Source organism: Aphis gossypii, chromosome 2 (genome assembly GCF_020184175.1).
Source record: "Aphis gossypii isolate Hap1 chromosome 2, ASM2018417v2, whole genome shotgun sequence".
Lineage (NCBI taxonomy): Eukaryota > Metazoa > Arthropoda > Insecta > Hemiptera > Aphididae > Aphis > Aphis gossypii.
The window spans coordinates 21,625,788-21,739,155 of NC_065531.1; the positions used below are offsets into that span (position 1 = coordinate 21,625,788).

General features: G+C 28.2%; 1 protein-coding gene, 2 long non-coding RNA genes and 1 pseudogene across 9 annotated transcripts in view; 1 reads left to right on the forward strand and 3 right to left on the reverse strand.

Annotated features, from left to right (window-relative positions):
- LOC114131746 (uncharacterized) overlaps nt 1-4,622 on the reverse strand; it is a 19,075-nt gene extending 14,453 nt beyond the window's left edge. For 2 of the 7 annotated variants that reach the window (XR_007604328.1, XR_007604327.1), the window contains exons 1-2: nt 4,269-4,621; nt 2,391-2,472 (exon numbers count right to left, since the gene is read on the reverse strand). This is a non-coding gene — a long non-coding RNA (uncharacterized LOC114131746). Of the gene's footprint in view, nt 1-2,390; nt 2,473-4,268 lie in introns of all 7 variants that reach the window. The other 5 variants (XR_007604329.1, XR_007604331.1, XR_007604332.1 and 2 more) reach the window with 5 other exon arrangements.
- A 21,741-nt stretch (nt 4,623-26,363) lies between these two features.
- Nucleotides 26,364-86,020, reverse strand: LOC126550088 (uncharacterized). The gene is made up of 4 exons (XR_007604099.1): nt 85,803-86,020; nt 85,552-85,724; nt 53,782-53,911; nt 26,364-26,616 (listed from the first exon to the last, which is right to left on the reverse strand). It is a non-coding gene; the product is annotated as an uncharacterized LOC126550088 (long non-coding RNA).
- On the forward strand, nt 54,620-112,897 carry LOC126550087 (uncharacterized; annotated as a pseudogene).
- Nucleotides 98,853-104,038, reverse strand: LOC114131043 (uncharacterized). Its single transcript, XM_050199080.1, has 2 exons — nt 102,973-104,038; nt 98,853-102,883 (listed from the first exon to the last, which is right to left on the reverse strand). The coding sequence occupies exons 1-2, from the start codon at nt 104,036-104,038 to the stop codon at nt 98,853-98,855; spliced, it is 5,097 nt and encodes a 1,698-aa protein (XP_050055037.1).
- Nucleotides 112,898-113,368: the final 471 nt, after the last annotated feature.

Consider the following 113,368-nt stretch of genomic DNA (forward strand, 5'->3'; position numbering starts at 1 on the left):
TTGTCGTATATACAATACCTATATTAAAACAAAAAATAAAAGAACAATAATTAAAGAAAATAAATAAAATTTATTAAAATATTATAGACAAACGATGTAAACGTTGTAGTTAAAAAATTTAAATTAATTTAGATTGTTATAATTTATAATTTTATAAGTATTAAAAATCGTCAGAATAAAGATCTCTCAATTAGTTATGAATCCCAAATAAAAAATGAGCAAATACAATCATTATGTTAGAAATTGGTTCAAAGTTAAAGTTATATTATAATATTGTTGTGAATGTATAATTAGTAATATTTATATTTTTATATGTATATAATATATATAAAGGTTAGGTATAGCCATATTATCTTCTAGTCACGTAAATCAATAATAGAAGCGAAATTAAAAAGAATTATACTTCCGAAAGTGCTTATAATCAACCAAATATTTATCCGTGTTTTCATAAATGGATATTATTATAATCTTGGATAATTTTTGAAAACACGTGATTCTATCAATCACGGCTTATGTTCGTGGTTGAATTAATTGAAAAATAAAATCTAACGACATTCTCGCCTAAATTAAATATATAAATTGAAAGCGCAGAGCCTGGTAATCTACTTGGATCGCGAAAAATAATATATAATTACCTATGTGTGACGCCTATGTTGTAGGTATAGATTTACCTAAAAATCGATATAATTGTCTATACACAATTATAATATTGCCTACATTAATTGCCGAAATGTCGCGTATTAATTGTTGCCACGTTTTAATTAATAATTATGTTTTACAGAATTACTGACGTTTGTGAACATGTTTTAAATAGGTACACAAAATTACATCACTGCAGAGTCTATTATGTGCTTTAACGATAAGAGGTGACCCAAGAATCAGAAAAGCATTAAGTTTTTTTCTGATAAATTTCATCATTTTATTTAAAAAATAGTTTGTCCATCACTATAGTTGTAAACGAAAATTTTATTAATGTATGTTTTAAACGTTGTTTTTAAATACAATAAAAAACTGGTTATCGCCTAAGTCAGATTAATAATGTCTACATGAAAGATGATGTTTGTGGCTTATGGCTTTGTAGGGTATGAAATGTATTTAGTTGTTATTAAGTAAGCCATTTTAAAATTTTTTCTTAAAACAAAAAAAGTGTCTATCCACCGTTATTCATTATAACGAGAATATATCGATTTCGATTGATTCTTCCCGTGTAGATCGGTTAGTGGTACGACTACGAACTGGTTCACAATTGTCGAATTGGTTCCTGGGTTGTCTAATGCTTGTCTGTTCAGTAGTTTTCACTATCTTTGTCATGACTGTGCTCGAGGTTACTTTGCTCAATATTATTTTAGTTATTTATTTTTAAAAATGATTTTCATTTTATTTTTGTACAAATTCAACGTTGGATATTTCCCGATAATTCTTTTTGGAATTCGTATGTAAAACCATTAACCACTAAGAGTTTTTTTCTATTTTTTTCACTTAACATAATTTCTATTAGTACATTCATTTAATCGCACGTGTTTAAATTTCAATAAATATACATGTTGTGACTAGGTTAGCTGTCACAATAAAACTAACGAGAAACAAACAATCGATTTACTAGATATAAAATTACATTTATAAACTTTCCTAGACACCGTAAAATCTAATAAAATATCATAAGATTATCGGTTTGTACATGTTTTGTAACAGTTGTAATATATCGATAAGTAATTTTTTCGGGAACTAATTCGTACACTTTATTTGACTCGGGAACCGATTCCGTATTAACCGATCGGTGGTATGCGGGAAACATACTTTTATTGTTCAAACGCAACACGACAACGGTAAAACACGAAAAACCACATTAAGGAAAATATAAAAATGATATACGGCGGCGGTGGCGTTATTATTGTATGTTATTTATCGCAAGATCTTCAGCACACGAGGACACCTGTGACCTTATTACTAGGTTGTATTCGTATTTTATTTTTTTATTTGGTGTATTTTTGGGGAGTTTTGCATGTGAACATCGGAAGTGGACATTATGTGTACACGACGCGGCCATGTGTGTGTGTGTGTAGTGTATCTCTCGTACACACTAATTTATATGTATAGGAGGAACCGACACGCGATTTCCAACAGGAAAGGACATTAAGTTTCCACTAACACGGAGATCATTATCGCGACTTCGGTTCGGCCAGTGTGTATATCGTGTATAATATAGTAGCTGGTATAATAATAATAACAACAAATCATAATGGAAACTATATAGGCGATATCATGTGTGCGTACTTAAAACGCATGTGTGCATGTGTGTGTTTATATCGTGCAGACGAAAATATATTATCGAAACGATATCACGAAAAAACAAAAATATGTGTATATATTATTAATATTTATATACTTACGGTTCGATATGTCATGTCCGGAGCTGTGTTCTACAGGCGGTGTTGGTGTCACAACGGACTTGCTGTATAATACTGCTGAAGTCTATAATCAAGGAATTACAGTGATAATAATAATAATATTATATTGTAATATATTGTAGTGTAAACTATAATATTGGTTTTCCTGCTCGTCTTTGTCCACACCGATAACGTTTTTTTTCTGATTATAATTTTTGAAATATTATGTTTTTGTAAAATCTTCAATGGATTTATAGTTTTTTTTTTTTTTTTTTTACTATATTATAAATAAATATAAAATGACCCGTTCTTATGTATTCTACGTAACTTTTTATGAGTTGAATATTATTAAATATTCATGTGGAGATAAGTCTAAAGGATAGGCGAGAAACTATCATGTGTATTAGAGAAAACTATAAAACTTCCATTACAGTTAATAATTGTATTACCTATTGTGTTTGTACTAGGAAATAATACCGATTAGTATTATACAATGTATAAGTAAAGCTATAAAATATTTGCTACAGAATACACTGATAAGAATATAAGATGAAAAATGTTTAAGATAGTTAATAATACCTTATGTTATGCACATAGATATATCAGAATATAAGTATTTTTTTTCATATTAATAATTGTTTTTCTATGTAATTGTCAAGCTATCATAGTTTATACTATTTATACTAGTGGCTTTTAAATAAATAAAAAAAAAAAAATAATTGTTTTAGATAATTTCTGTTCAATAAATGGATAATACTATCCATCTGCTATCATAATAGTTAAAGCTAATACATGGAGTATTAAATGCTAATTAATATGTTATCTACAATACAAAGTTTATAGTTAGTTATATCTAAGTGTTCAGAAATTGTTGATGATACTATAAAAATATAAATATATATTTTATTTTCAGTTGATTTTGACACGAAAAACATAATTTTATATAATTATAGCTAATATATGCGTATTATAAATAATTTTTACAGAATTTATCAATAAATAAATATTTAGAAATTACAATCATACATGGTACTTAAATTATATAATTACAGAATAATATGTGTTTTAATAAAATTTAAAAAATCAAAATGGAAATGTTAAATTATTGATATTTGGAATTTTTGTTCATTATCGTTTTATTATTGTGTTAATTCAAAATTTGTTTTCTTTTAAAACTCGATTTAATTAATTTTTAAATAATAGTACAATTTAAAAACAGTTTTATTTTACTGGAAGTTGAAAAACACAAAATATTATTTTATATTTAATATAATGGATTCACCTAATAAAATAATCGTGTGAGTAGAGTTGTGATTTAAAACATTTTTTATTGTTAATTTAATATGATATATATAAATTATCGGTATTTAAAAATCAAAACGAAAAATGTTAACTTAAATTATGCATATATTAAATATACGCGAATGCCAGAATATATTATATATTTTATTTCAAAGAATATTCCACTATAGGTATTTTTTTTTTTTATAGTTTACTGTAAATAATAAAAAAAATAAAAATGATTGAAGAGCATATTATGCAGTAAAAAAATGTTTGAAATACATAGACCCCATCGTGATTAAAGTTAAATTTGAGCGTTAATTATTTTTATAATAATGTATGTACGCTTTATCGTATATATTTAGGTTTGTGCACTCGGCCGAGAGAACGTATTAATTAAAAATTGGTATAAAATACTGTATAGCCCTGGGCAAATTTTAAAAGCGATATGCTCGTTTTTTTTTTATTCTGTCCGTCCACGTAAACGGGAATAAAATCTCTAATAGGAAAACCGAATAAAATCAATAATACATACTCGAAGGGGGGAGTGGGGAAAACCCCGTAACACCACCGAACGTTTCAGTCTCGCGCATCACTTACCGGTCACGGTATGCAGAGTAGATGATAAAGTTGCAAAAAAAGTACGGGTTAAATACATTATTATTTCGACGCAGAACTCTTTGTCTTATCTTTATGGAAAGCGTTTAATTTTTCAGACAATGTTGTGGATTTAAAAAAAAAATTAATTTTTATGATTTAAAGTTACTTAGTTATTTTAATAATGTCACTGCACTAATGCAGCATTATTGGGAAAAATCTCGATATTTTCAGTAATTTTATATGTTATTTAAAATATTTTAAAATTATAAACAATGTTTGGAACAAAATATCTTTTTTGAAAAAAATTGACCATTGAACTATAATGTTTATAAGACTTTATATCCAGTATTCTATGTAAAAACGTTTAAAGAAAATAATGTGTTGGTACCAGTTTGTTATACAGGTAGGTATAAATCCTAATCCTTAAATCATAGTGAAGTTAATTATTCGAGTAGGTACTACAGTGGACAACAACGAAGAAATATTTCACAAATTCAAAAATCGAGCGATTTGCAAAAATACACGACGACGTTAAACACTCGAAAATAATAATAATATTCCGTATAGGTAGGGTCACGAACGATATACCGTAAAAAATAGTGCACGGAACTGTACTTCGCGGACGAGGTGCGGAAGCAGACTGGAATATTAGAAATATTTATATCATCATTATCGCGGTCCGAGTCGTAATGACCAGATTATAATATATAGGTAGGTAGTATATTATAATAATAATATATATTATATATCGAGACGACGACGACGGGACTGTGAGAAAATCGTTCGTGTCGAGGTGTGCGCTGCAGGTCGCAATAGTCTCTGCAGAAAACGAACAATGATAATAAAACAACGCTGCAGCGAGCCATCCAGCAGAAGCAGCAGCGATTCGTTGCAATGGGTTAATATATTATTATTGTAACGCGCTACGAAAATCGTCCTCTCTCCCGCGCCTCCCCACTCGATGATATAAATAATAATAATAATAACCTGCTACCGGGTCCCATGGGAATTTCCTGCAGGTAGGTAGCCGCCTACGCTTCTCCGAGGGGGTGGTTTTTGCACGGCCGAGCCACGACGGAGCTACCGTCTCCGTCGCACTCGGCGCACTTCCTCGCACCCCCAAACGGGCACTTCCTACGTCTCTCTCCGTCGCCCGCGCGCAACCGGTTCGCCACCGTCGCACTTGTTATTTCCCGAGTGTGTGCGTGACGAGTCCTCGTCTTCTTCGTCTCTTCGTCCTATGCGTTTTCTGCATAAAATTATCACCTCCGCACAACAAGCCGACGATCGGTTTCCCACACTTTGTGCACGCCGAGCCCGGTCCTGTGTGAACATTATTTGCGCGCTATAAATTATATTTTAGCAAACCGTTTTTCCTCTTCTTTTTTTTTTCAGTCCTTCGCGATCGGCTACGACAGTCGTCCTGCGGCGTACCGCGACCTCGGCGATCGCCGTTGTCCGAATGGCTCGTCAGTTAGTTTTTGCGTTACTAATATTATGTGCGTGAATAAGGCTCGAACTTTTATACTCTAAATCTTATGCGCTTAAAAATACTTATTTATTTATTTTTGATTTGTAAGATTTTACGTTTTTACGTTTTATTAATGACTTATACTATAATCTTTACATTCCTTCTAGCGTCGTTTATAGCCGCGATCGATCGATTAATGAGAAACAATACATGACGTGTAGTTTTAAAATAAATTCTGGCTTGAGGTACGATGATCGTTGGCCGTGAAACTATATGACGTGATCACAAGATCTAGCAAAATCTTTACTTTAAATTTACGGGGTGGTAAATAATGATACTTTATCAAATATCCGTTAAATAGCCAAAAAATGGGGTATCATGTTTTAAATGCGATTAAGTCAGTAAGTTCCAAATATAATAAAAAAAAAAAAATATTTTTATAAAATCGTTCAAACTTAACAAAGTTCGAGTCTTATTTATTAATAACGAAAGTATTAGTAGTGTTACGATCTAGCGCATTTTTGTTGCCAACTTCATAACTGGTAGTTAACTTTTTGTAAATATTAACATTATGGATATTATAACAATTATTACAATCAAATAGATATTAGTATAAATGTACGCGTTTGGATATTTTTATAAATGAAGTATTATCAGAATTTAATTCTACAACAAATCATAGTAAGTACATAATAATATTATATTTAATACACACGATTTTAACTGATAATTTAAAAATATGTAATATGATTCCGTTTTCTAGAAGGTAATTCTAGATCTTCTTATTGTTCTAAATATTTTATAAATTTTTATAGTTTAAAAACATTTCTAGTTATAATAATAAGATACTCGTAAGCTATTCGTTCATATTTATATAAGTGCTTTTAAAACAGTGAATAGTATACTAGAAGTATGTTAACGATTTTATTTAAGTATAGTTAATTTGATAATTTTTTGAACATTTCGTTTTGGTGTAGATCGCTTAATTCAAGTCATAGACTCATAGCTTATGTACAAATAATAATGCAGGTTATTAAATCATTTTTTTTTTTTAATTAACCAAATTTAAAATTTTTAAATAATCTACAGTCGAGGATTCGTTTAAACAATAACGATATAAATAATCGAAAACATTCAACAATGTATGTCATTGTTATTATTTATAAAAAAATAAAAATGTAATTCATTATTTCATATTATAATAATATCCGATAGTAATAACCTAATGCTAGGTTTATGTCCATGGTATTTCAAAATTCGTGTGTATTAATGCTTATAAAACAAATTAGACAATTAATAAAATGTACATTAATTTAATCGAATATATATATAATTGTTTTAGTTTTATTGTTATATTATGATAATTTAGAATTACAGAAATAAAATTTTAATGGTATAAATATTTTAATTATCGTAAAACGAAAAGTCGTATAGCATAAGTTTAAATAGCCTTTTAATAAAATACCAGTAACTATAATTAGGGATAACAATCATTTAAAAATTTAAAATATAAATAAACTATTATTTCTACGAATGTTTCTTAACGGATGAAGTCCAAAAAATAAAACAATTGTAAAAAAAAAAACTTATCACAAATTTTTTCAATATTTAACGGTTATTTACCTATAAATGAAACATTAAAATTCCAGATAGATACGTTTAAATTTAATTTTATAGTTTTTTAATTTTATTAAACAATATGCGACCTTTTATATTTATCACGTTCTCGTGAAAAAAAAAATACAGTTTTCACACCGTTTTTTATTTTATTATAACATTATGAACGAAATAAAAAGTATTACCACAGACTACCTTAAATTGAAAAAAAAAACTGTAGTTGTTTATTTTTAGTGGGTATTAATAAGCTACAAAAATATTTATCTACGTATAAATTATTTATATTATGTTCATGAAATATAATTTCAATACCACTACTCGAATGCATATTGTACACCAAAAATGTGAATATATATTAATAAGTCATAATTTATTCTATAAATCGTACTTAATCGCATATTATAGTATTATATACTAGCATTTTTAGTGTATTATATTCGTTAATAACAAGTTTCTTTTTAAGCGGTGTTATGATTACGCGTAAGCCATCATTGTCAGACTATTATTTTATCAAGTAAATTATTTATGACTTAACGTTATAACCATGGCTTATTGAAAGCAGCGCATTGTCTATTACAGAGGCGTCCAACGATGATAAATATAACATAAATATTATTACACAGTGTATTGTTGAAGTCTAACTGCCTACTATCGAGCTCATTACGCGAATAGTTCTATTTTTTTTTCGAATTTTTCATGGTTTTGAAATTTTTAAATTTCTTCAAGAACAAATTTAATTGAACAATACGCACGAAGCGAACTATATAATATACATGGACAAAAATTGATTATGTCCATTAATTAGTATTGTCGAAAATACGGTTTGATTTAAAAATAGTACTGTCAAACTTTATATAGGATACAATAATGATGTTAAATCCGTATTTATGAAATATAAATGATATACAATTTAAATATTTAACAATTTATCTAAGTCCATCAACAATATTTTACCTAATATATCTACAGATTTATTGTAATTAAAAATCATAAATGTTATTAAACCTATATTATTTTATTAATACGATAAAATTTTACTAAATATTTATATACAATTATAATATTAAATATTGTGTAAAAAAATAATGTTAACAATCTAAAGTTGTAATAATAATATTAGATGCCATAACGGTTTTAAATATTTCGGTGTTAAATATGTTATTTAAATTTATGCATAGGTATAAACCTATAAGATGAAATAACCAAGGATGTATGATTTTATTAAAAATAGGTTAAATAAATAATAATAATGTTAAATAGTAAACATCTATAATAATATTATATTCTATGTAGTACCTATCTATAAAAAATATAGAACGAACTAGGTATGTAAAATAATAATGTTAAGCGTTTCAAATATATACATCCCCGCACAAAGTTAATTAACTGCGTTATTTAGATGCTCCTTAGCATGAATTAATATTAAGAATTCGTTAACAATTTCAGAGTTCATCTATTTATACGTTATTAAATATATAATATAAATCTTTATCAATAAATTCGTCATCTTACGTCATCTATTGAAAGATATATCAAACAAATATATCATTAAGATTGCTGCGTGTGATTTCCATAATATAACTATTAACATAAATAGTAGTTAATATTTTCATAAGAAAACGTTTAAAAATAAACGTTATTTTTGCTACTCTACCGTATGAAATAGAATAATGTAAAACAGTTGACTTAGTGCTTCTGCCTTTTAATAGTTTTAACTGTAAAACACACACGGAATATCAATATATTGTTATGATAGTAGTAAAATACGAAACATTCAAAAGGGAAAGAGTTGAGAAGAAAGAATAATTATATAAAAAAGAAATTTAAGGACTAGAAAACTTAATTAATGATAATACAAAAAAAAATAATAAATAATATTATGACTGTATTAAGAATGAAGATTCCGGTAGTTAGACTGAAATCACTGGTAATAATGACAAAAAACAAATAGAGAATAATAAGAAAGAGAGACTGCGATAGTACATAATTTATATCAAGAGTTAAAAGACAAATTAAGAAACCAAACAAACTTAATTTGTTATTTATATGAGTATAATAGGTTTTGTAATTTAAAAGTTAATCGTAAAAGTTGTTACATTCAAGAATTGAAGTAAATACAATCCTAAACAGACCACTAAAAATAATAAATATAAAACATATTCTGTACAATATTTATTATATTATAATATCTTATTGCCGTAAATCAAAATCACGCCATTTAAAATTCTACTCGACGGCTGTCGAAAATGAAAACGAAAAACATTCGTTTTATATAAATGGCCTCTACCGAAATACTTCTGGTTGCGGAGGAGAGAGAGAGGATTATACGTATATATAAATATGCATATACACGTACCACGGTATCTGTGCATATAATAATAATATATTCTACTCTTCCGTTTATCCGCTGTACCGGCAGTGTTGTTTTAAATAAATTATATTTTCCGTTTTAAATGAAAAACGTATTCACCGTCCGGCGGAGGCGGCGGACAGTATTATATGTACGCGAAACGGACAAAAGGACATTAAGATAATGGAAAAAGGGGAGGCCGCGGCAGAGGGATATTATATTATATAGCGTCCGTTGTTTTTTCTACCGCGAATCCCTCCGGTCGGCAATATATACCCTCCCTCCATCTGGCCACGGCCCAGAAAATGGTCAAACAATGACTAATGGCAAAAGCCGTAAATATAATAAATCTAGGTTTTGGCTCGGGAACGGTAATCCCCGGGGCACATATACACATATACACACACTCACATATATCCAGGGTTCTGGGTTTTAGGGTTTTAGTAAATTTCTACCCGCGTCCCCGTGCGAGTACTGTACAAAACCCCATTTCTGTCACTAAAACAAGATAGGAAAAGGACAGCAGACGGGGAATTGCCAAAACCCCACCGTCCACAACCACCAACACCACCGTTCCCCGAGCCACATCATCCAATACTCAAGCATCGGCCGACGGGGTCGCTCGCGTCTAACTCAACAACGTCCTCCTCATCCTCCTACTCGCCGCTATCACTTCCCCTCGAACCCTTTATATGTATATGTGTGTGTGTATATATATATATCATGTGCACACCCGGATCCCTTCAAAACATTTATACATGTATATCTCGTTTTCCGTTTTCGCGATGGAACGGGAAATAGACGTGCACATACAAAGGTCCTATACGCCCCACCCCTACCCACCCTGCAGCGTATACGTACCAGTCAACCGACCCCCGCAAAACCTCTCGGTCGCCGCCATCCCTTCCCGGCGGTCGGTCGGTGTGTAACTGTGTGCAGAATTCCAATGAAATACAGCTGCCCCCTCAGCTTTATCATCCCCTCTCGTCCAACCCGCTCCTCCCGGCCTTAGGGTTTTATCGGCGCACACATACGTAATATATATATATATATATTATATTTGCACGAGTATACGTGTATATATATATGCACACTTTGTCCCTTCCCCTCGACCCGCGCAAACCCATATCCCGCAACCGGAATCCCCTCTGCTAAAATAAAATGGCTCTCTTTGACATAAGGGGATCCCTTACGCTCCCACCCCCGTGAAAAACTTTTCCGGCCATCTCATTGGTCCGCTCTAAACGGGCGGTCCCTTCGTACTTATTCAACCCCAAAGGGATGATGAAAAAACGTATCGTTAATAATATGACGCTGAACAAAAAAAAAAAAAACAGATACTGCGATTTAATTTAAAAATAAAAATAAAACGTAGGAAAAATATGAAAAAGCCCTCGATTTATCTTATTGGCATTTTTGTATTTTACTGAAGCTATTAATAATTATGATGGACGTGGGCCACCGGTAAAAATTGAAAAATATAATGTTTTTTTTTCATTCATCCTATGTATAGGCACACACACACACACACACACACACACACGCGCGCGCGCGCACCCACGTATATATACTTTTAAATTATTTTTAAAGTCAGCATTTTTTTACTAATTGACTAATTGGCGTAGGTTTTTTTTTTTTTTGAAAAGATTAATTTTTAGAATACACATTACCGATTGATTATTATTATTATTTATTTTTTTTTTTTTTAATAATAAAAAAACAATATAGGTAGGTAAATATAATATATTATGTGTATTCAAAAATGCGCTTCAATTGTTCGATTTAATAATTAAACCATCAGAGAGTTTTTTTTTATATATGACGAAGCTTTTCAACTTAAATTATGTTTTATATTAACGAGTTTTTATTATTATTTATCATTTAATGGAATATTGTTAAATTAAATTAAATACAAACGCAATTTATAGCGTTAAAAAATTAATAACACCTCATTTAAAATGCATCAATATTTCTTTATTCACCAAATACCTAGTAGATAGGTACCCATAATATGCAATGTCTTTAATAATTATTACATTTAGGTCTATGAGCGTATTCGGCAGTAAAAAAACGATTTTAAGTTTTTTGATTTTTACTTCTTTAATAGGCGTGGGTTTCATTTAATTTGAATTGTTGGATATTATATTTATTAATCAAAAATATGACAATTATAAATAAAATAATATTGTATGCACATCTAAGTAAGAATAACCTTTATAAGACATGTTTTTTTAAATATTTTATGTTTGAATAAAGTGTACAAAAGTGTACAATATTGTCAAACAAACATACAAAAAATAATCTTATAAGTCGGTTCCTATTTATATAATTATATTGTACTTCAAGTTCGAAATTCTAAACATAATTAATTTACCATTTACAAGCAAGTAAGCAACAGAGTATTGTTTTTACATAGTGTGTATAAATGGTTCACATAACGCCCGTGTATAATTATGACAAGCTTTATCCATGATACTATGAAACTCAATAATTTATAATACACATCATATTACGTATAACAAATTGAACATTATAAAGCGGTGGAAGTTACTTCCGAGCTGGTTTATTGTCCCACTATTAGTACACACAATATATAATTATTTACGATAGTAATAGCTATATTGTTATAGTACTCACAATTCATATACTTCCACTCAATACTGATTCTTAAAGACAGTTACTAGTACTTTCCTGAAAGACAAAATAAATTACAATAAGTACATTTATGACTGTTTTAATTATTTTTTCGATTTTATATTTTCACGAATAGTTAAGTTCGATTAAGCAATATTGCACCTATATTCAACAGGGAAATGTAATTGCTATAAGATTGCGTTTAGACTGGTTTACGACTAGGTTTACTGGTTAGCGTTTATGAGTAGTTGTAACTATATAAGTATAGCTTAACTATGTGTTTTTATTCTTAATGTAATTAATCATTAAGTTTTATAACAACATTATACTTCTTTTCAAATTGTTATGATTTAAAAGTGTGTTGACCAAAATGCCAGTCTAATACTTAATTTATTTGCATAAACATATTTATCACCACATAGTCAATATTTATTTTATAGTTGAAAAATATCATGAAATATATATTTATGAAAAAAATAAAAATGCTTTAATATATAGTTACATATTATACTTAGAGTGAGAAAATATTTTAAAATTCTCTATGTTTATAGTATGAAACAAAAATTACCGTTACATAATATTGTTTAACAAAGTTTTAATTAATTAATAATCAATTCAATATAGAAACTTTTATTTTGACATTTTTGATTTATTAGGTATTTTTTGACCTCTTTAAGTAATTTTTTTTAAAAATATTTTTAATGATTTCCGTCAATTAAAACTTTTCATACATATTTTAATTATCGTTTTTATGCGTTTTAAATGCTCACTATACTTAACTAACAGTATCTTTCATTAAAGATATTTTACAGTTCTTAGATCTTTATATTTTTTGTGTATAAACTATGTACTTATGTGTAATTGTGAATTTTATACTAATCTATTGAGATATCAATGCATATAATATATATATAAGGTTTTTTTACATCTATAGAATATTTTATACTACAATATATTGATAGTATACTGTATTGGTTTTGAGATAGTAAGTTCAAAATCAGAATATTCTATATAATATATTTTTTATAATTTCATTATTGACACTAGCTAATAGGTGTAAATATGCTAGTCAAGAGTTCCTGAAAAAACTTATGGATGGCTCTATTGATTGTCTTGATTTATCAAGTGAACTTAAGTTAAAGGTTCCAAGCTTCCTATCTAGATCACCTTATTCTTTTTATTTACTGATTTATATCTCTCATTATTACCGTAGAAGACTAATGTTTAGGATAATGTGCATATCCAATGAGAACTCCTCCACTTCTATATTTTTTCTAATTTATTTATGTATTATATGATTTATATGTGAAGAAAATCGTCTAGTAAAATAATGTATGTATATGTAAATATGTTATGTTTTTATAAATACTTTAATCTAGGCCTAGTCCTGTTCTGTTAAAAAAAATTGAAAAATAAGTGTTATATGTTGAATTTAGAACCTTGGCTAATGTAGCATTTACAATGTAAATTCTTCGATTACTTAAAATTGACTTTAATCCGTGGTATTGATTGTATCAATATCAATTAGATACAAATTTTGTACACCTAGTTTCTATAATCAATTTTATTATTCATAAATTAGTATTTTTAAATATTTTATTAATTGTTATTATAATGTTATATATGTAAATATATAGGTATATTATACGTCATGTTAAACTAACCAATTATAGGCGAATATTGTGGAACCCTCCTTCACTATTTATAAATTATATTATTAAAAATTTCTGAAGAATCTTTTCAAAAAATTAAATTTATTGTAAAATAATATCTGTTCTTCTTATTATATGTAAATGTATTATGTACTATTTCTGTAAAATGGCTAAGCCCGTTAAATCTAAAAAAAAAAAAAAAAATAATATATTTTACTGTTATACATGATTGAATTCAGTTTAACTATCTAAAATTATATTTTGTATTTATTATCATTATATTTATAATATACCTACGTAAGTATTAAAAATAAATACATGTTAATATTATTAAAATATGTGATTTATTCTAACAGGAATGTATAGTTAGATAGTTGCTCAAACTGTTTTAAATATAATATTTTAAAATATACTTAATTTAATTATGGTTAGATTTTTTTTATACCAAAGTATACGGTAGTAGTATTGCAGGTTTATATTTTATGAACTTTTGGTGAAGCATGAATGATATTATATCAAAATTACATCTTTGATAATATTAGTATACAAATTATCATGCGTATTGACTTGATGGCCTTGCTGGTTGTTACATGTTCATTAAGTCAGATTACATTTCGCTGAAATTAATTTCAATAAATATTATATTTAACAATATATGTGACGAATTATACCAATTATTGGTATTGGTCAGCTATCAAAAATATGTTTAAAAAAAATAATATATAATTAACTAAATATTATTAGCTTGGTTTAATAAATAATAATTACCTATTAATAAAAATACAATTATTAAATTAATTTAACAATATCATAATTTCATAATTTAAGTTATACTTTCAATTTCATTTTAATAATCAGTTAATAGCTAATATGAGATAATTTGATTTTTTAACAAAACCTATAAATATTTAAAATATAAAAAAAAATAATTTGAAAAAGTATTATACATATAATATATAAAATATGACAAGTATTATAAATATATAAATAAGGGGCATTATATGTTAAAATATATTCTAAGTGGTTTTTTTTTTATTAAAATACTAAAAATATAGTCATATACAACAAGCATAGGTTATGTAAGTATGATAAGTGGTTGTTCACATTTTAATATGTATTTGTAGTTTGTAATTTTAAATTGAAGCGATATAAAAGGTTTAACAATAGTTTAATATTGCTTTTATTTTATTTTACTATACGCATTTATTAAAGCTAGAGATCAAAGACGAAAATCTATAATCTAATGTAATGGAGTTTATATATATAAAAAAAAAAACATATTGGAATTTTTCCATAAAAACGTTTTTGTTTGTGAAACGGAAAATCAAATAATAACTTTTAAACTTCCACATCACTAATATTTTCGTAAAATCAATAATACTTTACATCACTATAAATTAATTTATATAATAATAATTATTCTATTTGTTAGATCTTAAAATGTAATATTTTATTATTGTAGTTGGCTTTATCGTATAGATATCTATGGTAACCAGTTAGGTAGGAACTAGGTACTGCAACGCGGACTTGTAAATAATCACACGTGCCGTTTTTAGTCCAAGACTAGGCCTTAAGTACGTTTTTCGTATATTGTTATTTAAGGGATTGATATTCGATTGCTTTAGGCTTATATTATAAGCTTATCTATACAATGATATTCACACTTACTCGTTAAATTCAAATATACAGTATTGTGCACATACAGCTGTGTTAAGGGTTAGAATATAAGCAAACATAATTGTAGCTATACGGTAAAGATAAGAAAAACTGTTCACCTTTCAATTGTATATACTTACACCTATCTATTGATGCAATAAAATTTTATGCGTAGAATTGTGAGTACGATAAGCGTTATTGCGTGTATTAATACCGGGATAGGACGGGTGTTTATAAAAAAAATAATTTAATACCTACAAATAAACGCAGAAAGAAAAGAAAACTGATTACATATCGGTTATAAATTATAATAAATATAGCTACAATTCCTCGTTTATTGGGCATCTCAACACGTCTGTCCCCGACGATTCCACAGAGTAGGTATATGTATATTGTATATAATATATATATTGTAAACCAATGGGTTGGAAAATAATTCGAATAATTATAACTGAAATACATTTACTAAAAACAATATATTTTTTTTTAATTTAAAAAAAAACAGTTTATGTATTTGGCTGGACGTATTACATTTTTAAATAAAACATACAGCGAGAAATGAATATTAGTCTAATCATATAATTTTATAATATAGATTTCCCATAAAGATTATGCGTGTTGTTATCGTTCGAGCTAATGGTTAAACATTTTAAATTGTGACTGATTCCTAGTGATGACTATGACGAGTAACCGAGTGGCTACTAGTTGCGTCTCCCAGAAAACATTTTTTCCAAATTATGGCTTGATATTTTTTGGTGTATGCGTATGTCATATTATGTACTGATTCCAATAGAGGATTTTTATAAGCACCTATATTCTAATTTATTAAAAATGAATAACTATGTATATATTATTTTAATGGAATATATAATTTTTAATTTAATTTTTCCTTTATGTTTTTACATACCTATTATAATTATTATAAGTTATAACTATATCTGTAGCATCATTAAATAATAATAACAACCAGCTGTTTATGTTAATTGTTTTAAATGATTATCATATATATTTTTTAAGTTACTGTCATAATTTATTTTACGTATCGTAATTTTTGTTAGTTAATAACATATTGCAGTGTATAATATGCACTGGTTCATATTTTAATTTTTTTTTTTTATTCATTTCGTTTTCTTGTAATAGTGTAATAGTAATTTTAAAGAATGTTTCTTTGTCTATTATATTTGTTCCGTAATTATTTGAGTCTGTGATCTTAGTTTAATAAAGGCATATATTATTGTATATTTTAAAAATTATGTATTCAAATACCGTTTTATTAACTTTAAACAAAAAGACTCAAGCTATTACCTAGTTATTTAGGTAGTGTTTGTAATTATTAAACGGTCAACGATAACATTATAAGAAGGGCTCGGATTTTTAATAAAAATATCACCAAAAATTAACATGAACTAGTTATAAAAATGAATAAAAAAATTGAAAAATAATTTAAATTAAAAAAAAAAGAACTATATGACTATCATGTATTTACCTAGATTTACAGTAATTAAACTGACTATTGTCCGACAGAATATTTTTGTACATAGAAAACAAACTCTCTACATCCATTGAAATGATCGGTGCATACTTCATACAAGAGGTTTCAAATTACAACACTAAATTTTAAATTTTAAAATGGTCGATATTGATGTTATAGGCATACTGACCGTATAGGTACTGAAGGCAATTATATAGATCGATAATCTATACGTTTAATATAGGTATTTAATAAACAAGCCGATAACGAAAATAATAATAATCTAATACAACCATTTAGTCCGCATCCTGGGTTTTTCCATTTCTTGTTAATTATTTTTTTTTTACTATGTACAAAAGCATGATAAACGTAAAAAAACCACAGCTGGAATAATTGAAAAAATCAAAAATCAATTGCTTTATTTGAAATCAGAATGATGTGAAACGAATAATTTATAGATATATAAAAATTAGATTTCCATCTCATTTATAAAAAAGAAACATATACTTTAAAATCCGAGCCCTAATTATAAGTATGATAGATTCATCTTAAAATGATTAATATTAATCAAGACGCAACTAATATGCAGCCGAGTAATCAAGAGCTAAAAAAAATCGTTAGGTACTTAATATATTTTATCATATATCTTCTCGGTGACCTAAATTTTTTAGTTATGATACAACTGTAAGCCCGAAGTACACATAAAAATAATACTGAGAACCAAAAGTGATAATATATCAAACAAGAATATGACCATATGCAGCAGACACTCTCTGTGATAAAATATAATATACCTACGGTATAAACGAATAAACGATACAGATGGATTTTTAATTGCAAAATGAAAGTGTGAATTTTGTTTTGCAGTATAGTCAAAAGATTTTATTTAGGTATCTATTTGTAATTGTAATTTTTTTTATTAATATATACCCTGGTTATAGTTACCTTGTTATATTCTGTGCTTGTATTATCAATTTGAACTGTATATGTAGCCATGGAAGCTGCACATCTTGCATCATTTTCGTGATCAAATAATAACATTGATTCAATTATAAAATGCAATCATCGCATAACTCCACGCTCAATTTGTAATCACAAATCTATCAAATTAAGGGTTATTACCCACAATACATTATTTTAATCCCCACGTGCAGTTTAAATTAATATAAAAATAGTGAATTTTAATTTATGCGTAAATTATTTGAATATTGTTAGCAATAGGCTTAGATAGCTATTCTAGCTAGAAATGCCTTAATAAAAAAAAAAAAAAAAAAAATTGAATATTAAATTACGATTTTATACTTACCTGAAAAAATACGTTTACAAATTAATAATTATTATCTACATAATAATAATTATATATTGCTGGTTTTCAAAAATATTAAAATTCGTCTTTGAATCGTCGTAAAGTACTTTATAAACGATGTTATTGTAAATCAATTATTTATCATGATATACAAAAAAATAAATAAATATAGGTACAATAATAAAAACAATTTAGGTAGTAAAAGCAAATACAATTTAATAATAGGTATATTATTTATATAGTTAAATATCAATGGTTAATACAATTTTGAACCAAATTATAAAGACCAAATAATGTTTAGTCCACAAATGATAGTCTTATGTAATTTTAGTTCATTCTATTTTATCCTATAAAGTTAAGTCTAGAATATGATAAAGTCCAATATATTTTTCGTTCAATCCATATAGTTTAAAATATTTAATTTAAATAATTTATTATTATGTTAAATTTCATTACTATGATTTCAACAATCAGATTATATTGTTAAGGATTTTTTACTTTAAACTTTTATTTGTTATTCTTAATTAATAGTTATTTCTTAAAAAATAACATTTTTAACTTGAAAACCACAAGATTAAATGTTCTTCCTAAATTCCTTCCAGAAATTTAAAATATACATGAACTTGTATTACACCAAAAACAGAGAACCAAAAGTACTGTAGAAAGTTTCCATTCGAAACTGGGAAAAATCCTATTAACTCATCATTCAAATATTTAGAAGTTTCTAGATAATAATAAAAGTATTCAAGAAGAATTAATCGAAAAGACTATTATCGAGATAAGAGGTGATCATATACGTTTTAAACGACCAGTGCATAATAAATTTACTGCTAATCAGGAACGGACTATAATAACTATTAAGTATTTTCATTATAAATGTTGATGTAATAAACTAAATTTACCATGTGTGATTCTTTAGGTTATTCATTAGGTTTATTCGACACAGAGTTATAAAATAATATATAAAAATACATTGTAAATTAAAAATAATGGACTAATTTACATTAGACTTAAAAAATAATAAGAAAAAATTATAATGCATAGAAATGTATAGTGGACCTAACAGATAGTCAGATCAATTTTTTAAACAAAATATGAACCTATATATATAGGATCAATCTTGTAACGTATAAGCTGTACGTGTGACATTTTTTTTATAGATAACATAAATCTCCTACAATATGTATGTGAACTTGACACTATTTTTATTATTTATGTCCTAAAAATGTCAAATTTGATAGCTTGTGTATAATCAAATTACATGTATTCCATGTCCATATGAAAAAAACACGGAATAAATTGTAATATTTCATTTCGGCCATAACTTATTTAATTTCAAAAACATATTTAACACTTTAAATGTAGCGTGTATGCAATTAAAACAAATTAAAATAATATATTTCATTTTTACCCATTTACGGGCCCAATTTGTTTGTTGTCCTATTCATTTTCATTCCTTTTTTATTTAACAACTCTTGTCATATTATCAAATATGTAAAATTTATGTACGGTATGAAAGACACATAGTGATAATAATATTGGAAGGCAATACATTTCGATTGTAATCAAAGTTCCGATTAAACATATTATTATCGTTCAAGATTGAAGTTAGTAAATATTTTAATAAATTATTATTACCAATAATTGTTAATCAATCAATATAAATAAAAAAATAAAAAAATAATGTTTTAGGTTATTTCAAGCTTTTATACGAGTGGATACTCGAAAGTTTAAACTGCCCTCAAGAAATACATAACTATAGATAAAATATTTAAATATAGGTACATAAATAATAAATTGTAACAACTAATCTAAAATTATTGTAATAAAAAAATAGAGAGCTCAAAGTTGAATTTATTTTCTGTTTTAAAATACCGTATATTCTGAAATTTTCATTGGATTACCTAAAGTAAATGTATGAACAGACGAATCATTAAATTAGGGCTTTATTTTACAATAAACTTTATTTTAAACGTAAATATTTTATTTAAGTGATGCTATTTTTAACCTACTAATAGGTAGATACTATAAAATTTCATTAAATTTTTTTATAGTTTTTTGAACTGTATTTTTAAATGTTGGTACAACACAAACTATTGGTTCATACAGTATTATATATTTTATTTCTATAATATAAGTAATGTATTTAAAATAAAATGAAACGTTAAAAATAATATTAAAAAATGTGAATTAATTTACACAGTTTAGGTTAATTGGACGTATACATAGATAAATGTATACATATTTTACCATCATGTTGTCAACATTTAACTAAATAAAATTAACACATTAATTATAACCTATGTGTGGACGTTAATTGAATAATTTTAGATTTAAACTGTTAAAAATTAATTGGTAACAATTTAAATGTAACCTACAACGTTAATTTGAAAAACCGTGAAACTTGCTATTGTTGGAATAGTAGGTTATGAGTGTGCCTCATAGGTAAATGTAATAAATGTGTTAAATTTTAAAATTTTAAAGATGATTTACTTTTAAGATGTATAATTTTGTTTTTACAATTATTACAGGGTTTTAACAATTAAGTAAGTCGATTAACATTTTGCAAAAAAACATTTTATAGGTATGTAATTACGAAACCTAAATTATAAATTCTTAAAATTTAACGATTAATATTTTTTTATTTACTATAAGTAGTAAAAATATATGTTTGGAGAAAAACGTTAATTTTTATTTAAATTCATTCTTAATACTAAAAAAATAAAAATGAAAAAAAGTTTTATTGTTTAATATTTTTTTTTATAATTGTTTATTTTTATAATCAATTTACAATAAAGTATTATTTTCAATTTTATTAGGTAAGTTAAATATAATAATATCTGTATGATTGAGTTTTATTAAATATGATATTAGTTGATTTAGTATGAATGGAATGGGTGGCCGTATTGGTGTAATAAATTAGAAAAAAGTATTAATGAGTTAAATATTATTCATTACTTTATTAGTATAAAAACAAAACTCTTGAAAATATATCTAATAGATAGATAACTAAAATGTATCAAAATATATAAATAAAATTCAAAAAAAAATTGAATAATATTTTAATTTAAACATTGTTTGACACGCGTGAATGGAAACGCCTTCAAGATGTTGATTATGAGAACAATAATGTTATTATTATGTGCTATAGATGTTTCACACTAACCCCCAATTATATTGTGATTAGGCAGCTAAATATACAATCTCCATACTTCCGTAACGTTTTATTGCATATTGAGTTTTAACTGGCGACGAATCAGTTCAGTAAACTGATGTCTAATATATAATGAGTAATTTATTGAAAGCACCTGATAATTAATTTTTTCCATTTTACCTCATCATACTATAGGTAGCTAATATAATATTGTAAGTAATAAAAATCATAATTTGTTTTCACCATTTTAAATGTAACTTAGAATTAGAATATTATGACAAGCATTTAAAATAATAATACGACAACTGTTTTGTGATTATCAGTCACCTGTTATGCCGAAAAAACTGTTTCAAAAAGATTTTGTAGTTCTCTTTAATCCAAACTTGAAACTAGGTATCACCGAATATTTGACCACTAATTAGTACTGGTATTCATTCTAATTGCAAATCGAGTGGTATACAATTTGTATTCTGCCTTTAGTAGTGTACTTTTAGGGGAACCAAACGGGCGTCAGTTGTTTCCGCCGAATTTATTTCTACCCACATGACTAAATTATAATTTTAGAACCATTTAGAATTACCCAGGGGCCACATGAGGAGGTGGCTTTCATTGAACCCAAAAAAATGTTTTGACTTTATTTTCGGATTAATGTTTGAATTTAAATTAAATTAAGTTGATTATAATTAAATTTGTGTATGTATGTATATATTTTATAGTAAAATATTGTTGACAATTATTACATAAATTATTTATTATTTTAAATAATATGTATTTGTACGTTTTTTTTTAAAAATTTCATTTTTGTATTTGTTTATTGACTTTGTTGTATTTATTAATCGTTAAATTAATCTATCAAAACCAAATTACAATATTATAAATAATAATAAAAATCTAACATAAAAAAATTTATGATTATTACGTATTGTCTTTTAGATTTCTATTTTAATATTTAATAACAAAGAAAAAAAATATTATCATATTATTTAATAAGGTATTATACTTTTAAATGCCATGTCAAATATACCGGTTTTGTGAAGATATTATTATAAATGTATGATATCAAGAAAACAAAAATCATAAGTGGTCTCGTAGAAATGAGAAAATAATGAAAATTTCAATATTATACGAGTAATTGCAAAATAGGTATACTCACTGGTTTATAAATTTTTTTCCACTATAGACGGAAAATATTCAGGTTTCATTTTTTTTTTTAGGTATAAATAGATAATATATTTTAAGAATCATCATTTATTCCGCTTAAGAACTTATTGTAACCTTTTCACAGGACACGGCATCTTTTAGTTTAATGAAAACATTTTTAAGAAACAGAAAAATTCGATTTTATCGACCTGAAAAATATTAATTGATAAATTAATAAATTAATATATTATTGTTGTGTTATTTCCCACAATAATTGTACGTTTACAACATTATATAATTATACATACGTATCATACATTATAATTGTATTTAACACTCCACAATGTATTATGATGGTGCAATTGTTAAATTATTGAACCAAAGCCGAAGGTAATTAATTATATATTAGTGTTGACAAATTGTGTTGTGTAGCTTTCAAAGATACATGTATAATATAAATAATAACAAAATATGTATGTACCTGTATTGTTTACATTAACTTTATGAAACACGTTATTTATATATTATAATAAAGCATTTAAAATATGTTTTAAGACAGAACCATTTAAACATTTTTTTAACGTTTAATAGACAGGTAATTTTGTTGGAATTTGAAAAAAATTATACAATTTTATGAATGTGTTGACGATTAGCTTAATGTTAGTGTAACTACGAATAATATAATTAACAAACTTTTACCTTATACCTAATAGATCGAATACTTACTATCGAATAACTTATTTTATACAAATCTTTTGGTTTTGATTTATTCAACTTTGAATGTTTAAAAGGTTATTTTAAAATACATTTATTTTCAAAGTTCAATAATTAGCACGTGCTTATAAATCTATGTTTTGTCGAAAAACTAACTGTTTTTAAGACTTTTAGAAATAAAACTGTAAAGCCATAGAGCTTTAATCCAGCGTAATGTTAAAAATACGCGAATGAATATTTTTTTTTGTAGAAATTCGGTGTTTTTGTGTTATCTTAATAGTTAATAATACGTATTCATAGTATAATTAATACACCGTCTCTAAGACTTTTAAAATACGATATTACGAAATTAATACAAAAATCGAAATAATTTTTTTTTTTTTTAATAATAATTTTAATGGGTTAAATAGTTGTTTGGTTATGAAAAAAAAAATCGGATATTAAGTGTAAAATCAAGTGTAATATTTTCTAGCTGAATAAATTGTACCGGGTAACAAAAAAAAAGGGGTAAGGTATACTTCTCAATAAGCGTGTAATATGACATTTAGATTATCACATTACAGAATTATATTGAAATATATTAATAAAATATTCAAATAAAATCGTTCGTATAAATCGGCCAAAATAATAATTATAAGCTTTAAAATGAAATTATTAAGTACAAGTAATTACGTCTTACTATTAATACGACACGTCGTTGCGATCGTATTACCTATTGAATATCGTTTTTCTCGCCATACGCTGAATTATAACTGGCGGTGTACCGCTCTCGAGGACAAAGTTTAACCGGAAATAGACGACCCCACGTTACTAGGTGGCGCTACTTCCACATCTGATGTTCTCTGCGATGTTCCGTATACTCAGAGTATTCGATTCCCAAAAATAAAATGGGCGGGCTCGTCGTTATCGTAAGTAAACAAATTTTTGTTCGATTTAATTCTCAGAATTAAACGACGTATGTTTATATCAGACGAGAAAAATAAGATAAAAGTATCTAATAATAACATAATATTCCTGTTACAATACTACTGTAATGGTAAAAATTATATAGTAACATAAAACAAAATATGACATTTTTTAAAATATTAATTTAACATAATAAAAAACGTTAAAAATAAACTGTTAAATTGTTAGATTTTATTATCGGCAAACAGTACCTACTCATGTAATGTTATTTATTTTGCTCTATGATTTCAGGTTATCATGAATTCGTCATAGTCAGATTTAAACTTCGAGAGGACAATTAATAAGATTTCGAAGGCCGTAAAGCCATCGGTTGGTTATAACGAAAAATAACCAATTATCTAAATCTGGATTTTTATATAAATTTAGTACAGTCAAGAGTCAATGTACTGTCTAGAAAATGTATAAAAGTCGATGACAATAAAGATTTCTCTAATTTCCCAGCACTTACGCTGTCGTATATAAAAATATTCTATAGTCTATACACAACGAAGTCACCAAGATAATGATTACACCGTTATGACTCGAACGCCAAATTTGTATCTCTTAAAACCAAACATTTTTTTTTTTTAAATACAAAATATAGATAAAGTTCCAAAATTACAATTTTTTATTGTTTAATTTTTTAGATTCTTATCTGCAATATTAATCATTTGAATTCATTGTTACCTATAGTACTAAAACGAAATATTAGCGTTAAATAACGTAGATCATCGAATATAATAATAATAACAATATCTACTGTTAAGTATCATTATTTTTATATTTTGTATTACCTAACTACTTTATTTTAATTAATAAAAATTCATCAAAATTATATATTTATATAAAAAAATTATTTTTTAATTTTCTGTTACATTGTGCCTATTAATATTTAATTATATAAATATGTAATTCACTAATATAATATAAAATAATATCTTTTGACGTGAAACAATATACTTATAATAAATAATTGTAAAACTGATTTTGGTACCTATTATAATTGATTTGTAATTATACTACAATTGTCCAAAAATAATCGGTTTTTGTTTAAAGCTTTTATATAAACTAGCTTTGGTGAAATAAAAATCAAGAAAAATCATATGACTCACCTCTATTTAAAAAAAACCAAATTAAACAATCTACGACCTTATAATATATTAATTTATGGCGGAATGAGTGTATATGGAAATATCGTCTTAATCCAATAATATTATATTAGTTCCTTCAAACCTTAACAACCGGGAGAAATATTTTGCTTTTATCTAATATCACCTTGGATACAAAAAAACCTATTCCAGGTACGTACCTATAATAGATATATTATAACATATCACATGATGGTTTGTCAACGACGTGAATTTTCAGTCTGCATGACATACAACTGCCTGTCCGTTTTCTTGGGTTCCACAGGGAAAATCAATACGCTACTTTTGAGCGCACGTGCATGTGCGTGAAAGCCCTTCGAGTGGTTGAGGGGGTTGATGGCGGAGGATCGCGATTTCAAACTCTTTGATTCTGTCGTGTCGCCTGAATTATTGTATAATTGTACATTATGTGAGTGACGATACTAACCTATATATTTTGTACGGTGATAACATAATATAAAATTACATATAATTGTGTAATAGGTATATATATATTATTTTATATGCAACAATATACATATAATATGATTACTACGGGACAAACGAATATTTATGTTTATAGTTATATTTACTAATATTACTGTATGATATAATATTAATTTGAGTACAATCCTTGCCAGACTGTCGCAAGAACGGAACGGCTTTAGTTTTAACGTCGCGGTCGATCGACAACCATCGTGTACGCGTAGGTACTACAGATGCGCCACGTCTCTGTACATCACGTATTCGGGAAAAGTTTGCGCTTGTCTCGTGCAAAGGTTTTCCACGGAACGTTATGGAAAACTTTTGGATAGTAGGTGGTAGAATATATATGATATATTATAATGGGTATACAGACTTTCGCACATAGTTTAAGCGTGCGTTTATTTTTATTAATAATTATACATTTATACATACATTATAATAAGTATTTTATAATCCGTTTGCATGACCGAATCGGTAGAAAATATATATATTATATATACTGTTGTTGTTGTTGTTGTTGTTGCACGGCTCTGAAATATATTTTATTTCCTTCAATGCGGTGGAAATATACAACCGTATACTCGAAGAACTCTCGGGAATTATACAAATATGTATATATAGATACCTACATGTAATTTAAAAACATATATATTAGTACCATAATTTTAGCTAATATATATATATTATTTGGCAGACATCAAAATTCTTTAATATTTTATTACATTTTGACCTACAATTGTATAAAGATAATGTAGATTAATACTGCGTGGGTGCAATAATATAAAATAAATAAATCAGAAATATAATATTAATTTTGGTACTCTTAATAGTATTTATATTTTTTAAACTCTAATTTTATATAATTTTATAAAGTCATCTAGAGCATTTTAGTTTACAATTTTCATTTATTTGAAATCATTAGAGGTAACATGATAATATGTAATGGTAATTTTTATGATATTAAAAAAATATAATAACGGTTTTTTTTTAAATTATGTGTGTTTTAAATTAAAATAGTCTGATATATAAAATTTATTTATTTATTTTTTTGTATAAATATTTACAATTTAAAATTATACACTAAAAATGGAAAAATATAGATTTTATATATAGTATTAAAAATTCGTTTTGCGGAGTCCCTCTACATAGGAAAATATAATACCTATTATATATAGCTAAATCAACTATAAATTGTAAAACAATAATTGCATGTTCATATATTATATAGGTATAAATTATACATGTTTTATAATTAATATAAATTATATTCAAACCTGTATATATTATATTAGAGGTAAACAGTCAATAAATATAATATATAAAAATGTTATAGCCTTATAGGTAAATAACATAATAGTCATTTATAATATATAATAATATGTCAATTCATATAGGTATAATAATCCTGTATATTTTAAACGTTACAATAATGAATACATACATAATATGTATATATTATATACCTACTTAATAATACGATAATATGAATTATAGCTTAGGAGCGTGAGACTTAATAGGTTTCATCTATAGTATGATCGTATAAAGATTCAAGTATATAGTGCCTATACATTTAATTAAACTGTTCGATTGCAGCAAATAAGTAATAATCTATTATATTCAATTCATTATATAATATATTTAATATAATGTTATGTGCATATACCATTTATGTTTAAATTGTAGGTACTGAGTGTGCATCCATGGATTTGACAAATAACAATACAAAATTAAATTGATAATAAACCTTGAATTGTACCCATATAATAACGTAGTGTTTATACATATATAACATTGGAGTATATAGGTTTAATTCAACTACTATCTCTAGCGGTATATAGATATACTCAAAAAAGTAATATTATCAAAGGAATAGGTACATTTTGCAAAAAATATGTTATAATAATACCTACATACCTAATATCTTTCAATATATATCTATAGTTGTTATAATATTATGATTCGTTGTGTCTACGATTATACGTTTCGTACGAATTTGTTCTAAACCTAACTATTACAGGTATACTATGATGGTAAAAAAAACATATTTATAAATATCTTTGGAAAAAAATAGTATACATAGCTAAAAAATATGTAGAACCCTCAACAGTATCATTTATACACAGCCATATTACAGGTACACAGTAAATATATAAGACCTCATCATACAATTAATAAAATAATATATAATATTATGATAATATGCTAACGAATAGGATTAAGACTGATTACGTATAACAAAGTATATTTTATTCGATAAATATAATATAGTTATATATTATACAATTTTTATATTATGCATATTAAATTTATAACGAATACAAATAATAACTATAAGATGTGTTTATAGTTACACTTATATACTATATACCTACACAGTCATCGAACGAGAGACCGTCTACACTCTGATAATCGTGTTTGCGTGGGAAAACGTTCCGAGAGGCGAGCGCTGCAGGTATTAAAGGTAGGTATATATAATATACACATCTCGGTTTGAAATGCATACAAAATCTTGCGGAATAATTTGAATAATAATATTATTATTGTTATTGTGACCGATATTTTGTAACTGATCATCGCGGGTAGTATACTAAATACGCGTGACGGCGTGTGGGAACGCGCGGACTGCACACAGAACCGGTTGCGCGGAGATGAAAGAAAGGAATGAAACAGACTTCACAGATTCACCCTCGCAAAAGACTGGTCATCGCAGAATCCTTTACAACTCTCGTGACGATCAGTAATGCATCGACCGCGCTCCGAGTTCACGTCGTAATAGTATTTAATACATTTATATCATATATATATATATATATGTTTATATGTGAATGATAAATAGCAAATTTCGTAAGTAAAATTAATTATTTATATCGTGTGTAACGTTTTAACTCGTAAGTTTTGATAATTTTAACGAAAGATCGATATTTTCTTATTAATGCACCGTGTATTTCACTATATATAGTTGCTGATCGAAATTAAACGAAGAATTATTGAGAAAAAAAAACCTCTGCAGAAAATATCAAAATGTATTAATTATTGCGTCTTATATAGCACATCTCATAAATTTTGTCGTAAATTTTTTTCGAAACAATGATCGAATCTCTCACACTCTCGTAAAACGCGTATTATTATTCAAGACGAATCGAGGAAAAAAATGCATACATCCGCGTATATTATTTTATCGTATATAATAATATATGGGCCGCTTACAGTTTTTTCCTGTATTCGGGACACGCCCACGAGGTCGGAAAAACTCGTGGTAGAAAATATAATATTTTTTTCGCCCTTTTCCGTGCGCGCGTATTTTTTTTTTTTTTTTATATTCATTTTATATACTTTTTCATCCGCATACACACACGCTCGGACGGTGCGCGGTACTTTTCTCGCCGGCGTCGGCCAATACGAAATATAAAACACCACCGCCGCCGCCGCCGCCGTCGGCAGTCGGGTCGGGTCGGGTCGACCGCGGCGGCGGCCTCGGCTGCTCGGCGGGGGCGAAGGAATCAAAGATGGCCGTCGGCCGGCCGCGCACGCGCCGCCATTCACCCGGCTCTCCGCACGTCCACCGACGCCGCCGCCGCCGCCGAAGTGACCCTTTGCGCAGAAACCACAATCGCAGCGTTTTTAGCACCGTTCGGCCGCCACCCCTTCGCGCCCCCGCACACCGCCCCGCCGGTTTTAACGACTCTCGAGAACGGCGCGCGCGGGCATGGCGGCGAAGGCATAGTATAGTTGAGTCGTCGGCGGAGTCTGTGGCGGCGGAGGGCGCGCAGACCGCATTCCTACCCCCTCCCCGCCGCCTATAACGTAATCCCGAGCCGTAATCCGTGTTCGCCGTCCGCCCGGCCACGACGACCGGTCGACGAGCCCGTCGTCCCACCGCGCGACGGTTTTGATCTCTTCGTGGCGCACTTCGAACAGCCGTCGCCCGCCCGTCAGAGTGAATGATGACGCTGACGGACGGGCGGCGGCGGCGGCGACGATGACTGCGACTCCGACTCGGACGACGACGCGCCGCCAATGGTGACGGGCCCGGGTCCGGGTCGACGACGATGACGACGGCCGTGACGGTAGCGCGCGCGCGGCTATTGATTCAAATCCGTCCGCCGGCGCTCCGCTCTTTGATTCCTTGTCGGCGGTCTACGTGCGTGCCCGCGTTATTACTCTACTATATACACGTCGACGTACGTCGAGGACGCCCCGCCGCTCCGGTCGTCCTTTAAAGTCGCACTCTTTAGTGTCCGTCCGCGTCTTATGGTCCGATACACACGCGATGGAGCGGCACTCTATTATTTAAATGTTATACCGTGTACCCTGCTCCTCACGGCGTGTATTTGCTGCAGTAGTACTTCACGTACGCCTTTGATGTCTACCATTATCGTCGTTATTATATCAATATTATCTCTACCCGAATATAAATAATATGCTATATTATACGCATACAGGACGAATCGCCGGGCGCGAACCCCCCTCCATTAATTTATTTTTATTTTTCAGTACCTACCTAATTAATTCGTTCAAATTCATTCTGATGATTTTAAAACTTTTTAAATTATATATATAGGTACTATTAAAGTTCCTGTACCATTTAATGAGAAGTGTCCTGCGGCGGTTTACGCTTATATTCCATCTTGTATATAATTATTATTTTCAGAAGAAAATGTTGATGAATCTAAACCGAAATTCAAACGAATGGTTTTTTTTACGAGAGCTGTTTATGACTTAGTGCAAACTAACTACTGAGGATAATATAATAGTATAATACTCGTATTAGGTCTATCGAGTCATGGTGATGCATATAGAAGTTATATCTATAAAGGTTGCTATAGTGATCAATTGGAAATCGTATAGTTATTTGCCCTAATATATAACAACATTTTATAATTTTTTTAAATAATTGTCCGGATATAATAATTATTATTAATCACTGATATATGTATTTTATATTTTTATAAGGATTAAGAACTTAATACTATCTTAATTTCTATAAGTAAATTATATACATTTTAGTTGCTCAGCAGGAACCATAAATTCAAACTTTGATTTAGATGCATTAGAACCTAAAAAAATTAATCTATATACCAAACATTTTACAGAAATAAGATTAATTCTCTTTTGATAATTATAGTATTGCCAGAGATAATTTTATTAAAAATGGTAAAAAATTCTAAATAAATGAAAATAATGGGATGAGTACCTATATTTGGTGATTCATGATTCCTGTCAGGAAATTATTATCAACTTTGCACAAGCTTAATTAAATATAACCTATATCATATAAACATATTAGATATATTACCTAATATATACAAAACAACAACTACCTATATTATATTAAATAAAAGTAGCTACATTCTGCGGAGACTCTAAAGGTGGCTTTTTACGTCTTGAAAAATTATTTAAATTAAATACGAAATATGGACTAGCATTAAAGAGTATTTAATGTAATTATATTTTCTATATTCAATTTTAAAATACCGACATTAATCTGGGTAGAAAACAGAGGTAGTAATATTGCTAGATTTCCTTCACCATATTAGAATTATATAATTGCGGTAGGAATTTAAAAATTGTTTTCTCGTGGGAAAAACATCCCCGCGCGTCTTTAATTTGTAGAACGTTATAATATAACATGATGCATTTAAGTGAAACATTATAATTATATTTTTTACATTTAAAATTTTTTTATACATAATTGTATGTAATTGCATAGATATTAAAAAATAAATAAAGATATTTATTTGATTTTTTTTTTTTAATCTTATGTTTTTGAAAGATAACATAGATTTTTAATTAAACATATTATTCCGAATTAGAATATTATCTGGAATATTTCGATACTTAAATATAGAATTTCAAAATGGTAGTTAGTTAATTATAACTTATAAGTACCTATACTTCAATATAAGTTTATATTTAATCGGAGTATAGAGTTGCACAGTATAGTATAGGCTATAGCTAGGCCACAAAATATTGATCAATAACTATTTGCTCATCTAAACTTTAAATACTCATAGATAATTATTAAAAGTAATTTTAAATCTACCTATATCGCTATATAGGTAATAGTAACTAATTAACTCTTTCAATACTCGATTTGTATTTATAGATTATCTTGGATGTAAGTATGTAACAATAATATATGTAAAATCAAAATGTAAAGTACTTACAATATTCCACTTCTGTCTGTAGTTAAGGACTACGTATTACAGGGTAGATCTGTAATACCTATAAATATAATGTGATGAAATTTAATTTAATATTTCAGCATATATAAATACTATAAACCTATCAAACGAGATTGTCATATTCTCGCCAGATACAACCAATAAATATTACTAGTTATACCGGGCGTTAACATTTATTATATATATAAAATTGATGTTAAACTATATAATAATATAATGACATATTATATTATAGTACATAATATAATAACCTCGTTGATATTTTAACATACTAATTATAACATTACATTTTGTTGGTATTGCTTTAATTGATTCATATTTTGGCACGGCAGTCTTAAGTTTTTTGATATTATACTTGCATTACCATACTTGTTGTGTATCTACGTATATATCTAAATAATGTCTGCTGCTATATGATTCACATATGCATCCGCGGTGTGTGCACAACATTTATATATACGTATACCTATATGGCTCCATATATATTATGTTCTGCAAAACGAATTAAATTATAAATCTATTACATTATGTGGTGCATCACATCAAGTTCATTTATGTACCTATTTATAGTACCTACCTATATAACATTATGAATAAATTAACGCGAATGTGAGTTTTTTATTTTACATATGAAGGTATTATAATATATGACGTAGGTACATAATAATAATAATATTAATTATATACACGGCCAGCGATAACATTCCTTTTTGGACTTTATATTACAATATGCAGTGTATACCACGCAACAATTTAATTTTCTATTAAACATGAAAGTGCCTGTATAATACAATATGTTTTGACTTTATTACGCTGAAATAATTCCACCAGTATTCTTGAATTCAAACGTTTTATATTTGACGGTCAAATATTTACCTTATTTATGAATTTGAGACTGTATACGTTTTATAATTTAAATGAGAACCTTTTATGTTCCCTTGGTCATAAACATTAGGTATAGGTACAAAGAAATTGTGTTTAGGTCATTTTTAGCCTTTTATTATATTATATATGTTATAATATTTTAACTGAACATTTTCAGAATAATCTTATTTTTAATTATTTTAAAAATGTAATTAAATTTAACTGTGATTTTGGATTTTAAAGTTAAATAAAGATCTTTTATTCAATTTAATAAATAATAGGTGGTTTTTGAACATGATAGTATTATACAGCACTATAAAACGTTAAATGTAAATAGTATAAATGTAATAATTTACGGTATTTTAAAAAAGTATGAATATTATATTTCAAAATAAAATTATCATATTATTATTATAAATAATAAAAACACTTCGTATTAATTTGTAGTACTTAAAAAAAGGTTAATTTAAACTTTAAAGTGTGATAACTGAAATACATTTCTCTTTGTTAACAACGTAGCTTTATATCATCTACCTAAATATGTTTGTTATTAAATGTCGACCTTTTAAAAGTTAATTATTAGAATAATATACAAACCAATATGATTAAAAAAAGATAAATAACTAGGTAGATATACTTATTATTGAATTTATAAAATTTTAAATTATGATTTATATGTACGTTTAGTACGTATGGTATATAGCGCTATATTGATATAATTCATAGCACGACATATTTAATAATATAGGTAGTCATAATTTTTATTGCATCGAATGGTACTTATATAATGTTTTTAATACCTACTGACTAAACTGTCTATATACAAAATGAAAGTATTTTAGTTAAGCTGATAAAAAAATGAATATTATGAAAATAATATATAAATATGCAGACTAAAATGAATTTCATTAAATATCAATGATAATTAATATGAATTTTCAAGAAAATTCGTTTCTATATAAATTATAACATAAAAGATAGTACGTTATTGCATTATTATATAAAACCACACAATGTTACTTGAATGTATATTTTTGTTTAGATCTGTTGCTTAGAATGTATATAGTATAATAGATAATAAATTATTTATTTATATGTAATATATTTATAAGGAAATTTATAATAGTAATAGTTACATGTCAATAAACCAGGAAACATCTCCTAGAATTAAAAGTGTATAGCACCTTGCACTTATATAGATAATATAAAAAATTAAGCAACGTATATAAAATTAGTTTTTTATTTATATATAATATAATAATTATGAAGCATAAAACTATATACTAATATAAATTTGATAATATATTTTATTAAAAATGTGGCACTATATTTTAAATTTCTTATACTGCCTATTTATTTAATACCTACACGTTAATCTGGCCCTAATACCTATATCGTTCGCACAATGGCAGCCAAATAACATGTTAAAATGTTGGTTAATAGTAAATTAATTTTAAAATTATTAACATTTATATTTTACCTATATAAATATAATTTATGTATAGTATATGATACTATCATATTGTATATTGATGCAGACAGCAAGTATTATATTGCCTTATTTAATTTTATGTATGTTGATACATTTGATCCCGGTTGGTCAATAATGTATTTACTTATATTATAATATATAGTAGAAGTACCTGTTTACCTATTGGTATATGTATGTTATATTATCTATATGTTGGTGTTTTAGCTTGGAATCAAAATTCATTCCGTAATTAAGGTTTGGAGGACTTGGAAATTTAATAGGAAACCTGTAAAATATTAATATCGCAGTATATTATGTCATATATACATAATACATACATCATTACACATATTGTATACCTATATGTGCTAAACACAATTTCAAACGGTCTGAAAACGCTAAACGCGTTTCGACACGTGTTTATGATGATAATAATAACAATAATTATTATAGATATAATAATAATATAGTATTACTTCATGAATAAGTAAATGTAGTTATGTACATATAAAGGTAATAGTATTATATGTCTATATACAATACATATTGTATCCTCTACATAATATAGTACCTATATAATATATCCTTGGCTGTTGTTTGAATTCGAGAGCTTTTGACGGACGACAACAAATTGGAGAGGACTAGCGAATTCATGGGCACTCTGACCCTGTAAGTATATTATATATATCTACACGGATGAAGCTTAAAACAGTATATATATTATATATATACACCCATATTTATATATAAAATATTGCCTATATATATATGATATTAGTACGGAATACAAAGCCGGACCCGTGACGGCTGAAGTTACGTTCACTTTATATCGTGTTATATAATAATATTATGTGTTTACAAGTATATTTTGAATGATGTATATGTTATATTATTATGATGTTTACCTGAAGTGTGGCAAGGGAGTCTTTCTCGCACAATTATTGTCCGTTACATTCAGCGGGAACCGAGTCCAGGGGTAATATTCATACAGTGTCCACGAAGAGGAAGGTGGACAGGAGATGGCTGCAACCATCGACCTTTTTTTTCTTCACAGATATACAAAACACATAATACCTAATTGCAAGAATTATAAAAAGTGTGGTGTATATTATACTTACGTTGTACCCAAACGTTTATCAATACTCATAATTTTATTATGCTATCGTAGATATAGGAATTATTCATTGTTATATTATGTTATTTATAAATAATTTGATAACGGGTTTGGTTAGAAAATTTGTACACACGACTAAATCAAAAAAATACCTGATCGTCTCGTCTTCGCACTAACATCGCTCACTCGTGATTTTAGTTAGTTTAGCAACGGTTGAGTTGGACCATAATATTATGTCTGCTTTTACTATTTTATTATTATTCTACTGCGGTGTATATATTATACACGTATTTGTATACCTATAGATTGTGATAATATCGTGTAGTATTTTGGATATATTCGTATATATATAAAGGTATATATATGCATTCCGCCGGAACAGCTTCGAGAATTATTCATGATTTTGCCCTTTGTTTCAGCCGCCGCAACCACTGCCAGCGGTTGCGTTCCTTATTAATCCGAATAACGGCACGAGTTTCAACAACGAAATTTATATATAACGGTATGAAATCAGCAAAATATTTGTTGTTAGAGTGCAATAATATTGTTATTATTTATATAAGCATAACAATAATAATAATACAACCGTATATTCCGTCACATGTGCTTGGAAGAAAAGGGGTGGGTGAACACATATAATATATACATTGTATATAATATATTTCTCGTTAGTCATTATAGGTAGGTGAATTGTATAATATTTACAGTATAACTCATATGTAAATATAATTCCTTTCAAATCATACGAGTATAATAATAGGTATAGGTAATACAACTAGTGTAATGTTATATATTGTTCCGTTTACTACCATATTGTGTAGACAGTGGACATAATAATATGTACCTAACGCATATTCAGATATCATGCGTTATTATATTGTATTGGTATTTGTATAGTAAAAAGTGGTGTTAGCAAATAGATAATTAAAACATAAATAAAAATAAATACAAAATAAAAATGATATTACATAATTTTTACGAGTAAACGTCAATATGAAATCGGTATACCAACCCACCTATATAATGTAATATTTTATTTTATTATTGACTTTCGCATGTATAATAATATATATCGGATGTATAATTTTATAAACTATGTAAATAGAATTTACTCATATTATTTTAAAACACGTAAATACTATGTTTATACAAATTATATGTATGTATAAATGATAGAAATTGAGGGGAGTCATGGGGTTACCTTAATTTTTATATTATTAACAAAGTATATTCATATTATTTATAACGAGATAATAAATCATGATTTTATTTATTAAATCATTTAAATTGCTTTTCATTATCGGTTACATATTATACATAAGTACTTTATTTAAACATTACATAGATACATTGCAATATGTGAAATGTACATTATATTATAATATACCTATATTATATTATTTTATGTTGTAAATAAATTTACGAAGAATTAAAAATAAAACGTCAATTTAAATTGTTGCTCTCTTTGTAGTATCGCTCTAATTCATAAAATAAAAAGCAAAGCGTAACACAGCGTACTTATGAAAATAAAAATAAAAATATTTTTTTTTTATTTCTCCGCGAGAGGGCTGATGTAGTACATTTTTTATAAGCAAGTCGCGGAATTGTGTAGGTACAATATTAAAACAAGTGTCATAAAAATATAGAATTATTATTGTTCTGTGTAATTAATAATAACTAATTATTGTCATTATTTTAAGAAACACTATAAAATAAAACAATAATATATTTGAATCATTTAAATCGAGTTCACGATTTTATATTAAAAAAAAAAAACAGATTATTCTAGCAAAATCATTTAAATGAACTATAGAGATATTACTGAATATGAATAATTTATAATATATACCTATGAATACAAACTCTTTAAATTTTGTTCACTAACGGATAAGATGTTTTTTTAAATTTATTTTTCATTTAGAATCTAAATGGCAAATAGGTAATGCTTATACCAAAAATAATATTTTATCAGTTATCACAAATTAAAACTTAAAAAAATCAAGCTTGATAAAACATCTGGCTTTATATCTATGCGTTTTTTTTTTTTTTTTTTTGGCTTAAATTGAATTTAAAAGAAGTGAGTGTATGCTATTTTAACAAATTCTTATATTGTACCTAATGATTGGATTAACACAATCACCACACAATTAAAAAATAAACTTCAATATACGCTATGAAAATGAAATAACTAAATTTATACAATGTATTTATTAATACAAATAATAAATTCATAACAAGTGATTACTTGCTTCTAGGAAAATAAAATTGAACACTGCCCTTAAATTTGAACCAATATCCGATTGGGAAAAATCGATATTAACATTTGATGAATTAAAAATATATATAATAACTGCTAAATAACTTCTTAGGGGGAAAGAATTTACACATAGGTATAATTGAACTCTGAATAAAATACCATTCGATTTTTTTATTATATGTTTATTGTTTATAGGAAAGTATAGTATAATTTATACAAAGAAAAGCTATTCTTTTAAAAAACTGTTACTGAACAGTTCATTGATATAGGTATGAATACAATAGAATTGTTCATCATTTTTAAGCAAAATATACTTTTAAAATGTTGAGTATTTATATAAATAAATCAAAATATCTCATAAGATTTAAATAATTTTAGATTCTAATTAGTTTTAATAAGTGAGAGACAAAATTTAAAACCAAACTTTATTTTACTTAATATATTATTGTTGACATAATAATATTATACTCAATATTAATATATTATTGTAAAATCATATTATGTATATTGAATATTTTACGATTTTAAATAATATAATAAATGATGCCACTGAATATGCACTTCACTGCGTTGGTAAATATGATAATATAGGATACCTATATGAATATTGAATACAATACTATTTGTAAAATAATAATTTAGTTTTAAAAAAAGAAATGATTTTTATTATCATTATAATCAATGTCTATACGAGACATAATATTGAAAACTATTTGTTTTTCAAAACATTTAATTCTAGCAATTAAATTAAAAATAAAACCAAAATTAAAGGTTGCATTGTTATGCATTTATCGTAACATATTGTATCCTACTTTTATTTAATATAAGCTAAAAGGACATACGAGTATTATAATTTAATTGTAATATATATAATATAGGTATATATTATTCGATTTTTATGTTTATTATAGATAATTTTATATCAAAAACGCAATATCTTTCGATTTGATTTTGATGGGGTATATAATATACCGATAAATAAATATAATTCATGATTTTCAAAGTATTTCCTACATGAAAATCTGTCATTCGGTCAATGAAATAATAAGATTTTGTTTTAAAAAAAAAAAATCTCTTAAAAACTAACCTAACGTTTCAGTACTGAAAACTGCATTTATGAAACAAGCTTTAAGTTGGCATTCGCAGTCGTGTGAAAAAGGAAAAACAGATCTTACGCGATACATACACACACGTATTATACACCATTGCGACGACCACGTACGACAACGACGTGCGTCTGTCGTATTGATCGCGTCTTGTACGGCGGCGGCGGCGGCGGCAGTAGAGGCAGGCGAAAAGGAGAGAAGGCGAAGGAAGGCGAAGGAAAACGCGGAAAGGAGAGACGACCGTATATACACATATACATATATATATATATTACAATATACACACCGTGGACCCCTCGAGTACGGTTAACGGTGGAGGGGGTGCGAAGAATGGTTGAAAGGGGGTAGGTATGGGGGTCAGAAGGCTTTTGCGGCGGACGGGCGAAATTACTTTGGCGAACCGTCGGCGGCCCCGTTTCGTCGGTAAACACTTTGCATAAAACACGACGACGACGACTACGACGACGACGACGGCCGGGGCGGAGAGCTTATATATACGTGTATAGACTTTGTGTGTGTGTGCGTGTACATATAGGCGGGTCGTAGATATTAACGGCGACTTAGTGTGCGCGCACATAAAGAGTGCATGTGTGTGTGGTGGGGGAGGCCAAAGACAGGGGTCAGGCTCGAGAGGGTGGGTCGTCGTTTGCGCGCCCGCGTATGCATATAAGTATAATAATATGTACGTATAGTATATATATACACGTATAGATATACGTACGTTCGGTGGTGGAGAAGACCCTGCCGGAATTTATATATTACATTATATATATATATACAAGCGAACGAACGAGGGACGACCGACGGGTTTTCAACAATGCGCGCAACGATTTAACGATGTTAGTACCTATATATATGCATATATAGACGATATAATGTAATATTATAAACATATATAAGACCGCATCACGTACGCCGCCGCTATACCCAATACGAATATTACACACTCGGAGAAACCTTAGTTTGCGGACTGCAGCACGTCTCGGTCGGAATAGTATACGATATATGTAATATAATAATAATAATATATTATAGGTATTATGCGCACACAAATATTGAAATACTAAACTATTATCCGATGTGTAAGTCATGATAATATATACTGTTGAATCGCATTCGTTATTACGTTACTTTAGAAATATTATTATACATAGAGAGAATAGATTTTTATGTTCTCGAAGTAATCCATAAGAAATACTTTATATAAGAAAACAAAATATTATGTTTATGCTCTAAAAAATTAAAACACTAGTCTTGTAGGTGTATTTGAATATAAGTACTGTTTTCAGTTCGCCGAGGGGATTTTAATGTAAAATAAAAGGTACGTATTTCGTATCACTAAATACTAATTACATCACAAAATTAACGGTTTATTTTTTTTTCGTCTTCAAATGATTAATACCTTATTATCTAAGATTATCATCGTTTTAAACACTACAGTACCTATAATATATTTTCACCGGATTCGGTGGTATAATTAATATTGAACTATGAAAGATACAGAAATGAAAATGTAAAAATTAATATAATTATAAATTCAAATAAGACTAAAATATAATTTCCTGCAGCATTTATTCATCTCATCGTCTATAACATCCTCAATAACCGTAAGTAATACACGAATATTATTTCCACAGTGACGAGTAAAACCGCAGAGCTTTCTAACGATTAAAAATATAGAATACATTATAAAACACTATCGAAACAAACGAGTTTTTTGTTTCATATAATATTTTACTGTCGTGACATTTGAAACAACTCGACGGGCCTTTATACGTTTAATGCACGCGCGTGTTAAGAGCTTTGGTATATAATATAATATTCCACAGTCATGTTTTAAACGTAATTCACCGCGAATTTAATCCACTCGTCGTATATTATAGTATCAGCTGTAATGCGATATCATACAAAACTCAAAAATTATTATTATTTAAACGTTATATCGTATTTTATGAGATAATATAATATTTTGTATGATGTACGCAATAATTTGGAATATTGTAAGAAAATAATACATTATTATACCAAAGTAATTTCTGCTGAAAACGAGTTAATAAAAAAACGCTCATGGTCGACGATCGTATAACGTGCATTACATGGTATTATGACAAAACAATGTTTCATTGGCAATTAATAATTGACAATTTTGATTTAGGGATATTGTAAAATATAATTGATTTTTCTACGACGCATAATTTTGTTTTAATATCTATTTATAAATGTAGTGTTAAGAACTGGTGTATAAAATTAAATGTAGAAAAATTAAATCAAACAATTAATTTATGAAAATTAAATCTCTACATCGAAATCAAATGCCTACTTTTTTCCAAAAAAATAATTTAAATTTAAATACAACAAAATGTAACAAAATTACATAATTTATGTATTATATACCTATATTTATATACACAATCATACAACAAATTAAATAATTTTTATGATAATATTACTTTACTTAAAATTTTATATTTTATCGAATTTGATGAAAATAAGGTTACCATAATGACTGTTTAATTATATTTAATAATTTATTGTATTTTATTACATAAAAAAATGGAATTTTGTATACCTATGATGCCTATAGTTATCTATTTATTTATTTCAAATTAAAAAAATTAGAATAATAACTACAATATCTTAAATGGTTGTGCTAAACGTTCAACTCATAGTAATATTATTGGTACTTAAAAATACTATGTGATTTACGTTAACAATCGATTCCGATTGATAATGGTGACTAGCCAAAGTGAATTGTTTTTATTTTTGACTAATTTATTATTCATATTATATTATTATTACCATATTATATTTAATGCTGAAATTAATAAATACAATTAATAAACACTTGAGCAGACAGCAGTAACTAAAACTGTTATTAAAATTGGATTTATTGTTCGTAAAAAAAAAAGTCAAATACACCTACCATACAACAGTGTTTAAACCGTTTTTAATTATTATCGTAATAATTTCCTATCGGTTTAAATGTTTCATTCAAAAATTTTTGTAATTCATTAATAATATATAGGTACATTCTTTGATGTCTGTCTGGCGATTTAACGATGGAAAAAAATTACGGTACCATCTAGATTGCCATCAGAATGATAAAAGCGTCGGTGAAAGGTGTTAAAATCAACACTTAATTAACTACTCGTGGTACTTAGGTTTTTTAACCCCGTTTTTTTTCTGTTGTCCTTTTTTCCTACCCCAAGCACCATCCTGTGTGCATGTATATGTATCATAATATATATATATCGTTTTGAATATATGAGTGTGGTTTTTTCTGCACCCCGCTTAGGGTTGGGTGGGTGTCGAATTAAATAGGGCAAACTTTTTCAACTGGCTCATCGTCGTTGGCGACGTGGAGAGTCAAAGTTTTTTCGACACTTTTGTTCTCAAAACACTAGCGCAAGCACGCTTGAAAAAAAAGACGAAATAAAAAAATAAATTGTTCATTAAAAAATAAAAACAAAAACCAAAAAAAAAAAGGAAAAACTATCGGAGTAGTAATTTGTTTTGTCAGGTGTAACGATGTCCGCCGACGGGATTTTGTCACTTTTAATTATTAAACTTTCACACCTATTTACACATAGTCGACGTAAAACTCAAAACCGAGGGGAAAATTAAATAACACGTCCGAACGTATATATTGTAAAATCCATTAGTGACGGTTCGTTGATCCAAAATTAATAGAACTTAAAATTCAAAAATTAAATAGATTGACGAATGTCGTTTTCTTTTTATATTATATTGGTTAGTACCTATAGTATTAAATTTATATTTAAATGTTTTTTTTTAATTATTATTATTGATTTTTTAAAAAAGGAATATTAAGTAGGCGTACTACACTTTATGTGAAAAAGCAAAATTTAGGTAATAATAAACTGAAATACTGCCATCATACTATTTATTTTTATCCACTTCGACCATTGCATAAAACCTTATTGGCCATAATTCCCAGTAACCAAAAAATTAAGTTTTTATAATATAATCCAGTATTAACATGTACTTATTATTATGATTAATAAGAAAACAAATAAAATACGACGGTAACAATAAAAATCTTAAAGATGACCAGAAATTTTGGTATACGATGAGAAAATTCTGGTGAATTTCAATATGAATAGATAAAATATAAATTTTACAAATAATTAGAAGTAGAAAATAGAATATAGAAGTGAATTTTATGAAATTGCTTTTGATTAGAATATAAATTGACAATCCTGTATCGGGTTATTTAAAAGTAGGCAATGTTAAATATTTATTGCAACAATAATACAATATTATGATGAGAGAAAACATTGTGTAGTGATCAAAATTAGATTATTATAATATGAAGTCACTTTATTTTACTTATTATTTAGTTTTTATGAGTCGATTTCCCACAGATTATAAAATATCAAGGTGTTGGAGGGTCAAAATAAAAACCCGTTTTGAACCCCGATTATATTATAATTTATCTTCCATTTACATTACTTTATGTTTAAAATTTAAATAATCATAAATGTTCTTATTGATTAAAATTCGTTAACGGTTAATATTATACATCTTAGTCTACAAAACTTTTGGTTATAATATTCGTAATTTTAGTTTAAGTTAAATATAATAGGGATAAGCATCACATATATATATGTATGTTATTATTATAACAATTTGGGAAGGTTCCATTCTAGTTTGTTAAAATATTTTAGACTTTAGAGCTTGTTATTTACAAATTAATTTTATTTGATTGTATTTACAACGTAAAGGATAATATCATTATAAATTATAATAATATGCGTATAGTGTATCGAATCACTTTGATCCAAAACCGATACGATTTGACTTTTAACGGGAGTAACGTCATTAAAAACCGTTATAAATATATAGGTCACTTTATAAAAATACAGAACAAAAAGATTATTTAGTCTGGAATATTCCATTCAATACATACAATATATTATAGAAAATAGTTTAAATTGAATAATAATTTTTAACAAAACTTTGAAGATACCAATAATTTATTATGATAGTACTGGCGACAGGTGAAGCCAACTATCTGTGATTTTATAATATAAGATAATATCAAACATCGAGTGATATACCAAAAAAATCATAAAATACAAAATAAACGGAAATATAAGGTATCTCCTTGTAATTTTTTTAATTTACATTTGAATCGGAAAATCTCATTTATAGCGCCCCGTTTATACATCACAACTATGTCTTAACGGTACCTAATGTATTATAATAAATCTATACTTATTATTTTTCAGAAAATATTGTACTACAAAATATTTATACAGTAAGCTTTAAATGCTGATAAAGAGAACACACATACGATGAAAAAAAAATATTAGGACGCCTTAAAGCCTATTAAGATATCTGTCACGGGATGATGGTTGGAGGGTGTAAGAAGGCTGTGAAAAGATATGCGTACTTATAAATAATTTAGAATAAAACTGTGGATTGTTGATTTTGGCAATAACTGATATTCACCGAATTATATGCACATGTGTTTACGTATATTGTATATTAAACCTACGGTGAAAATATAGTTTTTAGATATATTTAAAAATTCCAAAAATCAGACGTAGAATAACTGTTTTATTGAACAACAAAATAGAGGTGAGCATGCTTGACGAATCTCACTGTAATGTGTATAAAAATATATGTCTAGGCACCTGACCAGATGTGTCGGAGTGGAATCTGCGTTTTAATTAAACCGGGAGAAAATCCACTCGTCTAAGTATAGTATAATATAAAATATATATTGTAGTGATGCGCGCTCCAAATGCGGTGTAGTACCTACTGCCAAATATTGATATATTATCAAACAGATCACCCGTTGCCGGCAGATTAATCGTGAACCTATATATTTTACGTTGCTAGCGAAAGATCCAGACACATTCGTGGAGTTTGCGGGTGTTGATTGCGGAAGGGGTGTACGCGCGTGCAAGAGAGCGTGGACTCGCACGAGGCCGAGACGCAAAGGATTTTTTACGGAGGTTCATGAATTTAAAGGGTTTGTCGGTGCGAGGGAAGAAGTGATGGATGACCGTATGTATTTAAGGTCGGGTGGAATCGGTCCGTCCGTTCACCCGCACGCACAAGCGCTCGCCAACACGTCGCGTACATATTATAACACGCGACGGTCCGACGTTTGCGGGCCTTTTTCGGGTCCTGCAGTACTAATGAAATTCTCCTGGGGAACCCAGCCGACCCGCCCGCCCGGGGGCTGTAGACGTCGGCGGCGCGGGAAAACGGCCAAAGGACCTTGCTGCGGGCAAGCGCGCGCGCACGGAAGGGTTAAAACTCTTAAATTGCTTTCCTTTCATTTTCCCGCCGCCGTTACTATACTAGCCGAGAGCGGACGGGCGTCAACAAAATGAGAGAACTCGTCAACTTAACTGCACGGCGCCCTTTTCCCACTCCGCCACGTCGACCTTTCTCTCAGCCCCGACGTCAGATTAATGAGGTTCGCTATATCTGCGCGTCTCCACATACTGCTGTACGTAAACGTGCCTATGTTTTCTCTCCCGGTGCGTGTCTCTCCGTCCGTCCTACGCCCAAATTAATGTATTATATATATATATTTTCTCCGTCACCACGTTTACAAACGTACACAGTATAAATTATTTATACAATGCAGTAGTATATCAGCTGCTTTATCCCACGCATCACTAGGTATTTATTCGGTTCACGTCATACGTATTTTGCCATCGTATTTTGTATTAGAGACGTTTAGATATAATTTAGTAGGTAGGTATATAACTTTAATAATAATTAAATATTACATATTAAATTTATATAAGCAGAGTAATACAATATACCAACGAATTGCCCTTGAAGGCGCCGCAATAATTTTTAACAACACCAAACATAATCCTATAACGTTACGCACTGATTGTAACGAAAAAATTAATATAATGATTTTAAAATATATAACGTTTGGCAATATAGTTTAAGTATTAATTATAATGTACAAGGATGACACTACAATACCTAATTAAATCTGGTCATTTGATCTTGATAAGTTATAACATAATATTTATCGTCATAGAAACATATTTTGTACTCACTCAGATAATCTGAATAGGTATAATGTATATAGATGTATTCTATTCTGATCAAAAGTATCGGGTTATACGGCTGTTCAGAAGTTATAAATAAATTTAATATTATCACACTTTATTATTTAATTATATTTTATTATTATTTTCAAGTGTATGTCAATCTAGTAATTACTTTAATTTATTTACCTAGTAATTTCTAAAAAAAAACCCTCCGAGGTTAAGAGGGTTCTCGAATTATAGATAATATTAGTCTATGAATAATTAGAAAGCCATCGTAATATTAGTACCTATCTAATATTTATACTAAGGTAATGATATAAATGAAGAAATAAAAATTTATTTAACATTCAAACAAATATCTTAATCATGAAACATATTTTATTGGCTCAATTCATATATATATATATATATATATTAACTAATATTCTTAGGTAGAAAAATTGATGTAAGATGATGTATGATGTATAGGTATGATATACATTATGAAATTATACATCGATACATCATCTACACACAATATACAAAATATATACTAGCATATGATTACAAAAATTGTTACTAAGTCGTAACCAATTAAACTCACCAAAATGATGTAAATTTATGAATTCCAAAATAAATGTATTATATTATTGGTATATGCGTCATTTCGATTATTTTTCCACTTTTACACGTAGTACCTACGCTGTTTTATAATATAAAAATACCTATAGTTACTAGCATCTCTCATTTTAATACCAAATGTTCATATATATAAACTAGCTGTATAAAACCTACTCGACTGTACCGAGTTGGGTTTAAAATTTTCGAATTTATAATGAGCGTCGAGATAAATAAACAATATTATCAAAAGTTTAGTGGATTTCACATGAATAATACTATATAATACCTTTGTTATCGGAATACAATCCCCCGAACACCGAACGGTCAACAAAACGACTACATTTCTACATAGTTAAAAGCAAACTAAAATAATAATAATATATTGTCTAGTGCCAAATGGTCCTAGATAACGCGCGTTATTGACTCTCCACGATTAAATAAATATGAAAGAAATACATTTTTAATTGTTTTAAAATCATTATAGGTAAACTATAGTTATGATAAATTAAGTTAATTAACAATAATGTTTTTGTCATTTAAAAAATGTATTACAGTTTGTGAATGAAGAAGATTGACTGAATGTGCATCAAATTATCATTATTGAATATATAATACATTATACGTAACATATGATATTAACGTATAACATATTTTGATATTATAGCTAGTGTATCAAATGTATTAATTTAAAATTGTATAGTTAATACTGTTAATTTGTATCGTATATTATCAAATGTGTTTAATTTAATCCATTCTAAATACAACGAAAATAAAATTATAATACTATACTTAATACAAGTATAAAGGTAAATAAAAACATTTTTAATAAATGTAAAATACTTGTCGTCAAGTGTTTAAACCTCGAAAACGGACTAATGCTTTTTTCTATAATATATTATGGAATAAAATAAATATATATAACAAAAATAATAGTATATTGCATTGCATTTTTTTCATTTTTATGTGTTATTTTATTTACTTATATTTCGTGTTTTTTTTTATAGGTATTTGAATTATTTTTTTTATTTTTAAATACTCGGTTACTTAATTTATTAATAAAACATAATAGACAATATATTTATAATGAAATATATTATAATTGGTATTATTTAATAATTACGTTAAATAATTCGACTTTCATGATTATTTGATAAAAAAAAATAAGCAATAAATAGCTCTCTACTGTCACAGCGAGTATGCTTAGGAGTTCAAAAATTCTTTACATTCGATATTTCATAACGATTAACGAGTATAATAATATACTTAACCAAGACATTGAACTAACTATTAAAAATGTATTTTTTTAATGCGTAAAACAATTACAACTATATCATGTATAATAAGAATTAATTTACGGATGACCATATCGGATCGATTATACTTTACTATTTTAATTTCAACGAGTGAACATAATTTTAATATATAATACTACATGTTTTTACAGTAGCAAGACTCCAAGGGAGCGTTATCCGTTAATTATATCATGTGCGGTAGCCATAACATAATTTATATTTTATAATATACTATATAAGGTCGTATCGACGCGTTACAATGGAAATAATCTTAGGAACTTATCTTGGACCTAATGCGTCGCATGTGCTGTTGTGCACATATACATGTGTGGGGTGGGGGTGAGCGATCGATATCATCGCTGAGCACAAAAGGACCCCGAAGGTTTTATCGCGTTCTAAAAGGGGTGGTGGCAGCGTTGGCGGCGGTGTCCGGTATGATGGCGAAGTTGGTCGTGTCCGAAAAAGGAACAACAAAATCCTTCGGCCCGCTACCCCCTCATCTGCCGTCCGCAAATGTCCTCCTCCTTTCGTACGTGGCTCATACCAAGAGGGAAGCCATTTTCCTAATCTGTTTCGCTTCACTCTCAGGACTTTCAACCCCTCACTACTAACACTACAATAATGTGCCAGACGCACACACACACCAACGCACGTTTGTCCTCACTTGTACGTGTGCTGCGAAGTATGTATACACCTATTAGTATTACATTTAATATATGTAATATATATATATATATATATATATATATACCTATACAGTGTGAGAATGTGTGTTTACGTGCAGTGCGGTGTAGTTAAGTTAGATATATACCTAACAATTATTATATATGTGTGTAGTATACCCTTCACTCGTTTACCCACCAACAACGACGTTTCATGGCGGCGAGCAAAACTCCAAAACTTTTTGATTAATTTCCGCGAGGTAAACGTGTCGGAATTTCGTTTCAGTGCATTTTGAGAATATATTATATAAAATTAACTACGAAAATAATTATTATTGTCTTGATAAATATAAATGATATTATATACTTGATATTTAAATATAGCATAATATAATATTTTATTTAAATAAGCCGATTGTTTTAATACATGTAATTTATAAATAGTATTTGAATGAAATACGATTTTTTCCCGTTATAAAAAAATATTAGATGGTACATTTAACATGAATAAATATTTTTCACAAAATCTTAATTTTCATGATTTTCATAATGTATTTCAATCATTTTTTTCCTTTATATCTAATCCTTATGTTATACATTATAAAATATTGTTAATTGTTATACTATATATCTGGTAGGTATTATTCAGTGGCGTAGCTACGTGAGTAGTAATAAGTAAAACATGTAGGTGTAATGATTTATTTATGGAATATTACATTAATAACATTTTTTAAATATATATAAAGGGTAACCCCTTCTCCTCCATATAAGTGAATTATGCGTACGAAACTGGTATTACTATACTATTATTAATAATACCTATTCAATTTCTAAGGAAATCGTGTACCGCAACGTAAACCACAAGAATGCATATCCTAATTTATTACTTTTATGAAAGTATTACAATAAAAAAATAGAGAATTTATTATACCGATTTTTTTAACGAGGTTATTTGGAAATGAAGATGTTTGCACGTGTTTTAATATACTACGTAGTACCTAGGTACAAGATTATTTTTGTCGCGCGTATATATAGAGCGATATGTATCCAAAAATGGTATATAATTAAAGCAACAAATGCAAATGGGAAAAAAAAACTTTCGCTTGAAAAAACCAACAAGTTTTCATTAATCCCGTGTTGGTCGTTCATGTCTGACTCTGTAAACGACCCCAGCCGGGGATTACACCGTAGACGGCGCCGGACAATAAATACGTACATACTACATAGTAATAATAATGATAAAAAACAAAAAAAAAAACAAAACAATAATAAGATTTTATTTTTTTTTTTTTTTCAAAAACGATAATCGTCAATTTTCTTATTACATTATAAATTACAACAACTTGGTTTTATAAATTTTATTACTATCGCGCATATATTGATTTATACACATTTTTTTGTTTATCGTCTCATAAAAACCCCGGAATACTATTATTGTAATCATATTGGGTCAATAAAAATAGTATAATATACTTATGGTCAATAATTATACAATATACATATATATATATTATAGGTATATACGTTTTATTTATTTTATTTACACACACGCAGTAGCGTATCAATATTTTTGATGAAATTACAATATTATCAATTATTAAGTTGTTGTGTCTTTTACTCTTATGTGGAAAAAAATATTTTTTCTCCCAATATTCCTAGCTTATTATATCATTTGTATATCTTAAGGCTATTGGAGCAAAAAATGTGGAATATTGGTAATTTATTATGTTATATATACTTATACAATAATAAACGTTAATGTAAAAAAGCTAAAATCACTACAATTTCAAATGATCCATAAAATATTCATCGCCTAAATTTGTTTAATTCATGTGTGGAAACTACTTAAGAGGAAAAAAAAATTTGAAGTAATACCAGTGGTCTGGTTTAAATTTATTTTATCAAAATATTTGTATACTCATTAACTTTTTTTATGTAATATAATATACTATGCGCGCCGAATTCAAATAATAATTTCAGTATTTCACAAATTAATATTTTTCTCATTGATTAACTTTCTTCTTCTCTCTCTCACACACACCATACATTCTTCCTTTATTTATCTCTATCTATCTATCTATCAATCTACAATGTTCATACATTTTCACTACGTCGTCTATATTATACATATATCATATGTATATATATATATATATATAGATTGTTCAAAAGTTACGCTTATTATTATTAATATTATCATGCTATAGGTGAGCGGAATAGATGATCTGAAAAACGGCTTCGTCGATTTTAAACTTTTGAAGGACCAATGAAAATATTGCAATCGACGTATTCTGCACCACCTGTTTGTGTGAAGGCCGTATTCCTGTTTTATATAGGCGTCCAAATAGAAATAAGCAGATTATTCGCCACAATACGTATGCAAATGTTAAAGTGTGCACCTACCAGCAAATGAACACGTAAGCTTGCATTTTAATCCGCATTACGTGTATTTTACATATTATAATGTATTGGCATTGTTGTCGCGATTGGAACAGCAGTAATTTTTTCCATGTTATTTAAAATTGTTTGTGATTTACTCATGATTACGTGAGTGTTTTTCATTTTCCGGATGAAGTTTTTATTATTAGGTATTATTATTTGAAGAAAACTCATGACACCACATTTATGTCACGATATAAATAGGTTTGAAAAATCATTACAATATTGGATAATAATAACAGAAATAATATAATATGGTATTTGAAGAAATTGTATTAATGTGTTGACAATACGTTTTAAATCTCTAAGTTAGAAATAATGGGGGAAAAACTATTGCAATAAAACTGACAAGCTGTTAAGCGTTTTTAAAATTTTACGCAATAATACGTTGTTAAAAAATATTTTATTCACATAAGACACAACAATGTAATAATTGATAATATTTTAATTTCATCAAAAATATTATATAGGTAGATGTATATAATAATATGATAGTGCCATAAAGCAGTAAATTATTAATTTAAAAATTGAACTACCATAACATTTTATAATTTTGAAACGAAATGTCTCACAAACCGGATAATATAATAATTGATAATATATGTATAAGAAATCATAAACAGTAATTTGAACATTTTTTAAAGAATATCTACTACGTTAAATTTGTATCATATATTAATAAAATAATAAAACAATTATATTATTGAAATGAAAAAGAGATCGCCGTTTATAATATACGTCATAAGGTATTAATATACCTTCAGGTTAATAATTTTCTCGACGTTTCTTTTAACTTATAGGCTGAGAACATAGCCTATAATACCTACTATTATAATTGCAGTTTTTTTTTGAAATTCACTAGATCCAGCGATAAGTAATAACTAAATATAGTTTATGCGAGAACATTTTTTTTCCCTTAAGGTTTTTATATAATTAATTGGTACAGTAAATATTTTAATACAAGCGATAAAATGCCATAGTTGAAACAAACTTATAAGAGTTATTACGTGTTTTATGTACGCACGCCAACATTATCCGAAGGGATTTCGACCTTAAAATTGCGTTGTTTTACGTCCACGAACACTGCTACGTACAAAACACGACATAGGTAGTCAAAATACACTATACACGCGCATTACCGGCGGCTACGAAGGCATACGAAGGTATGCACATAAACCCGCGTGTAGTATAGTAGTTATTACAAAAAAACAAAATAAGCACGCTTAGGTATATACCTACAATAATATTATAAGTACAATATAAATATACTGGTACATATGACGCTGCAGCGCGTGTCACGCAAATATACACGGCAATTATTATGCACGACAGTATGGCAGAAAAGTGGGCAGGATTCGTGCTGCGTTTTGTATAAATAACGTGTTTTCCGCTAAGTCCCCGGGCAGGTCGTTTTCACGGGTCCAAGATAAATAATTAACAATGCTTTTTCAAGCTGAAAAACAAGGGATTTCACTTAATCCTCGCAAAAAGCCGGGGCCGGCGGCAACTGCCAACAAAAAGGGTCGACAAAAAGACGGTAAATTTTCTTTACCGCGGCCTGCGATGCGCGCGACGGACGAAGGGTAGGTATACCATACGAGGGGATAGCAACGACGACGTGGCGGCAGCAGTGGGCGCAAGATTAAGCCCCGGACCGACGCGCGTATAACGATGGAAGGGCGGTTTTTTGTTGAATAATATTCGCTAATTTGGGTCCGAAGAAAAAGGGTAAACTTTAATGAGATCTCCGTGGGGCCTTGTGTTTGCGTATTATATATCCCTTTTGCTCGTACAACGCGGCAACGGCAACTGCTACTATAACTACTATATTCTACCAAGTTTATACATACATACACATATATATATTTATAGTATACATTTCGTGCGAGGATCGCGAGATGGCGGGTGTGTTGGTGCTGAGGGAAGGGGTAGTCGGGCGAGGACTATCTAATTTCCTTCTCTTTGTTTTTCATGTCGGCCGAGGCCGTTGGCTGGACGACGATTGCGCAGAGGGTGTGTGGTGCAGAAAGCGCGGGGACGAAGGACCGAAGGGACATTGTTCTAGCAATTTATATATACCAGTCACCCGCACACACATCCACACAAACGCGGGCGTATATAGTGTGTGTATATATATATATATATATATGCAAATGTAACATGCAGCTCGTTATTTTCTTGGGTTGACGCGATTACGGACGGGAAATTCGTATCGCATGGTGCGGAGGAGGGTCGTATACTATACTATACTATACTATAACATATTATATATATATGTACATACACACATACACCATACTAGTATAGCGAAAGGGGTTTTAGAGGAGTAGGGTTTCCCGGTTTTGGTCGCGCACATGCGCTGTGTTACTCCTCCGCGGTGCGGGTACAACCCACATATACACATACACACATGCACACTTATATAGGTATATAAAATATACACACTCATACAATTGCATCACACACACATGCACATATACAGCACCACAGGGGCATACAAGGTTCCTTTTCGGACCGGAAGCGCGTGCGGTAGCCCGGAAGACGCGCGAGCGGGACGATATCGGCGGTGGTGTCCCGCGATGGATCCGGTTCAACGTACGGCGTATATTCATATTAAAATATATTATATACAAGTAGTAAGGTGTTATTTCTACCCCAATAATAATATTATGTAACATTAATAATAACGGTTTAATAATAATATTATACACGTCCCGCAAAAGAAGAGGTTCGTATTTTTTTCCCTACCTGTTGCGCTTACGAGTCCACTCTGCTTACCGCATATACTTAGCGGTGTGTGTACACTGTACAGGTACGATGTATTATTGTATAAATTTGTACGTCTTTTGATGCTGACAACCATTTCACTTCCATAAGCCTATATGAAAAAATAATACATTATCTATTAGTAAAATAAATTGAATGATTTAAATATATTTTATTTGTATAGATGTATTTCAGACATTATTAATTTTACTACGATCTTATTTTTAACTGCACACATTTTGAACATTTAAATCTAACCCATACAATACCTACTAACTACTTGATTAAATCAACCGTTATTACTTAAGATATATAGTTGAGATAAATAATAAATATACTAATAATTATGATTTAATAACATGTTAATAGTGAGATAAATAAAGTTAGTTCCCATAACCGTTGTATAATTGTATAGACGGCAGCGGCGTACATCACCTGAAATATAATATAGTCAACAGCAGAAAAAAATCAACGGACATTAGTACATTACGCAGTGTGCAATATAAATAACGTTGAATGTCAGAATATTAATATAGAGAAGGTCTTTTCTGTAATGAATTCGTTAAAAAATTTTAATGTGCAAATGACCGTGAGTTGTATAATAGTAAAAAACTACCCTTAAAAAAAACACGAAATTAAAATGTATACAATCGTTACACGATATGTAACATAGGTTATATATGACATACATATTCACGTGTCGTAAATAACTACTTCATATAAGACGAACGTCGAGTTGGACTATAATGTACATCACCTATATAAGATATTATATTATACGATATAACTGACGAGGAGACTAGTCGGTACGTGTTACGGGGGGAGTATCGTAAGGGTCACGTTAGGGTTGGAGATGCAAGACCGGTTTGGCCTGGGAATGTAATGATAATTTATAATGTAATAGTGTATAATATTATAAGAACTCTCGAACTCTATGAAGAACTGGTTCACGCGGTCATCGCGGATGCCTCGTTTCCCACGGTCTCCCACTCCGATGCGAAATTTGTAGGCATTATTTTCCGAGCAAGAACAATTTCGTAACCGAAAATCTCACACGATCCCATATACTTACATAATAATATTATGATTGTATATGAAGTCCGCTTTATAGCCACTTCCGTTTATCGAACACGATATGGCCCACAGTCGACGATATATCGCCGTCGCGTGTCCGTTAGGCGGTACGCAGTTATACCTTTATGAATCAAACTAAATCTCCGAGTCACGCGTGTCCGACGACCGGGAAGGGATAAAAAAACACGAATAATAATAATAAGCGGTGCCATACCGGGACTACTAGTTTACAGGTGGCGCGTGCCGACGACAAGGTCCCAGTATGAACGGTTAGAAAAAAAAAAGGGTCCCGGAGGGGAATATCCTGAAAAGGGACACACGCACCGCTACTACCACCAACTATTCCGTCCGGTCTTCGTTGGATTTTAATTTTATCATCACGCGGCCACAACAAAACACACAGGTATTTGATTTTATTCATTGTATAATATAAACCATGTATTAGTCAGTAGAAGTATATTATTATTACTTTTCAATTTTTCATCGGGGAAATACGAGTATGTATTGGAGATCGGGAGGATAAAAGAAAAACGTTTATTACGTCTAGTAAATTTAAAAACAAAGTATATACTGTATACAATTAAAAGTACAAAAATACAAATATTAAAATTAAATATATGTTTTAAACTTGATCGGGAATAAATTCTGACGGTTTGTTCAATACCTATTGTTATGGTATTATGTATGTCTACACAAAAAAAAATCCACTTAATATAATATATGTATATTACACCGATCGGACCATTGCATTTATACCAGATATTCCTATTATTTCATCAGTGGTTACAGTCAAATCCGTGCAGGACATATTCAAAAATCTTTCGATTACGATAAGCGATAACACGTCAGGTTAGTCGGATGTACGACACCGTCCGGAAAAGAGCACGTGCGGTCAACCGGTTGGCCCGTGTCGGACGTACGCTGCCGCAGTATCGTGTCCCGTGACCGAATCCGCGACCGGGTCAGCGGTTACAAATAGGGGGTACAGGACGATTACCGCACCCGGATGGGGTCACGGGGGTCAAGAGCGCGTGCTCACTACCCCATACGGGAATTATAATATCGTCGCGATGATATATTTTATTATGTATATTTTTTTTTTTTATGTGATAGGTGGTAGCCGACGGGGCAAACAACGGGGAAAAATTAAACAAGTGTTTTATTATTATTTTTTTTTTTGCTTATACACACCGCACGAGTGCCTGTTTTCAGTCGCTTTTTTTTTTAAAGGATAAGTAATTATTACACGGCCGTCGATAGCTATTGGTTTTTTTACGTATATAATTATATATATTATTTAACGTAGTTTTAATGGACAAATAAATGGTTCGTGTGTTATTTTATATGATATTAAAACAAACGTCACTAATAGTATTCTGATAGTATTAAAGAGAAAATTTTCAATTTAGTCTTATTTACTATATTTATCATAAACAAATAATACGTACACGATTACATAGAAAAAAATTAAATCTTTATTATTTATTCAATAGTAGCAAGAGGATACTATTTAAACTAAGTTGTAGTGAATATCGGAAATAATAAATATGAATAGAACCTATAATATTATACTGTTTAAATTGTTACATATTATATTATATTATGTTTTTGCAATTATTATATATATTTTTTTTAACTAAATAATATAATTATGAAATACCTATACAAATTAGTACAGTTTATAAAATTTCAAATTAAAATTAATTCCACTATTTAACTTATTTTGGTAGTAAAACTTTTGTTTGACGCATATTATATGATGCATTATGTTTGATTTTGTCGTTTCTTATAGATTATTACAATAATTATAAAATATTCATGTATTTTCTATTATTAGATTATTAACACGTATAACTGTTGTAAAATGAAAAGTTTTTTTTTTTTAATTTATGTACATCCTGGTAATAGGTAGTTAACATTTTTTCTCTCGCGTACGAGGTAAAAACAAATAAAATTTATATTTGCATAATAATAAGTTTTTTGAAAGTTATTCTTGTTAAAAAATATACAAAAATAATTAGTGGTATGTATTTAAAATTGGATACACTTAAAAATTCTAAGTACACCTATTATTACCACTAGTTTTGTTTAATTTAATATAAACATGCCACTTTTATTAATCTGTATCACAACAAATTGTTTTGAGCTTATACTATTAGGACTGCAGTATCATTTTTTATTTTTAAAACAATTTTATTAATACTTACCTACTTGTCAAATGAACATTAATATTTAAATTTGAGCATGCCATTCTCAAATTATCGCTAGAAATTTGCTTTAGAATGTATTAATTAAATAATTGTATTTTTCAGGACCTTTTAGAGCAAACAATTGAGTCAAGTTCAATATTTGGATTAGAACAATTTGCAGCGTTGTATAGATTTAATTAATTTTAAATTTTAGAAATATTATTATTATACATGAATGTGAATGCTTAATACAATGCTTTGTATAAAACTATTTAATTTATTGTACCATATTGTAATAATAATAAGTTGCTTGAAAATGTAAATATTACTTTTGTTATTAAAATAGTCTTGGATTGATAAAATTATATAAATAAAAATCTTTAAATTATTGATTTAGTGTAGAGTACACAACAGTATAAATTGTATAACATCATAATTCGCAAAATAAAATCACAATACGAGCTTTTAATTAATTATTTTGCTTTATTTTGTGGTTTAGTTTAATAAAATATACATACGAAAACAAAATAATTTATAGTTTTGTTTTAGTTCACTTTAATTGCCTTAAAAACAATGAACAAGTTATTGAACAAAAAAAAAAACCCCGTTCAAAGGTGTTATGTAAATAAAAAAAAATGTCCCCACAATTAATCGATTTCAAAAGAGATTAAACATATTAGGTACAAACGACCTTTTATTACAGTATACGTTTTCCGCTTGGTCCTCATAATAAACAGAGTTTGTCGGAGAAAAGAAGTTTAATCGATGCATTTATTTCCTTTTTACAAGTAATACTATAGTGTAGGTATTGGTAAATGAAAATAATATTGTATTTGTCGTCAGTTGACGATCAAAAATTATTATTTTATGAAATAATATATTATATAAATTTATAACTCAATGCAGTCACAAAGATTGATCATATTATCATAATTCAATCATATGTGCTGTTTTAATATAGGTATTATAAAATTTACTTGGATGTTAAAAGCTATTAATCATTTAGGTTATGCCATACTATTTTAGATTCAGATTTAGTCTTATTAAGTATAATATTATGTGCTATTATAAGAACGTAAATAATACACACTAATATTATACACGTCTTGTTTCTATAGTTTCTTAAAAAGTGAAATCGCTCTAAAGAAAAAAAAGTAAATTCATATATAATATAATAATATTTTATTAGTTACTAATAGCAAAAATAAATTTTATATATAATAGCCGAAAACGGAGTTGTGTTGAGACTAAAAGGGAATGGTGATTGTGAATGGAGTGGTCATAGCCCTCGAGTACAAAAAAATATCACATTGTTGAAACGAAAACAAACAAAAAAACATGTACAACTTAACAAAATGGCTGGTATTTAATTAGGATAGTAAGAATTTAAAATTAACTCATAACCTTGTCCAAATTTCGTCTTCATGACTTATTTGAGTTAATATAATTATTGTATTTTCACTGATCCAAATTTATTTTTCAGTCTATTTAGTACACTTATTATTAAAATTATATACTCGTGCAATATAGGCTAATAATATGAAATATATACCTATAATATTCTATTATACGAAGGTACGATACCTAATGTATTTTTTTTTCAACAATATGGGTATACAATCGATTTGCGATTTTAACTCTCGAGATATTTTTAAAAGATGTCAAAATTATAAGTATACAGCATATACTTAAATCATATATACAAAGGAAGAAACAAAATTAATATTATTATTAATAAGTAATTTTACCATATTTACATAAATTATTTATGACTGGAAGAGTCATACTCTTTACTTTTTAATATTTGTAAAGATTGACGAGGTATAATATAAAGAGGATATATGTATAAAAATATCTGTTTAAATTTTTTTTCATATTATTGAGTATTGACAGGCTTTTTACCGGCTTTACTCTTAAAACCCATAAGAGAAATATCTTTATTTATTTAGTATACTCTCAAAAAAATTATTGGGAACACCTCTGCTTATAAGTTTATATTAACATTAAAATAACAAATATTGGTATAGTAGGTAATAATAATAAATATGTAAATTGTAAAAATATTCATCACTCTTTGTTTTAGAGAAAAAACGATTCAAAGGCAACTCGAAAATCAATAATATAATTATTAGTACAATCTAAAAAATAATTGTTCACTATTACATGACGTAAAATGTTGGTTTGAATCTAACTTCATTATTTTTTGAATAATATTATGTATAAACAAAAATAATACGTATTTTATAAGATTTTCAATACAACATTCATTTTATTATTCAATTTATAAAACAATTATGATAAAAAGTATTTAAAAAAAAAAATAAAGCACGCAGTATAAACTAATTACCATAGATGTATTCTAAAATTTACTTTTTTCTAGAAATGTAATTAAAAGTAGATACATAAATAAAAATAACTAAACATATTATATAATCATATCGTATTAAACATGCTTTGGGTAAAATAGAACAATACTAGTTATAGAAACATACATAAGTACAGCTGCACTAAAATAATTTTTAGCAGATTACCCTTTCAATAAATGTGTTTTTGATAATATTGTTTAAAAACATTATTTAAGTATGTATTATGTAAATTAAAAAAAAAACACAATAAAAAAAATTACAATTAAAATTTAAAATCTCCTTTATTTTTAGTTATCAAAAAACTACTTTGATTATATTACTATGTATTTAATATATTTTATTATTTATACATAATATATATTGAAAACTTAATACCATTATTAGATCATTTAATTTTGAAACAACTGCTAAGATATTATATTATTTTTTTTACATTTATCCAATATTGAGTAATGTTTAGTTTTTTAAATCATTTGATTTTCAATAAGACGCATACAATACGTTTTTTAATTAAAGTATATTACTCTCAATCAAAATATGTTATATAGCGGCATCTAGCGAATGAAGACTAGAGGTGAAACTACTGAAGGGTTGAAGCGCTACATATAATTGTTTAGTGTAGTTATAGTATAGTTGTGAATTTCACCCCTATAGCAACGCTTTTTATTTAACTCGTACAATCGCTAGTTGTACTAATTTTACATTTTGAATTTTAACATTTCCTTAGTCACAGAAAGAATATATTATTTCAATAATACGATTATCATTCTACATACTACAGGATAGATTTAAATTGTACTAAAAAAAGAATCAATGATAAAAATCTAACAAAAAAATAAATATAAACTTTACTTATTGCCGAGTGCATTGTAATATAATATAATAATATAAATAATAGATTGAATATAATTTTACGAAATTGGCAATAAAATATTATTACACAATTTAAAATAATTTGGTTAAAAATAAATGGTTATTTTGAAATCATAATAATCATCAATTCTTGAAAAATGTGGTATAGGTGATAAAGTTTGTACGAAATAAAATGGCCGTAGAGTGTAGAACAATAAAATTGTTTGTTTTATAGAGATTATAACTTAATTTACATTTGTTGGAAATTTTTATTGTTATCATACTTATTAAAATATGCACATTTTTCTATTCACAACTGGAAATGTGATTAAATTTAATTTTTTTAAATATTATATGGGATACAACAATAAAAGCAAAAATCACTGTTAGATTAGGTGACAATGACAAAGACAAAAGACAGATAAAGTTATTTTATTTTTAATATATTATTAAAACACAAAGCAAGTTTTGTTTACTAACGACTCTGTTGTAGTAATACGACTACAAATAATATTACAGACAAAACACTAAAACAGGTTTTTGAACACATTGTATTATTTCCTACGCGACGTATAAAATATATACACTCATGTGAAAGCGTGGAACTATTTATAAGTTACTGAAAATATCATGTCTTTATAATACAATTATATATCTTAATAAAATCATGTTCGTTGTTTGTTGACACATAAAAAATTAAAAGTATTTAAGTTAACTAAAAATTTATGTTTTAAAAAATGGATGATAAATTGTCTAAACGGTTATAGCTAATAAAAAAAAAAAACAGTGATAATAAAAAACAACTATAATTGAGCTTTAAAATAATCATAATTTATACATTTGTCGACATCGAGTATGTTAATTGTTATTTAAATACAGCTATATTATTATAATATCACCGTAAATCGTGATAGGAAACGAAGTATGGCGTATATTTTGGCGATTTATTACAACCCACATCGGCTATAGAAGTATGACGCGGCGTACCGATTAGGCAATTTAACCTGCGTCGATGTGTTGAAACATTGATTGGTGGAACAGTGGTCTGGTTATCGGTAAATATAATACGAACATGTGTATTTTGTTTTAATAATTACAAAAAAAAAAAAAAAAATAGTAATAATAAAAGTAAAAAGGAGGGCGTTTTATGTGATTTCATTGGTCATAATTAACCGTTCACATTTTTATACCAATGTCATCACCCTCTGCTAGAATTTGAGGAACGATGGAAAGAATTATTATAGTTTTCATTGTACAATACGTCACAATATTATTATATACACACTTCGATAAAAAAAAAAAAAAAAACTTGTTGATTTAATCGACTAAATAATAATAATAAATTTTAGATTGATTCTAATGAAACGGTGTTGCCAAAAACTATTGGCATCTGTCAACGATTCAACTGTATTTAATTCGACGTTTTTGAAATACTAATATTTTAGCTTCACTGCATTCATAATCCGATAAATACAACATATTTTATAATAATAATTCTTTCTAACGGAAAAAAAGTACCTATTCCAATAATTACAATTTTTTTTTTAATTCGCGTAGACAGTACAACAGTATATACTATATTGTAATATAGGTAATAAATATGATAGACAATAAAAGTAATATATCCTACAATGTGTATTAATTCAATAAACCTATTTTTGGGAAAATGTATTCCTATATAACACATAAACTACCAATTTGAATTCATTTCAAACATCTACAGGTCGTAGGTACATCGTTCATCCAACATTAATAGGTAAATATAGAAACACTTTTTTATAAAAAAAAGTTTTAAAAAAAACCAACAATAATCATACTTTTTATGGATTTTTATAAATATTCATGTTTTTTTTTCAATAAATAAATAAATCAATAGGAGGTCAATTTATATTTAATATAAAATGTTTAAACTATAACGATCGAAGAGGTGTAATGAAGATTAATATTATTAAAACGCGTATAATTACATTTTTTGTTATTGTTTAATTTAAGTACATATGTGCTGTTTCATAATATTATGTCAATTGTACATATTAAAATTTATATTTATATATAATCAAGAACTTTTAAGCAGTACCTATTTGTTTCTTCAAACAAAATTAATGATACAAAAAAATTATTTTATATAAATGGCTTATATTATCATTACTTATTATTTGTATTCAGAATATATTATATTGTTATTTTTAGTTAAAATATTCTCATGTTGTGTGTAATATTTTTATTTATTTAGATAGTTAAAAAAAGCATTTTTTTAGTTTTGTATTATTATTATTATAATTTAGGTACCTATTAAAGGCGTTTTTCTTCTTATTATTATTTATTTATTGTTTTTTTACATTCAAATTACATTCTATTTACAAGTCTACAAAGATATCAGAAATTGAAATTTTTAACGTTAACTATTCGTAGAGTTTTTAAAATTATTATAAAATATTCATATAGACTTTTTCTGCTAAATATCTTTGTTTTGTATTCTGGATTACGAAAAAATGAAATAACTTACTTTATTACATCAAGTCTGCAATTATTATGTATTAATGTATTTAATTTAACCATTACTTTATATTTAGGTCATTTAGATCTACTTTACAATTTTTACCGAATATTATAAATTAACTATCCTCTTGCTTTTCGTTGCTTATTAAAATGACACCTATTTGTGATTAAAATTCCGTTAATTCGTTATTTAATATTTTTCATTTACAGACGTTACAACGTTCATTTTATAACTTTATAGCTGTCTTCATGTACTTTGTTACTCGTAAAAATGACACCTTAACATAGGACGTTTTAAAACTTATTTCAAAATTAACTGATATTGTGGACATCTTTGGCTCCCAACCCACCTTATCACATCGCCCACCCACGCTGTTACTTCGTTTTTGCTTACCAATGTTTCTGCCTTTTTTCTTTTTATCGTTTTCTAAAGACCGTAGCATAATATTCTATAGCCTTTATTCTTTAACTTTCTCGAAGAACTGGGGTATGAAATGCAAAAAGAATTGTTCAAATCCGATAGATAGTTCCAGGATTAGCGTGTTTAAACCAAAAAAAAAAAAAAATTCTTCAGAGTAATTATATTATTATATTATAAATGGTCAATAGGTGTTTATTTAAATACTGTATATATATATATATATATATTATTACATTATCTTATTGCTTTACCCATATGCCATTAAACTTAATTCGCTAAGAATAAAGAAATTAGAAGATAAACAATTAAGAATTCATATTATGAATTCTTAAAATGAACAGAAAATTAATAAACATTATATTGTTTTGTTATTTTATAATTTCTCCTAGTATCAATTGTCATTAATCAAAATAAAAAACGGTAATTATGTAAATGCTGTTGAAATAAATATGAATATTCGTTATGGTACGCTAATTTTTTCATTAGGTATATTTTTTAATTTTCAAATAATAAAATTTAAATAAATGCTGAGAGAGTAAGTTTTAAATATTTAACTATTTTTATGATTTCTCAGTTTTTTAAATTTATTGACAACTTAACTTTTATATTTTTAATTGTAAAAAAATGTAAAAATCATTACGATGAAAAATGGTAACGATTTTTTTTTTTTGTTTGTAAAAGTGAAATTTTAAAATTAAAATCCAAATTATAAAATTGGTGTGATTATAATTAGACAGATTATGAACTACCTAATATACGATACTATTAATATTAATGTATAAATATTCTCAGTCGTATGTATAGCGTAATCCAAACAAAAGGAATTTTATTTCCTACGTGCTATTTTGTGATGAAAAAAAAAATCGTTATACAACTCAAGAGTCCATACTTATACAGGTCGGCTGAAAATTCCTACAGGATGACCAACGCGAGGTCTTTGCGATACATATTATAATATCATATTCACATAGTATAATATGGGTCGTCGACCCTTGCGGACGATTATATTTGCGCGTTAATGTCACGTGCGAACGCTTAAACGCAGCGGATGCGTCTCGGTCGACCCGGCGCGTGCCATTATACTTGGTACAATATTATGCGAGGATATTTTTAATAGGAGGGACGAAGGACGAGTTCCAGTTTGGTTGAAAACGGGTCCGGTCCCGAGACGGTGCTTCGTCACACGAGCGTTACAGTCGGCACAGAGGGAGAACACATAATATAATTAAAATATCATATCTATACGTAAAATATTGAGGAAGAGAAATAATATCAAACGAATATTTACGTCCCACACATGCACACGACAAAGAAAGTCCCTCGGCTATTTAAACATGTGCTATGTATCCATTTCTGGTTGTGCGATTGTTAAAATATTATGTTATACACGACATATAGTCATATAGATACCGATGTGACAATAATAAATTATTCATATGAGTATTACATTATTATTATATTATTGTAATGTATTTCAGTCTAAACTAGTACTAAGTAAACTCAAGTCCTTAGCGATCGCCGATGTATATTATGATTTTACTCAGATATTTTGATACACTAGAAGAAGTTACTCGTAGTACTTGCGAAACGCTTATACACAAAATTACAGAATGATTCAATAAGTAGACTCAACCTCTTTTTTTCTTTAATGATGCAGTTATATTTAAAATATATATATATTTTTAAAATCATACCTTAAAATTCTTGAGATTTTTGTTTTACTAAAGGAATAGGCTATAGCCTTAAGGAACACTATTAACAAGTTTTTTTCCTTTCCTGTTCCACCAAGTTAATAGGTACATTATATTTTACATGCGATTAAATTTGATCAAAATACTATAAGTTTAAAGAAACTAAAAAGCGCAATTTTAAAAAATTGAAAAAGTCATTTTAAGAAATGCTATCGCCTTATTAGTTACAAAATATTGTGACCATTTGAAATTTCCTGAAGTATAGAAATTATAAAAAAATAATGCTTTTTTAATTATAAAAAAAAAAGAAAGTACTTAACTATTAACAGAGTATATACAAATATCATACGCTTATATTTATTTAAATTTATAAAAAGTATGTCATTGCGGTTGATGAGCAGTACGACTGCACTGGTTATTGATGTAAAATATAATATTGATGTATTAATTACTGAAGTATGTTTAGTATAGAATATACCTAGATGAAACTATTTTAATAGAACTTTTTTAAACAAAGAATGTTTATTATTTTTACAGAGTTGAGAGGCTAAGTAGAATCACGGATAAACCGTTATTTTTTCTATTTAGGCCGCTGCTATACTATATTGCGAAAAAGCTATGTTTATGTGTGTGTGTGTGTGTATATATATAATATATTATGGTATAATACGCAGTATTATCGAGATTAATGTGCAACAATAGAGAATTAATAAGTGATCATAAAATAAATTGTTATCGTACTTATTCTATAAATATATTCCAAAATGAGAGTTATCGATATTAAATGTAAAATTGGTGCATATTTTTAAAATAAACTATTAATATACCTAACCTTATAACAACTATGTAGCTAAAAAAATATAATAATATAAATATAAATCTTATATATAATTGCATCTTGTATCTCGATACATTATTGTGATACGATTCTATTTTTTACTATAAAAAAAAAATAATAATTAATAATACATAATTTTATTAGACTTATTGCTATCAGGAATAAATTATCGTATTTCACTTTTGAAAAATTAGTATTTTTTAAAGGAAATAATATTAAACTATTAAACAGTGAAATTATTATTAAACTAAATATGACATTAAGTACAATGTATAATATACATTAAATATTAATTGAATTCAACTATTACTATACTTTAGGTATATTATAATATTTATAATTAAACATTTATAGCATATTATTATACAACAATTATTTTTATTAATATAATAATTCAATACCAAGTAAATATTTAAGTTTAAAATTAAAATTATTATTATTATTATGTGATTGATTTGTTTTTTTACTAATGTAATATAGTCGACCAGTTAACAAAAAACCTGTGACTTATTTTATTTAAATTTATTGAGTATTGAGTATTGAGTATCAAGTATCTAGTATCTCGATACTGCTTTTTGAGTATCTTGCCCAACCCTGTATATAAATGAATAAATCCAAAAAATGCTTTGTATTGTTTTTTTTTACAAAATTTTAGACGTATTGATAAATTGATAATTTGTATGATATAAACACTATATTCAGCTTTCAAATATATTTAATAAAACTAAACCTCAAAGAATTATAATTACAATTATTAAAATGCCTAGGTTTATAAGAGTTTACAATTGAAAAAAACAAAAATTGTAATAAATTAAATTTAAAAAGTAGAATGGTAAATAATATGAAATAATTAATTGAATTCATATTTTATTGTTGGTTTAATAATAATATATGCGACAGTAAATAAATTTGAATGGATTTTAAAAACTGTGTAAATTATGAAATACGTAACACAATATTTATTTTCTAATTTCTACCATAATTTTATGATATATTTTTGATGTTTTAAACATGTTAAATAACAGATGAAATAATTAAAATAATTTAGAAGCATTTACTATCAAATCATAGATTAATCTAAACAAAAGTATATGTATGAATACCTCAATTTTAATTTGATTTTACTCTATGAAAATGTGTACTTGACAAATGTCATGAGTAATTAGGAAATAAATGGAGAACTAACTTGATTAAAAAATATATATATTAACAACGAGTAGCTAATGACAATTAAAAAAGGGTGATTGATTTATAACATTTACTAAACACTATTTGTCTATAGTAAAATATTTTAATACATATACCTATACTATTTTTATCGCTTTTCTTAAAATTAATTAATAAATATATTTGTTGTCTATTTAATAATAATTATATACCGTTACAGAAATTAAAAGTAAGGCAGTAAGTAAAATTATTATTAAAAAAATCAACATTCATACTAAACCAATATTTTTTCAATTAAATGGTATTATGGTTATAAATACAAATAAGGTATTTGAAGCACCTAATATTAAATTTGAATCGATTTATATAATATTTATATAATAGATTAGAGAAATGTTTGCAATTTTTAGTTATACTTTAATTTATTACTTTATAATTTATATTATATTATAATACTATTTAAAATACATATTTATTAAACCAGAAATTAAAATATAATTATTTTATAGAATTGAATTTAAATTTTATTTCAATGTAAGTAGTATATATAATCGAATAATGAATAATGAAATGATGAACATTTTTTAAAGTAACATTTCTTATGGGCTAATTAATAGTTATTACAAATATGTGCTTTAGTATTTTCTAATAATATTATAAATAATGTAAAGCTGGTCATATTATAAACAATGTATTTAATTTGACTATAACTACTAGTTTATACTTATGATAGAACATAAATTAGTTTTATTCTATATCAATTTAGAATGCAATTCTCATGATATGTGAGCGTATTTTCCAGAAAATAATATGTAACTTAAAACTATACAAAGGGTTGAAACAAAAACTAGTGTTATATTTTTGTTGTTTTTATCATAACTCATAATATAAATCCTAGTCTGAGGATGAAATAATTAAACAAAAGAGAAACTATCATACTGCATGCTTGTATACAGAAAAGTGAATAATAATTATTTAAAAAATTAAATGTGAACGCGCCATTGTTTCAAAGGTAAAATATTATACTAACTTTGGAAACGGTATACTGATCTGCGTAGTTGTAGTAGGCAACTTTTATTTAACATCCAAACTGTACTACCGGGGGTTCAAAAGAGGATTCGAAAAAAATGCGAAACCCAGTTTCAAAAATGACCTTTTTTTAAAATAAAACACAAGTTTAAAAATAAAACAAAATGGTCAATAATACTATAAGTGAATTATAATGTACTGTTGAGTGATAAACGGGTCAAAATTGATTATAGAATTATATTTGTTGTAAAAAATATAACGATCATATAGTTTACGGGGAACAGAATATAATTTTAGAATTTTTTAAAGTAGTATAATAAGCAATAATATACCTAACTACAGAATAAATAATCATTTTACAAAACCAGCATTGAATTTGGTTACTTGGAAATTGGAATTATATGGATATATTTTATCTACGATTTGTTTTATGACCTCTCTTGAATGTTTACAATAAACAGCCGTTTAAGTATAATATAACTAATATAATCATGACAATATTGTTGCTGAATAATTAAAAATTCCTTAACCACTCTTAATGAATCATTCGGTGTATACACATTATACAATTTATATGTAAATGTTTTCAGTGTTGACTGTCATTGTCAAATGAATATGTAATATTCTATCTATTTTATATTCATATACATATATGTACAAACAATAATTTATCTACTTCATTTACAGTTCATGAATTTCAATCTTATATAATATTGACAGTGCATAATATATTATAAACATATACTATAAGATATATTCAATAGATATTCTTAAATAACTGAAATTTTTATTGTAAAGGTAATTAAATGTTAAGTTATTAATTAAATATATAAATATAGTTAAGTTACAAATTAAATATTATTTACGATCTACATCCGTAAAAACTTGGGAACAATAAAACTAACAATTATAATTTACAATGTAAAAATAAAATTTGCCTAACTGGCAAAGTGTAAAAACTTTGTCTAAACTCTTATCTCAGACAACACCATTTTTAATAACAAAATAATTTAATGTTATATGTATAATTAAATACACATATATACATAACTACATACATACATATACATTATACATACATATCAGGACCAAAATAAACATTGAAATGTGACAAATTAAGTACAGCTATAGAAATAAAATACTCCAGTTAAAAACATACTCATAATATCATATACGAGATGTAGTATATTAGACATTAGTACATACCTATGTCTGATTTTGATAAAATAATTGAATTTAGTATTTTTACGAGATTTAAGCGCTTTTAATTAATTTATTTGTTAACCATGAAAAGTAATATTTATGCCGTAAAAATTATCAAAACATATTTATTGTTCACGAATACTTTTTTATACGCCGTAGCTGCTGTGGTTATTGGCGTTTCTATAATAAATAAATTATACATTTAATATTAACACGAATAATAATTACCTACCTATATCATGCGAGTAATTGATATAATTAAAGAGTAATCTCTTTAAAGGTATTTGTTATTACGGTAGGTGTATGGTGTATCTATCAGTCAATCGGCGTTTTTTATACGTAATATAGATAATATATATTTTACAATATAGGAATAACATTATTTTATAGGTACATTGAGGATAGTTGAATTTCAAAAAAATTATACCATAACATTGTAAATTAATATACCATAGAATATATAGGATTCTTTTTTATAGGTATCTTATAGAAATAATAATAGTATAATTAGTAGGTAGGTATATACGGACAAATTGCATTATCGAATTAATAACTTTGTAGAACAATTTAAATACGCATCTATAAATACCTATATAAATAGGTAGTGAATATAAAAAATGATATACATATATTGTATAATGGTACCTAAGTATAACAGATATATTTCAAGTATGAGTATAACTGTATAAGCCAGTTTATCCTTATTATATACGCGTGTGAAACGGTCGTGGTTGACTCGCGCTGTTTTGTTGCCGCCAGTAGCGGTGTTAAAATTTCTAAATGATAATATTAATATACGAATATATAACATTATACGGTACACTAAATTATATGATATTCACTGAGTTGGGTGTTTGATGAGGGAAGGGAGGATCGACGGTGGTGACAGGGTGTTAAAAAAAAAAATAATAATAATAATAATAAAAAAAAACTTTTAGGGATTTGAAATTGAATATCCATAAAACAGCCACCGCCACCGCCGTATTTAATCCATCATTTATGCGACGGCAAACGGCATACGTTTAAGTGTCGATATGTCCCCATCATCGAGTAATTTTTTCTGTCTCTCTCTCTCTCTCTCTCTTACTCACTCTTTCTCCATCACTCCCTCTCTTTCTCTTTCTCTCTATTTTTTTATCCCCGCACCGCTCCTCACAACACCACTAACGTCGACGGTCCTTCGGGTGCAATGGCTGCTGCCACCGCTGTTGTTGGCCGCCGCCGCCACAGCAGTATACGAGCCTTTCGTCGAGCAAAATGGCCGACCGACTCACACACACACGCACGCACAAACTCGAACACATACACTATATACACAGCTAGTATACGCCTCTCCACCACCACCCCTACGCGTCCTTACCTACACGTCAACATCAGCGGTAGCAGAATTTTTCCCCTACTTTTATTTTTTTATTGACGCCTTTTTCGCTTGCGCTCTACTAGCCAATTGTTTCCCTACATAATTATTATATTATTATATATATAAGGCAACACCACCGTCGTCACTATCACTACCTACCTGTATATATAATTTATATAATATATATGCATGCATTCAGAGTTTTGGGTCTCCGAGTATATAAAGATATTTGCCATTAAAAATTCTATATACGATTATATATATTATATACCATACACGAACGTAGTTGAATTGCGTATTCACCTCTTTTTTTCACTTTATAACGTCGCCCCTTATACAACTACGTATGCAGAGGTACCTGCACTACTTTATCTATATGTAAATGTGAGTGTGCAATAAGCCTATATGTGCGCGTATGTGCTGTAGAAATGTATGTGCATGAAAATATGGTAATTCGCGCTGTAACAGCGGCACACACACTATGTATTGTACATATATACTGTGACTTGTGTAAATGAATTCGAAAAAAATCGTATACGACGCACAAATGTATATATTGTATATTATGTGTGAGCGCGCGCAAGTATTTAATAATTGTCTGCAAAAACCTTCCGGGTCCATCGAGTGCGGAAATATTACTCTGCAGTTTTAATAACTACCACGTCATCAATACACAGTAAAAAAATAAATAAATCATCAGTCTCGGGTTAGGGAGTGGTATACCAAGTGGAAAAGAACATAGTATTTTTATTTTATGTATATTATGTGTTATATTTAAAAAAAATTTAAATCGTAATAATGAATTTAAATGAAAATAAAATTTGATTATCGATAAAAATAAGTCTTATATATGATGCCATAACCAAAATGAATTAATGAATATTCCATCTTAAGACAATATAAATAGTATCGGAAACATTATAAAAGGCTTTAAATCAGCGTTATGTATATGAGTTATGCTATTTATTTTGGATAGGACTAACACTTTTGAGTATATTTCTTTTATAACATTTCTAATTGTTACAAAACAATATTTTTACTATTTTTATTCTCATTTTTGAAAAATGTTTTATGCTTTTGAATGATATATACATTTTTATTCAGAGAAATGCGATTTTAATACATCGATATTCTGGCAAGTTTTGTATTTATTTATAACTTATATGTTATAACTACTTAAATTTTAGATAATCGGAGAAATTTATATATATATATTTTTAGGTAAGTTTATTAAAAACTTATACGTTAATAAATCATAAGCTATTCAGTAAAAATTTACTTTTTTTTTGTATGGAAGTGATCCAAAATATATTTTGCTTTAAAATAAGGAATTAAAAATACTTGTTATCATTAAGAAATTAAAAATTATAATGATATAAAATGTATTTTTCAGAAAAATATTATTTTTAAAAGACTGAAAGTTATGTAAAAAAAAAACATATTTTCTGAAACGGCATTGTTTTTATAAATAATGAGTATCTTAGGTACGTTAAATAGATCACTGTGCAAAATGTGATCTAATTATTTATATTTATTTTTGTATATTATTATTTAGTAGGAAATGTCATTAACGATTATGTGTAAGAAAAATATTTAAAAAATTGAAACTTTTTTAAATACAGATTGTAGACACTTGTGCATTACTATGTGCATTAAATTATAATTCAACTATGTTTTAATAGAGTTCAAGTAGTTAATACAAGTAACATAGACAAAATTTTTAGAAATTTATTAGCCCTTAGAAATTAAATGAATTTACATAGCTGCATTGGTATAAAATATAAGATAAATTAAGTGCTGATATAGCTTCAAACGATAAATATGAAAAAAATACAATAGCATAATATCATTCATATACATATCTAAGTTATAGACCATTATAAATACATATATTACGTTTTATTATACTAAGTACTTTATAGGTTATACACATATATTTAATATTATATAGTATAGAAAATATGCTAGCGTATGTCGGATTGACGATAAACATTTTGAGTAAAATTATATAATACTCAAACTTTATCTATACATATATACATGTGAGCTACGCACTTGAATGTAATCCATTGGTACTGCTATGTTCTAAATTTGTGATGGGTATTATGATATATAGTATGTGTGTGTGTATGTATGTGTTCCTAAATATACACATTACACACAAATACCTATGTTGAAGTATATTATAACCGATTCGCTTTAAGTTGCTTCCCGTCAAACATACTTCTAATCCACATCCGTATAACCGCAATACATTGTGTACACCGAGGAAGGAAGGTGTTTATGGTGGCGAGAGGGTGTTGGACATATAGGTAGGTATACTGTAGTGTATACTTTGCGTACTAATTATACATGGTTCGTCGATTCAAAAGGGCGCAAATTGTAGGGCAATGCAACGACGTTTCATGTATATAAATTGTGTGTGTATGGGTGCGTAGGTATGATAATATGTGTATATGCGTATATAGAAACGCGTAGTTGAAACTCAATCAAGAAGTCAATTTAAAATCAAGTACCAAACCTACAATAAATTGATGGGCATAGTGTTTCTATACAGTGTCTACCAGTTGTAATTTTGTACTGCAAGTAATTGCATTATAGATGTAAATAAAAATTGAAAAAAAGTGACAATTTAAAAATATGATGTTTAGGTTATATATTTATAGCAGGATATATTTTACTAAATGATGCTATCTTTTTCTTATAACCGTTTAAATCCGATTAAACAACGAGCGTATGCCGATATTTTTTATATATTTGTGTCGATTGAATATAAAGACATTACGTAAGAATATTTAAACTCCAGTGCATAATAATATAATGAAAACATTTATTTTATATGAAATAATTTTAGCTGATAATAATAATTAAATAAGAAAGAAAAATAAACATATAATTAAGGTGAACAAATAAAATATATATACCTATAGGTACATACATATGCAGACAAAAAACATCCTGTAAACTACTTAAAAAATAATGTCAAATTAAAGTAATGGTTGTTTTTGATCGTTAATATTTTTTAGTCGCGTTAAAAATAACGAGCAAATGTGCATCATTATTTAGCACATTCGAATAAAATTAATAAGTACTTTTATTTTAATTGATAGCGCTAAAATGTATTTTAAAAAAAAAAAAAAATCGTTGCAATACTAATACTAAATATACTAAATAATTTGTAACGGATTGACGAATTTTTAACATTCTACTACTAACTAAAATTTGAAAGTTTAAATAAATATTGTGTCTATCGTAAATTACTAATAAGTATAAAAATCAAAATTTTGTTATCAGTATAATATTATAATACTATTAAATATATATACTAAACACCACGTCATGTATTATACATAATATTATCGTTTGTTCATACATGTTTTATTAAGAAAACAATATTAATAGTGAGTAATTGAAAATAAATAAATATTTTATAACAAATTTTCATGATCAGAATTATAATTAAATTAATCACCTCATGTGTTTTAATGGAATTTTCAACAAATTGCAGTACATTGAGTACTGTACAATATACCTCGATCAAATACAACAACTTTAATAAATTATTGATAAAGGTATTATACGAATTAGCACCGACATTCTTATAAAACCCATATATTATAATAAAATATAAATAAATCCTTAATCATGATAAAATAAAACGTAGAAAGTTTTGTATAAATTATCATAAAATTAATGGTATTATATTAGGTAAAAAAAAATGAACGCTTTATAATCAAATAATATTACAATATTATATAGAATGACTATTAAAATTTGTCACGATTTCAATAGACTCTTTCAATAGACATTTTACTGTTGAAAGATATATTTTTCTTGTTTTATAGAAGATTTAAATTGTAATACTAGTTTAGTTTAAGCCACTAATAATTGTAAAAAAAATATTGAATAATTTAATGAATCATAAAAATAATTTGTATTAACATGAATGTCTATATTAAGTTAATTATTGTAAATTTGAGGTCATAGTCTCCACACGAAGCTGTTAAACGAGGCCTATTATTTTTTCGAAGAAATAAACAATAACAATAATAATAACACTCATTTATCTACATGGTAAAATTTAATACTTCGGAAGTTGGTTAGATACGAAGTTTGTAATTTATTATTATTTACAGGATAAATAATAATAAGATACAATGAATTTATATTAAGTAAAATATTTATTTAACTAAATTTAACTATTGTACAGCATTGAATCGGTAGCAACAATATTGTGCGGGCGGTTTGACCGTTGCATTAATGTGCTGCAATATGTACGGGTATTCGTTGCAATTTTTACGCGAACTCTCCCCTTGAGCAAAGGCAGGTAGAAGCAGTAACAATAATATAATACGCAATATATAGCTAGTGAATCGTAACAAAAGGCGTCTACTCGAGGCGTCTCCACGACGTTCTCACCACCCCCGACCCCTTGAATTAATATATTTTTATACGCGCACGCATAATACATATAAATGCTTAATGCACGCATTACACACATACGTTCTATTCACCCGGCTCTCACCTACACACACTCCCACGCTGGTTTTACGTAGTACCCACACCTACAATTTATATGTACATGTTACCTATAGCCATAACAACCGGCTCTCCGTTTCGTGGGAAGATGTATTATACCAGCTCATCGTTGCGAGTATTTGCCGGTGAGTCTCCCCCGCAACTGGTTCGCGTCTTTTGCGCACAATACCTATCCGTGCATAAATTAAAAGAAACAAAACACCGAGACCATGTGAATCTACATAAATATAGAACTGTACCCTTATTAACTGCAACTCTATATTGCGTGTTATAATACATAATTCTTATTATCGTCATTTCATTCACCTACGCGACTACGTCGTTAACGCACGCATGTGTCTTCATCTTTTCAGTCAGTTCGCTTTCAGTTCTCGATTAAACAATTAGTAAATGATACCGTATCGTTATAATATCGTGTATAAAAGTTGTGCAGATCGTCCGAAATCGTTTTATAAAATATCACTTAATTTACATCTTATAACAGAGGTGAGTGAAATATATTTTTTGTATATAATGATATTATAATAAATACAGATAAATTTCGATTGATATCGATGAGGCAAATTCTGAATAGGTTCCCTATCTTTCACATGCTGAACTGGTTCCCGCTTTAGTTATTTTTATATAACGTAATTAACAAATAAGAAAAAACCAATAATTAGAAACCTATATTAAAATGTTGTTCCAAATTTTCTACTTAACAAGTTTAAATAATTTCAAATTATTATTATTATTATTATTTTATACAAATTATGACTGTTTGGTTTCTATTTCAACAATAAAAAACGTACAGTTTTAAACATGCTTATTTTACTTCTAGACTTAATTTTGTAAAACTGGAAAGGGAAGTCAAATCTACAAAATGGGAATTAACCCGACCATTAGGTTGGATACATCATACATTACAAGTTTAAACGGAAATAAATTCAGCTCTCTTTTATAATCCCACCGATCTCAACGATCGATTAATAATAAATCAAGTCGCAGATGATTTTATAAAATATAAAACACACAATTTTCAAATTCTCAAAATAATTATTATGATACCAGGCTAAATACTTTAAAATTATTTTAATATTGTAATATTATTTGGTTCATTTTAACGGTAAAATCATAATATTAAAATAATTGAACCAATAATTCATAACAATAATAATAAAATATTACTTGCTCTAATCATTTTTCCCCTTCAAGAACGATTAAAAAAAATAACAATAAGACCCGTCCTAATACTCTTACTTATATAATATTATATTGGTAAGTCCCGCGGCCGATTCCGGGAGGGTTCTACTCCGTAAACCAGTTGGCGGGACGGCACGCGTTCACCTCTGACTCATGGCCCGAGCAGTGGGTCGCTGCGTATGACACGCGCATATTATACTTTATTGTAATCGGTTGTCGGGTTCGTACCCTCTTGGACCTCGGTGTCCGGTTTTAGACAATACTGTTTCACCATGAACGATGTCTTGTTTTCACCGTTCGAGTACAGAAACTTCGAATTTTTAAATATTTGCATATTATTTTAAATTTTAAAAAAAAATTACAATTATCAACTGCAATACACTAGCTGCTATAAACCATAGTATAATGATGGTATAATATGACAATTCTGAATTCTAAAAATGGCCGGACCGATAAATGCAAACATATTTGAACGGTTGAAATCGAATTTCAGGTAGGTCGATCGGTATGGTACTAGTGTAGTATATGTAATATATAATCGGCATTTTGTTTTTCTTCGGATCGGTTCGGGTCTAGTGTATACCCGGCTTTAAAATTAATACTAAAATGTTCTTTTACTTCTCTTTGAAAAAAAAACACTTAAAAATATAACAAGCTGATAGTAAAAAATTAACTTCTGAATACAAACAGAAAAATGTATTCATCTAAATGTATGTTTTGTATTATAACCAATAGCTACAGTAAATCATGACCCCTTCTTTACTTTAAGCATACGACACGACATTCACCTCAAAAAATTATAAGACGTATGCAGAAAAATGTAATAAAATGTATTATACCAATCTATTTTTATTTTTAAATATTTTTTTATGTAATTAGTACGACATTTTCTAAAAAAATTAATAGAATCTTTCAAATTTAAGAGAGTTGTTCACTCCTTCAACCTAACGTATACTTCTTAATTATTACCTCGCTATTATGTATGAACCAAAGATTACATATTATATTATTATAAAAAAATATTTCAATATCTATTAGTAGGTACTCATCAATTTATTTTACCGTTTTATTCTTTTAATAACATAATATTATGTGTCTAAGCATTTTATCTTTTACTATGTATTTATTGATAGTTTTGTTGAATTAATAAATGTTTTATTTCTATACAAATAATAATTTTGTTTCCAGGAATTATAATTATTAAATGACAACAGCATATTTAAAAAACGTGCATCCATAATTGTACTATAACAATATATTGCGGTAAGTTTTAATAATATTTTTAATTACTTAATAGAATTTATATGCTTCGATTAATTGTAATGAATTAAAAACACGAATGCGACAACACGGTATCATTTTGAAATTGTATTATACGTTGTTCGTGATATATTGAAAATAAACAACTTGTTTTTTGTAATCCAATATTGAAAGTATTATGAAGTTGGTATAATAAAACGTTAAACGTTTATTATTATTATTTTTTTAAGTACTAAATTACAGTGGCTCAATCATTGTTAAAATATGGGCGATTTATTATTCAAAAAACATTCAGAAACATCACATGGAATATTCATTAAGCATTATTTAGAACAAACAAGTATCGTGATCCGTATCGAATAATTTTAGGACAATTGGGATGATGGTAAAATATATCGAATCCGTTATGCAAAATAAAACATAATAATTAATAACCTATATAATATAATGAAAAAAATATTAAAAAATACATAGAAAAAAAATCAATTCCGTTAACGTGTTAGTATAAATCTTATATTATTTACCAGTATAAATACTCTACATATAATAATTATATTTGATTAAGAATACATTTGATGATTTACTTCTGTGTATTATGTATATATAATCATGAATTTTTAATTTGACTTAATCTTAAATTAAATCTTATTACACTGTGTCCAGAATACACACATTAGTTAAGTTGTTATTATAAATTATAATATTATGTAATATGCAATGGTTGACGTATACTAAATAATACATTATAATATAGCACTATAAATATATATTTCTATCCATGCCGTTCTTAAAAATCGGAAATATATACATCTTCAATAGAAAGCAACGGTTGAGACGAGCGACAAAATAAAATTAATTTCAGGATGTTGTTAATCGTATACATCTATACATTTATAGATGGAGGGATGAATTTATACTGCAGCAGGACAAAAAGTAATTATTTATAATAGGGGTTTTTCGACGTGTTTAGTTATATTATGCAGCTTATTCCGGATTTCTGAGAGGAATAAATAACGGGCGGTGCCTCGGAGGTTTTTCCGGTTGAATAATGTGTTTTGCCTAGTTTTGCCGCGAGTTGAATCAGAGACGCATAAAGAAACGGCAGGACGTTTTTGTTGGACAATAATTCTGCGAGGCCGACGAGCTTTTACCCGGGGTTTCTCGCAATAAATTAAACGGAAGTGAGCTGAAAAAAACCGCTCGGAGCAGAAAAAAAAATCGCATATTAAAAAATCCTGCTTACTGTAGCGTTACGTTAATGACTGCCGGGTTGAAATTCTTGCGCACAAGTGGTGAGTAGGGAGGAGTGGACCCTTTTTTTCTGCTAACGGGGCAGGGTTGGCTGTGCAAACATTACGGCGTTATCTTCTGGTCCGGGCAAAAATAAATCGCTTTGGACTGGACCGAAAAAAAAATGAAAACGAAACGAAAAAGGGTAGGAAAAAAAGCCCTTAGTTTAGCGATCCTTTGGAGAGGGACCTCGGTCGACGTTGAGGAAGGGGAAGAGAGAAAGGTAGGAGTGTGGCAGCATTATGCCCTTGTCCCTTAACAGCACAAGGGTAGTTTTTAGGGTAAAGCCGCTGTAGCGTCCGCCATCTTTTAGTCGATAACGCGAGCTGCGTGCGGGAGCTGTCTGCGCAGACTCGCTGAAAGCGCTTGCGAAAAAAAAAAGTTTTCCTGGCAGCGAAGAAGTATGATGCCACCCCACCGACCTTTCCTCTGTGTGTATTTTTATAATGTACATGTATACGTATAACGTAGCCGTATATAGTGCGCGTGTACGGTGAAATTCCCCGAGTCTTATATTATAATATCACAGTAGCCGGGTGGATTGTAATAATATTTTATGCACATTTGGTCCTTAGAGGGGTTTTTTTGAATATGTATAATATTCTGTATATATGATATGCATATATGTATGTGTTTTCATTGCGCTTGATAATAATTGCGATTATGATAATGTCTGCGTCCGTCGCATTTCCCTAAATAGGTATATGCATATACATTATATACACGCATATCGTTCTCTATCTTTCTCTCTCTCACCCTCACTCTATATATATATATATATATATATATATATACATAAATGTGTGCATACATACCGTTTCACATGCTCCAAACACCCTGGATTATATTATCTGGCCAGCAGCAAAATGAAAATATACCCATCACGTTTACGCGCGCACTAGATCGAGAGCCCTTAAAAATATGCTAAAATCGTTCAAAAACGGCCTCGTGGATTTAAGAGGGTCAGTCCATGTACTATACATGAATACATATGATTTATAAAATATTATTATAGATATGTAAAATTTACATTGTATAGATACTATATCTATGGATAAAAATTATGGCCCAGTAAGAGTATCCAATGTTAAATAATGCAGTCATGAAATCTCTAGTATTTATCAATATTTATATAAGTTACATTTTAATATAACAATCTTAATATTTTCATTTAGTGAACAAAAATACTTAATAATAATACACGTCTTATCATATTTATAATTTAAAAAATATTTTAAATAATGAGTCTTCAACTATAAAAGATATTTAATAAAATATTATTCCCTATATAAATAAATTGAGTAGATTTAGTAGATTGAGTTGATTAAAACTCACTTCAGTATCTTAATTCTTAAATAGATTATAAAGAATTATAAATGTATGGTTGGTAAAAGAACAATGCAAAATAGACTTTAAATAGTTTGATTCCCTTTGTTAAATTTTTATGAAAACAGTCGCTATTTTAAATAATATCATTAGTATTGTATTGTTTTTATCATGCATATAGCTTTCAAATGTATTCAATTTTTTTCGTTCGTCATATTATGAAACGTCTCAATATTATTATGAAAAATTGATACCAAACAAATAATCGCGTCAGGGTATATAATTATCTCTAATAATATATATATTATGGCAATATCTTTATTAGTTTATATAATGAATATTCTGATAAAAAATGATAATGCGTAGATACAATAATATGTATATATTTATAAATAATACATAAGTAACAATCCCATAGATAATTTATACACGTTAGATTATGATTAGGTAATACGCAATGCTTCTCTCAATAATATTAAAAACTAATTTAATTATAGAAATGTATTAATCTTGTAGTTAGAATATTTGGTTTTAAACTATTTGAAGAATGATTCATCATATTCATATAGACTAAATACTATTCAGTATAAATTCGTACCTAATAATAATAATATTGTTAAATTTTTTAGTTTAATAAAAATAATACTGTGCTATTTTTTTAAATAAAAACTTTTATCGAATACGTATTAGTAGGTATAATCAATACATATTATACATATGCGTCATATTAACTAAATAGAGTTATTATATCTTAGTATATTACTTCATATTTAAAATAAATTTAAAATTATTAAATCACTTTAAATATTTAAGTAAACATTTTAGTTAAAAAGAAAAGAAATATTTATTTTTAAAAGTTAGAATGAACAATAATTTATTACTGTGTCAATTCTTATTATAGCAACAACAATATTTTTGCGATATGATTTTAACTTTGTTCTGTTTGATATTTTATACATAAATACATAAGTAGATACTTTAAGTATTCATTTAAATATACTTTATATTAAACGAATAAGAAAAATATCATTAATGATGATACAAATTGTATTTAAAAATATTTTAAACGTTATGAATTTCAACTCATCAAAAAATAAAATATATCATCCTCATACCAAATATTTATTTGAGTAAAAATAATACATTTAATCATATCAAATACTCATAAACTAATCGTATCTACAAATGTATTAATTAAAAATTGTAAAATATTTCATTAAATGCAATAAAATAAAATAAATATTTTATTCCAAATATTGAAATATGTGAATTTACAATGAATATTTTAGTGGCTATTATACAGTGATACTCGGTAGAATACTATAGTATAACATAAAATTAAACAAATAATGACATACCTAAGTATTGTAAAAATAACGACTCAAATTGAGATGTTTTGTACTATATTCTATTATTGTATTTACATACACATTTAACGAGAAAACCTTTAAATAATTATGAAAACCTAATTTTATTTTTTTGACGATCTAGCTTTCATCGCTACTCAATATTCCGTATATCAACTACCTACTACAAATCGGCTAGGGTATGCAAAATGCAAATACTCAACCAGCCGAGTCCATTAGTAATATATTAATCGGCTGAACAACATCCCAAGAGAATAAAAAGGGAAAAAGCGCTTAAATTGTCGATAATTGACCACTATATATATTATATATAATAAATAAATAAATTCTTTTAAAATATATTTATAACTTTAATGTAACATTAAAATAGCATATAACTGTTCATCAGTTTATAAGCTTTACATAACATAACAAGACAACTAAGGCTAAAATGTTAATTAATATTATAACACTATAAAATATAAGTAATACAATTATATTATATAATGAGTAGGTATACTTTTAATTATATTATTTAACAGCAACTCTAAATATATATAGTTTTACAACGTTAAATTTGTATTAGAATAAGGATTATTAATAAAATACTGATAAGAAATTATTTAACAATGCATTTAATAAATTAATTAAATTATGAATGAAAAATAACCAAAATAAAAACTAAATAAATCGCTTTATTAAATAGTAAGTTTTAAGTAAAGCTTCTTATTATTCCTTGAGTATAATTTACTGTAATAGTTGTGTATTTTAAATTCAATGATAAATCATTGCATGAAAAACAATTCAGAGTATAGATATAAAACTAAATACTATTCTATTTTCATTTAAATTCATTAGAGTGCATAGGAATCCTATGGTAATTTAATTTTACATTAAAATGTATAATATATAAAATAAATACCTTTTCAAATTTATTTAAAAAATAAAATAACTGCTATAGAATAATCAACAAATTCAAATAAATAAAAAATATGACTATTACGATAGGAACATAATATAGTTGATAATAGTAGTTACATAAATATTTTACACAGTTATTAGCTTATTTTAAAAATTAAATGTTTACCAAAGACTAATGGAAAGTGTTAATAACCATTTTATGCATAAAAAAGAAGTAATATATTATGTTTATGTTTTAGATATTTTGTAAAATACATAGACTAACTAACAATAATATGACATGTACTCATTAATTTTAAAATCTAAACTATTTGTTATACAATAACAATATCTCTATAACATATTTATGTATATAAGTATAATACTAAACTTAATAATCATTCAATTTTTAGATGGTTTTATAATATATATTAGAAACACTAGGTATATTCTATAAATCAAAATTCAATAATAAAACAATACAATTGACCTATGTGACTAATAAATACATAATATCCTTAACTACTTAAGCATAAAACATAATGTACCTATATTTGATCTTCCATGTTAAATATTCTTTAGAATTTTTAAAATTATTGTATTCAGAAACGATTTTTATTCCTATTTTACCAACTTATGAGAATCCGAATGATAACGTGCATCAAACTTTGAGGAATAAAAACAATATCAAATACTGAATTAAACCTCAATTATTTAATCCAAAAAATAAAGTATCATTAACAAATTATGAATAGGCTATTTAAGTATGTTCCATGGTCATCTTATATGGAGAAAATAACCATCACAATACTTAACCTGTGGTGAAACTCTTACAGTCAAACAATTGTTTAATGTCAAAACTACACAGAGGCCAAAAGAACCCTAATATTAACAAATAACTTTTTTGAAGTTTTTAGCCAAATTTAAGACAATAGCAATAAAATCATGTTATTTCTCAAATACATTGATATGTAAAACTTAATTTAGAAAAACTTATGTATTTATTCATATTATGTAGCATTAATATGAAAAAAACCAAAACAAACATGTATAATATATACATTATACATTTGCCATTATTACGGGTTAACACTTTTTTTTTTAAATCGAAATTTAAATATAGTCACGTTATTATTATTCAGCCTTTGATGATATTTAAAATGTCAATTTAACGAATTTTTTTGTAAATTTCGATTGATTATTATTTCAAAACATATTTTATACACTACCTACTTTTATTTTTTATTTTTTAAATTACGTGACTATTATAATATAACGTGATAAGTCGTGTGGAAAAAATGAATGTTAAACTAAATGTAAAATATGTATATAATATTGTTATAATTTTTGCAGCCAACGTGGTTGAAAATAAAAGTATATGTATTATATACTTACAGATATTTTATATTTATCTAACAAATTTAGCTACACAAATTATGTTTTTAAAGTTCTATCTTTCACAAGCGATTATTTTATCACTTCATTAAAATGTTTATCAAAAGCAGTAAAACACGATGAAAAGACCTGACTCGACAATATGAACGGGTATATTTTTTGTGTGTAAAATCATTGATGTGTTAATGAAGTAGGGGATTGAGGGAACTTTTTCGTTAAACCAAAAGCCAAAGCATAATACAAAATAAATTTCTGATGAAATCTTTGATACCCAAGAGTGTTAAATATATTACCAAACTACTGCAGCGTGTTAGCTTCATAATTTGTTTCAAAAGTACATAATAATAGTGCTGATATAATATTTTATACCTACCAACAAAATATTTTATTTTAATTTTAAATACATTATGTAAATGTATATACTATGTACCATTGTACCTGGATATATGAACTCAATTTATATATCGTTTAATACGCGTTCATTAAACCATCACATTTTTTAAAAACGCAAATTAATAGTTTACCTACTTGTTTTTCTTGTTAGATTAAAATATGTTTACAAAACTTAAACTTTATAATATACTATGAAAATACACACACTATACATGTGTAATATAGATATTAGGTACCTACTACATAATATTATACTTTTGTATTTCAACGAACAGTATAATATTTTTAATTAGTTGTTGTGTTAATTTTTTACATGTATAAATAACGCCATACAAAACGCAATTAAGTTATTAAAATACGAAATAAAACTAAAAATAATATTATTTTCAATTCGTAAAGTTGTATTTATTATTAACAATTTATAAATAAAACACAGTTTGATCTATAGAACTTAATAAAATAAATATTGAATTGACTTACCTGAAGTTTTCCTATGAATTATTGATTACCTACATATTATTAATAAACTAGAGTACTAGACTAATATGAATTAATAACGACGTTTCAGTAATAATTATCTTATTAATATGCTAATATACGTCATACCTGCTAATCTAGTATATATATTATACATTGTACAAAATAAGTCAATTATTACAAAAAATTTCAAAACGAGTTTTCATGTTTATTAATTTAATCTAAATAAACTGACTATAATAATTAATAAAATTGTTGTTTAACATTGTTTAATATGCTAGCCTATAATTTAAAACAAAATTAACACGTGAATAAAATAAATGTGTTCGTTATTATTGAATTTTAAGTTAGGTAGGTACCTCTAATACGTTTAATATAATATAGAAAAATTAAATTTATTGCTTACTGTGACCTATTTCCATATTGTTCAGAATTTAATGTTCTAAATAAATCAATAAAACACTGTAGGAATGTAGTCATATAGATATTATAGTACCTAACGTCTTCCTATGAGTCATATGTTATGACATTTAACTATATGTCTATATAATATCAGTAGCACATACAGTGGGAGAGATAAGTGATGAGAGTGTCATAACCATCTCCTTAAAATATCTTCTACAAAATGTATTTCTATAAACATCCTCTTTCTTTTTAAATACGTAGTATCTAATTTAATTTAAACTTATATTATGTATTAGTACAACCTCCTCGAAAAATTCTTTTTATACCTACTATATTAACTTAAATAGGCAAATATATACATATTGATAATTATTAAAATTAATTAAATGACATAATAATTTCGATACGATAAGTGTATACTTTTAATTTTAATATTGAAAACTATAAATCATCGATGTACTTTTACTTAATGGTAAGCAAAATGATTAACTAAACTAGATTTACTGTACATGTTATAAAAATAATATCATGAAACGCGTAATGTACGTACCCAGTAAAATATGTTTCTCCGGTTTTTCAACATCAGATTATGCTTCATAATAATTAACTGAATGAATGCAATAAACTTATTATTTCTTAAACAAGAATCACTAAACAGACGGCGCGACGAACTCGCAAAACGGTTTGATTAAAAATAGGACGCGGAGAAAATGGCCGACGAGACTGATCAAAAAAAAAAAATATTAGCTATAAGTGTTATAACTATCAACCGCGAACACGTAGTGCGTAGTATGAATTTACCTGCCGTGAACATGGTTAATAATATATTATGTACCACGGTCACTTCGTCGGACGACGGAAATCGGTAATCTTCGAATTTCTTTGGAGTTCTTTACGCGCACTCTTATCTTGAAAGTTGTAGCCTCTCAAATAAATAATATTAGAATTAATATGATTCAGCAGTACGGGTTTTCCGTCATAAAATATAATCATTAATCATTAATCAGTTTATCAAAAACGTTACATGAGAAATTAATATTATGTTTAATGTCGTCTACCTATATCGGTACTAGTAAATTCTTATAATTTATTTTCTCTAGAATTGTTCCATGTAGACACCATTACGCCAGTACCACAAACGCGATATCGGTTATAAGAACATACTGCAGCAACAGTAAACAACACAGGCAAAATCAAAACATAGGTAAGTTTTTGAATAAAAATAAAAATACGATCTCGAATATCTACTTGGTATGTAGAATGTAGATGTGGTTAAATGGTATACTATTATTCTGAGTAACGCTTCGGCCGTACGTCGATATATGGTATCGGCGGCGGCTCGGCGTGGGTACATAACGTAATGTGCCGCACGTTAATCGCTAATAACTTTTTTTTCGTAAAATTTCTATAACGGTATAATGTCATGTCTGTAATATTATTATTATAACGTTACGAAAAACCGTTAAAATCGTGTCGGTGGCTTTTGAACTACCTAAATATATAATATATAGACGTGCGCGACAGGACTGAAAAAATTACTTATCATTTTTCAAACGCGTTATGAAAAATTATACGAGTAATAAAAAGAAAACCTCTTGGAAAAAAACCTCCCGCTACCCACTCGCTTTATTGCCGTTGTCGTTTTAGATATTATTATTATTTTTTTTTATTTTTAAATTCTGCACAACGCGGCCCAAGTTTGTTTCGCGTATATATATATATGCACAGTATAGTCCAGTGTATATACGTATATATTATTATAATATGCACGCATATATATAAATATATATATATATATATTATTATATATATAATATTTTCCGCACCACGCTCGTCCCGAGTAATTAGTATTTCGTGACCAGCGTCCGGGGGCTTTGTAATTAGACCCTCACAAGAGGGACGCCTCTCTCAGAATCCCCGAGAGAGGGAAACATGGCAACTCGTTTTTCAACCTTTTCCCGACACTTTTCCCGGGGTCTTTTTTTCCACGTACGTATAGTGTGTGTGTATATATATATATATATTATGCTTCCGTGCGCGCGTGTGAATGTGTACGCGCATTTTCGAGCTCGCCTGTGCAGTGTCAGTGTGTGCGTGTGTGTGTGTATACCCCAGACCGGCCACGCCCAAGCGGTTCCCGCCTGCCTGCTACCATCGCCGCCGACCGATCCCTTTTTTTCATTTTACCTCCCCTCCTCGGCTTCTGCCGCCGCCGCCGCGCCCCTAGGATTTTTCTCTGTAATTTTTTTCATACTCACCATCCCTCCTACGCGCGGGTCGGCAGACTGCGGCGTGCACAATATATACCTTCTCCGGTCCGAGTTTTTTAATAGGGGAAAACTTTCTGTTGGATTAGTGACGCTGCCAGTATTCGACCCGTCTGCAAAAAAAAAAAAAAATAATAAAAATAAAAAATAAAAACCTCTCTGTAACTTGCGCGCACACAACACACCACGCGCGCGGGCATGGAGAAAAAAAATTGTATGTAAAGGGAAAATGTTTCTCTCAACTTTTTACCCTCTGCCTTTGCGCGGGGCCGGCATACTCTCTCGCACACATACCTACACGTATATACTGCATAGTGCATATAGATATTATAGATATATACGGCATACCGCATACACAATGTGTATATTATTCTATATATAAGTATATAGAATAATACATGTACACGCGCGAGTATACGGACAGTCGCGATTTCGAGGGATTTAACGATATTATAAATCTTTGTTGTGACCGCGAACACTGCGGCGGCAACTGTTATAGGCGGTAGCGGTTACCGATGGGCGGTGGACAAAATTTTTTTTAAAAAAAGAAGGAAAAACCAAAAAAAAAAAAATCCGACCGCAATAAAACCTTCTACACCGAGTAGTCGGAAGTACATATAATATAATATAATAATAATAATAATAATAGTAATATTATAATATATTGTTTGTGTGTATCGTCGAGTCACAATGCATTTCTAGGGGTTGAATCGTATTATTTATGGTAACACGCTTGTGTAGTAAAAATAGCATATATGTACATGTGCATATTTTATTTTAAATACGTGTGAATACACTCTCAGGGTAAACCAAAGCTGTTTTCAATGAATACTTAAAATATAAAAATAAAAACACAAGCACACACACAAGCTACTGACATTACCATATTATAGTGTACGTCGTGTGCGCTCGTGCGTTTATTTTTTTCTAGAACCATCGTATACTTAGCGCCGGTTATTCTGCGCTCGTTGTTTATACACGGGTCGTAGTCCTATTGTATATATATATGTATAATGCTACTGATATATATATATAAATATATTATTCTGTTATACGAGTTCACACAATTCGGTAAAACCTTTTGTATTCACACACACATACACTTTCGCGTTCTCATATATATGTATATTATGCTCGATAACGTTAATGCGCGGACTATGATTGTTTTAAAGTCGTATGCAGCTTTATATGCGATGTATAAAAATATAAGCACACGTTCGAGTTGAAATCCTACCGCACCACGTATATAAAATATATTTTTTATTGTTTCATAAAACCCAGCTTGCGCAATAAAGAATTTCATATAAAACAATTCTCAAACATAATGACAATAATAATATATAATATTATATATGGTGGTCAAACAAAACAAAATTTTAATATCAATATTAAACCTACATTTTGAAATGTTGCAAGAATCGCATTGGAAAACTTAAATTAAATGATTACGAGAGCATAGATTTTTCAAAACCTTAGCTCAGCAGTCAGCATAATTATTACCTACATATTTGTCTTAATTTCAATATATTCGATTTGCTACTGCACACTTTAACAAGATTTTAACTGTATGTATTAGTACCTACTTAATATAAACATGTTTTATTTCATTTCTTGTGGACATTTATTTCCTCAATACGTCAATATAATAAGATAAATGATATTATTATATGCGTAAAGTGTTCATTGTACACTACACGTCTCTCGCGAATCTGTGATACTCCATAGTTTGCCAAGCTAAATATTATAATTTATGACCATCTGCCTCATACCTACAAACACTTTTGAATCGACAAAAATATTTAAATTTTAAATACTTAATGGAAATTAGTTACTTAATTTTCCTGTATACTTGCAAAAGTAGCTCCGACACTTATTTTCAAAGACAAGAACCATCATTTTTTTTTTATTTTGAGTAAGTAAAAAAAAACTTATAAGTTCTTATATAGCTATATAGTATAATATTATTGTCATTATAGCTCAAAAACTATTTTACTAAATCATATTTTTAAAAATAAAGACTAGAAAAATATGTTTTGATTGAAAAAAATAGACAAATGCCAGGAAATATAATATGACTGATACGAGTAGATATAATAGAAACCATTTACTTCATTATCAATACTAAATGTAAATTCTTGTAAAGTTGTAATTGTATTCCATTAATTCATAGTTCTGAGTAATGTTTGAATATTGGACTAGAACTACATTATATTGCTTTATTCTAATGAACAATTCTGTGAACGTGAACGTAGGCAATACCTACGTCACACAGAGACAAGAAACAACTTAGTATGCATTTAACTTGCAAATTATAAATGTCAAATAGTAGACAGTATTTCAAATGTATTCATGTTATATAAAGCGACTAGCCAGATATGTTCATGATATTATAGGCAAATTCAAGATATTTGTCAAAACGCTTACAACGAACACGCATTATTCCTATCACAGAATATCAATAAACCTCAAAATATCGTTGTGTTCTACACGTTGACAATGCTAATACTATCGACTGTCAAAAGTAGAATTATAGGCAAATATAAATGCCTGAGATTGAGAAGTAGTTTACTAGTTCAATATTAACAATTCAAATAAACATTAACTACGAACCGAAAAATATGAATAAAATAAAAATAATATATCTTCGAGTATCTATTTATTTCTAGATTAACACGTATTTAGAAGTATGGGAAAATTATACAATATCAAATGTTCTTATTGTATCTCTAATATATACCTATAATATTATAAATGGATTATTTGTCTGTAAACTTTTTATTTTTTTGTATATACATTATACCTATATATATAACAAGAAAGATTACTGAGCCTCACTGTATTAAAAACTCGTGTGGAAACCCAGCAGTTATCTTGTTTAACATGTTATTTATTAATACACAGATAACAATTTCAAAAGCAAAGTTAAAACAGCAAAATTAAATGATAAGTTAAATAAAAAAAATAAAAAAAATGGAAAAATACATTTTAGGTATTTAAACATGAAGTATAGATTTTTTTGTACCGTATTCGTGGAAAAGACATAGGTTAATGTATTTTTTAAACATTGCCAGTGACATATAGGTAACGTCATTGGGTAATAAAGTCTCAAGACATTTAATATTTTTTCTTCAGAGTTAGTTAATTTTGATAATTAATGAAATTAACGTAAAAATTCGAAATAAAGATGATGTTTTTAATAAATATAAATAGTAATTTAGTCAAATATTCTGTGGCTCTATTAATAATTTTCATTTTTATGAAACAATGAATAAATTTACTTTGGATTATGCATTATTATGAATACAGAATAATATATTATCTCTTTATATTATATACCTATATTATATCATACATGAAACATTTTAAAACCATGTATTATACAATTCTTAAAAATTAACAATACAAACAATCTCTAATTAAAGTGAAAAGTTGACAGTTTCAGCATACACAGCAGTATGCAATTTTATTTTTCACTGATAAACATTTTTTAATAAACTCTTTAATTATTATTAATATTAAGAAAAATTATCAACAATAAAGTAATAATTTTATTTCATTTGTTTATCAATACAAATTTTTGTAAACATTTGGTTAAATTTGAATTATTATAAAATATCTAGAAATAAATATTAATAAATTTGAGTGTGAATTTTATACTTCTATACACGTATAGATAAATATTATAATGTTTGATTAGAACAATAAAAGAGATAAAAAGGTTAAAAATTTAAACTTCATTTTCGTCCATGTATGCTGATTGAGATACTGCAAAATATTAAATTAGTGTTGACTATAATATAACACTAATTTGTTTTATTAAAAGTGAATAAATAGAATAAATGAAACAGAAAAATACACGTTTTCCTTTCTCGTTATATATATATAAATACATGTGTATTTTATTTGCCACGTAATGCACATGTGTATACGAAGCAAACAATTCAAAGCGTAGTAATTAACTAAATGTTAGCGTTAGGTATTGTGACGTCGAAGTATATAAAAGAACAAAACAATCATTTCCCCGTGTCCAATAAGTGGTCCGTAAAATCAGTACGAAATCCGATTTTTAAAAATTTAATCAAATAAAAATGCCGGAAAGTTTCAGCCGTAGAGAGTTTTAAAATTACTGAGAATCCTTTTTTTTAATTAAAAACAATCCGAACAATTTATACTGAATATATATAAATATGTATGTTTATTTATTTTTTGGCTGGATATCGAAATAACTTTAATGTGGTATATAATGTATTTAGTAAGTATCATTATACTTATAATTAATAAAGTTATGTACACTGTATACAATAATTTATATACATATAACATAAAAGAGCTGCAACAGCGTAATCTCAGTAATATGCGTCACGCAATATCGCGATTGTTAAAATTGTTCACGGATAACGATAATTCGCATGTTTATAAGTTCTGACGTGTAAAAAATGACGACGGATAAAAGTGAAAACTGTTTATAGTTTAGATACATTACAAAAATATATATCACATATCGACTAGTCTTTGATATTATATAATAAATTTGTATCGATCACAATGGTGCGTCAATCCTCTCGACACGATCTCTGTGTTCGCCGAGACAAAACAAATAGCACTTAGAAATTATTATTTTCTTCCCAAAATATTTGTACAATATACTTTGTGTAATAAAATGTTGTTTTTTAAAATAAATAATGTATAGAAAAATATTAATTATCATTTAATTTACCAAATCTTTTAAATACGTTCTGCATGTATATGTTTCCCCGGAATACGAGTGTATTTGTTGTAATTTTCGACGTCCGGAAGTATCTTGTTTACAACGCGCACGCGCGCACGGTCAAGCAACGATGACGAGACCAAAGCTCGAAAACGATTCAATTATTTATCATTAATCGAATCTCCATCACTTCTACACAAATATAAACCACTCATTCCACATATTTTTAATAGGTATGTGTATTGTATTTTATGGTCATATATTCACTTGTTATACCTCGTTAGCAAATGCGGTAAACGCAAATGACACATTCTTGAAAATTCCTTTCACTCTTAACTCATTGTTTCGTTCTTCAAGTCCAAACGCGATAAGACAATAATGTAAGTGTAGACGTATTGCTTATTAGTTATTATTAATCATCGTTTTTGTAAACTAATAACTTATAAGTCGAATGATAACAACGTGATATTATTCTTTCCTATAAAGCTAGGTTTATACGTCTTATAGATAAAGTGTGTAATTTACATAAAATATAGATTATGTACTGTATTCTCGATTGAATATTTATTATTTATTTCATAAATCATCTAGAAAAATTTAAAAAGCCACTATAAGAATATTAAAAAGTAGTGGTATAGAGAAACCTACTCTTTTAACGACATGGTATTCACACATTATTATAAAATATTATAAATATATGTGTGTAATATAGGCACACTGGGGCAATAATTTTAGCATTCTACTCGTAATTTCACGTCGCTTGTACGGTATAGACGTTTAGGACTATCCAAGGTGGATACAGGTGCTAGTGGGGTGTAGTATATTATAATATAATGTAGACAATTTGTGTATCGCGGTTCGCTCTACGCGATGACGACGGTGCGTCGGACGAGGGATCGGCACGAACGCCGAACGGAGAACTTTTGCTAAATTAAATTAATAATCCCGAAATGTAATTTAATAATAGCCCAAAGCGTTGTTGTATTTTCCGATTATTGCGCCAACAAAACGTGCACATAGTTTGGCTCTATTACGTACGAAATAATATATTGCTACGCCGCCGACAGAATATGCACGTAAAATACTAATTAACTTTTTTTGGCGAATATTGTTTTATTCGTATTATATGGTTTCATATTAAAAGTTATATAACAATAATATATATAAGGCGCAATATTGGAGCACACAAGTCGAACAACTCGCCTTCCTACGCCATTTATTGCCAAGCCCAAATACGGTTAACTTAAAAATACGAATGTAATATACATTCATACATACAGTACATACATGATATAAATATACTGTATAATTTATGGAGGGTGATTATTTTACTACGACCGCTATCGAAATATTTGAATTAAATAAAAGTGGATTTGATCGTTTTTTAATGCTTATATGAGCATAATATAAGTTACATTTTTACTCACACTTTTAAAAATATATCCAGAAATTTATAAATCTTGTACTTCCTAACCGTCGTATATAATATAATGGTATAATACTATACGTATCTGAGCGATATTGACCCAGCTGTAGTTATAGATATATTTTATTTATAAAATAATGTATCTGCTAAAGAATAAAGATTGATAATCAATTTTTTTTAACATACCTTGTTTTGTAATTTAAACCTACTTCATATTTTAATACCTAATATAATATTATGTATAATTTATTTTCTCACTATGCCGCTGGTCCGAGATGCGCCCTAGTCCTTAGAATATAATATAATAAAAATTATGATGATATTTAATAATATAGAATAGTCCCTATTTAATATATTTACACGCTTTAATAATTATGTTTATTTATCAATAAATATAAACAAATTGTTGTCATATCAATGTCATATTATCACTGTAAACAGAAATGTAAAAATAAATAGAAGTTTATTTTACTTGTTTTAATTTTAAGTTTATCACTTTACACATTTTGATACATGTAATAGTCGTTGCTGGAGTAAATGTATTTAAATTTATTATTTATCAAAAAAAAAAAAAATCATGACATGTATATACCATGAAGATAATAAAATAAAAACTATAATATTCTGTTTAATTCGATATTTTAATGATATTATTAAAATTAAAATATAAACATTCATTATACTTATAATATCCTAATTACATATCTTTATCTACTTGGCTCTTTTTAGACCCGTGAAGTATTAAGATATACAACTTTGGGGCTTAGCCCGTCCAACATCAAAATAATACTGGCATTTCAATATACATGCCTACACTCAAATATCAGGAGCTCCCTGATACATCACTAATGGCTAACTACATATAAAGACATTTGCATTCCCACTTATAAACTTTCTATACTGATTAAAAAAAAAAAATTACAACATTAAGCTTTTAGTACTCACATAAATCCTATTATCATTTATCTTCATCCAAACGAACTACAAGTAACCCACCCAAGCGTCTTAAAAGAAACTGGTTTAGGGACCTAATCTCTCCCTAAAAACATTTTTCACAGGGTGCCGGCTATGGGCAAATTTCCCTTCGATCATTTAAATATCATCTAATTTACTCATTATATAATATGTGTGAATATAGATTGTAAATGTAAAACTTTGTTTCAATAAAAAAAGAATATATACACAAATATTTACAGTAAAAAAAGTGTTTTAAACTAATTATATCCGTCATTTTCGAACCTACTTTATAGTTTCAAGTTTTAATTTATTCATCAAAATAAGTTCAAATTTTTGATCCAAACGTGGATCAAACACAACAATTAATATTCAAATATCATGATACGTAGGTTGGTTTAATATATTTATTTTTCAAAGTACTGTAAAAATTATATTTACTTATAGGGGATTTTTATCTGCACAATAATTAACATGCAAATTTTATTTTTTGAACAGTGTTCTTTTATGTATATAGTATGACATGACTTTTATAATTTTTATTAAATAATATCACACAGAAAATACCCTGTTTAAACGTTCTGTTAAAATACAAAATGCATATATACATCATATATACGTACGTACCTATACAGTTACACTCGTTGTATCTATAGATTGTTTTAAAGAAAACCAGTACTGTATCTGTATGTCTGTATATCTTGTATCTATGTAATGCAAAAAATACAATTTATACTATTTCAATAATATCATTTAATTAAAATTTTGAGTACTTTTTGTGCGTCTGAGTAAATTAAAATAATTTACGTACCGTGTCAAAGACAATATTACAATATACTTGTATATTATTATTTAAATATCTAATAAAACAAGCGAATGACACGCTTTTATAATTGTTATACATGTGAATGATTTGATTTAGTATTGTTGCAGAAACGGACAATACTCTTGTATAGTGTAGTGAACTATATGCGCTCGATGGATAAGGTTCATTAGGTAGTTGATTTGGTCAGAGAAATGCGTGCGTACAACGTGCAACAAATGACTGTCAATAATTATCGATAAGCAATGTTGAGTTCTACTGTGCTATATTTTACTTGTCTGTGAAGCATATATACATGGTTAGGTATATTGTGTTCACGTAAAAATATTTGAATGGGCGTATAATGAACCGTATAACGTTTGACGACGTGGTGTGTAAATATTTAGTCTAAATCTTAAAGCGAACAACATGTTTGATGTTAAATAAAATTTCTTAAGATTTATTGGACGTGTTTATTTAGCGAATAAAAAGTAATATTTTCCTTTGAAAATTATTCCACATAACAACTTTTGTTATAAAATAATGTAAGACTCGAGAACACTTTAACTAATATATTTTTTGTACATAATACATGGCATATTGTTTATAATTATTAATTTGACAATCGATATTGAAAAAAAAAATAAGACAATATTCAGGTAATATTTAAAATTTTCAGTCACCATACTACACAAAAATGTATTTCTAATCTTTATTTTTATTATTATTATTTGTTATTTGTTATAATAATGTAATACACAATGCGTACAATGATCATGATAAATTAATTCCATTTAAAAGATATTTAACATGAAAGTTTGATTAAGAAACCATTCGTAATGATTAGTTATAAGTATACCTTATACATGATTTATTGTCGAAACGGGCTGTAGGACGTTAAAATTATTTTGGAAATGGAAATGTAAATGGTGATAGAAGACAATTGGTTATGAATATTAAGTATTTATAATTTTTATTGTTTAAAAAATTATATATGATTTGTATTTATAAATGAATTTTAATATTATTTTATGAAATTAATTAAAAATAAAATAATTATTTCATTTAGTAGTTGTGAATACAGTTCGAATTGTATTTAAATTTATACATATATATACCTAGATGTGATTATCACATCTTGGAAGTTTGAATTTTTAAAATTTTAAGTTTAAATTAAGTCCGATTTATGTAGGTTACTACATAAAGGCTTTATCTCTCAAATAAAACTGAAATCTGACTATGATATTATTATGATGCGTTAAGGATTTTCATGTGAGCCAAGTTTGTATTTTAAAAACAAATCAAATACCTGATCCTTAAAACAATGATTTTAATGTTAAAAGTAATTTTACATTTATTTTTATTTAGATAATAATTACATGTACAAAATATTCAATGTATATACAATATTCATATACATTAATAAGAATAAATTGAGATTGTATTATTAATGAAAAGGAGGGTTGTATAGGCAATATATTATACACTATAGTTTTTTTACCACATTTAATAGGATTCTTACTTCTTAGCAATGATTTATAAACATTAACTTACCGCGGCCGTATAAATAAATATTATTAGACGATGGTTAATATTATTTTTTTCAAACTATTATTAATATTGTTCTAATATTTGGTTTGTGCTGATAAAATTCGAACAAATCCATCTCGTTATGTTATTGTTCGACAGAGTAGTGGGTTGAATAGCAGAGCTAGCGCGATCTGTCGACTCGAGATATTGTCAATCTAGAAGGAAACCCGATGATAAACACAGGAACAAAATTGCATTCCAAGATAAATAACCACCACAAAAGTATATTATTTAGTACGCTAACCAAAACCATATTATATTGCCAGAAACCAATAAAAGACTTGATCGGATGACGATCATCATAATATTGAAATATTTATTTTACGAATTAAATTCAATCAAAACGACAATATTATTATATTTTATACTTTCTGTTATGCCATTACAACAATGGTAATACAACATTACGGTTTGGTGATAATACCTAATTATAACGAATTTGACTTTAATTTTTGTTATTAACTCCGCCACACTACCGGTAAAGTTAACCGAACCAAATCCCGCGTGGGCATTAATCTCTATCACGTACAAATCGCGGAGAAACCAAAACAGTAGGCTTAATAGATAATACAGACGCATCAGAATGAATTGATTACCGTTATTTTTCGTAAAAGTATGTCTACAAAATATTTTATACTCTTTGATACGTTTTCTGTTGTCTTAAAAAATCAATTTTTGAATTCAATAATAAACATTGTAGACATCATTTTAATGCAAATATTATTATAAAGTTACGAAATGTTTTAAGACCGGATAAAAAAAAAATAGCTCATATTTCAACACGTAGTCATAATACCAATGTGTTAAAATGTTATAAGTTTCAAGATGGAAATGTATCAATGCTAATATTATTTTCATAGTATTGACGGGTAAGCCTTTTATAGAGACCATTTGAGCGAGGCTACACTAGTGGGTGACATTGAATATATGGGTTTGCATTTTCCGTGTATTTCAAAATTAAAATAAATAATCGTTATTACTTATTACTAATTATTTAGTTGTTTCTTACAGTAATCCATATTTTCAAACTTAATTCTAATATATTTAAATTGATTTAATGTAAAATTTAATCTCATAAGTTAGTAACACTTAAATAAAAAAAAAGACGCTATTTGTTTTTTATTTATTGTAAATATAATAATTTATAGTATACATAACTAATAAATATAACATTATATAATTATTCTAATTTTATTATTAACAAATAGTTATATACTGAAATATAAAATTCATTAAAAAGGAAACAAAAATATATTTTTTACTTTATTATATCTCGGGAAAAAAATTGTCCACTTAATAATTACAAAATCACAGTTGTAGTGTTCTCGATTTTTCCAATTATTAAAAAAATGATATCTACGAATTTTATCTAATCTCTATTAAATGTATATATCATTTTATCAATTTTACGTATCATCATTTTTTTTTTATTTATTAATAAAATAAAGTAAATTTAAATGATAAATTATTCGAAATTTGTACAATAAAAATATTGTACATTGAAGTTTTTATTTTAATCGATTCCGGTCGTAATGTTTTATTAATCATCCCCAAAGTGTGATAATGTTACCTTTTTCGTATAAATTAAAAACCGTGTTAATCCTAGGAAATTATAAACAAATAGACAATAGTTGTGGAGGCACCTTTGTGAGAATATTTAGTTAAAATATAAAGAAAAATTTTAAATTGTATTTTAACGATTCGTACACACAATGCCTTTTTTTATTTTTTTTTTTTTGTTTTATTTAAACAATTTACTTTAACCACATCAGTTATATTTAATTAAAAAGACGGTTTGGATTTACTATTTGACGGTTGAAAAACACCACAATGAGTCTACACTAAAGTTGACGGTAAACTGAAGATAAAACGACTCGGCACGGCGACGCCGACCGATATCGACTTATCTCAATATTTTTATTACCTATATCAAGTATTGAACATATCGCCCAGCATTTTACGCTGACGTAAAATTTTTACATGAATACAAATATTTACACATATTACAAATTAAATTTAGAATTCATACATATTACAAAAAAAAAATAACAATAGATTGATAAATTTTATTAAATTATTACTAATTAGTACTTATATATATATATTAATTGTCGTCCTTTATCGGTAACGGACATAAAGAACGAGCGGCACGCTTGACTTCTCCCTTGTTGGTTCGGATCAACGCTACTCGGATCACCCCATCCTTTCCAGGGTAAACTTCTGTGACTCGACCAATTGCCCACTGTAGAGGTGGTAGATTGTCTTCTTTAATCAGGACCAATGTGTCTGGTTTCAGCGGCGGACCTTTTGACTTACACCATTTTGAGCGACCTTGGAGTTGACTTAAATATTCAGTGCTCCACCTCGACCATATTTGCTGAGTCACCTGAATAGTTCGTTGCCAACGTCGGAGAAGGTTTGGCGTAATGTTTAAAAGATCTGGTTCCGGTAGGTCGGTAAGAGAACCACCGATTAAAAAATGACCGGGTGTCAATACATTTAAATCGCTAGGATCAGAGGACATGGGAGTCAAAGGGCGTGAGTTTAGGCAAGCCTCTATGCGAACTAACACGGTATTCAATTCTTCGTAAGTAAAAAAAGCATTTCCCAAATGTCTTATTAAATGATACTTAACCGATTTTACGGCGGCTTCCCAGAGCCCGCCGAAATGTGGTGCTCTGGGGGGAATAAATTGCCATTTTACTCCCACTTCCGTGACAGTTTTGTGCACAAGTTCCATGTGCTGCTTTGATAAAAATAAATCACGTAGTTCTTTTAGTTGTCGGTTTGCTCCAACAAAGTTGGTTCCGTTGTCGGAATAAATTGTATTACATATTCCTCGTCGCGACCAGAATCTTCGTAAAGCGGACAAAAAGGCGTTCGTAGTTAGATCGCCGACCAACTCGACGTGTATAGCTTTGGTCACAAAACAGACAAATACGCAAATATATGCCTTTGTCATTGGTGCGTTTCGCCTTAAACTGGTTTTAATCATAATTGGCCCGGCGAAATCAACGCCGCATATTTTGAACGCGCGTTCCGGTTCAATACGATCGCGTGGCAAATCTCCCATGATCGGCTCGTACGTAACTGGTTTTGAACGAAAACAAATAACACATTGGTGCACCGTACGCCTCGCTATATTACGACCATTTAACGGCCAGAATTTTTCTCGTATTGCCGATAAGAGCGCTTGCGGGCCAGCATGTAATAGACGTTCGTGTTCGTTACGAAATAATGCTACTGTAAATTCTGATTTAGCTGGTAATAATATCGGGTTTCGCTGATCGAAATGTATAGTTGTTGATTTATTAATGCGACCGCCAACGCGTAATACATCTTGTTCATCTAAAAAAGGGCGCAGTAATGCAATTTTCGTTGTTTTGATATACATTTTGGATTTTATGAGTTTTATCTCTTCGAAAAAATAATGTTGTTGAACTAATTTTATTATTGTTAATCGTGCAGCAGCTATTTCGGTGACGTCGAGTTTGATATCGGTGAAATTAACTTTTTTATTTCTTGCGCGTTCGAACCAACGCTTACAATACGCTGTTACTCGAAATAATTTGCTCAGGTTCGAATACTTTTTTAATAAATAAAATTCTTCCTTTGTGGACGAGTGGAGTGCTACCGGTTTACGCTTTATCTCCGGAAGTTCGGTGTTCAGCGATAATTCGTCGATCGAGGATTTAGGCCATTCATTTTCATTTGATTTAAACCAAACTGGACCTTCCCACCACAAAGTATTGTCTTTTAATAGCTTTGGGCTGCAACCGCGTGAAATTATATCTGCCGGATTGTCGCTTGATTTGACGTATCCCCACTCTGCTGCAGCTGTTAACGTTTGAATTTCACCGACTCGATGTGCTACAAATGTTTTCCAACGTGTTGAAGGCGAATTTATCCATGCTAGCACTATGGTCGAATCAGACCAAAAGCGTTTTTCGTGTATCGTAATATTTAATCGCGGTATTATTTTATCAGCTAGTCGAGCTAACAGAACGGCTGCGCATAATTCCAAACGTGCTAAAGAGACTACTTTTAATGGAGCTACCTTTGACTTTGCGACTATAAGCCTGGAATAGTGATTGCCCAATTCGTCTGTAGTCCGCGTGTATAAACACGCGCCGAATGCTCTTGTCGACGCGTCAGCAAAACCGTGTATTTGTGTGACTAAGACGTTAGAACAACCAATTATCCATCTTGGAATGTGGATTTCTTCAAGTTCTGGCAACGTTTGTTGATAGTTTTGCCATTCTTCGTTTAGTTCTGTACTTACAAGATCATCCCAATTTATACGTGCTAACCATAATTTTTGCATAAATATTTTGGCGACGACGACAACGGGTCCGACGAGACCAAGTGGGTCGAATATAGTCGCTATCATTGATAACACTATACGTTTTGTAATTCGTTCTGTATTGTTTTTGCAATTATCGTCTACTTTATATTGATAAACGTCGTCAGACGGATTCCAAAACAGACCTAATGTTTTTATAGTGCTATCGTCTAAATTTAGAACGCGCAGTGGGTCATTGTCCTCGTTTGATATATTTTCTAATAATCGATGATCATTAGCAATCCATTTACGTAATTTGAAACCGGCGGTGTTTAAAATATTGATAACGTCGTCGCGCAATTTTTCGGCGGCCGTTATATCGTTAGCGCCGCCCAGATAATCGTCCATGTAGAAGTCATTAGTGATTGCTTTATGAGCAACCGGAAATAACTCTTGCATTTCTTCTGCCAATTTCATTAAACATCCCGTAGCTAAATAGGAAGCTGGCGTTGTTCCGTATGTAATTGTTTTTAATTTGAATTCGGTGATCGGCTCGTCCGGTTTTGAGCGCCATAGGATTCGTTGAAGATTTGCATCGGTGTTCGACACCCAAATTTGGCGATACATTTTTTCTATGTCTGACGACATGACGTATTTATATGATCGGAAACGTGCAATAATGCATATTAATTCATCTTGAATGTTTGGCCCCTTTAGTAGCAAATCATTTAAACTTTTTCCGGAATCGGTTGCACACGACGCGTCAAATACGACGCGTAGTTTGGTGGTAGCGCTACTATCGCGTAAAACCGCGTGATGAGGTATATAATACGACTTTTCTTCTTTTTCACCTGGGTTTACCCTTTCCATATGACCGAGGTTCGCGTATTCTTCCATAAACTCGACGTATTTTTGTTTTAATTTGGGATTCGATCGAAACCTATTTTCTAAAGATAAAAAACGTTTTAAAGCTATTGAACGCGATGCACCTAAGGTATTTATATTTTCGCGTAACGGTAATCGAACAACAAATCTACCTTCACCATTTCTTTTTACTGATTTGTTAAAATGGTCTACACACATTTTTTCTTCGGAGCTATAAACTATTTCTTTCGGTACTTCTTCTAATTCCCAAAACTTGGTAATTTTATCGTTCAGGTCAAAACAGCTCGGCCTGGCCGGCGTCACGTTTAGAAAGAAAGAATGCACTGTGCAATTATTTTCGCTCTTAGCGGGACCGGCTACTATCCAACCAAATGCTGTCTCTTGAAACATGGGACCATTTATAATAGGTTTATACTGACCTGTGCGTAAAACATCATAGAATATTTCGGCACCTAACAAAATATCTATCTTCCCTGGCTGAGCGTACGACGGGTCGGCAAATTGAATGTGTTGTGGTATGTCCCAGTTTGACGTGTTTATTTTTTCGGTTGGTAGAAACGTTGTAATTTTTGGTACAGTTAGAAAATTTAACATATACTGATTTTCGGCTGACCTCGACTGTATTTTTGTTAGTACAGAGTGCGTGGAATAACTTTTTGATTTGTTTACCCCGGTTATTTCGCAATTAATGCTTTTATGTGCTAGCCCGAGTTTGTTTGATAACTCTTTTGTTATAAAATTTGATTGCGATCCGGAGTCCAACAACGCTCTTGCTAATACAGGTTTATTAAACTTATCGTATATTCGTATTATTGCGGTAGATAACAATACGTGGACGTCCGCCGACTGAGCCGCGTGCGTAGTCACGGTGCATGACGGCGGTACGGGCGTTATGTCATTTTGCTCGTGCAGTAAGTTATTATGTAACTTACCACATTTTTTGCATCCTTTAAATTTACATTTGTTGTCTGCGTGTCGAGACAAACAATTTTGCATATGTCCAATTTATTTACCTGTTGCAGTCTATCGTTTACTGACAACGCGAGAAATTTCATACAGCGATAGATCGGATGACCTTCATTACAAAAATAACATTTAAATTTGTTGGTGCTAGTATGGGATATAGTTTTTTTTGCTTTTTCGACTTTGTTGTATTTCTGCTTATTTTGTGTGTCTGCTAAATTTATATTTTGTGCACCTTCTACGGCTTCCAGTATTTGAAATCTGTTTTGTAAAAAGGTTAACAGATCGTCAACTTCGGGCACTTCCTTTTTTGGCGCTTGTGTTTCCCATTCTTTTAATGTAGCACCATCTAATTTTGTCGAAATTATATGTAACAGCATTGGTCCCCAATTTTTTGGGTCGTAACCTAGTGATTTGAGTGCTGTCATATGTCCCGACAATAAGTCCATAAATTGTCGTAATTTTGATGATTTTTCTTTGGTGACGGGTTCCAAATCGAAAATTGCTTTAGTGTGCGTTTGGACGATTATTTTTTTATTATTAAACCGTTCGTTTAAGCAATTCCACGCTACTATATAATTTTTTGCCGAGGTTTCGTACGATTGAATAACCTTTTCGGCATCGCCAGACAACGCCGATTTCAAATAGAAAAATTTTTGTATATCTGTGAGTGCTTCGTTTGAATGGATTAGTGCAGTAAACATGTCATTAAATGTCGACCATTGTTTGTAATCGCCACTAAAATTTGGTACGTTTAAGGCTGCCAATTTCACAATGGAGGCTTGATTGCTCACACTAGATCTCGCACTCGAAACGCTTTGACCTGCATTGTTTTCGATCTCATTTGAGACCTGAACCGAGCTCGGCCCTTCGACTTTTTTGTATTTTTCTACTAGTCTTATATAACCAGCTACGGCTGTGTAGTATAAATTTTCAAATTCGTCCCGGTACAATTCTTCATTTTCTGGGTTAATGGACTTTTGTTCGATAGTGGACTGTATATTTTGAAATTCTGTCCAGCCTTCTTCAATTTTTTCTTTTTTAACCATTAATTGAATTAAGTCGTCGTCTTTAGAAAAATTGTTGACGGCATTTGAGAACTTTGTTAATTGCCCTTTTATTGTCCCGCGTCGGAATGATAACGCGTTTATATCGTTCATGATATTAGGGCTCATCGAATTATTAAATACCTATTATTGGTATCAATCTATTAACTGTATAACGATAATTTATTGATATGGTCGTACAAAGATTGTCACAAACCTGTTGACAATGTTTGACCTCTATAGTAGAGCCTATACACTCTTAATCGTTCAGTGAAACTTGAACTTTGTACCAATTAAATTTTTGTCACACCGTGTTAGCGCAAGAAACTACAACAGGGAATTACGTATCTAAATTAAGGAAATTTGGTTCTCTTACCTTGAGTAGTTGAATTTCTGGCATTTGAGTTGGTGACACGAAATCAAAATCGGATGCTTTATATTTTCAGATTGACCATTAATACTTTTAACACTTCTTACGTGTATTTAATATTTATATAATAAATCCGGTTCGACAAGGACCATGTGGAGGCACCTTTGTGAGAATATTTAGTTAAAATATAAAGAAAAATTTTAAATTGTATTTTAACGATTCGTACACACAATGCCTTTTTTTATTTTTTTTTTTTTGTTTTATTTAAACAATTTACTTTAACCACATCAGTTATATTTAATTAAAAAGACGGTTTGGATTTACTATTTGACGGTTGAAAAACACCACAATGAGTCTACACTAAAGTTGACGGTAAACTGAAGATAAAACGACTCGGCACGGCGACGCCGACCGATATCGACTTATCTCAATATTTTTATTACCTATATCAAGTATTGAACAATAGTTTACACAAATACTTGGTGTTTCATACATCCAACTATCTACACGTTTTTGATAATTAATCACAGAACACATATAGAATAATTGTGTTTTAATTTCAACTGATTTTGTTTTATTAAAGTTCATTTATTCTGATACAACAATTTTTTTGTATTTAATCATTAAGGACACTTAATTAATGGACTATTGAATTAATGTACTTAATATAGGTACATATTCTCGACGCCATTAACAGATTATTTTAAAAGTTAATCCTCAGTGGGACACCTTGTATATCAAAATATTTGAAAAAATTAATGAAAAGTTAAACTGTACAAAAAAAAGCCAGTAATTATACTGCAAAATACAAACAAATGATATAGAATATAGATACAGCCATTAGTATATTTTTGTATTAAGAAAATAAATTACTTTCATTTAGAATATTTAGATACCTTTACCGGCTACCTACCTATAGTATTATTATAAATTATGTTGTTATTTGTACGAATAACCGATATTTCATTATTAGATACCTATTTTATATTGTTGAATTATTCATGAAAAACAATAGTGCTCTATAAACATTGACTACTGAAGCGCAATCTCTGGAGATCGAAATAAATAAAAACAGAATTAACCATCTTCTTTTATTCAAAATAAAATATGTTGATAATAATTATTACCTATTGATGCTATAATAATATATTACACGAATGTTTATTATTATAGTTTTCAATTATAATATATAGTCTATAAGATAAAATAAATAAATAACAATTGTTATTAAATATATTATAATATACCAAATAATGTTTGTATGTATGTATATATATTATATATAGTATCGTATTAAAAAAAATGTCAATATTAAAAATAATTATTGATGGAAAATTCAATATTCTGTAATAATTAATATGCAATTTGTTGTACTTTTATCTAAATTCTAAAGTTTTTGTTGAAATAGATAATTATTAGACGGCGAAAATAAATCGTTTATAAACTTTATTAGATATATTACCTATACACATTTTAAAATCGTATTTAAGCAAACCGTTTTAAAATTGTTTTGTTTATGTATTTCAGATCTACAATCAAAATTCAAAATTTTCAGATCTATAATCGAAATTCAAGATTTTATGATTTAATTTTGTAATTTATTATACTTATCAAATCGAACGCAATGTAAGTATTTTTTGGGATGATGATAAGAACGGTAAATATAAAATTAACTGCAATACTCGTTCGCAAACGCGCATTTTATGTAGGTAAGTGCTAATAACAGAGTAGTGTTGAATCCTTCTATATCGCACAGAGTATAATATCATATAATAAAAATAGTTATTAGGTATTATATAACTCATAACTCAGTCATAATATTATATTATTATTACCTATACGATACAAATTTAAGTGAGATGACGACACGGAAAGGAACGGTTATTTTCATATCATAATATTATATTATTATTTATTAAGTCGTCATAATCGTCGTACACAAACGTTAACTCGAGAATAGAAAATACGTATTATACTTGTATGTCAGTACTCGACTACGCGTGGTGTTGTTTGGTAACTCGAAAAATTGATAATAATATATTCCACTTGTGCGGCAACACTTTGGAGGAGAGTGTGTCCACAGAGACCTGACCAAAAGAGCGCGAGAGCGAGAGAGTGAACGGGAAAATATACAATATTTCGTTGCCAGCAACTTTAAAAAACAAAACAAAAAAAAAAAAAAAAGTAATTAAGCCGGTCCGGGTGGTATATGGGAAGAGCAGCAGCAGAGGAGGACTAACAGAGAGAAAAAAAAAAGATAAACGATATATATTTTTTCGTAGTGAAAATAAATAAAAACAAAAATAAAATACAACTTTTTTTTTGCGGTCTTCAACTGCGTGCGGTTCTTAAATTCATCCAAGAGATTAAACACACACGGGTTCCCCTGCCGACTTGGGCTAACAAAGATTAATTCTTTCGTGACCGTCGCCTCCCCCGCCGAAGCGGCGCGCGCAGACCCCTTCGGAGCCCCTTAATTAATCATATATTCGCGTATAGTGTGTGTGTGCGTGTGTGCGTTGTGCGTGCGCGCGCGCGAAAAACGAAAATGTTTTCGTCCGTCGTGTTGTAATGGGTTTTTATCCAGTGTGTGTTCTCGCGTTATACGGCGGCGGCTCCGACATGCTGCCATAGGGCGTTACGCACACACTCAAACGTCATACTGTTATACAGAGTGATTCGCCGATCACGTTTGCTCCCCCCCAAGATTTATGCTGTACGTGTTTGCGAATTTAAATCACGGATTTTGCGATTTTCGAGTTAAACTCGGCGAAGACAAAACTTAATGATATGGACATATTTTGTTTTTAAAATGCTCAGAATTCTTATATGATAGTCGCACGTCTTCCTAGAGTTGTACTTGTATAGAAATTTAAACTGCCGTAGAAAATATCTCTAAAAATATAGAAAGCAGCATTGTTCACCGAGTATATTATATTATTATAACGGTTCAAAACGAAATTTTTTAGCATTCGCGATATTATACGATTTAGTCTTGATACGATTACTTCGACTATTATCGAATCTCGAAAATTAATACAGACCCGCACAGCTTGGTGTTTATATTAGGTATATTTGAATATTGGTTAATGAATTCGACTCTTGAACCCGTACAGACGTTATTTTCAGTGATTAAATCGAATGACAAATCGTATTATATTCTTAAATTAAATCCGCAATGTTATTCTTTGCGCGCTCTGTATTTCCGTTTAAATAATGAATGTCAATAAATATATTGTTATTATTGCATTTGATTATTAATAAACATAATAAAATTTTTTACACATTTCAAAATGTTAAAAATATATCGTCATACTGACCGCTGTAATTTTCTTACCGTCTTATCCAATTAAACCTGGTATCATCGTAGACATTTATTTTTATTAAGCTTGCATAAATAACTCTGAAACTATGTTTGATTTTTTTTTTTTACTTTTACATTACATACGTCAAAAAAAAAAATAAACCATCCACAAATATATACGACCTAGAGCGGTTCACTGTCGAAATAAAAGTGTATTGTCTCGGCTGTATAATAAATCAGCTAAACAATAATTGTAGAAAATAAGGTTTTGCGATCGGCATTGTACTTGAAGAATTCCAAAATCTGAATTTTAAATAAATTCGAGATCGAATATAAGAGAAACGCGCGGCGGGCGAATCGCGCGAATCACTCTGTAGTATACGTATACGCATGCGCGTGAGTGGGGTATAAGTGCACGGTGTATATTATTATATAAGCGACGGGAAAGTCGAAGCTCGAAAATGGTAATTTCGGTCGGGTATATACCGTGTATAATATACGCTTATTATAATAATATATACGTACCTACGCCGTTGTGTTGTTATTATATGCCCTCTGGTCTTACGCCACCGCACACACATATCGTTACGTATATTATGTATATATAATATAATATATTCTTTAACTCCGAAAACTCGACCACCGTGCAGTATCTCTAACCCCTTTCCGCGTACACAGATATCGTCGTATATGCGTTACGGTCGTCCGAGCCGGCCCCGTAGGTACCACAAACACACATATATATATAGCTATAATAATGATAATGATAATAATGTAATACATACAATGTATACTGTATCGTGGTACATTGTATAATAGGCGTACGATTCCCTGGTGTAATTTTCCACGTGAATCGCAAAAATTTTTTTTAAAAAACTAGCGGATATAATATGATTGCGTGTAATTTAGGTAATAACGTAAATATGGCTAGCCAATATTTTAGCATTCTAATGCCTGACATTAGAAATCGATATTGTCAATGCTTATACGGACATTAGAAGACAATAATGATAGGCATAACAAATGATAGTAAATACATCATACATTCATATGTATTCTATGACTACAGAATCACCCTATACTGCCTACAACTGCTGTACAATGTATATTCATCTTTATTTCACAATAATATATTATATTATTTAAAATGAGGTAAAATAGTATCAAATGATGCTGTACGGTGTACATAAAACTCGATCAATTATTTATAGGTAAGTGCGCTATAATATGACGTCATGTAAGAAATAAAAATATTCCTACTAGAAGAAGATACCTATAGGTATACCTATATCTATATATATATAGATTCAAAAAATTACTGGACCGTTTTCAATAAAAGTTATATCAACAAATTGCTTGGGACTTGGAGAATATTTGTATGGTATAACCTTTATAAATTAGTACGAGAGAGGTTCACACATGAATTTAGTTTTGACTCATGACATTTTTGTTTTTTACTTTCAAATATTTGTTTTGTTTATTTAAATGGTGGACACTGGTTAAAGATTTTATAAATATTTTTGAACATACTCGTAATAGTATTGATGACTTTCATGAATTGCTTTTTTATTCTGCAAATATTTCTTATGCAAACACATAAATACGAATATCAATGTTAAAAATTATTGGATTTATATGTTTGTGGTTTAAAACATGTGTTGAATCTGGAGTCTCCAGTTTATTAGTCTTCATCAAAAAGAATATATCCATAATTAATAGGTAGAAAAATCATAACATTTATGATTTGTTATTTGTTTCTTTGTTTGTATTACGCGTATTTAAATCGAAGAGAAATAAGCAACGATAAAAATATTAGCTTAGAAATTAATTTGTATATCTAGACGCAGAGGGGTTGTACACTGTACAGCTAATATATTGTTTGCAAATTGTCGCTTTCAAAATTAGATTCAATATCATTTTTTTAAATACACGATCAATGCCAGTACCTAAGTAAATATAGATTGTTAACAATAAACAAACTTTCAAAACAATCTTTTTTTCTTATACTTAATAATTTTTTTTTATTATTATTTTAAACGAAAAATCGGTAAAAATTATAGAACATTATGTATTAAGCGATACTGTCGTGGAATTATAGTTGTTGGTATAACACGCGAGTAAAAAATCACTCGTTTGTGACACTAATCTAGTCTCGTTATTAAAATATCTACCTACATGGGTGACTTTAACTGCTGAAACTTTGGCTTTATTAAAATTGAATTTACACGATACACAATATAATTTATACTCGTATTATAAGTAATAACCTATATGATGATGTGATGTCAGTCACACCTTAAAATTAATACCACAAATATGATTCGATGAAAAATACGATTATTTGTGTATGTGTGTGTGTGTGTGTGTGTGTGTTGGTGGGTGGGAATATGAAGTGCCAGAGGTGTGGGTGAGTAGGTAGTACTCGCCATAATTATATCGCATTCAATATGTGTATATTATATATATTAGGGGCTGTGTCGTCGCCGGTTGAAAATCCACTCTCGATTTTTCCTGTCTTCCATGACCCTTATATTATAACCATAGTACTTTTCCCCACAACCCCTCGTTTCTTCCATTTGTATAAAGCTCACATTTTTCCCGAAACTCGTCTCCACATCCGCATCGCGTCCCACGATTTGCATAATGCTCTATGAATAATAATTCAATTACACGTCAGCCGGTATTCTTTCTTTACATTCGCATTGCCATCCCCGTTTCATTTTAATTTCAATTTTTTTTTTTTTTTTACGGTATTCTATTTAATTTGGTCGATACCACAGCACCGCACTGACTGGTCCCCAGAAATTCGGTTTGTACTTCTGATATAAATTAACGGGGAAAAACAAAACAAAAAAAAAACCTATGGAAAAAGGATCCACTCAATTTTGCCAGAAGTGCCTCAAGATAACCCAGTCGGTTTTGTTTCGTAGCCAACAAAAAGGGTTTTTATCTGTCTCCCTTTCTCTTTCGCTCTCTTTTTCCACTCGTGCGTTTTTTCGCTTCCCTGAAGCCTTTTTCGGTTTCATATAATCATGTACCCTTTTTTATTTTATTTTATTTTTTATTTGAACGCACCACCCCCGCGGGCCAATGAGGGTCTGCGAAGTGCCTTGGAGGGGTTTAGAAAAATCGAAGACACGGACCGGGCAGATAACGACATTCATTAATTCCCAGCAGGGCTTCAGACCGCATCGCCAAACGTAAATCGACTCTGCACAACTTTGGCCATTACGTGTGGAATTCTGGTGGGCCCGAGGAGTAGAGAAGGGTATTATATATATGTATATTTTTTTTGTTGGCCGGGTCTTCTCGTCCCCCGCGTCTCGTATTTATCAGGCAACATTTTAATGTTTTTTTTTTTAACTCCCCCGCGACATAAATCTCGAAACTCAAAAGAGTAAAAAAAAGACTGAACTTTGTTTATTTCTCATTCGTAAACACGACTGACTGACCACATTACCTTGCATTTACAAATTCAACTATGAATTCGAACACTATATGTTATTATATGTTAAATCTCAAATATTAATTAATAATTATATGCAGTTATCCTTTTTACACGCATATATACGCATATATGTATATGTATACATCGGATGGAATTTTAAACCAGCAGAGTTTACTTATACACTATATTAAATGTAAATAGTATACATAGGTTAGTTATATTCTTTTAAAGTTATAAACATATTTTTATCAAAAAGTCATCTTTATAATATAGAATACCAAATATTACAATGGATAATAACAACTTCTAAAAATATTAATTGTTGAAATAAATAATATATTATAGTTGAAAAAATAATAATGATAATTATTAAAAAATGAGGTGGTTTCTTATGACAGTTATATCTGAAGTTCCTAATTCTCCTTATTAAGATGTGTTTCAATAAAAAAAACGAGCATATAAGTAGTAGTACATATTACGAATGACAATATATATGTATTATAAACAATCGTTTTTTGTCCACTTAACCGCATGTTAGCCGAATGAAAAACAAACGATTTGACAACATCATAAAATCGTCATGTCGAGACCTATTCTGTCGATTATCCGGGTAAAGTAAATACTAAATTATAAGGCGATAATGGGACTTGACCGCCAAAAGTCCCTCGATAAATAATTCCACCGGATTTTCGTCGAACATTATTTATATTATACAGACCATGCGGCGATTAATACATACGGTGTTTCGTTTTTTTTTTTGCTGTTTTTTTAATTTTTTTTTTTTTTTTTTTAATAGGGATGGGAGCGAGGGAGGCTTACAAAACGAGCAGCACGCACTGTACCTATGCAATTGTGGTGCTGGTAAATATTAATCATTTCATCGTACCTACATGTAAATTACTCGATTAACATCTCACGCGTGTATTATGACTACTGCTGTAACGTGCAGTTGTTGCGTCCAGAAAAAAATAGAACACAGGATGTCTAGGGTAAAATAAAATGTTGAACAGAACGCGCTATTAAAAAATGTACATATAATTTCATGTTATTTTTTCATTTTACTCCATACGCACTTAACTATAATAGCGTATTTTAGATAACTCTTTATCGTTACGGTCAAATTCTATAAGGTTACGTTGTTTTAAGACTCTTATTTCGATTATAAATTATAAATTATTATGTATTAAATATGCGCGTAAAACTATATAAAATTTGCAAATTATTATATAACAATAATATCTTTGTTACAGGTTTTTTATATGCTCCTCAAACGTTCATTCACGGATGAAATCGAAGCTCAGCAAAAGTTCCAAACAACAAAATATTTATGAACATACAACATACATTAAAAAAATATAATGACGTTTTATATTATATAAGTACCTAAATAATATAAATTATATATACCTACCTATATATAAAATCATTATAATTTATTTTAAGTTTATTTTGCTGTTATATTTGTAAGACATTTTTAAAAACTGTATTATACTCAGTGGCATAAATAAGAAATACAGTTTAAAAAGCTGAGAATTCTAATAGGTAATAAAACATAAATTAGCCTCTTGCAAGAGTATACTAACATTGCATACTTAATAAGTATATATTATTATAAGTAATAAACATACGCAGTCGTAGGTTTAAAAATCACGCACAACTTTTATATTATAAAAATTATATTTCATTTTTATTTTATGAGTTTTAATTACTGTATTACTGTCGATGTATATCATATAAAGCCATAATATTATATTGAATATTAGACTAATTTAAAAGTCTTAGATAAAATTTTAGTATCCTTTGCATTGTATATATGAACATATCATTATAAACTAATATATAGGTTCCTATTTCCTACAAACGTATTTGTAAAATTAAATATTTAAGTAATTTGTTTTATATAAGTTTTAGTTGTTCATATTTACAGATATATTTTAAGACTAGATACATTATAATATATATAAATTATAAATTTTATGAAAATATAACAAATAGTTTTTTTGTGCCTAAGCGCACATAGTTTGTGTTTAGTTTTTTTTTTTTTTTTAGGTAAAGATCTAAAAGCTAAAACAAATGTATAATGCATTATTGCTTCTTAAACATATAACTTTAAGACGACGCATTGATTATAAAAATTTATAATTTCAAACATATTAATGGTAAGATTCAGAAAATTACATTTTCGATTCCCTTATTTTTCATGTTGAGTTTAATCCATTGCCACGTTATCGTTGTTGTTAAATTAGTCATAAAGATATACAAATATATAGCGTAAAATTTATAATTTTCAAAAATATAATATTATGTTCATTTATGACTTTT

What these genes read in the sequence shown, in the direction of transcription:
- LOC114131043 (XM_050199080.1), bottom strand. Translation starts at nt 104,038, where the DNA reads ATGAACGATATAAACGCGTTATCATTCCGACGCGGGACAATAAAAGGG. An exon ending in AGGTCATCCGATCTATCGCT is followed by an intron (nt 102,884 to 102,972) that starts GTATGAAATTTC and finishes CTCGACACGCAG; the next exon opens with ACAACAAATGTAAATTTAAA.